The sequence below is a fragment of the Solanum lycopersicum genome, chromosome 11 (genome assembly GCF_036512215.1).
Source record: "Solanum lycopersicum chromosome 11, SLM_r2.1".
In the NCBI taxonomy this organism is placed as follows: Eukaryota; Viridiplantae; Streptophyta; class Magnoliopsida; order Solanales; family Solanaceae; genus Solanum; species Solanum lycopersicum.
The window spans coordinates 4900411-5028796 of NC_090810.1; the positions used below are offsets into that span (position 1 = coordinate 4900411).

Here is a 128386-nt window from a genome sequence, read left to right on the forward strand (position 1 = left end):
TTATTGTTTCTTGTTATATTTTTTCTTTTCTATTTTTAGTAAAGAAGTTATATAAAATCCAAAGATATTACTACCACCAAACCTTATCGTTATCATATTTTCATGAAGCATTTCATCACTATTCCAAAAAGTCTTATGGGGGAAATCGTCATTGTATTAATTTGTTTGTTGTTATGTTATGGCCAACAAATAATATTACTATATATTATATCACTTCAATTCATCACCTACAACAAAAAACATATAAATAATAATAATAATAATAATAATAATAATAATGTTATATAACCACCGCAATCCTCATCACAACTTAATTGTCCATATGCAAGGAGCTAGTCACAACTTCTTTTTCTCGAATATTCGATATCTATACTAAAGTTTTGATCAAATGAGAATCGTGTTATACTATATTTTTAAAATTTTATTTCACAAGTTAATAAAGCCGGTATATGTAAAATTCAAAAATTTTAAATTTAGACTAACTACTCGTAAAATAAAAAAGATATCAAACAAACTATAGTCACTTCTATAAATGCAAACTACTATGTTTCCTCCTTCGCGGTAGCTCAAATGATTTAACTTGCGACTTTCGTAATGGAGGTTTCAAGTTCGAAAGTCGAAACCCTTTGCTCACGATACTAAGAGTTTTGATCTTCTGAATCAGATTATCACACGTGACTTATCTAATATCTTTTACTTCTCCTATGTAATCTTGCAAACTATATAATAAAAATATAATTTACCTTGTGTACGCTCAAAGAATAGCGATTGTGAATTTTTTTTTTTATCGATTTTGTTTTTACAAAAAAGTGTGTGAGTTGGAAGTTGGAACTTTTTAATACTTGGCTGCTAATGAGTGAGTGTCATGTCAAAATGTCCACTCTATTTATATGCATAATCTAATGGAATGCAAATTTAATAAAAACAAATATTAATGGGCCATTAGAATAGGGCCCAATTTGCTCAGGCCCTTTCATCCACAGGCCTGCACTTTGTATGACAAGACCTCCATTGTCAGAATTTGAAAAAGAAATTCCTTAAAGTAATTTACAAACAATATATATCCATATTTTACTTAATTACGAAACATAATACTTCTTCTATTTAAAAAAAATTGACCTAGTTTGATTTGGAACGGAGTTTAAAAAAAAGAAAAAAGAATTTTTAATCTTGTAGTTCAAAATTAAAGTTATGTCAAATGTATCAAAATGTCCTTTAATCTTATGGTCTTAAACATGTCACGTGGAAAATTAAAGTTAAAGTATTGCCAAAAAAGGAAAATGGTCAATTTTTTTGAAACAGACTAAAAAGGAAATTAAATCGTTCTTTTTGAAACAGAATGAACAACATTTTAATTAAAAAAACGTAGAGGAATACATTGTATCAAGAGGTATATAGTATATATAGAGCGAGATATACAATATCTTTGGGTAATTGTATGTATTTGTGCAGCTTATAAGTGTATTTGTGAGTGTATACATTATTGGCGTGTTAAATTGTATTTTCGCGTATACAATATCTTTATGTAATTATTTATACCTGTGAAAATAATAAGTGTATTTGCGCGTTATCTATTACTAAACTTCGATTTGTCGCTATATTATATATGAAATGACAATATTTTCTTTTCTTGAAATGTAGAACATATAAGAAGCTAAATTTAATGAAAAAAATTAAATTGACATCTTTATTGTAATAGCATTTCCTGCAATGTTTTTTTTTTTTTATGTTAAATTACTATTAATTGACTTTTATTTGGAAAACTAGACATCAGGTGTTTGCGCCAGCGCAGGCCCAACGTATGTTAGTTTTTTTTTCTTCAATTCATGTGATACAAATGAAATTTAAAAAAGTGAACTAAATTTTTTGAATGTGTTTTTTAAAAATATTTTAATTGTTGATTTATGTATCGTTTTCGAATAATATATGTTACTATATTTATTTTATTTTATGTGATACAAGTGAATTAGGAAAGTCAACGTAATTTCTTATATGATTCTCACATATTTTTAATTGTCATTTTAGTGTGATTCATAGTATTTTTTAGTTCTTACATTATTTTCAAACAATATATATAACTTTTTTTTTGTTTCGATAAAAATAAGGGAGTTAACCAAATTTCATTATGTTTTTTTTAACTATTTTTTCTAAAAGTATCTTAAATTATTACATTGTATTTTTAAGATCCTCTATGTAGTTTTCAAATATGTAACAAATTAGAAATTAAAATGAAGAATTAAAGTTTTCAAATCATTATATTTCTATATTAAAATATTTAAATCTTTAAAACTCCACATATATGCACAAATTAATAGAAGGAAGCTAGACGATTTTTTTTTATAAATAATTGTATGAAAGCTCATTTTAATAATAACACATATATATATTTCATTTTTAATATATGACTCCCTCCTTTTCAATTTATATAAACTTATTTTTTTATTTTATTTCAAAAGAAAATAATTTCTGAATTTTAATTCTACTATATAACATATTTAAGATCATAAAGTTTATAGTACATTTCAATACACAAATTTTAAATATGCATATAACTTTTATTTTTGATTGTTTCCACCTAATATTATATTTGATATATAATTATTAAGAGTCAAACGTAATCATTATTTATTTACTTTCATATAATAAATAGATATCACAATAAGTCATAAGAAAATGAAGAAATAACAAGAATGAGGTAATACTAATAATAATAACTAAATATGTTTCTAGAATTATTTAATTTTCTTGTTATCATTATTGGTAGATTTTTGCTTGCATGAAATTATATTTTTACCTTTGATCATCATTCACTTCATATATAAATGTTTCTATAATTATTTATTTTTGAATAGATTTTTGTTAGAATGAAATTACATTTTATTATTGATCATCTTTAATACAAATATATCATCCTATTCATTTTTATTTGTAAAGTTACTTTTTAACATTTTTTTCTTTAATTTCAATCTAATTTATATTATTAATTTTATCACACTTATTATTTTCAAGTATATTAATTAGAGACAAATAGAGATGAAAATAATTAACTCATGATAAAATTTTATATAAAAGGTAGCCATTTTTTTATAGGCATAATGAATAAAAAAATATTTAGAATTAAATTAAAGTAATAGTAAAATAGAGTAATAACAAAATAGATATCACAATAACTCACAAAAGAAAAGAAAGTGAAGTAATAACAAAATAAGCTAACGGTAATAACAATAACTTAAGATGTTTCAAGAACTAATTAATTTTTATGTTGTCATTTTTGTTAGGGTGAAATTACATTTTTGCCCTTGATCATTATTCACTTTATATATATAAATATGTTTCTAGAATTAATTATTATTCTTTTAATAGATTTTTGTTAGTGTGAAATTATATTTTTATCCTTGGTCGTCCTCCTATTTAACTCTTCTATATTTATAATAGAATATAGAAGTAAATGAATTTTGCTTCTTTTCTTTTCATTGGTCAACTATAATCTTTTTCAAGATTCACATTTAAGGAAAATTATATAATTAAATTAGCAATTTCAAAACTTATATATAAGCTTAATACAGAAAAAAAAAACATATTATTTCAAATACAAAAGATTAGCAAATTAGAGGTATGTAACATACATTAGTATTGGGTAACTGTGTTCACAATTTGTTTTCGATAAACTATTTTTTTTTTTTTTGCGATTGTATTAAATAAATGATTCAAATCAAATATTTTTAATTATATATATTGAATTTTTTAACGTGAAAATGCAGAAAATGTTGAGATATATGGTTGCTTTGTTGTTGTTCATAGTAGCTGATTGTCATCCTCACAATGGGTAAGTCTCTAAATTTTTATTTAACGGAAATAGACAAAATTGTCCTTAAAACTATTTATCGAGGAGTATTTTTGTCTCTCGTTTAAAAATGATCGAAGAGCAATTTTTAATCCTCGATAGAAATGAAAAATGGTCAAAATTATCCTTAACCTTTTTTCGTTTGGATTTTTAAATCCATGTTTCTTGACATTATATACAAGATGATTTTTTGAGAGTTACATGACCCTTTTTAGTATAATGTGATTTATTTATATGTTATAATTTTAAATCATGAGTATTCACCTTACTTTATTATTATTTTTTTGTTATAAAAACAGACGAAGATTGACAACAATGCCCTCAGTCAAATTGGACAAACAACCTAATCAAGTAAAAACCTATATTTAGCAACAACAAAAAAGAAAATTCTATATGCTTACACCTTTCGAATTATGTGCTAATTAATTTTGTTATCTCTAATCGCAGTAGACATATTCAAAATTTAAATTTATGAGCAATAGATTCTTTAATATTACTTTATCAACACCAGATGGCCATGTCATTGGCATATCATATGGTGGGGTTCAAAATATACTATCCATCCAAAATGATGAAACCAATAGAGGGTAATTAATTAATCTATAAACTTTGATTAGTTATTTAGATTTTTGTTTAATGTAGAAATTACTCACTAATAATATACTTTTGATTATATCTATTTCAGGTATTGGGATACTGTTTGGAGTTACACTGAGCCTCGTACAATTTTTTCAAAAAAGTATAGTTTTATCTTCTTGTCTCAAATTAATGTTTGACAAAGTAATTAAAAACAACAGCTCGATACACTAAGATTTTATTATATGTGAGGTATAATGAAAGATCGAACCACAATGCAAGAATCTATTGTATGACGATGTCTTATTTTGTATTTATGTATAAGTTAGCATTTCATAGTTTGAATACGTTACATCATGGATAGTTGAAAATTATTATTATCTCTTTTTTGGAATATATTTTCACTATTATAAAATGTGAATTTCCAACGAACGTTATAGTAAAAAATCTCACTGAATCTAATAAGCCAATTTTTGACGGAATCTATTGAAAATTTGTATTTGTTATTAATGTAGTATTTTTTTTTTGTTTAATACTCACGGACATTCTACATTTAAATTTGTGTTGCGTAGATTACATTAAAGGAAGAAATATTCTCTCTCGAGATTTATCATTCACAAGACTTATCCCCGATACTTATAATGATTAAGAATGACGAAATTCTACCCATACAACAATAATAAATTGAAATTAAGTCCAATATACTTAATTTTGATTTTTGCAGGTTTACAGGAACAAGTTTTGAGGTAATAATTCACAATGAAAACCAGACAGAACTTTCATTTAAAAGAAAATGGAATGCTTCTCAATCAAATCAACTTCCCCTAAACATTGATAAAAGGTAGTAAGTATTTATTTTTTTTTAAAATTATATTTTACACGATTCTAATAACGTGAAAATAATATTATATTATCAAAATTATTTGATTAAACTTCTTTATAATAACGTCGTTGTTTAATTCTTTAATTTCTCTAAATATCTTTTGATCGTTATAACAATATACTGATATATAAAGAATTAATTTCAGATTTATAATGCTACGCGATACACCAGGATTTTATACGTATTCGATCGTTGAACGTTTAAAAGGATGGCCAATTTCGTCTATACAAAATATCAGGCTTGTGTTTAGGCTTCAAACAGACATGTATGTATTTATTTATTTTAATTTCTCAATCATTAATAATAAACTTTTTTTTTTCAAAATATAAATATATAGTATATTAAAACTGTATATCAATGTATATAGGTTTAATTACATGGTTGTTTCTGATGAGAGGCAACGTGTCATGCCAACAGACGTGGATAGAAACAATGGCAAAGTTCTTGGCTACAAAGAAGCTGTTCTTCTCACTGATCCGACTAATCCAGATTTAAAAGGAGAGGTACGATTTTGTAATTAGAATAAATTTATAAATCGACTAATTTATATTCAACATTCGTATCATGTGAATTAACTCAATAAATATATATCATATATGATCCACTACATAATTCGATCTCCAAATTCAAAATTCATAAACTTTAAATACTGATTTAGTTTTTGACTATACATTCATAACCATTGCCTTTGATTAAGGGTACGTGTCAGAAATATGATCATATTCATTCTGATGATAACGATACATGATTTTTTTCTGATGATAACGATACATGATTTTTTTCACATAATTACGATAGGTGGATGACAAGTATTTCTATTCAAATGATGATAAAGATGGTAAAGTTTATGGATGGATTAGTACTACTAATCCTCTATTAGGGTTTTGGATGATTAATCCAAGTAATGAATATCGTATTGGAGGTCCTCTTAAACAAGATCTTACTACACATGTTGGTCCAACTGTTCTTACTGTAAGTCATTAATTAATAAATTAATTTCTATAAAAAAAAATTAGTGTAGAATTATATTAAATTTACCTTTTTTTATTTATTTATAATTGCAAGGTATTTTGTAGTACACATTATGCTGGAGAGGATTTAGCAATTAAATTTGAACAAGGAGAATCATGGAAAAAAGTTTTAGGTCCTGTTTTTGTGTATCTAAATTCAAATGCTGCAGCTAAGGCAAATCCTTCCATACTTTGGAATGATGCAAAGAAAAGAGTATGTATCGATTTCAGTTTACGTGTCTTACTTTTCTTTTTAGTTCGGAAAAAATAATCCATTACCTATATTTAGTACTTCTTTTCACTCCAACTGTTCATATGATCCAACTGTTAAGATATTGTCTGCTTTGAGTCTAGACGTCTCATTCAGATTTGTGTCTTGGATTTTGAGTTTTGACCTTAAAGACAACGTAACTCAGCAGTTAATTTTGAACTTATTTTTATTATAAGGTTCCTAACTTTATTCTTCCACTATATTCTGACGTAAGATTCAATTAAGGTGTGATGTACACTTCTATCATAGGCGTCACATTTTAATAGATTATATATATATATATGTATTCGTAAACTTTGTGTCAAATTACGTTAACCAAATATATATTTTAACTTATTTTTATAATAAGGTTCCTAACTTTATTCTTCCACTATACTCTAATGTGGGATTCAATTAAGGTGTGATGTACACTTCTATCATAGGCGTCACATTTTAATGGATCATATATATATATATTGAAGAAATTAATGGCAATTGCTTGCTTCTGTCATTAACAGTGCAAAGCATATATATGTTTACATACAGCCTAATTCCCTAGAATCAAGGAAACAACAACCAATTACATCAATTATGCCTAATTACAAGATATTTACCCAAAGATTATATTCCAATCAAATATTCCCAATATTCCCAAAAGATATGTACCAAATATGTGCATATTCCCGTAATACCCCCCCTCAAGTTGGAGCATGAGGATCATGAATGCCCAACTTGGAGAGTAAATTATCAAACTGCATTTTACCAAGAGCCTTAGTAAAAATGTCTGCCAATTGAGAAGATGTAGGAACATGAGATGGAGAAATTAAGCCCTCATTGATTGCATCCCGAACAAAATGACAGTCAACTTCTATGTGCTTCGTTCGTTCATGAAAAACAGGATTCTTCGCAATATGCAAAGCGGATTGACTGTCACAGAACAACTTAATTGCCTTTGGATGATGTACTCCCAAACTCAACAATAAACCTTTCAACCATTTTAACTCACAAGTGATGGCCGCCATAGACCTATATTCTGCCTCAGCCGAGGACCTAGAAACAGTATGCTGTTTCTTTGTCTTCCAAGATACAGGAGATTTACCAAGAAACACGAGCCAACCTGTAAGAGAACGACGAGTAAGTGGACATGCTGCCCAATCTGAATCACACCACCCCTGCAGAGTTAAATCACAATCTGCACTCAAAAGAATGCCTTGACCCGGTGTCCCTTTCAAATATCGAACGACCCTCAAGGCCGCTTCCCAATGCTCAGTTCTGGGTTCCTGCATGAACTGAGACAAGATATGAACAGAATAAGCCAAATCTGGACGAGTAACTGCAAGATATATCAATCGACCAACAAGCCTGCGATACGATTCTGGATCTTCAAGTAAATCACCACTGGCTAAGCCAAGCTTATGATTTTGCTCTATAGGAAATCCGCTTGGCTTAGCTCCTAACAATCCTGCTTCAGAAATAATATCCAGAGTATATTTTCTTTGGTACAAGAACAGACCTGCAGAACTTCTAGCAACCTCTATTCCCAGAAAATATTTCAAAGGACCCAAGTCCTTCATTTTGAAACAATCACTAAGATAAGACTTGAAAGTACACAAAGCAGCGGAATCATTCCCAGAGATCACAATATCATCAACATAGACTAAGACATTAATCTGTATACCTGTCTTAGTGTATGTAAATAAAGAATAATCTGAATAAGATTGAAGAAAGCCATACTCTTTCAAAGCTGTGACTAACTTTGCAAACCAACATCTGGGAGCCTGCTTCAAGCCATACAAAGACTTTCTTAATCTGCAAACCATATTAGGATCGGAACACTCAAATCCGGGAGGCAACTTCATGTAGACTTCTTCATCAAGATCACCGTGCAAGAAGGCATTGTGAACATCCATTTGGTGAAGTTCCCAATTCTTAGATGCTGCTATTGCTAAAAAAATACGAACAGTAGTCATTTTAGCAACTGGAGCAAATGTCTCAGTATAATCAATACCTGCCTGCTGATGATTTCCAAGTACAACCAATCGAGATTTCAGTCTTTCAATCTCACCGTTGGACAAGAACTTTGTCCTGTAAACCCACTGACTGCCAAGTGCTTTCTTACCAGGTGGAAGCAGCTCCAGGGTCCAAGTGCCATTGTTTTCAAGTGCTCGTATTTCTTCTTTCATTGACTGTCTCCAACCCTCATATCTCATTGCCTCCTTAAATGATTTAGGATCATTGTTACTAACTACAGCTGCAACAAACTTACGGTAATTTACAGAAAAATTATCACAATGTATATAATGTGCAAGAGGATACGGAGTACCTGAAGGATGATCAGAAACTGAAGCCGGGAGGGATGGACTACTAGCAAAAACAGTGTGAGTGACATGGTCACGAAGCTTAACCGAGGGATACTTAGTACGGAAACCACGACCCATATTTTCAGTGGACTGTTGTAGGTCTTCAAGCTGCTGTTCATTGCTGCCAGCATCAGGCTGCGTGACAGTTTGCGTGGGCTGGGGCTGCTGGGCAGACGCTGCGGGTTGGTTCCTATGGTTCCCATGGTTACGACTCGTTCCTTCCCCCCCTTGATCACAACTATGCATTTCCACACCACAATCTTCATCACAGACACCCAAGTCCGCAAAATCTTCATGAATTTCACCCACATAATCCGCATTGGACTCAATATTAACATCATCGGGAGAACTAAACGGGAACACATCTTCAATAAATTTGACATCTCTAGAAACAAAAAATTCTTTTGCATCCAAATCATACACTCTCCAACCTTTTTGCCCGAATGGATACCCCACAAACACACATTTCCTACTTTTACTAGCAAACTTGTCCCCTTTTGTTTTCTGATTATGAGCAAAGCAAAGACATCCAAAGGTGCGGATAACATCAAAATTGGGTAATTTATTGAACAGAATTTCAAAGGGTGTTCTATTTTGCAGGATAGGAGTTGGAGTGCGGTTTATTAAATGGGCTGCTGCAAGGACACACTCTCCCCAAAAATAAATAGGCAAGTTGGCTTGAAAACGCAACGCTCTCCCCACACTCAAAATGTGTTTATGTTTCCTTTCTACCCTCCCATTTTGTTGAGGTGTACCCACACAAGAGGATTGGAAAATAACACCAGTATCTCGGAAAAAATTGAATAAGCATTTAAATTCAGTACCATTATCACTTTGTACAATTTTAATACTTTGACCAAATTGTCTATCAACCATAGCGACAAAAGTCATAAACATAGAAAAAACTTCCGTTTTATTAACCATCAAATAAATCCATACAGCCCTTGAAAAATCATCAACAATAGTCAAAAAATAACGAGCACCACACGAGGACTCATGTCTATAAGGACCCCACAAATCACAATGAACTTTCTCAAATATTCTAGAACAATTATTATTACTCAAAGGAAATCTGTCTCTGTGATGCTTAGCACGAAAACATACTTCGCATCCTTTATTCAAACTAGTCTTAGACCGACTAACAGGAGGAAGTAACTTAACTACTTTCTCAGAAGGGTGTCCCATTCGCCTATGCCACAATTCCACATCAGATGTAGCTTCAACTGCAGACACCACCTCTGGTTTGCTGAAGTAGTATAGTCCATCCCGCCTAACTCCCGTTCCAATCAGAGCCTTCATTTGGTCCTGTATCAAACACATATCAGAATTAAATGTGACAATTGATTGCAAATTATCATTAAGTTGTGAAACCGAAAGTAAATTACAGCTTAAGTTAGGAACATAAAGAACATGATTTAGAGTGATCGTATCTGACAAATAAACTGATCCCTCCATTGATGCAATAACAGTGTCCCCATTTGGTAAACCAACAGGACAATGTAATTGTTTAATGTCAAACAACCAAGATTTTTCTCCAGTTACATGATGAGTCGCTCCTGTATCAATGATCCAAGAAGTATTATCAAACTTACCACTCAGGCGATTTTCCGGTATATTAGAATTACCAAAAAATCCCACAATTGCTTTCCATTGTTCATCTGAAAAAACTTGACCATGTGAAGACGAAGGAGTAGTAGACTTGGATGAATTTGATGGCGGAAGAGGTGGAGAGGGGCTGCTGCCGGCTGTGGCATTGGCACGCGCCACCCCACGGCCGTGACTGGTCGTGGTGGGTTTGTTTCCTCGATCTCCCGGAGTATAACCTTCAGGGTACCCATTAAGCTCATAACATCGACTAACATTGTGTCCTCGCTTCTTGCAATGAGTACATACTTGGAGAGCATAACAATCAGCAACAAGATGGCCTGGCTTCTTGCAATAGCTACACACAGGCTTATTCGTGACATGCTTATCATTTGAACCACGACCTTGACCTGTTGTCGCACGAACAGCGAACCCTACAGCAGATGAGGGGTCGTCTTGAACACGAGCAAGGCCACGAACAAGCTCCTCTTGAGACACTTGTTGATAGGCTTTGTTCAATGATGGCAAAGGATCTTGAGCAAGTATATTAGACCTAATCTGCGCATAATACTCCGAATACAAACCAAGCAGAAATTGTTGCAACATATCATCTTCTCGTCGTTTTTCATGTTGCTTGCCCACATTACAAGAACATTTACCACAATTACAATTAATTAAAGGTTGTAAATTTGCAAGGTCATCCCACAAAACCTTTAATTTCCCATAATAAATTGCAACAGACATGGTTTTAGTTTGCTCACATTTATTAATTTGAGATTTCAGTTGATGAATCCGAGGTCCATTCACAACACAAAATCGTTCGTGCAAATCATCCCACAACCGTTTTGCATTATCATAATTGGAAAGCATAGATTTTACCTCGGGATCGATCGTATTCATGAGCCATGATACGAGCATACAATGGACTACAATCCAATCCTCCTTTGTTGCAGGAGATACAGCATTCACGATCGTACCATCAAGAAAACCAAACTTACGACGAGAGGAGAGAGCAACTTTAACAGCATGTGACCAAGAATCAAAATTATCAAGCTTGAGTCTAATAGGTGTTATAAAATCCCCCGGCCTATCATGTGCACCGAGGTAAAAGGGATTGTGAATTTCAATTTTTGAAGGTGGTGGTGGTGGTACACCATCATCACCGGCCATGGCAGATAAGTTTCAAAGTTATTATAATTTTTTTTTTTTTTTTTTTTTTTTTTGGAGAAAAAATCAACCTGCTCTGATACCATGAAGAAATTAATGGCAATTGCTTGCTTCTGTCATTAACAGTGCAAAGCATATATATGTTTACATACAGCCTAATTCCCTAGAATCAAGGAAACAACAACCAATTACATCAATTATGCCTAATTACAAGATATTTACCCAAAGATTATATTCCAATCAAATATTCCCAATATTCCCAAAAGATATGTACCAAATATGTGCATATTCCCGTAATATATATATTCGTAAACTTTGTGTCAAATTACGTTAACCAAATATACAGATGAATCAAGAAGTTGCAAGTTTGGCCTTATGAATTTTGCACTTTCAAAAGACTACATCAAATCTAACCAAAGAGGAACTGTTAGAGGCCAGCTATTTGTCAATGACGGGTACGTCTTTTTATCATTTATGAGATTATACTGAACACGTACAAATATTATTATTTATAATAATATCTATTTGTTAACCGATTAATATTTTTTTTTTGTGTTTTTATTTAAAAAGGTTTATCAGTAAACAAAATGTGGCAGCATCCAATGCTTATGTAGGATTATCACCACCAGGAGAAGCTGGATCTTGGCAAACAGAAAACAAAGTAAAATTAATTAAGTATAATATTTATATAAAAAAAAGTTAAAGAATATTTTAATTATGTAAATTTATTAATATTTTAATTTCATTATTTTTTTTTTAATCAACAGGGGTATCAGTTTTGGACTAAAACTGATGGTAAAGGAAATTTCATCATAGAAAATGTCATATTCGGTACATATAATTTGTATGCAACAGTTCCAGGTTTTATCGGGGATTACAAATACACTTCAAATATAAAAGTTACTCCAGGTTAATTTTACTTTTTTTTTTTACTTAATTACTCATTCTGTTACTAAATCTTAATTCTAAACAATAATTTCTATTTTTTTTCATTATAGGTTCAAATATTAAATTAGGTACTTTGATTTATAAACCTCCAAGAAATGGAGATACAATTTGGGAAATTGGTATACCAGATAGAAGTGCTGCTGAATTTTTTTATTCCAAATCCACCTTCACAATTCAAAGTTCACAAATACAAAAATAATTCTGAAACAAAGTAAGTTTCATAAATATTTTTATTTTATTTATTAAAGTACTAATTAATTGTAATCCTTTTTGTTGTTTATTTACTCTAAATTTTGGTTTGCAGATTTAGACAATATGGTTTGTGGGAACAATATGGTGTTTTATATCCTAAAAATGATCTTGTCTACAATGTTGGGACTAGCAATTACTCTAAAGATTGGTTTTATGCTCAAGTTACTAGGTAAGCTCATTTATACAGTCAAATTTCTATATAATAACGTCATTTGCTTCGATATATTTTGATTGCTATAGTAAATTTTTGTTATTTACATAAAACATAACATGAAAGATCAGTTCCATGAAAAACCTAACACGAATGATTGTTAATTGATAATAAAAAAAAAATCTGATTGTATATATATATCGACCATTTTTTTTAAAAAATCATTAGATAAAATATTTTAATATAAAATTAATTGGTCTTTTTTTTTTTTGCAGGAAAATAGGAATTAATACATATAACGGTACTACATGGAAAATTATATTTAACCTTGCCAATGTTAATATTGCCTCAAATTACACAATCCAATTGGCTCTTGCTGCAGCTGAGGAAGCTGACCTACATGTATGTATTTATATCCCCTTTAATTTCTTGGCTTTTATTATTTCTGATGTTGTTCGAATTTTTAAAAATATTATTAAGATTATAATATTTTATAAAAATATATATGATATTATTATTGAATAATTTGAGAAGTATAGAACATATTATATCTCGAATGAGCTAAAGTTTATTTTTTGATTTTTTTTTAAAGGTTCTTATTATTAACGATGAAAAATTACAAGAACCTCATTTTTCAACTGGAAATATAGGAGGAAGTAATGCTATCGCAAGACATGGAATTCATGGATTATATTTTCTTTATAGCATTGGAATACAAGGCAAATTGCTTGTCAATGGAGCAAACACTATTTTTCTTATACAATCAAGTGGTCTCTCGCCATTTGAAGGTATAATGTATGATTATATTCGTTTAGAAGGACCTAATCAGTAATAAAATGACTATGTTATTTGATTCACGGTTTAACTATTTTTTTTTTTGTTATAAATACTATATTTAAAAGTGAAAGAATGACAAGATTGACAAGGGTTGAAATAATTAAAAAAGCGAAAAGTGAATTAAGCACATATTAAGTATATATATGTCATACTTATAATAATATACTTTTAAGACCAAGTAAAATTGTTGATAAGACTCAATTGATATTAGCATCCAATATATTTATATTTATTTTATTTACAATAAATATGAATAGTTTTTCTAGCCTGATTAAGTCAAATTTATGCAATATTATTAAAAAAAATGCAAATTTCCAAAGGACGTCTTATTGAAAATTTAACTATAGGAATATTTTTACCCTCCAATTTAATATATACAATATAATATAAATTTCTCTAAGATCATCATATAACTTCAATCACAACATTTTGTATAATTATTGTTTGAGACGTGATAAAATTAACCTTTAAAAATATAATTTGTTTAAACTATTTTTATTTGGATGAGTTATTATTCCCTTTTATTTTTATCAGCTTAGGTCATTTAAGCATATTGAAATTAGCTTGATATATAGCTTAAATTGACGTATGAGAAATTTTATTAAATTATTTTTGTTTTGACATGTTATATCGAGTTGTAATTAAAAAATAATAATTTTTATTAGATACTGAAAAAATATAAAAGTAGAAACAAAGAAATTAAAAATTGAAAAAAATTACTTATACACAATTTCTTTTATCATATTTTTAAAAATTTTCTATCATTTAAAATTTTTACAAAAGATCCTAGTCACTCCTATTTTCGGATACATCGCTTTATTCGACTTATCGGGACGTTAAGTGATATATTCAAAATCGAGACGTAATGTATCAAAATGTTGAAGAAAGCATCCAAATCGAAACACGATGTATCTTGTTATTTTGGGATGTATCCAAATTGAATTTAAAGAATTTTTATAATTAGCTAGGAAAAGAGCAGATATAAGATATAATTAATTATAACACTATGAAAATTGTGTAAAATTCTCTTAATATTTACTAATTTAGTAAGAATTAGCGAGGTTAGATTATGAGTTGTATATCAGCCTAAGTAACTATTGATTCGCTCACTTATTAACTCAGCTCATTTTAACCAATTCCTTCCTAAATTTAACGCAATCCGTTTATTTTACAACTCTGATTTTACTCCTTATTTATGAAATTTCCTCTTTTGAAATCCATTAACTGGCAATATTTTATTTTTCTTGAAATGAAGAACATATTGAAAAATTAAATCTAATATAAAAATTTGATTTGGCATTTTATTGGAATGATTTAGTATCTACTTTATTTAAAGCTAATTTATTGTCTACTATAGTTACTTTGACTTTCCTTAAGAAAATATGACTTGTTTCTTTCATTATTATTGGCCAAATATAATCTCCTCTAAGATTTAGCTTTAAATGAAAATTATCTAATTTAATGACAGATTTCAAAACTTATATAAAAGCATAATACAGTACAAATATAGTATTTACATATACAGAAGATTAGCAAATTAGAGGTATGAAACTTCTTTTCTAATTTTTTTCTTTCTTTTTGTTATTATATGGATCAATTTTCATGTTTTTACCCTCGTGACAATGAGATCTGACTAACTTTTATATATCTCGATTATTATATCAGTATCAGATACAACTATATATGTTCATTAAGGATTTGATAGACGAAAAAAGTCACCTTGTACTTTTCTTTTGATCTTATTATATTCTATATTTTTAATTGAATCAATTTTTTTTAAAAAAGTTTATTTTTTTATAGTGAAAATGCAGATAATGGGGAGATATAAGCAATTAAGTGTACATGTGTTGGATGTGACTATGGTTGCTTTGTTGTTCTTCCTTGTAGCTGATTGTCATCCTCACAATGGGTAAGTTTATGTCAGTTTTATTCGACGAAAAAGGATCAAAACTACTCTTATATTATTTATCGAGGAAATTTTGGGTTTAGGGTAAGAATTTTTTGTTTTGTTTGTAATGTTGGCACATCATATAAAATTTAATTTTTTTTTAAAAAAATAATTTCGTTAATTGGAATATGAAAGAAGGGCATACATTATCTTTTTTATTATAATATAAAGACGATTTTCGAAGTCACATTATCTTTTTTATTTTATAATTTAAATTTCGAAAATTAATTGCTTAAGTTTGTTATTCAATTAAATTATAAATATTAAACATTTACCTAACTTTGTTATTTCTTTTTTCTTAAAACAGGCAAAGATCGACAATGACATCAGCACTCAAATTGGACATACAACCTAAACATGTATATAAGTTTACTCTTTTTAATTAGATCTTAGTATAAAATAACGATATTTAATATCGATACGTTGATTAATTTTATCACCCAAATTTAAATTTTTACAGATCACGATGAGCAATGAAATTTTTAATATAACTTTATCAAAACCACATGGTGATGTCACTGGCATATCATATGGTGGGGTCCAAAATCTACTATCCACCCACAATGTAGAAACCAATAGAGGGTAAATTAAGTAATCGTTAAACTTCGATTAATAATTTAGATTTTTATCTAATTTAGAAGATAATTACTTATAATACTTTATTATGTTTATTTCAGGTATTGGGATATTATTTGGAATAACACCGGACCTAGTACTACTCGAGCAAAGTAAGTTTTTTCTTCGATTATTAAAGGATAATTCGGTGTACTAAATATTATTTTTATAAGAAAATCTGTTTCATGGGAATTTTCAATAGACGTTCTGTATTAATAAGAATAACATTTTCAATAGTCTGATTTTTGACGAAATCTACTAAGAATTAGTGTTTGTTAAAAGTCTAACACTATGTAGAGTTCATTAATATTAAATTCGAGACTTATATAATTAAAAACGAAAGGATTCTATTCATACGATAATACGATAATAGTATAAAATTAAAAATTAAGTTAAATATATTTTTTATTTTGCAGGCTTTCAGGAACAAGTTTTGAGGTGATAATTAATAATGAAAATCAGACAGAAATTTCATTTAAAAGAACATGGAATGCTTCTCAATCAAATGAACCTCCCCTAAACATTGATAAAAGGTAAGTATTTCCTTTTTTCGAAATTATATTTTATGCGATTTTAATAGCGCAAAAATAATATTATATTGTCTGAATATACGATCAACTTTTCTATCATGATGTTATCTTTTGGTTCCTATAACAATATATTGATATATAGAGAATAATTAATTTCAGGTTTATAATACTACGCAATACATCTGGATTTTATACGTATTCAATCGTTGAACGTTTAAAAGGATGGCCAATTTCGTATATACAAAATCTCAGGCTGGTGTTCAAGCTTCAAGAAAACATGTATGTATTTTATTTTTTTAATGTCTAAAATATCATTAATGAAAAAGATATTTCTTTCAAAATAGGATTAATTATGAAAAAATTTCACCTTTTAGTTTACTTATTATCATTATCTCTTATAAGTTTTATAAATTTCCAAAATTCCTAAATTTCGCACATTATATTAATGTATCTCGTGCTTCCAAATAATGTATCTCGCGCATCACATTAGTGTATCTCGTGCGTCAGATTAGTGTATCATGTATAAAATGTATTTTGCACATCAAATTAGTGTATCTCACTCATCAAATTAGTGTATCATTTATAAAATAAATCAGATTAATGTATCATGCATAAAATATACTGTATCTTATGATTTATGTAATTTGCTCTTTAAAATAACTATTTTAATTTTGAATTGGATAAAAATAAATATATAGTATATTGAAGTTGTATATTTATGTATATAGGTTTTATTATATGGCTGTTTCTGATGAGAGGCAACGTGTCATGCCAACATCAATGGATCGAAAGAAGGGTCAAGTTCTTGACTATAAAGAAGCTGTTCATCTCACTAATTCGACTAATCCAAATTTAAATGGAGAGGTACGATTCTATAATTAGTATTTTTTCCGTCTCATTTTACGTGATAATTTGACTGTGCATGAAGTTTAAGAAATAAATGAAAACTTTAAAATATTTATTAAATTGTCCTTAAAAAAAAAGTCAAAATGTAGATTCATTTTTTTCTCTCCTAATAAATGTATTAAGTACTATCATTAAAATTAAGTGATTCAACAAGGATAAATGAGAAATTGTACTTTTATTTACTTACCATATAAAGAAAAATGACATTTTTTTTGGAACTGACCAAAAAAGAAATAGTGTCACATAAAATGAAACAGAAGGAATATAATTTACATACTCGATCAAGTCATTTTTTCACACATACACTATATGCAAGTCCAAAGCTAGCTATCATAGAAAGTACAGATTCGACAAAATTCAATATGTTTATTGAGAAATTAACTGAATATGTACATATGATCCACTTTAGAATCCAAACTTTAAATTCAAAACTTACAATTTTCAAAACTACAACCAAATGCTAAATTCTAAATTCCAGATTAAGGGTGGAGATATATGATCCTATTCAATTTGTCACGATTTTTGATGGTGTACATATTGATAGTTGATAACAATATAATTAATAATACTTTAATGATGATTTTTTACACTTAATTATGCAGGTGGATGACAAGTATTTCTATGCAAGTGATAATAAAGATGGTAAAGTTTATGGATGGGTTAGTTCTACTAGTCCACCATTAGGATTTTGGATGATTAATCCAAGTAATGAATATCGTACTGGAGGACCTTTTAGACAAGACCTTACTACACATATTGGTCCAACTGTACTTAGTGTAAGTCACTAATTACTTAATTAAATTATATATATATATATATAATAATTAATGTAACTTGCTACTAATTATTTATTTATTTATTCATAATTGCAAGATATTTGTGAGTACACATTATGCTGGAGAGGATTTAGCAATTAAATTTGGACAAGGAGAACCATGGAAAAAAGTTATTGGTCCTGTTTTTGTGTATTTAAATTCAAATGCTGCAGCTAAGGAAAATCCTTCTATACTGTGGAATGATGCTAAGACAAGAGTATGTATACAGTTTTTACTATTTTATATCGTTTCGATTTCAGTTTATGTGTCTTACTTTTCCTTTTTTAGTCCATTTTTTTTTAAATAAGAAAAATAATCGACTATCTTTATTCAGTACTCTGAGCATTAAACATGACATGTTTAGATATGTAACAATCTTGGTTCAGCTATTTAGGTATTTGTCCATTGGGTTTTAACCCTAATGACAATTTCGCAACAGTTAATTCTGAACTCGTTTTTATAAGCCTTTTAAACTTTTTTTTGCTCTCATATTGTGAATTCGCTTAAGATATAATTTGCACCCTTTACGATCTATCATGGACATCACATTTTAAGGCATTACACATATTTCGTAAACTTTGTGCCTAATCATATTAACCAAATTTACAGATGAATCAAGAAGCTACAAGTTGGCCATATGAATTTCCAGTTTCAGAAGACTACATCAAATCTAATCAAAGAGGAACTGTTAGTGGCAAGCTATTTGTTAATGACAGGTACATCTTTTACCCTATATATATATATATATATATATATATATATATATATATATATATATATATATATATATATATATATATATATATAGCGGGGGCAAACTTTCCTATAACTTTGGCTTCTTAATGGTCGTCCCATCTGATCTTGATTTGGCTATATATCATTGATGGGGAAATTATCAACGATATATATATATATATATAGCGGGGGCAGACTTTCCTATAGTAATTCTGCTTTGGCTTTTTAATGGTCGTCCCATCTGATCTTGATTTGACTATATATTATTTATGGGGGAAATTATCAATATATATATATATATATATATATATATAGAGAGAGAGAGAGAGAGAGAGAGAGAGAGAGAGAGAGAGCTAGGGCCGGGGGGGGGGGGCAAGCTTTCCTATGGTAGTTTTGCTTTGGCTTCTTAGTGGTCGTCCCATCTGATCTTGATTTGGTTATATATCATTGGCGGAAAAAATTATCAAAATAAACTTTATCATATGTACCTTTATTCGTTTTGATCCTATATGATATCTATTGTTTAATAAAAATATGGTACGTGATCCCAAAAGGTTACTAACACTTCGAGATCTTTAATTAACCTCAATGTCTTGTCTACATACACTCTAACCTTAGCCATACTAGGTTGATTGGTATAATATATATAGCCAATATCCATAAGAGGATTGTCGATAAGACCTAGGATTCTTTTGACATAATATATAGCGACACACGTATCTATAGTAAAATGAGTCTTGACTAATTTAAATTAAAGATAGTTATTATCTATACGTAGAATACCTAATATCCGAATAAACGATTCATATAATCATTTCAATTAATTTGAGACTGAGACATAACTAATTGATTATTTATTTTGTGTTTTTGTTTTATAAGTTTTATCAGTAAACATATTGTGCCAGCATCCAATGCTTATATAGGATTAGCACCACTAGGAGAAGCTGGATCTTGGCAAAGAGAAAACAAAGTAAGGTTAATTAAATAATTATATTATTTATATAAAAAAAATTTGAAGAATACTTTAATTATATATATATAGATTTATTATTCTTTTAAATTTCATTTCGTTTTATATTCTCCAGGGTTATCAATTTTGGACAAAAACTCATGATAATGGAAATTTCACCATAAAAAATGTCATATCCGGTACATATAATTTGTATGCAACAATCCCAGGAGTTCTTGGAGATTATAAATACACTTCAATTGTAAATGTTACTCCAGGTTAATTTTATTTTTATTTTCTTAATAACTCACTTGTTATTTTTTCCTAATTCTAAACAATATTTTCTAAATTTTTTTTTGTGTGTGTACCTATGTATAGGTTCAAATATTAAATTAGGTGATTTATTGTATAATCCTCCAAGAAATGGAGTTACAATTTGGGAAATTGGTGTACCAGATAGAACTGCTGCTGAATTTTTTATTCCAAATCCACCTCCACAATTCAAAGTTCACAAATACAAAAATAATTCTGAATCAAGGTAAGTTCCAAAAATACACTTTTTATAATTTTTTAAAAAATTAATTGTGGTTTATTTTATTTTGATTTGTAGATTTAGACAATATGGTTTGTGGAAACAATATAGTGTTTTGTATCCTAAAACTGATCTTGTCTACAATGTTGAGACTAGTAACTACTCAAGAGATTGGTTTTATGCTCATGTTACAAGGTAAGCTCGTTTATACAGTCAAATCTTTTTATAATAATGACATTTGCTTTGATTTTTTTGATTGCTATACTAAATTGTATATATAGAACATACCATGAAACATCGATGTAAAAAAAAATTGATGGATTTTTGTTTTCTTCAGGAAAATTGGAAACAATACATATAAAGCTATTACATGGAAAATTATATTTAATCTTGCCAATGTTAGTAATGCTTCAAATTACACTCTCCAATTGGCTATTGCTGCAGCTTCACAAGCTGAACTTCAAGTATGTATTTATATACCCTTTTTAATTACTTTGACTTAATATTATTTCAAATATATGTTATATTGCTCGGGTTCATAAAAAATGATATAGTTTTGGAAAATCTAACAATAACGAGTAACATACGTGTATATATCATAATGATATTCGAAATATTATTTTCTAACTAAACTAACGTGACTAGATAAATTTTGTTCAATATAACTTACATAGATCTTTTTTTTTCTTAAGGTTCGTGTCAACTACGAAAATGCAAAAACACCTCATTTTACAACAGGACAAATAGGGGGAAGTAATGCAATTGCAAGACATGGAATTCATGGATTATATTGGATTTATAGCATTGGAATACAAGGAAAATTGCTTGTCAATGGAGCAAACACTATTTTTCTTTCACAAATATTGGCTCTTAGCCCATTTCAAGGTGTAATGTATGATTATCTTCGTTTTGAAGGACCTCATCAGTAATAAAAAAAATTATTATTTTTTATTCATTTTTTTCATTGTAGACATTATATTTAAAAGCGAAAACACAAAAAGAACGATAAGATCCATTAGAAAAAAAACTACTAAAAACATTGTTTCTTAGCTATCAAAAAACACTACATGAATCAAAAGCAAAAAAAGGCCTAAAACATGTCACAACAAATTGTTAGCTAATTCACCATTCGAAACTTGCAAGCTAACCAACAACTCAACAACCAAAAATCTTAAAAAAATTGTTTCTTACTTCTTTCTTCATTTGAAAACAATTTAATATAATATAAAATTGACTACCTATATATTTAGAAAATAGGTGTTTTATAAAGAAATAATATAAATGTGTACACACTAACACCTAATCTGAAAGATATTTTCTATAATCGGATACTAAAAAAACTCTATAATAAGAATACTCCCTCCGGTCCATTTTACTTGTCATATTTTTTTCAATATGCATTTTAAAAAATATTACGTAATCAAAAGAGTAATTTGACTAAATTATCCTTAATTGCTATTTGGTTAAATTTATACTACTATCATTTTTCACCACATTATTAATAATATCAATCTCTAGAGTAAAGATAGAAACAAATAATTAATCATAGCTTAATTTTTTAAAATGACAATTATTTTGAAATAACGCGTATATATATATATATATATATATAAATAATGAAAATGCTAGAAAGATAAGGAAGGTATAATTCTAATTGAAGAAAAAAGAAAGATTTAGCATCTTGATTATAAAATAGATGACTTTTGCTTCCATAGCTTAATGATTAATTTTCTTCCTCGTAGATACGTGCAAAAATCATATAGCACAATATATTTACTTTTTAAAATTTACTTAATTAGTAGTTTTCCTTTTTTTATTTTTATTTTTTTGGTTAGAAGTAGTTATCCATCTATAGTCTCTTTTAAATAAATGATAATATATTATTAAATAAACGTATGAGAAATTGTCTCTCCCAATGTTTTTTTGCCACAAGAGAAACATATGAGACTAGAAGAAACAAAGAAACAAAAAATCCACAAAGAGGTACGTAAAATTATTCATTTTTAAATAACTTCATCATTTATGAATTTCGAATTATCACGAATATAGCTTATGTTTTTTTGTGTTTTTTTTTTCATTTTATTGGGCGCTATACGATTATTTTATTCATCTTTTATCTTTTCATGATACTATTTTTTACTGTTAATCACCTTTTCTTTCTTAGTCTTTTTTTTATTTGACTATACGTCTGTATTAAAATAATATTTTATATCGCATGTTTAAATTATTTATGCATTTTCTTCTATGGTGGGATGACGGGGATTGAGAGAAGAAAAAAGAAAGAGGACCAAGAAATGATGATAGTGAAGGTGATGGTGATAATAATAACGGAGAGAGACGGTGATGAGAAAAGGAAAAAAAAAAGGTGATTGATGGTAGAGTTTAATTTGATTTTGAATGATGAGAAATAATTAAATTTTCCCCTAAAATTTGTAAAAGATTCAAATTTACCCTCCATTTGTATTTGTTGATTCTTAATTGTTTGACACGTGATATCACCCGCTATTAGCTTCCTCCCCTAAGGGTAAATTTATTTTACTTCGCACAAGTTAAAGGTATATTATTTCGAAGAAAAATTTATTCCATTTCACATAGTTAATTAGCGAAATTGACCCTTTGACCCCTTCTGTTGATCTGTTTGTTTTGTTTTTTTTTTTTCCTTTAAACATTCATATTTGAGTTTTATTTTTGAGCCTATGTAATTTAATATGTTGTAACATGTTTGTTTGGAACAAATTTTAATGCCTAAAAAAAATAATTATATATTTTTATCAAACAGTACAAGTAGTTCTCTTTCTTAATAGTATATTTTCCGTCTTAAAATGATTTGGACTTTTTGCGAATTTATTTCATATTTGCGTGAAGATTTTTTTAATTTTTATGGAAATAGTTGATTGTTAAAAGAGTATTGGCTACATTTTGATCTTTTATGAATATCTCAAGACTTTACAAATATTTGGAGTGACTTTTCACGAGAAAATATATCAACTATTCTATAGACATGAACAAAATTTTTTAGTAAAATAGTCTATAAGAACTCTAACTGAAATTATACCTGTCTTATAGAATCTTACATAATTTCGTTATTGACAATATTTTGTACTTTACTTTTTCAATAATTACAACTAATTTCACTTATTTAAATAAATATATATGGGTATAAGTCAAAAAAGTTGAACCTAATAAACTACATTTTTCTGTCCTTGTGTTACTTACGTCCGTGACTAACTCCTAATTTTAGCAACTCATATTGTGACATTTAATTAATTTAATGGCTTCAGCAACCATAGTAGATGAATTAGGTAAATTAACACATGCACCATATATATTTAATCAATTAATTAAAGTTAATTAATATAGTATTCACCTCATTAAATAAATCAATCAACATATTTATATTGTGAAAATGCAGAACATGGGGAAGAATATGCAACTTATAAGCTTATTATATGTTGTGGAGTTTACCATGGTTGCTTTTACATTGTTGGTAGTTGATGGGTAAGTCTCTATTTCATTTATTTAACTCTTATATCAGAGTATTTTAACGTGTTATAATAAAGTTTTTTTCACGATTTAGTGTGATTTAGTGGATAAATTCAATTATTCAATATATATGTTGTGCTGGTAAGAGGTAACAAGTGTGATGAGATGTACAAATAGCCGAACACTATCGTAAGAGGTAGAAATGTACTTGGTAGTGAATATATCCGAAAATTGAGGTGCGAGTAAATTGATCTTAACTTACTCATCAACAAATTATTACCCATCCAAAAAGTTACTTCAATTTTAAATTGATTAGATTGAAATAAACTAAAATGCAGATCATAAATCAACTTATTTAATTCTTACTTGGTATTAGAGCCAAAGTACATCCCTGTAGAATACACTCGTTATATATTTATTGATTTGATGTAAATAACGTGTCTGAATAAAGTTGAGATATGACAAAAGTTTCGATTTTGATTATGTGAGACATTTCTTCTTGTACAAATCTAAAACAGGGCATTTTCTGCATTTTAGTTCTTTTTAAGTTGATAGAAAGAGTAATCTAATCTCTATGAAGATTTGCATACTGATTTGCTGTTTATTTTTCCGAAAACAGGCAAAGATTGATAGAATCGCCGATTGTTAGATTGGATATACAAACTAACCAAGTAAATTTATACCTCTAACTATCCATCGTTCTGTTTACCTACCTAAACTAGCCAGTATATGTCTAATCGTACATCATTTTCAATTGTTGTACTTTGATCCATGATTTTTCACATCTTATCGCGTGTTTATCCTATATCGTCTCTCTTCAGGTGACGATGAGCAATGGCATTGTAAATGTTACATTATCAACACCATATGGTTTTGTTACGAGCATATCATATGGTGGAGTCAACAACTTACTCGCGACTCAAAATGTTGAAAAAGATAGAGGGTACATAACCTATAAACATCTTACTCCCTCTGTTTCAAACTTGTTTGGCTTAATCTATGACATTTTTCAGGTATTGGGATATTTTTTGGAATCGTACAACGTCTAAAAGAGCTCGAAAAAAGTAATCTTTACCTTATAGTCACAAATTATGATACATGAAATTCGATCATACAAAATTATAAGTCCATTTTTCGCGTAAAATCCAGGTTCTTGGAAAATAATTTCGAGGTCATTATGGATACCGAAAACCAGGCAGAAATATCGTTTAAAAGTACATGGAATGCTTCTCAATCTGATGAACTTCCATTAAACAGTGACTTAAGGTGAAGTGTACTATAAAAGCTCAATTTTTTCAATTTCTTTTCTTCAGAAATCTCAATTTTGTATACGTATGCTAAATCGATGAATTTTCAGGTTTGTGATGTTACGAGACACACCTGGATTTTATACGTATGCTATCGTTGAACGTTTAGAAGGATGGCCCCTTGTATATATCGAAAATTTAAGAGTTGTGTTCAAGCTTCAACAGGACATGTACTAAATTACATTTCCTCATCATTTACTTAAGATATCATCTGTTTTTTTAAGTTGAGTGTCTTTTGGAAATAACCTCTCTATCTCCACGAGGTAGAGGTAAGGTCAGAGTATGAAACTTGATGTTATAATTTATAGGTTTCATTACATGGCTATCTCGGACGAGAGGCAGAGGATCATGCCAATGCCAGTGGATCGAGAGACGGGAAAGGTACTTGACTACAAAGAAGCTGTTCTTTTGACAAATCCAACTAACCCAAACCTAAAAGGAGAGGTAAGATCTATCGTATTCTAGATCATGTATCTGTTGAACGTATGACCAGATCATCTAAAAGCTTAATATGTTATATGAGACACTTTTATTTACTTAACTATTGTAAACAATACCTATGTTAAGAAGGAAATTGAAGCTGTTTATTGTACAAACATGTTGTCCTTCGTCCTAGATAGAGAAGTGCAAGCTATATAAAGTTATAACAGTAAGGGCAGCTCGATGTACTAAGCTCCTACTGTGCACAGAGTGAGAGAAGGGTCGTACTCGTACCACAAGGATCTATTTCTACAAGAGTCTGTCTCCACATCTCGAACATGTGACTTCCTAGGAAGTCACAAATTTACATCTACAAATTTGCAGGTGGATGACAAATACTTTTATGCAAGTGATAACAAAGACGATAGAGTTCATGGATGGGTAAGTTCTACTAATCCTCCAGTAGGATTTTGGATGATAATTCCTAATGATGAATTTCGTACTGGAGGACCTTACAAACAAGACCTCACTTCACATGTTGGTCCAACTGTACTATCTGTAAGTACATTTGAATTAATTATACACGACTTGTTTCAAACTCAGACATACTAGTAATAGTAGTAGTTGTTATTGAGTATTTCTTCATTATCTCAGATATTTGTAAGTAGACATTTTGCTGGAGATGATCTTGTTATCAAATTTCAACAAGGAGAGCCATGGAAAAAAGTTATTGGCCCTGTATTTCTCTATCTTAACTCAAATTCTTCTGCTATGGACAATCCCATCATACTCTGGGAAGATGCTAAGAGAAGGGTAACGAATTAATCTTTTACTATTTTCTACTCCCTACGTCCCAATTTATGTGACGTTGTTTGTGGTCTAAAAACATGTCATAGATTCATTAAGAGTAAAATAAACATTTTGAAGTTAAAAAGTGTCAATTCTTTTTGCGACTGAGTTAAAAGGAAAGTGTGTTACATAAATTGAGACATGGAGAATAGTATCGATTTGGGATGTCGAAGTGGTTCAGTTAACATATTACTGAAAGCATTCCATGTCGAATTTACAGATGAATCAAGAAGTTGCAAGCTGGCCTTATGATTTTCCAGTTTCAGAAGAGTACATCAAATCTAATCAAAGGGGAATGGTTAGAGGCCAGCTTCTTATTAACGACAGGTAGTTATCTCTGGCTTTCATTCTTTAGTATCTGTGTAGATATCATTTATGCATCAAAATTAGAAAATGGAGTGTCTTTGATTATTATGGATTCAATTAATAATCTATTTTTATCGCGAAAACTCTATTGTGTCTCATAAATGGAATTGTATTGTTTAATTTCGAGTTCTTGTGTGATAATGTTATGAGTGCAATTAAACTAAATTTCATTAATATTTAAAATGTATAATTTCTATTTTCAGTATTACTATATGATCACGAAATATGATATTGACAAAGCGAAAAACAAAATAAAGTTGCATAATCTGATAAATAAATTATAAATTTAATTTATATTTATAAGTTAATTGAACTCGTATTTATACGCGAATGAGAATGAGAATCTAAGTAAGATTCTTTTTAATTCAGTTACATCATTAAAACTCATTATGGATGATTATATCAGAAATGTAACTCTCCTTGACAAAAAAGAAACAAAATCTTTGGTCCCAAGATATTAATCCTTTTGAAATGATTCTACTATATCCTCAAAATCTTTACCCATTCATACTTCAATATTTGCCCAAAATATATAATTATTAAAAATAAATACTTTCCTGATTTGTGACAGAAAATGTTCTATAATAGGGTGTTCTTTTCTATCATAGATTTTTGCTATGTTAAAATGTTATATGAATCTTGTCAAGTTTCATCTGCAAAGTTGATGAATTGTATTTAGTTTTTTGTTTGATAAGTTTTTGTTAAGTTACAAAAAGAATTATCAATACAAAAATTTGTATCCGACATTCGTTCAATACGAAACGTGCCTATTGTTTTTAGTTCTCTAGGCAAAGAGTTGCAATACTATTATAAATAGGAAAATATCTTTTTCATGTTAACAAAATATTAGCCATTTGTTACAATACTATATAATTGTTCTTGTTCTAAAAAATCTTATTGAAATATAATAAGATAAAAGTGGTATAATTCAAATAACTAAAATATTAGACAAAGTTCTACTCATTTAACTCAAAACACATAAATTTGATTTCTTTTTTTCTATCTTCATAATAACATGACTATATAAGAAAATAATTAAATTTTCTAAAATTATTTAACATCTATAATTTGTATTTTCAGCTCTATGACTTTAGTATCCGCATCCAACGGTTATATAGGGTTAGCACCACCAGGAGATGTTGGATCTTGGCAAAGAGAAAACAAAGTAAAGTTGCATGATTCATTAATTAATAAGAAAATTTAATAACATAAATTATTAATAGAGTAATTTTATTTCGTTTTGTTTATAGGGTTATCAATTTTGGACTAAAACAGACGCTATGGGGAATTTCACCATAGAAAATGTCATATCTGGTACATATAATTTGTATGCAACCGTTCCAGGAATTATGGGGGATTACAAATACACTTTTGATGTACAAGTTACTCCAGGTTTTGATTTCTTACTTAGGCCTTATGTTATTTAATTTGTTAATTCAATGACTTCAGTACTTATGGAATCACACTGAATATGTTGTTATTGTTGTTCATTCGATGTTTGTTTAGAATGAGACTATTGTACTACTCATATTTGTTAATTTCAGTGCTCTTATGAACTCATTTTCGTTTTTCTTTCAATTTGAATGTGTATCAATGCAGGTTCTAGTATTGATTTAGGGAGTTTGGTTTATAATCCTCCTAGAAATGGAGCTACACTTTGGGAAATCGGTGTACCAGATCGAACAGCTGCTGAGTTTTTCGTTCCAGCGCCACCTCCAGAATATAACGTGCACGTATACCAAAACAATGTTGAATCAATGTATGATCGAAAAATGTTCAATGGCTATTTTGAATATTTTCTTGTTATATTTGAAAATATTGTAGCTCATTCACATTTATTTTTGGTTTGCAGATTTAGACAATATGGTTTGTGGGAACAATATAGTATTTTGTATCCTGAAAATGATCTTGTCTACAATGTTGGGACTAGCAATTACTCAAAAGATTGGTTTTTTGCTCATGTTACTAGGTATGTATTATATCCTATGATTCTTGTTTTTGAAGTTTATTTTTATTGTTGTAAGTAAGGGGAGATTTAATTTGGTGCGTCCATAAGTGGTGTTGTCGCGTGACCAGAGGTTTCGAGTTTAAGTTGTTTCCCTTCTCTGATCCCCATGCTTAGAAGGAACTTAGTGCGTTCGACTTGTCATTTTACCTTTTTTTTTTTGTGAATTATTCTTTTTTGTTCTCGTTTCTTTCATTTAAGATATATCTTTGAATCTAAATAATAAAATTAGATTTACTTTAAAAAGGAGTGTATTGTATTGAATTTACCCAATAATCTCTATTTTTGAAACATCCAATGCCAAAGTCATTGATTGGGCAAGTTGCCAACCCCTAGCCATTTTTGTAACGAAAGGGAGATTTGGCGTAACCATAAGAATTGTTATTGTGTAACCTAAGTGGTCACTTTCAAGTGCCTTTGCACATAGTGTGAGCTTAGTGTAACCGTAAGAATTGTTATTGTGTAATCTAAGTGGTCACTTTCAAGTGTCTTTGCACATAGTGTGAGCTTAGTGTTCCAGAATGTCACTTATTTTTTTTTTTTTGTAAATCACCCATCAAGGCATAGTATGTATGTATTGACATGCATATATATATATATATATAGGCATCATTCTCTAACAATAAGCTAAATACAAAAAAATAAAATATAAGACATCGAAATTATATTGAATTTGTTATTATTGTTTGTCGAATAACCATGTCACTTCCTTGTGCAGGAATATAGGAAACAAGACCTATATATCTACCACATGGAAAATTATATTTGACCTTGAAATTGTTGACAATGCATCAAATTACACTCTCCAAATAGCTCTTGCAGCAGCTCAAGGAGCTAAATTACAAGTATGTTTCATTTCAATCAAGTCAATTTTCCTATTCTTTTTGTTTATGTGTTTAAATTATACGTGAAAAATCAGCGAATCATTGTTGTTTCTCTCTCTATAAGGTTCGTTTCAACGATGAAAAAGTTGTAGAACCTCATTTTACGACAGGAAAAATAGGGGGAGATAATGCAATCGCGAGACATGGTATTCATGGATTATATTTTCTTTATAGTATCGAAGTAAAGGGCAATCTACTTGTAAATGGAACAAACACAATTTTTCTTACACAAACAATAGCTACTAACCCTTTTCAAGGAGTAATGTATGATTATCTTCGTTTAGAAGGACCTCATCAGTGATAAAATGATTATTTCATGATAATATACTCAATATGATTTCATTAGTGAATTCTGAAGAACGATGATCATGATCATTATTTATATATATACATTGACAATGTAAAGATTCTTCTACCAAGTTATTGATTAATGTTAATCATAAAAATTTGCCTATATTTACCTTATGTGACACGAGAAAATATATTTTCCACCGTTGGGGTTAATAGTGAGTAATTTCTCTATTTCAAATGTGGGTAACATTATATTTAATGAACATTTGCACAACACAAATATACTCTGGTCTTAGGTCTATCTTACGTATATCCCAACTAATTTCATAAAAAATCAATTATATTTTATCAATATAAGTATCAAATAACTCTGTTTAGTAAGACCTAAAAAAATTAACTTTTATATGTCCTTTCATAATTCTTTTCTTGTGTGAAACTTTGCAACATAAAAAGGTTCTTAATTTTATTTTTATTTTTTTAAAAGGTGAGGCATCCATTATGGATTATAATAAGGTTAATTAAAAGTCACGAGTGGTCCTTTTAATTTGGTATCACATGATCCCAAAAAAATATAAAAACGTCCACATCTTCATCATAACTTTTTTATTTTAGCACTTTTGATCCCTCAGAATTGTAGCAACAAAAGTGCATTTTATATTCACTTTTTGAATACCTCTGTAAAAGTTATATTAAAGTCACTAGACAATGAAAATGCTCGTTTTGTTTCATATTATTTGATCCTCATACTAAAAATAATTATTTTAATTATAATTAAAGCTTTCTTAAGAGATGCGTATATCAATAGAGCCAATTTTTGAAACTTTTTAATTAAGGAGAATGACAATAAAGTTTCTTGGCCTAATTATAACCTTTAGGAGAATGGCAAATTTGAGTTTTCTTATTATTTTTAACTCTTTTAGGGGTCCATTCTTTTTTTTCTTTTATCTTTTTTAAGGTGGGGTTGGGTGTAGGGGTTCTATGTGGTACCTATAAAAATAAAACTTAGTAAAAAATGAAATTCAAAATAAGTTGAATTAGTTCGAAACAAAAGTTTAACTATAATTATAATTATAATAAATTCGTTGCTAAGATTCGTAAAAGATTGAATCCATGTACAATTTAAATTTTGAGTCTACTTCTATCGATGGACCATGCTAATCACACTAATCTTAACCTCTTAAATATAGCATTATCTGTAATTAATATGCATAATAATCACAAATTAGTTTGTTACAAAACCAAGAACTGGTTTTGAAACCAACAAATTTGTTCTTTAATACTAGTGACAAAAAAATTAAGTCCCTTTTCCATGGTAATTATTTTTTCCGTTCATATTATCTGTCTTTTATAACTTTTGAAGATCATTTAATAAAATTGAAATTTAATATTCATCTTACCACTAATAACATCTGGACAGAATTTTTTAAAAATTTATGATATTTTTTAATTTTAAAATAAATTGATATTTTTCTATTTAATTAAAATTTATTAAAGTTAAAAGAGTAAAAATATTTAAAAAGATAAAATAACATAAGTAAAATATCATTCTAATCAAATTTTATGGCCAAAAGAATTTTTCTCGTATTTATTTATTGAATATTATTAAATTTTTATATTTTTATTTATGTTCTCTGTTAAAAATATTGAATTTGATTGAATCTATCTGCTTAAACCCCCTTCTCATCGAAGAAGATAATTGATCACTGTTAATATTTATTTACTTTTACATTTTATTTTCTTAGAGATCTTATTTAATTGGTGGTCCAAGTAATTAAATGAAACAAAAAATGGATAAATTTGAAACAGAAAGAGATATAAATGACTGCTTAATTTTGTTTTAAAATACCAATATTTATAAGTAGATTTTAATTTAATACACATTAATGTTTAGGTTGACAAAATCAAGAAAAACCTATTTTAATGTTGAGTTGTCTTTATGGAGATAAAATCCTACTAATTGAAGATGTAAAAAAATATTAATTAGAATAGATGTTTGACTATATTTATCTTTATTTATATCTTAGTAAGATATAATTTTTATTCTCTGAACATTTTATTTATGACTCATAATTAAGGTACTTGTAGTCTTTGAAGAGTAATCCTATAACTTTGGAGTATAGGTCGGGTTTGATTTTATGTTAATGAGTTTTGGGTTTTTATTTTTATTTCGATTAAATGATTTGATTTTATATTGGTGACGTGGACTTTTAATAAGAGGTTATATTATATTAATGATTTTGAAAATCTCGTTAATGAAAAATAGCATGATTGAACCTTTTCTATAACGATAATAACATAAATAAGTCAAATTGTTAACATATGACACAGATAAGCCTTTTTGTCACGACCCAAATCGGGCCGCGACTGGCACCCACACTTATCCTCCTGTGTGAGCGAACCAACCGAATCTAAACTTTAACATTTCAATGTACTATCAACATAAAGTAATGCGGAAGACTTAAACTTATTTATAAAAACCAATTCAATAACTATTATTTCCCAAAACCTGGAAGTCATCACAACAAGAACATCTATGATCAAATTACTAAACTAAGAGTTTCTAAGAAGCTAAAAATACATAAAAGCTAGTCCATGCCGGAAATTCAAGGCATCAAGACATGAAGAGGAAGATCCAGTCCAAGCTAGAAGCATTAGCTCACCCTGATATCCGGAGTAATGAAGACTGGCTAGAGTTGCGGTTGAGTTGAAGATGATGGCACGTTTGCTGCACTCCACATTTTAACAAGAAGGAAACATAAAAGTAGGGGTCAGTACAAAACACGGGTACTGAGTAGATATCATCGGCCAACTCAAAATAGAAAACAGTATATACCAAGTAATATCATAAAATCAACTATGATACTCAACATGTAGCATTTATAATTACCATAACCCTTGGTTACAACACCAAGCTCATCAATGAGGACTCACGCCTCCTCATCATACTCATTTGGGATTTAGGTTCATTAGATTGAGTATATTAACATCTTTCAAGATTCATTATCTTTATTCCTCTCGTGTCGGTACGTGACACTCCGCTCCTCAATATACTATTCTGGTGTCGGAACGTGACACTCCGATCCTCATTCTATCCTGGTACCGGAACGTGGCACCCGATCCATATTCTATCCTGGTGTCGGAACGTGACACTCCGATCCTCATATTCTATCCTGGTACCGGAACGTGGCACCCGATCCATATTCTATCCTGGTGTCGGAACGTGACACTCCGATCCTCATATTCTATCCTGGTACCGGAACGTGGCACCCGGTCCATATTCTATCCTGGTGTCGGAACGTGACACTCCGATCCTCATATTCTATCCTGGTACCGGAACGTGGCACCCGATCCATATTCTATCCTGGTGTCGGAACGTGACACTCCGATCCTCATATTCTATCCTGGTACCGGAACGTGGCACCCGATCCATATTCTATCCTGGTGTCGGAACGTGACACTCCGATCCTCATATACTATCCTGGTAACGGAACATGGCACCCGATCCCCTGATCTCCTTCTATCAATTCATCAAGCCTTCTCTCTTACCAAGGCATCATCAATCTCATTATTTTAGTTCATCACGTCTTCTTTTATACCAAGGCCTCATCATTAACAAAGAGATTAGGGTTTTTCAAGATTTGGGATTCAATAACTTCATCATGCTTATATAATCACAATTATATAATTACATTCATGCAAGCATACAATTAAGCACATAGCAGGGTTTACAATATTATCAATACATATCATTCGCTATTAAGAATTTACTACGAATATCGTAAGAGAAACCATAACCTACCTCCACCGAAGATTTCGTGATCAAGCAAGAATTTCCCAAAGCCTTGTGTTTTTCCTCTTCGTTCGTCTCTCTCTATCAATTCTCCTTCTCTCTCTTTCTGTTCTTTTCTTTTTCTTATTCAAACCCTCCTTCTTTTACCTTAATTAGCATATAATTAAGAATAAAAGATGGAATAATAACCCACTAATTTACTTAAGGTTACCTCTTTTAACCCCCAAGTAATTAGACTTATTAACATAAACCCACTAACTTTATAATTAAAGTAGGAATAGTCCAAAACGTCCCTTAAAACGTGTAAAGAAATCCGACTGGGATTACGCAACCTGTGACGGCCCGTCGCGCCTGCGACGGTCCGTCATGCAGGTTCGTCAGAGACTCGATTTCCTTAAGGAGTCTGTGACGGCCCGTCGTACCTACGACGGTCCGTCCTGCACTTCCGTCACGACATTCAGAGAATCGTTCCCTGTACCAAATTCTCAAGAGTTGAAGTGTTTTGAAACGGCGGATCACGACGGTTCGTCGTGCCTGTGACGGTCCGTCCTGCAGGTCCGTCACAGAGTTCAGAGAGTCGATTTCAGCACTCAATTTCAGAATTTCTAAGTGTTTTGAAACGAGACCCCTCGATGGTCCGTCGTGCTCATGACGGTCCGTTGTGGTTTCCGTCGTCTCAGCCTGTTTTTCCAGAAATAAAATCTGCTGCTCAAAACGACTAAACAGATCGTTACACTTTTCCAATACTCCAATAACATACTTGATTCTTTTTTCAAAAATAAATATATGTTTATTAAAAACAGATAAATATTTTAAAAAAAGATAATATTAATTTGATTTTACACATTAAAACTCACTAATTTTTCCCTTTTTTTCTCCCTAGTTTGACATGACTAAATATTCACATAATATTAGGTGAGTTAAGTCAACCGTTTAAACCACAAAACCAACTACCCCAATCTTCTCATATTTGACAAACTAATTGAATTGCCAATTAATTCCTCTCTCCAAAGTTAGTTGTCAGTGACGGGCCTAAGATTTTCACAAAGTGAACTTAAGATATAAAAAATAAAATTAAAATGTGGTAACCGGAAGTTGAATTCAGGTTGGCTGGAAAAATTGAGCCTTCTTCATCACTCGATCAAGGATCACACTTGTGTTAGTGAGTTCAAAAGTTAATATATATATACATATAAAATTGGAAAAACTACATAAATTGGTACATTTTAATAAATGATTACTGATTTTAGCAATACATTTTATTTACTATCATTTATAGCAATACTATGTTAAATCTGCAATATGTATTAAAAGTGAATTATGTATGCAATATATATGAATTATAATTGTTTTTTAACATAGATTATGTTTGTTTGGTAAAAATTTGATACATTATATCATAAGTGTATTAAATAAAATGTGTGATAGATGAATTATCTATCATCAAAGTTTATATTATATGTGAATAAAAAATTGTTCTTTATATATTAATTAAACTTATATTATAAATGAATTAAAAGTGGTCAATTAAAAAAGAAATATTATTGCTATAAATGGTAAATATTTTTTATTATAATATATTTATGTAAGTTTCACAATAAAATTTTAAAAACTGATCAAATATACATATATACGGTGTTATTTTTCAACAAAGTGGATTCATATATATCTCTGTAGGTCCGTCCCTGATATTTGTCCACTATTGACGCCATACACCCCTTAGAAACAATAAATAATATCCTTCGATTTTATTAAACTTAATGCAGTAATGTGTTAGATGAAAATAGTATCTAACAATAAGGGTAAAATAGACACAAAATATAAATTATCTCTTTATTTTTTAAATTGAACAAATATTATGGAATAACTATTTTTAGTATAGTAAGCAACTATTGTTAGACAGAAAAAATATTAATCAAATACAAGTAGAACTAACAATCAAAACTAAGCATGTGATGATCCTTACAAAAGGCGAGTCAAGAAGGATTGTCAAATTTCTAAGCTAATAAATTATTTGAAAAATGCGTTACGTATATATAATTAATTTTTTTTTATAATATATGTTCTTAATATAGTAATCAAAAGGTATCTACAAAAACAAATTTTTTAAAAGAAAAGATTATTTTTGGATCTCATAAAAATCTATAGTCACATAGAAGCTAGATGTAAAATGCAATAACCAAGTAGAACGCAATGGGCTCGGTTGAAAAGATATTAACAAAAGAAATTGATCCCTAACATGCTGTGCACTTAGTTATCACATACTAGAATGTGATGAGATAAGTAAAATTCATTTACTCTTAACAAAAAATTTCGAATTTAAATAAATTTCTAATTAAAAATGTGTTCTCTAAAATACTTAGCCAAGTTTTACGCAATGTGAAACTAAATTAATGATAACGGGGTAGGAAAGTTGAGGATAGTCTTCTAAGAGAAGAAAATCTAAATGGAAATATCCAATTAAAACAGAAGTAAATTTAAGACATAATGCATAAACGTGTCATCTAGTTAAAGGGTATTTAAATTAGTTTTAAAAGTTGATCAAACATATTTTTAGTACGTTTTTTATTTTTGGAGACTGAAAGTATTTTTCAAATATAAAAATACACTCTCTATTCACTTTTGTTTGTCACAGATTGATTTAGGACATTCATTAAGAAAATAAGTAATAATACAAGTATTTTATCAAACTATTCCTTATTAAATAATATCTTAGAAAATGATTTGAAAAATAGTATTTTAATGCTAAGAGTTAAAATAAGTTTAAAATGACTTAAAATAAGTCAAAAGTCAAAAATAGCCTTCCCTATTTTTTATTTTTTTTACTTAAAAGTCATTTAAATTTGATTTGTTATTTTTGATTTAAAATCAATTTTTTCTAAAACCAATTCAGAAGAACTTATTTAGATTTCAATTAACATTTACCTCTTTCAGTTTCGAATTTACATAAATTAAACTCATATTTAAAATTAAACAAGTAAACACATAATACACGTGAGATACTACATATAACACAAATTATCACATTAAATACATTCAAAAATTATTATCTAAAAATTATTATCTGTATATAAACCCAAGAAATGAGCTCTAATTTTACTCTCAAAACAAATCTTGTAAGTTGTAACGCTTTTACTACTCTTTTGGATTTCACACTAAATCTTTCATATATATTTCTTCCTACCTACCCACCCCACCCCACCCCTAGTAAAAAAACAAGACAAAAAAAAATTATTTTATTTTATTTTTTGAAAAATATTTTGCTTCTTCTTTTCTTGCTTTCTTCACATTATTTACACAACACAAGAGGTATATGCATTGTCTAATTATATATATATATATAATAGAATCTTTTTCTTCTTAGTATTTCATTTTTTCGTTGTATACGAGAAAATAATTCTTTTATAAATAATGTTTATATATATATGATTTTTATTTGTGTGAATTTTGTTTAGAAGTTGAGAGAAATGAAGAAAAAATGGAGCTTTGTTCTTGGATTATTGGGAATTTTGCTTCAACTATTTTTGCTGGCTGAATCTTCTTTAAAAAAACAGTTAAGTGTTCTTTACTTTTATTTACTTTAATTTTAATTAGTGTTCTGTTATTTGACCAGCATTTAATTTTAGAATTGACTAAGATTGTTTTGTATGTTTAATGTTTGCTGTTGTCTTAGTTGAGCTGATATTTTTTTTTATGTGTTTTATATAATTATAGTGTTTGAATTAGTTGACAAATATCGATTATTTTATTAATATAAAAATTTTATGACTTTGTTATCAAGATTTTAGACGGATAAAGAAATTAAACGCTAAAATGATCATTTTTTTGGTTTTGGTGAAATTTTCATTGTGTTTTTTAAGATTTTATCCTGCTTCGTTTATCACTAAGCCATTAATCTTAATTGGCAACTCAAAAGTTAGAATGATGATAACATTTTTTGTTTAAAATATTTTTGGGAGAATTTACATACCTTTATAAATACTCTTCATTTTCTTCTTCTTGTTTTTGGTTAATTTTCTTTCGGAAATAGCTATTCTATCGTATAAAAATAGAGGTAAAAATTGTATGCACTCTATGCTATTTAGATTTTACTCATAAAATTATATGAAAGTACGTTGCTAAAAATAATTTTAAAAATCGAGTGAATGACACATGTCAAAAGTTTGTTTATATGTGATGGAAAAAACAAAAAATTCTCTAAGAATTTGCCATTATACATATTCTTTCGTTCTCATATAAACTAACTTTGTCAACTTCCCATTAATGAAAATGATTCATCCAAATTCCTATCTTTTTATTTTACTTTTCACACCACACAATATGATCTCGTGAACATATCTTTTTTAAAAAACATTTAAAAGGGAAGAAAAAAAATATTTGTCGAAAATAATTTCATTCGTTGAAAAATTACATGATATATATAAATTTTAAAAAATATGAATATCTTATATTAAATTTCTTTAGTTTTGTTTTTATATTTGCTTTTCGCTAAATATTTTAGTTTATTAGAATAAAAATTTTGACTTTATTACTGATTTACGGGTATATTCAATCAACATAGCCAGGTGGTTTTTGATTAAAAGACAAAGAAGAAAGTGGTAGAAGTTAAATGAGACCCGTGAATTGGTACTTGTGACTCTATGTTACCAAACTTTTGACCTATATTGTGAAACGAAAAATATTTTCTTCAAAAATAATTTTTTTTTTAATTTTAATGTGTGTGGTATATAAATAAAAATTATTTTATATCATTATCAATTGAGGTGGGGTGGTGGGTTAGTTGAAATGTGTTTTCTATTCGGAGTTTGAATTTGATATTTTTGATCAAAGCTAGAAATATCTCATTCATCCTATCATATTTGTTAGGATTTTCTATTTGATATTTGATATCTGTATTAAAGTTCAATTATTTTGAATTTACACCGCGTAGGATCCCATTTGGGGGAACAACTTTCTACCAAAGTATTTTGTATACCGAAAGTCTGAGACTTGAATTCAAAATTTCTAATTCAGTCTCAATTCAAAATTTCTAATTCTTATTTACTGTATCACATTTTTTAATAGTGTCGCGACCACTTTTAAGGTTTTCTATTACTTATTTCTTAATTTTTTGTGTTTCTTTTTTTCTTTTTGGTATAATTTGTTTTGCAGGAATGTATCAAAGAAAAATAGTCAACAAGACCAGCAAGATTTTCCACCAGTACAAATTTTAAGACTGGATGATGATTATGTAAAATCTTTTTTTCCCTCTTTTTAAACCTTTTTATGTCGTACAGATTTTTTAAAAATATTATCGTATTTATGAGGATCCTTCAAAAATACATTAATGTACTTTTGAAGAATTCTATACACATTTAATGATATTTTTAAAAAATTCAAGCAAAATAAATCGAAACGTAAAAGATTGATACGATATTCTTATTTATTTTTTTCTTTTGAAGGTTGCGGTGGATAATGGAATATTTAATATTACTTTTTCTATTCCTGGTGGAATGGTTACTGGAATACAATATAATGAAATTGATAATTTATTGGAAAATGGAAATAAAGATGACAACAGAGGGTAAGTTTTTATTTTTTAATCTTTTAATTATTTCATTTAAAATATTTTTTCTTAGTCATAATATTCAATTTATTTTGTATACTTGAAAATAAAATTAGGTATTGGGATCTTGTTTGGAACAAACCAGAAGAAAAAGGGATTTTTGACAAGTAAGTTTTCTTTGTCGATATTATATATATATATTTTTTAATTTTATTTCTATAAATTTTTGAATCTTAAATTTTATTGGGAAAGAGTAGAGTAAATTTAATCGAGTTGCATGGAAGCTGATTCAAACGTAATTATGATAAGTTCATATCTTTTTATTTTGATGCATTTTGTCAATTCATTTCACGTTACAACTTCTTTAATTAATAGAAGAAAAAAATACGAGACGATTTGTTAACGATAAAATGTATACAGACTTCATGCAACAAATTTTAAGGTTATTATGGAAGATGAAAATCAAGTGGAGCTTTCATTCACAAGGACTTGGGATTCTTTAGATTCCAAACAACTTTCCATGAATATTGACAAAAGGTGCTAATTTTTTTTCCTAATCTTTTATTTAATTATTGTTTTAATTAAGCTTTTTATAATTTATTTAAAATATGTAATATTTGATTTTCACCTAATTTTTGGTAGGTTTATAATATTAAGAGGAATTTCTGGATTTTATTGTTATGGAATTTTGGAACGTTTAGAAGGATGGCCAGATATTGATGTTTACCAAGGAAGAATTGTCTTCAAGCTCAAGGAAACATTGTATGTATATATTTCCTTATCATATTGTTAAAATTCTATTTTATTGGTCACGTTCGAGTCGTGAAAGTAGTTACCAGTTATGAAGTTAGGAATTAAGAATGTTTAAAACTTTAGTATATATCTTTTATAAAAAGTTTCTTTTGACTTATATATATACATCATTATTTTTTGTAAGCACAATATAAATTTTTCGATGATATGTGTTCAAATGACCACCCTGAACTGGAGTCGATGTAGCTACACCTTCAATTCTTTCATTAGGATAGACGGTCTACATCACACCACCCTGCTAACACGGGATGCCCCCACTATAGGGATGTGGGGTCATGATTTATAATTTTTCTTTAAAAAAATAATAATTAAAGTTGATAATTTTCATTGTTGGGCCAGGTTCCAATATATGGCAATTTCAGATGAAAGACAAAGGATTATGCCAACGGCCCATGATCGTGAAGTGGGCCAAAAACTTGATTATAAAGAAGCTGTTCTTCTTACAAACCCAAACAATTCTTTCATAAAAGGAGAGGTAAATTTCATAATAAATTATGAAGTTACAAATTTAATGATTGAAATATACACTATAATAAATGAATACATATGTATATTTTGTATACTAGATGGTCGAAGTGCGCAAGACCGTGATTATCCCTATTATTTAGTTCTTGTTCCCTTAAAATTTTATGTATATGTTTTAGGTTGATGACAAATATCAATATTCTTGTGAAAACAAGGATAACCGGGTCCATGGATGGATCAGCCAGACTCCGCGAATCGGGTTTTGGATGATCACCCCGTCCGACGAGTTCAGAACGGGTGGGCCCGTCAAACAAGACCTTACTTCTCATACCGGCCCAGTAAATCTAAATGTAAGTACCTAATAGCTTATATACGCAAGTTAAAATATGTTCACATCACATCATACCGGCCCAAGTTTATGGGATGTTGTGATATCTTCTTGTTTGGTGACTTGACCAATCAATGTAACAGATGTTCTTTAGTACACATTATGCTGGAGAAGTATTGGGACTAAAGTTTACAACTGGAGAGCCCTGGAAAAAAGTTTTTGGCCCTGTTTTTGTCTACATGAACTCGCTTTCACCTGATGAGCCAGACCCTCTCACTCTATGGACCGATGCAAAAGAACAAATGCTCGTTGAGACTGAAAATTGGCCGTATAATTTCCCTCTCTCGGAGGATTATGCTCGAGCTGATCAACGTGGTATTGTAAGTGGCAGATTGCTCGTTCGAGATAGGTACATTTACCACCCCTTTTATGTTAAAGAAAATGACTGATTTGTTAACAAAAAATTTGGCCATTTTTTGTAGATATGTTAACGAAAGTCCTATGATTGCAAACTCAGCTTTTGTTGGACTGGCTGCTCCAGGAAATGTTGGATCTTGGCAATTAGAAAATAAGGTTAGTTTTTGCAAATTGCTATCTCTATTTTGGGCTATTTTTGCAAATTGTTATTTATTTTAGGTCATTTTTGTGAATTGGTACTTGTTACCTGAATTGCAAAAATAACCATTTTGTATCTTTGTTCTTTAGGCTTATCAATTTTGGACTCAAACAGATAGTGAGGGTTATTTCTTGATCAAGAATATTATTCCAGGGAACTATAGTTTATATGCTTGGGTGCCTGGATTTGTTGGAGATTACATGTACGATCCGTACATTATTGTCACCCCAGGTCGGGAACTACGTCTTACATTCTATGTTTGAATTGACACGAAGTTTAAGAAAAAAATAATTTTTTTTAAAAAAAAACTTGTGGGGTTAAATATGTCTTAAGCTTCTCAATGTTGGTAAATCAAAATGGAGGGAGTAATGTTATATCTACTCTTCCATTTACATCAAATAGTGAGGTGATATCTGAAAGTCCGGTATATTTACATTAGATGCATATCGAATTCTTCAAAAGTAGTGCATTTTTTGGAGAATCTGACACGGTGAGACATCATTTTTGGAGAGTTCCTAGCAACGTAGGTGAAAATTAGAGTTTGTGATGATTTAAATTCAACACTTTCAAAAGATGGGTTCAAATTTAATTAGTACCTAAAAAAAGTCTGCTCGATGCACGAAGCAACTCGTATTCATGTAAGGTCATGGTGGGGCCATACCTAAAGGAGGTCATGATGTAAATTGCTTGTCTGATGCTAGTATCACTAGCTGATTCCACGTCTTAGACTTTACTGTTGCTCCATGATTCCCTTTCTGAGATCTTTGTATCTATTGAAATTTTTATTTATTGGCTATAAGTAATATTAAATTATATATTTTACATATCTAATATGTTTAATTAATAAAACAGGATCAAGAAAAAAGTTAGACACTCTAATATATGATGCTCCAAGAAATGGTCCAACATTGTGGGAAATTGGAATTCCTGATAGAACAGCTGCTGAATTCTTCATCCCTGATGCACAACCAAAACTCTTGAACCAATTATATGTTGTACATAATCAAGAAAGGTTAGAAAAAATCCATTTAGATATCGAATTTTTGTGTCAATTTCATATTGGTTTATCGAGCTGAGGGTCAGAAACAACCCCTCTACCTAACACAAGGTATGTGTAAGGTCTAAGTAGACTCTACTATACTAGATATGTTATTGTTGTTGAGAAATGTAATATGAGGGTCAGAAACATCCACTCTACCTAACACAAGGTATGTGTAAGGTCTACATAGACTATTATACTGAATATGTTATTGTTGTTGAGAAATGTAATCTGAGGGTCGGAAACATCCTCTCTACCTAACACAAGGTATATGTAAGGTCTACGTAAATTATTACACTGGATATGTTATTGTTGTTGAGAAATGTGATTTGTTGGTTTTTTCAGGTATAGGCAATATGGATTATGGGATAGGTATACAGAGATATACCCTGATGATGATTTGGTGTTTACTGTTGGATTTAGTAACTATCAAACAGATTGGTTCTTTGCTCATCTCAATAGATATTTTTACAAGTATGTTCACAACTCCTTTACACCCTTTAATTAGCATCTTTTTATATAATGTAGTTATGTTGTTCGGACTCTCTAAAAATGTTGTCGCACCTGTATATTAGATCCTCCAAATTTGTACGATCTGACATGTAGCCGGTGATATTTTTGTGGAGTCTGAACAACATAGTTTTATTATCATAGATATATTTTACATCTTTACATGCTTTAGCATCTATTATTCTATGTTGCTCATATCCTTCAAAGACGTTGTCGCACCTGTATATTAGATCCTCGAAAAAGGAATATTTTTGTATGATCCATTACGTATCGTACGATATTTTTAAGAGTCTCAAAAACCATTTTTCATAACCAAACACTAGAAAATGACTTTTGTCGTATCAAAAACTCAGTTTATAGAATCTTGATTATGACTTTGGTGATATTTATAGTGATGATGGGAACAAGACTTATGCACCTACAACATGGCAAGTTCTATTTGATCTTGAAGATGTTGATCAATCATCAAACTATACTCTTCAACTAGCATTGGCCTCAGCACATGAAGCTGAATTGCAAGTATGTACAAATAATATTTCTCAATCATTTTATTTATGACTAACAAATAGCCACTTTTTGGTCTTGTGATTGAAAAATAGTCATTGTCATGAAATTCGAAACATCATGACATAGGCTTTTATCGACTTATAATTGCATCTTTTAATTTGTTCCAAACGTTTTAGGTTCGATTCAATGATCCAGAAATCGATGCTCCTCACTATTCGACAGGGTTGATAGGGAAGGATAACGCGATAGCAAGACATGGTATACATGGAATATACAGACTATATACTATAAATGTTCCTGGCTCTCTCCTTAGTTTTGGTACAAATATTTTGTATCTCACACAAAGTAGAGGTGATAGGCCTTTTAGAGGACTCATGTATGATTATATTCGTCTCGAAGGTCCTTCGGATGAAAACAATTAGTTTTGAAGGAATTCATGATTGACTCAAACTTTTAGATGATATTGAATGGCGAAATTTTTGAATTATACAAAAAAAAAAAGGTTGATTTTTATTTTTCAATCTACTAATCTTGAACCGCTCAAATTAAAATGATTATGAAAGTTTTTCGTCGGTCTATTTAGATTATCATGTTTGACTAATTTGAATTATCATCGAATAAGACGACTAAATATTTGAAAGCATACATGTGATACTGAGAAATTTTCATTCACATTATTCAAATTTAAAATCTCTGATTAAATCAACTTTTCGTTGCTTGGAACTAAATTTGTCTAGATTGTATTTTTGGGAACTATATAAAGTATTATATATGTTGGGTAAAGAAAAAAAAGAGAAAAAATTAAGAAAGATAAATTAATAGAACAAATGTTTCCTTGTTTAGTGTAATTATTTTCTTATGATTATTATTCAAAGAAGTAATTGAGTTTTTCTTTGTTCTACGAATTCCTTGCCTTATATATATTCTCACCGTCTCAAATTAGTTGTCATGTTTTATTTATGAAGAATTAAAATTATTTTTACTTTGATTAATATTTGAAATATATTTTCTCATCAAATTAACATAAAAAAAGTTTTATCTTTCATAGTACTTTTATATAATTTTTAAATTTTAATGGTAAAATATTAAGTTGATAATACCACTGTTGTACTTTTTGACATACAAATATGCCCTCACATAAATTGACATATATGGTAAGCTATTTTTGTGCGGTTTTCGTAAAAATAAATTTTAAAAAAAAGTTCAACTTTCCATTTGAGTTTAAAAAATAATTATTAAACTTTCCATATTACCTTAAATTAAATAAGGAGAAATTAAATAAGGAATATGTCCGTAGTGTGACTAAACAATTTGTTAATTATATATATTAAGGACAAGTAAGCTCCTATATATACCCATAGAAATTGTACTTATTTTTTTACTAATTATTTTGTAATTCTTCTCCTTAGAATTTAGAAAATATAACTTCTTGTTTTGCCTCAAGGTTCACAAACTTTTCATTCTCTTTTATTTTCCTCAACATTATTGGGTTTTGTTTAACTTTTAAACTACAATGTATAAATTTTGTATATCATATGAATTAAATAATCAATAGCGAAAATAAAATGTTCAAAACTTTAGTATACATCTTTTAAAAAGTTTTCAATTTATATACATAATATTATTTTCTGTAAGCATAATATAGTTATTCTTGGATTATTCTAGTCATACTTCATACCCTTGATTAAGTTGATTTACAATAATAGGTAATTCTTTATAATGTCACCTGAAAAAATAAATCATGTTTATATAGATGGTTAAAGTGAATAATTCTCTATATTGTCCTTTATTTGGTTTTTTTTGCCACCCGATAATCGGACCTCGTTAGGGTTTTGTTGAGGGTAAAACGATATTTAATAAAAATGATTTCATATTCAATACAGAGCTGAAATTCATATTTTAAAACTATTGTTTTTTTTTTTTGCGTGCGCATTGAATGATATACGATAATATTTTTTTGGATATTCTCTAACATTGATGTTTTATTTTCCTATTAATTGCAGTGTTGAAAAATGGGTTTCAAATTGCAAAACAAAATAGTTTTGTATTGCTTTGCTATTATTTTCCAATTTTTCTTGCTTGTCAATGGTTCAAGGGTGCACCATCATGACAATCGGTACGTACTATAAAAAATAATTATAATTAACGATAAAAAATATTTTTCTATTTATTATGTTGTATTACACATAAATTTATTTTTTTAATTTTCTCTTGTAATTAAATTACAGCAATACTTCAGCCAAAGAGAATTCCAAATTGCAACAAGTTTCTCCTCCCGTGACACTAACGGTCACAAGTCGATACGTAAAAAAAAAATCTCTTTATTTATTCTTTCTGTTCGATTATTTCACTATTTTATATATTATTTCGATGGTTAAACGATTTTTTTTTTACCTTATGAGTTAATTTTTTTTGTGAATTTATTTTTATCAGGTGGTAATTGATAATGGCATTGTTCAACTTTCTTTAACTAATCCTACTGGTTCTATTTTTGGAGTTAAATATAATGGTATTGATAATCTCCTTGAACCTTTACCAGAAACACAAAGAGGGTAAGTTAATTTTTTTTTTATAATTTTAGATTAATAAATGTGGTAATTAATTAAATTAATTTATTTGATTTATTAATTACAACTCATGCAGATATTGGGATACTATGTGGAATGGTAAATTTGACACGTAAGATTTTAAAATTTTTTTTCTTCTGTTTAATTACATTTTAAAAATTAATTATGTACATTTTTTCTTGATTTTTTTTTTTTGCAGGCTTTTAGCATCAAAATTTAGTGTGATAGCACAAGATGCTAACAAAGTTGAAGTTTCTTTCCAAAAATTATATAATCCTTTGAATGGTAACAATCCTCCTCTAAATATTGACAAAAGGTGAGATTTTATAATATAATATATTGAAATTATATGGAAAAAGAAGGGTCGAGAGCTCGGAGTGACTGTAAAGTTGTCTTCGTGTGACCAGATATCATAATAACACTGAATATTTTGTGCACTAAACTGTCTTGAATTATATGGAAAAATTTTATAAAAATAAATATATAGGTATGTGATGCTACGTGGGAGTTCTGGATTTTATTCGTATGGAATATTTCAACATTTAAAAGGATGGCCAGCTGTAAATTTGGATGAAGCTAGAATTGCTATTAAGCTTAGCAAATCACTGTAAGTTTATTCAAATTTTTTAAATCTAGTTTTCATGTTATGTTATATTAATTTATATAACAATATTTATTATATCAATTAAAAAATACTCGAACAAACGTTGTTGTTATATGAAGAGGTTTAACTATACTTTGAAATATTGAGGATTGTCTCTTCATAACAATCTTTTGTAACAATTTCATTATAACGATTAACGTTTTTAAAAACGTTACATTATCATAAATGATTTTACAAACAATTTTTATTTATTCTAATTTTTATTATAAGGTTTCATTTTATGGCAATATCAGACGATAGACAAAGAATAATGCCAACAGAAGAGGATCGTGCAAGTGGTCAAACACTAGATTATAGAGAAGCTGTTAAAATTACAAATCCGTCCAACCCTAGACTCAAAAATGAGGTGACAATATTTTATCGAGTTTAAGTTTTGTGCACTTATAATATAAAATGTTCGAAAAAGTCATTTTCTCTGTCAAGTCTGATATGATAAAGTTTTATATGAAAAGTTTTTTATATAATTAATAAAACACAAGTTAATAAAATATTCAAAATATAGTCTTTATTTTGTGTCACAAAATTATGTATGAATAGCATTTTATACTATCAATGTATACAAATTAACAAAATTTTTGAAATATAGTCTCTATTTTGTGTCAATTCTGATATGATAATGTTTTATATGAATAGCGTTATTTTTAAACTGTCAATATATATAAGTTAAATGTTTCGCTAATTTTTTAAGTAATTTTTAAAAATCTTTTAGGTTGATGACAAGTACCAATATACAGATGAGATTAGAAATATTAAAGTTCATGGGTGGATAAGTGATAATCCACACATGGGGTTTTGGGTAATTTCACCAAGTTATGAATATTGTAATGGTGGACCTATGAAGCAAGATCTTACCTCTCATGTTGGTCCAACATCTATGGCTGTAAGTATATATATCTTTTTATCTATAATTATCTTATATATATAATGATAAAAATGTGTTTAAATTGTATACATCGATCGTATATCAAGTTTTATATTGTAAATATTTATACTAGTTCCACTAAAAAGGAGTGAACATTCTTGTCGAAAATATAAAACTTATATACAATGACAGTATAATAATCTTTTACTTTGTCAACGTTCGTATTATAGAAATATGAAACTTTGCTTTGTGATATGCTATAGTTATTATAATAATTAATGAATAGAAGTTAAACTCTATGAAAAGAGATATGCATATTTATTATTACTTAAAAGGAGTGAGTTTTCAAGTTTCGATCAATAGTCCTCTCAGAAATATGAGATTTTCGATGAAAGATCTGTTAAAAAAACATTTTGTAAATTAAATTAAAAATATTTAGAAATATTTGATAAATTTACTCTTTTTTTTCTACAGATATTTTTCAGTGGGCATTATGCTGGGCCACAATTAGGAGTTTCATTAACAAATGGAGAAGCATGGACTAAAGTTTTTGGGCCTGTATTTTTCTATGTTAATTCAGATTCTTCCAATGATCATACCATACTTTGGGAAGATGCTAAAAGACAGGTAATTAATTAATTTAAAAAGAAAACTTTCACATACAACCACTTAAAAATAATTAACTATTCTATATTGCTATAATTTGATAATTACAATTTGTAGCTACATGTTATTTGGAGGAGAGAGGTGAGCGAGACTGGGAGTGAGAGGGGGAAAAGAGTGGGAGAAAGGTGAATTGTATATGTATATTAGTTAGATAATTGTGTATTATACATATATAATTGTATATATGGCAAGAGAAATTGGGAGAGGAAGGAGAGAGTCGAGCGATACTGGGAGAGGGTGGGAGAGAGGTGAATTGTATATGTATATAGGCTAAAAAACTGTATATTATACATATTTATTTGTATATCCTGACGAATTATACATATACAAACATGACTAATTATACAAACTAGAATTCAGACCACGTAATTAATGTATAATGTTAGTCACGAGTGGTAATTATAGCAAACTATAGCTATGATGAGTAATTAAATAGTATAAGTTTGCTTATCCGTGTAATTTTCTCTTAATTAATTAATAATTTTTAAGTTTACTTAATTAATCTTTTTTAAAAAATAATTAAATTCTATGTATGAAAACTAATAATTTGTTAATTTTTGCAGATGAATGAAGAAACAAATAAATGGCCTTATGACTTTCCTGCATCAAAATATTATCTTCATGCAAATCAGCGTGGCTCAGTTAGTGGTCAATTAATGGTTCATGACTGGTAATTATTTTTTTTAAAATTCTTAGTTATCATATAATTAGTGAATAACTTAACTAAAAAAAAGTTTAACGTGTATATACTAACAATATAAAGAACGAGTTGAGAAAATACCCTTTTAACTTATTAGATTTTGACTTATATTTGTTACTCGTTTGTCTGGCGTCTAGCTCATAGAATCTCGCATTATCTTTGATCTCAAATTTAAAGTTCCAAATATGCCCTTTATACTAACTGTGGAGGTCGCGGAAGAGTATGTATATTTGGATTTGCATGTTTCAAATTATTGTATTTGTACGTACGTTTTGTTATATTATCAGTGTATATAAGTTAATTAGATTATTTATAACTAATAATAAAAAAATTCTTTTTAGGTATATAAATGTAGATGTTTTTCCTGCATTAAATGCATATATTGGACTTGCTGAGCCTGGACTTGTTGGATCTTGGCAAAGTGAAACCAAGGTAATATAATGTAATTTATTTAATTATTTTGTCTATAATTCATTTTATTATATAGTGACCTGAATATATTGTTACATTTTTGATTAATTATGTTGTTTTATTTATTTATTATTATTGACAGGGTTATCAATTTTGGACTCAAACTGATGATTCTGGTAATTTCAAAATTAAAAATGTTAGACCTGGAATTTATGGTGTATATTCTTGGGTCCCTGGAGTTATGGGAGATTACAAATTCTCTTCTTATATAACCGTTACGCAAGGTATTTTATCTGTTTCACTTTATGTGACACGTATATACGTTTTTTATTATAGTATAATAAAATTTCTAACTTATATAATTTATTCTTTTGTAGGAAAGGTCACAAACTTAGGTCAAATTATATTTGAAGTTCCAAGAAATGGTCCACCACTATGGGAAATTGGATTTCCAGATAGAACTGCTAATGAATTTTTTATACCTGATCCATTGCCTGGTCTTCAAAATTATTTGTACACTAACACTACTATACATAAGTAAGTATTACGAGTTTGATCAGTCACTGATATTTTCGTTACGTAAATTGTTTATATCTATTTAAAGTGAATTGGGACATGTTTTGTGTATCGAACTGTCTTTTTTTCTAACTTGATTATATTTGCTAATTACAGGTTTAGACAATATGGTTTATGGAATCGTTACACTGATTTATACCCTAATGGAGATTTAGTGTACAAAGTTGGTGTTAGTGATTTTAGAAAAGATTGGTTTTTTGCTCATGTAAATAGGTAATTATTTATAATATTCAATAATTACTTATAATATTTTTTATATTTTAATTTTTTTAAAATATTATTTGCAGGAGAAATAAGGACAAGAGTTTTTCAGCAACAACATGGCAAATTGTGTTTGATGTTAAAAATGTGGATTCTAGTGGAACTTATCATCTTCATATAGCTTTGGCTTCTGCATCTTATGCTCATTTACTAGTATGGAATCTTCATCTCTACTCTCAATACTCAACATATTTTAGTTTATAAAATTCATGAAGAAAAAAATAATATAAAAATATCGATCGTGTTTGAAGTATCAATAACTGATTAGCGACCAAAAATTTATAGTATTTCTAGTCGCTAGTTAGTTATTGACTTAATTCTGATTTTGATTCTTATGATATATGACTCAACACATTTAACTTTTAATTAGTTAAAATGTTTGTTATATTTGGTTTATTTTTATATAGGAAGTATATTATATTTGGACTACTTTTACATGTACATATTACCCTCATAAATGGTATAAAAGTTAATAATTCTGAAAATTTGTGAATATTAAGGGAAAGGTAAAAAATGCACATTTCAAAGTAATTAATTATGTATTGCCAAAAATATAATTCAAATTTACTAACAATAGAAGGAACAAAAATTTTATTTACCCTTACATATAGCTTTGTGTTACACGTATTTGAAAAATAATATACATCGATAAAAATCTTATTTTAATTATCGTTTTAACTTTTTATTGAATTTTTTTTTATAGGTGTGGATAAATACTCCATCAAAACCAAGACCATGGTTTGATAGTTCACCAATTGGGATGAGTAATGCAATAGCAAGACATGGAATTCATGGATTATATATGACTTTAGATATCGAATTTCCAGGGACACAACTTCATATTGGTGAAAATATAATATATTTGAAGCAAGCATCAGTTTATGGCCCTTTTACTGGACTCATGTATGATTATATTCGTCTCGAAGGACCATCAACAAAATAAAAAAAATGAATTATATTTAATTTTGTAGATAGTCATTTTTTTAGTTTTCATAGTCAATTTTTTTTAATAGAATGAATAATTTTCTTGAGAATAATGTGTTTATCATCAATATCATATATTCTAATAAAATTTTCTTTTCTTTCATATTGGTGTTTTGTTTTCGTTTGTTTATTTGTTTTTTGTCTTACATTTAATTTATTATATCTATTATTAATAGCTAGCCATTGTCTTATACTAGCTTGCTCGGTTCTTGAAGACATTGTTAATATGATCATAGATAGAAAAATCTGAATGTTGAAAATTATGATAGAAGATTGTCGAATGTTGACAATTATGAACCTCAACAAAGAAATGAAATACGTATGAATAAGAAGATTTAAAAGAAAAATAATACATTTTCTTTAACCTATTTTAATTAACACTAAATCTATACTATTAATCGATAATAAATATATAGATCAATTCAATATCAATTTTAATATAAAAAAAATAATAGCTTAACTAGATAAATGGAATAGAGTTAATCTCATGAAATATCATATAATTATAATATAGTTTTAAAACATTTTAACTATCAACTCTGGATTTTACTATCTTCACCCTTGAGCCGCCATTGAATCGACACATATATTTTATTTTTATGTTAGGCTTTTCTTTTAAAAAAAATATTTTTTACTATTTAAAGAATGACATTACCTGGTGATTTGATGTTCTTTTTATTGTTTAATGTGATTATTTAAAGCAATATTGTTATATTCTAAAATATTTGACAAAATTGATTCCGTCGAATGACGTGTGGGATTACCTATCAAGAATAAGAATATCAAATAAAATAATTAATGAATTTATTGGATCTTTTTAATACATTTAATACAACAAAAATCTGAATAATCAGATCACATATACCAAATTTTGTAATTTTTTTTTATATTTATATGTATTATATAATTAATAAAGATATTATGTTTAATTGGTAGGGTCGATGATCCATTTATTGTCAACCATACTATTTATAGTAGTATGGAAAATGATATATATATATATATGTTTATTTTTGGAATATATGTTGAAGTCAATAAATTACTACGCGAGAGTTGCAAGTTTTTTTTTTAAACTATAAATATAACAAGTTACAAGTTTTTACATGTCAATTTGATATAAAAATACTATATATTAAAAATGAAATATAACCAACTGATATTAGAAAGAGAAGAGCACTAATATTTACAGTAATATTACAAAATACAAATGTACTATTTGCAAAAAATTCTCTTTTTTTAAAAAAATAATAAATAAATAATTTTGCACCTCACATAATATATATTTTTTCGTTTATAAACTAATGATTTAATGTGACTTGACATGAAGTTTAAGAAAATAAAATATTTTTTTTTCATTTTGTGGTCTTAAATTAAAATTATAATAGTAAATGTTATTTAATTTTATAGCTTTAAGTATATCACGTGAAAAATTGAAGTTAAATTATTTTCTATAAAGAAAAAGACTCGTTCTTTTTAATTCAGACTAAAACTATTAAAATGTTGTAAAGAAAGCTCAGAATATAAGAAGAAAAAGACAAGAAGTATAAGATAGAGGAGAGAATTTTTTTTATTCAAGTGTATCTTCCAAATGGTGTGTTTCTGAAATTTCGAGCATAAGTTGGGAGAATACTTGTACATTTTTCCTTAGTATTTTGATAGGACTTTAATTTGATCAAAATATCAAATTCTTATTATTTTTGAAACTTGTGAATATTCAAAAGCAAATAAAATATTACGATAGAGGGTGAGATCGGGTTGAGTTGGGTGAGAAAAATATAATCTAGATAAAATGTTATTTATGAAATTTGTATTTATTTATAATATTGTGTTAGAAATTTGTTCTCCTAATTATTGATGATTGTGCAAAAAAATATTTTTTAAAAATATTTGATCAATCAAATATAAAAAAATTAGAAATTATTATTCTCTCGCGCCAAATACACAAAAATTTATTATTATTATTTCCAAATTATTGTTCACCATCTTTTCTGATGGCTACACTGGAAAGGTAATCACCAACCATATATCCCAATTAATTATTGTGGAACAAAACTAAAGTGATGCAATTATCATTTTCGAGAGCTAAATTCTTAACTACAAAATCTTTTTCAAATTATTGTGTTTTTCACTTATTAAATTATAGCAGTCGACGTGATATTTAGAGCCTGTTTGGCTCAGCTTAAAAGCTGGTCAAACTGACTTAAAAGCTGGTTTTTGACTTATTTAGCTGTTTGGCAATACTCAAAACAGCTTATTTTAAGTTAAAAAAAACTTATTTTAAGCCAAAAGTTAAAAGCTGGGGTAGGGGTGCTTTTTTTTTAGCTTATAAGCTGTTTTAAGTTGACCACATTTTTATCTTTTTGTGCTTAATATTTTTATACAATCTCCAAATTACCCATATAACCCTAACATTTCTTTCTCCCATTTTTCCCTTTTCACGTTTGAAATAACAACTTCAGCACTTTTATCCAAACGCATAACTGCTTATTTTAAAAATAAGTTTCAGCACTTTTAAAAGTACTTTTTTAAAGCTGCTTTTATTAAGCCCATCCAAACGGGCCCTTAATGTAACTTAAATTTGAAGTTACGAGATTGAATTTTTTTTTCCAACAAATTCAGGTAATTCTTAAAAGTTTGCTCGTAAATATAAAAATATGTGTGATAAACATCGGGACTATATAAATACTTTCCCAAATAATTACGGAAATTCTCATATAGTTTTTTTTTAAAAAAAAAAAATTCGAGCGTCAAAAAAGCACCAGATCCGTAGGTACACACAAAAAACTAAAAAGTTGAGTAATTTCTAAAAGTTGACTTGTAAATACAAAAATATGTGTGAAAGAAATGGCGGGACTCTATGTAGTGCTTCCCCAACTCATATCAAAATGAAATTGGGTGCGCCAAAAGCGCTAGATCCATGTGCTATAATACACAAGAACCTAGAAAGTAGAGAAAATCCTATAAGTTGAGTCTTAAATGCAAAAATATGTGTGAAAAATAGTGGGACTATACGTAATGCTTCTCTAACATATTATGGAGGTCTACATATAATTTTTTTGATTTTTTTTGAGTGCCCAAATTAAAGACGTCAGAACTACAAGCTTATACACACACAAAATGATTAAAATTGGAAAATTTCGTAAAGTTGACTCATAAATGCAAAAATATACGTGTAAAAAATGGCAGGACTATACGTAATGTTTCCCAACTCATTACCGTGGTCCTTATATAATTTTTTAAGAAAATAATTTCAGATGCCCCAAAGACGCCAGATCCATGGGCTAATACACACAGAAAACGATAAAAGTCAGGTAATTTCCAAAATGTGCTAGTAACGTTAAAATATGCATGAAAAAATGACGAGACCATAAGTAATACTTCCCAACTCATTTATGGAGGTCCTCACAAGTCTTTTTAACAATTTTTTTAGGTGTTCCAAAGACGTCATATCCATGGGCTATTACACATAAAAAATGGTAAAAATTGGATAATCTTAGAAATTGACTCGTAAATGTAAAAATATGCGTGTAAAAATGGTGAGACTACATGTAATGTTTCCTCAACTCATTACAAAGGTCATCATATAATATTTTTAGAAAAACTTTTGGGTGCCAAAGACACCAAATCCATGGGCTAATACATAAGAAAAATGACGAGAATCGGGTAATTCTTAAAATTTCGCTCGTAAATCTGAAAATATGCATGAAAAATGGCAGGCCAATTCGCAATGCTTCCTCAACTAATTATAGAAGTCCTCATATAAACTTTCTGAAAAGAATTTCGGGTGCCCCAAAAGTGATCCATGGCTAATACACACAAAAAATCAAGAAATGTACGTGAAAAAAATGATGGGACTATATATAATGCTTTCCCAACTCATTACAGAGGTCTTCATATAGTTTTAAGAAAAAATTTAGTGGTGCCTAAAGGCGCCAGATCCACGGGTTAATACATATAAAAATCAAGAATGTTTGGTAAATTCTAAAAGTTCGCTCGTAGATGCAAAAATATGCGTAAAAAAATTAGCGGGATTATACGCAATGCTTTCAAAACTCATTACGAAGGTCTCATATAATTTTTTTTCAGAAAATATTTTTGAGATCCCAAAAGGCGATAAATCCAAGTTAATACAACCGAAAAATCAAGAAAGTTCGAATAATTCCTAAAAATTGGCTCCTAAATCTAAAAGTATGTGTGGGAAAATGACGGGACTATACATAATGTTTTCCCAACTCATTACGGAGGTCCTCATATAGTTTTTCAGAAAAAAAAATTAGGTGTCCCAAAAGCGCCAGATCCATGGACTAATACATTCGAAAATCAAGGAAGTCTGCTAATTCCTAAACGTTGGCTCATAAATACGAAAATATGCGTAAATTAAATAGCGGTACTACATGTAATGCTTCTCCAACTCATTATAGAGGTCTCCTTACAGTTTTTTTCAGAAAAAAAAATTCGGGTGCCCTAAAGGCGCCATATCCATGAGCTAATACACACGAAAAATTAAAATCACGTGATTCCTAAAAATTAGCTCATAATATAAAAATATGCGTGTAAAAAATGACGGGACTATACGTAATACTTTTCAACTCATTACCGAGGTCTTCATATAGTCTTTCCAAAAAAAAAATTTCAAATGCCCCAATTTAGCTTGATTCATAAACTAATACAAACGAAAAAACCAAATATGATCTATATATAATATTTATTTTCGAACATACATATATGATCTGATTCAATATCAAAATTACTGGATTCTGTCAAGGAGATATACCTAGATCGATTGATACGGATCAGCATTTACTAAATCAAACCAATTGCATTTATTTTATATATTCCTAAATCTAACCAAATCAATAAAGCCGAACTTTTTCTGTATTTTTTTTTTCAAAATCTTTTATGATTCCATACAATCATATTAAAACATTTGATTTGAAACTAATTTGATTCCATACAATCATATTAAAACATTTGATTGAAACTAATTTCTACTAATTAAGTATGTCACTACTACACATAGTTTAAAATAATATAAAGACTAATTTTTTAAAATTAAATTAGCGGCTAGACCTTGGTCACGTAATATTGAACCATTTTCCTAGAAACATCATATAATATAATATTATGTTATATTAATTCATAAAAAGGCAACTTGTACAGACAAGCCATGACGATAACATTTTTTTTTACCTCATTGGCTACGTCACTAGCCATCAACTCAAATGCCTATTTATTCAAATGAAAAATCAATATTTGGACTATAACTTTACTCAAATTAATTGTTCAAATAACAGTAATAATAATTATCTCCAAAAATAAACAAAAACCAAGAAAATGGAAAAATCAAATGAAAATGTTGAGGCATTTGGATGGGCAGCTAGAGATACTTCTGGGGTACTCTCTCCTTTCAATTTCTCGAGAAGGTACCGTCTTTTCGAATTTACGTTATATAAAATGACTGTACAGATAGTTTATATGTTATATGAATGAGATCTACATACACAACATATCTACACCGATAGTATATCAATTTCGAACATATTGACAAACTAGTTAATCGAACAGTATATATATATATATGTAACTTTTCTTGTTGAATGGTGAAGGGTGACTGGTGAAAAAGATGTGCAATTCAAAGTTATGTATTGTGGAATTTGTCATTCTGATCTTCATCAAATCAAGAATGAATGGAGCAATAGTATATATCCAATGGTACCAGGGTAAGTTTCATTTTGATCCATATATTTTACTATGTTCTTTAATGATAACTTTGTCGTAGACAAAGAAATCGTTATGTTTAATTTAATTTAAGTTGAAAAATGGTAGACGAGCGGACTTAACATTCACCAAGTTTCAAAAAGAGTATTCTTATAATTGCAATATATGTATGTGATTACTGATTAGAGAGGCAGAGCCAGGATTTGAACAGTATATAATAATTGCAATATATATATATATATATATATAGTTAGTTTGGTTTGATCATCAAGAAGTTTACTAAAAAACTTAGCGATGATGAAATATGTTGGTAAACAACAACTAAAATCCATAGCTAAATCGGATTAAGTTCTGCTTACATTTCATTCTATTATACTGAATATGTTGTTGTACGCTTGCTTACAGGCATGAAGTTGTTGGTGTAGTAACTGAAGTTGGCAGCAAAGTTGAGAGGTTCAAAACTGGTGACAAAGTTGGAGTTGGATGTTTAGTAGGATCATGTAGAAAATGTGAAAATTGTGACAACGATCTTGAAAATTATTGTCCCGATCAGATCATGACCTACAATGGTGTTTACACCGATGGAACCCCCACGTATGGTGGTTACTCCGATATAATGGTAACGAACGAGCACTACGTGGTCCATTGGCCCGAAAATTTACGAATGGAAGCAGCTCCCCTGTTGTGTGCAGGGATCACAACTTACAGTCCTTTGAGACATTACGGACTAGATAAACCTGGAATGCACATTGGTGTTGTTGGTCTCGGTGGTTTGGGACATATGGCTGTGAAATTTGCTAAGGCGTTTGGAACAAAAGTAACTGTCATAAGTACATCTGCTAGTAAGAGAGATGAAGCAATGGATCGTTTAGGGGCAGACTCGTTTTTGGTCAGTCGTGACCCTGACCAAATGCAGGTCGATCAATCAATCAACTACGTTTCAAATTTTCTAACATAGTGTGTGACATACGAATAATACTAATTTTTTCGTTTTATACGAGCAGGGTGCAGCAGGGTCACTAGATGGCATCATCGATACTGTATCCGCGATTCATCCTCTTCTTCCATTGATTAATTTGTTGAAAACTCATGGAAAGCTTGTGATGGTTGGTGCCCCTGAAAAGCCATTAGAGTTGCCTGTATTTCCCCTGCTTTTAGGTACATTTGGTCTTAAATCGACGATTTTGATATATATATATATATATATATATATATATATATATATGTTGATATGTAATATTAATGTAATGTGTGTAATAGGAGGGAAGCTAGTGGCGGGGAGCGCGATAGGAGGGATGAAGGAGACACAAGAGATGGTTGATTTCGCGGGGAAGCATAACATAACACCAGATATTGAAGTAGTGTCAATGGACTACGTGAATACAGCGTTGGAACGCCTTTTGAAATCGGACGTGAAGTATCGTTTTGTGCTTGACATTGGCAACACATTGAAGAAGAATTGAGATGAAGGGGACATCTTGGTAAAAAAAAATGAGTGTGTTATAGGGTTTATGATTTTGTCTTTTAAGCTTGTAATTTTGTTCTTTAAATTTCTTATGTTTTGTGTATGAAAAGGAATAAGGAGTTAAGAGAATAAATACGATATGGTGTTTTCTAATATCGAAGCTCATTAAAAACTTTTTTCCATCTAGCATTTACATCAAACTATACGAGATTTGTCGTAGTACATTTTGATTTTCTTAATGTATGCATGCATTTACCTATCCTTTAGTGAGTAAAGCAAAATGCAATAACACTATCTATAATGCCAATGGAATTTTTTTTAATAGGAATAAGAAATATCAAATTGTTAAGTTTAGCTAAATTATGGTAAATATTTATTATTTTAACTTTAATATATTAAACAACAAGATAAAAATACATGTTACTTAGGTAATTATGTGGTAAATTTGTGTAGTGCCTGACAAATCAATGAATCGAAGTTAAAACGTTTATTATAGGAAAAAATTTATATAATAGCAAATTAATAAATTAAATTAAATTGTATAACTACACTTTGATTTAATTGTGTCATATAACAAACTGTTTGTCAGTGTGTATCTCCTTCAAATTCTCACTCGCTATTCTTTCTCTCTCGCTCTCTCTCTCTCGCTTTTATACAAAGACAAATGTATAAAATGCGTTATTGTTTGTATAAAGCGAGAGAAAATTGTACATATACATATATTTTCATTCCCCTCTCTCCCCTCTCTCAGATCTCACTCGCCACCCTCTCCTCTCTTGCTAATACAAACAGAACGTAATGTGAAAAAATCTTACCCCAGAACACAAACCAGGTTCGTGTAAGTTGTTTTTAAGTAAAGACAGAGTAAAGACACAAACACTTATTGAATTAAAACCTTCCTCACTCAAGGAAGGAAAAACCTCGTTTTATTAATTCAACTATAAGATTTTGTGATTACAACTCAATAATCAAAAGTCTTATCTCTACTACTCCCTCGATTAACTCCAATCGATCTCTCCAAAAGGCCAAACCCACCTTTTGTTACAACTCTTGCTAACAACCAACCCTACAAAGAGCCAATTTCACCCTTTGTACAATAAACTGTAAACTATAATTAAGAACAAAAACAAGACAAATAGTTCTACACGATAAAAACTTTCTCACTCAAGAATGTTTTGACCGTGGCAATCCTATCAATCTTGAAGACCTCAATTTGATGAATAATTCTCTCTTGTTCTCTGCGTGAAGTCGTTGTGTTTTCCTCTGCCTCGTATGCTTCTTATAGAGTTTTTGCCTTGTACAATCCTCACTAATAAGGTAAGAAAGTTATATTTAAACAAGGATTCTTTTTTAATTTAGAATCCTTATTATACACAACTTCCTTCCTTAATAATATATTTAAGGTTTTCCTTATTTGTATTAACTTGTACCTTTAATATACTATTTTGGCTTTGACAAATAACTCTATTGTACTTGATCTTGGACTCTAGCTTGACTTCTTTGTTGTGTGCATTTGCTACTGTTCTTTGCGCTTTTTGTCTATCATCAAAACGAATTAACAATTCTATCACATTCTATCATATTCCCCCTTTTTGATGAAGACAAACATGTAACGTGTGATGTATGCGCAAATAACTCTTCCCCCTTTTGACGAATCAAAAAGACATCAACAGCGTCTAATCAACACTAATCAATATCCATAGCTACAAATACGCTCATCCAGTTGAGCAATGTAAATTGTTCTGGCAACAAAACAGAGTGAAACAAGGAGCAACAATACAGAGTGAAACCAACTAAGAGAACCAGGTTCAGACAACATGCTTTATCACTGTGGAGGTTGATCAGGCTTAGTTGAAGCAGAAGCCAGCATATCCAAAACTCTGTCAACTCTTGCATTGTTAGCAAGTTGCTGCTGCACCAACTGATCCTTCAACTTGTGTATTTCAGCATTTGAGGAATCGAGCTCAGCACGCAATTTCTGGTTGTCTGATTCAAGAGAAGCGTTCTTTTCTTCAGCTACTTTAAGTTCCCTAAGTAACTGAGCAACAGGACCAGATGTACGTGGAGACGCAGTTGCAACCTGCTCCGACTCCATAGAAATGCCACAATCAGCAAGGATAGTTTGAGTGAACATATCTGCACGAGTTAAAATCCTGTCTTCTTCCAATGGTACTTCAAAAGCATCAAACACCCTGGTCAATAGATTTCCAAAAGCTAACTGATGAGAGCCTAACTTAGGATCCACGATTCTAGCAAGATGTTTGATAATCAGTGTAGGCCAATCAATGCGCTCTTTGCACTCAAGTGCGTTCATAAGTCCCATGTCTCTTATGGAGGCAATGTGACGTTGGTGACCTCTAGGCAGTATCACCTTATGAACTATCTCAAAAAGAAGCTTATGCAACGATCGCATTATTCCCTTTAAAACCGTTTGAGCCCTAGAATGAACTCTACCTTGAGAGAATTGAGCTGGCAGACTAGAATACTCATCAAAACCCCAGTTGTACTCATCTATACCCACAGATGGTATATGCAAGATTTCCTCAAGCTTGGTTGCATCAAACACAATGTCAACTCCCTTTACACTAGACGACGCCACATCTCCTTCTAGGATGACCAAGTTCGTATAGAATTCGACCACTTCCTTTTCATAAATCAAACTGGGTTCTAGAAATAACTCCTCCCACCCTTGAAACCTTAGAAGTTCGCAAACCTGCTTCACTAAATCCATTGAAAGTATATCAGGGTGAAAGGTTCTACCCCTAAACACTGATTTGGTTTGGAAGTACTTTTTTCTTCCCACTTTTAGAAATTTATCTGCATTTCTTTTCGCAGATTTTGATTTGGATGGGGGAGTAGCAGATTGTTTACCCTCAGACATAGCATCAGTATCAGAAGCAAGATCCATTGGGGAGACTGATGAAGGAATAGGAGACTTACCCAATCGGCGACGCTTCACCCCAGATGGTGCATCATCAGCTGGTTTGACCGCATGCGCACTCCTTGTGACTGGACTGTGTGGACGAACCTGTTTGACTGCAATGTGCTTTCTTGGCCGCCTTGGTTTTGTAGGGTGAGGGGAACTCAAAAGAATATCATCATGGATTGGAGAGAGTGGTGGATTTTGAGAAGTGGTGTGGTGAGATGGTGAAGAAGGGGGGATGGTTGGGACAGTAGCTGTGGGAGATGTTGGGTTTGGTGAAAGTGGGGTTTCGTGGACCGGTGATGTTAGAGTTTCTTGGACTGGTAATGGGGGAGATTCGATGATGGGTGGTGGTGGGGAGTCTGTAACGACAGGTGAAGATGCGCCTTGGACTTGTGATGGTGGAGATGGAGCTTTTGGTGGTGGAGATGGAGTTTTTTGTGGTGGTGATGGAGCTTTTGGTGGTGGTGATGGAGCTTTTTGTGGTGGGATTTGGCTTTCCTCCCCAAGATTGGGCACACCATCAACAACTTGGTTTTCTTCCCCCTGAGAATATGCACTATCAGACGAGCTTTCGTCATCGGAGTAAGCAACAAGTGGATTAGTCATGGTTATGGAAGGGATTTTGGTTTCTTGGTTTTCAAAAGAATGAAGGGGAGAGAAAGTTGGTTGCTAGTTTAGAGAGAGTGCTTTATTGGGAACGGTTTTGGTGTTGTAATCAAGGGGTTGGAGTAATTATGGGGGATTGACATCGAGGAGACGTGCGCCGTGACGGTTGCACCTGCTTGTCAGAGAGGGGGCATGGGAGAGAGAAGATGAGATTGATTTCCCCCAAAAAAAATTTTAAATATATTTTTTTTTAAATAATTTTTTTTTTGTAATTAATTTTTTTTTGTGCAATGATTATGTAGAACCATCTTGACTGAACCTGGTTTATACCTTATTAGAACTTGGTTGGGCATAGTTCATTCTAAGAAGATGAGCCCTAACTCAAGTCTATTTTTCTGAAATGACTCTCTTCCTAGTGCCTTGGTGAAGATATCAGCAACTTGATTCTCAGTTTTGCAGAACTCCATTATTATGTTTCCCTTTTCAACATTATCACGAAGAAAGTGATGTCTAACATCTATGTGTTTGGTGCGCTTGTGTTGAACTGGGTTTTTGGCCATGTTTATAGCACTTGTGTTATCACATAGAATAGGAATACAACCTGTTTCTATACCAAAGTCTTTAAGCTGCTGTTTTTTCCAAAGAAGTTGGGCACAATATGAAGCAGCTGCAACATACTCAGCCTCTGCAGTAGATAGAGCCACTGAATTTTGTTTTCTTGTTGCCCAGGATATTAAACATGGTCCTAAAAAGTGTGCCATCCCAGAAGTACTTTTTCTATCAACCATGTGTCCTGCATAATCAACGTCAGTAAATCCCTTTAGATCAAAAGAGTCACCAGTTGGATACCAGAGAACCAGGTTTATTGTACCTTTCAAATATCTCAGGATTCTCTTGACAACTTTTAGATGTGATTCCTTTGGGCAAGACTGAAATCTTGCACATAGACCAACACTAAACACTATATCAGGTCTGCTAGCAGTGAGATACAGGAGTGATCCAATCATACCTCTATATCTAGTGTCATTGACGGGTGAACCTGGTTCATCTTTATCAAGCTTTGTTGTTGTCCCAATGGGGGTATCATTTGTCTTAGCTTCATTCATATCATACTTCTTCAGTAATTCCTTGATGTACTTTTGTTGACGAATTGATGTTCCAACTGGAGTTTGCTTAATTTGAAGTCCCAAGAAGAAGTTTAATTCTCCCATCATACTCATCTCAAACTCACTATCCATTAGTTGAGCAAATTCTACTCCTAGTGAGTCATTGGTTCCTCCAAATATGATGTCATCTACATATACTTGGACTATGAACAGATCTTTACCTTATTTTCGAAGGAACAATGTATTGTCAATTTTTCCTCTTGTATATCCATGTGTGAGAAGAAAAGTAGACAATCGATCATACCATGCTCTTGGTGCTTGTTTTAACCCATAGAGTGCTTTGTCCAATTTATATACATGATCAGGATATATGGTATTTTCGAACCCTGGAGGTTGTTTTACATACACCTCTTCTTGTAGGTAACCATTTAGAAAGGCACTTTTGACATCCATTTGGTAGAGTTTAAACTCCATGTGAGCAGCATATGCAACCAGTATTCTAATGGCCTCAATTCTTGCTACTGGTGCGAAGGTTTCATCATAGTCTATACCTTCTTCTTGGTTGTATCCCTGTACGACTAGCCTAGCTTTGTTGCGCACTATTTGACCTTGCTCATCGAGCTTGTTTCTAAACACCCACCTAGTTCCTATTACTGTTCTGTTTTGGGGCTTTGGAACCAGGTTCCACACTTTGCTTCTTTCAAATTGGTTGAGTTCTTCTTGCATAGCACCAATCCATTCAGAGTCTAGCAGCGCTTCCTTTATATTTTTAGGCTCAATCAGGGACACATAGGCAGAGAATGCACACATACCACGTAGTTTGGATCTTGTAGATATGCCTGAGTTAAGAGGAGTAAGAAGATTTTGCAGAGGGTGAGAGCTTTGATGTTTCCAATTATGAGTGGAAATACTTACTAGTTCTTGAGGTGCAGATGAACCAGTTTCGTCAGCAGACTTATCTCCTATTTCAGATGGTATGGTTTCTTTTTCCCATGTTTTTGGGTCTGATGGCTTGGAGCAGGTTTCCTCATTTTGTTCATCCTCTGAATTTCCTTCAACTTCACTAGTATGTTCATTAAAAACAACATGGACACTTTCTTCTGCACGGTTTGTTCTTTTATTCAGTACCTTGTAGGCCTTGCTTTGTAATGAGTAGCCTAGAAAAATTCCTTCATCGCTCTTGGCATCAAATTTTCCCAAATTGTCTTTGTCATTGTTGTGTATAAAACATACACATCCAAAGGCCCTAAGATGTGCTAGATTTGGTTTTCTTCCTTTTAGTAGCTCATATGGTGTTTTGTTTAACACTGATCTGATCATACATCTATTTATTAAATAGCATCCTGTATTTACTGCTTCAGCCCAATAGAATTTTGGAAGTTTGCTTGAGATTAACATTGTTCTTGCAATATCTTCCAGTGTTCTATTTTTCCTCTCAACAACACCATTTTGTTGTGGTGTTCTAGGTGCTGAGAAGTTATGCTCAATCCCATTTGTAGTACAAAATTGTAGGAATTGTGAGTTCTCAAACTCCAGTCCATGATCAGATCTGATGCTGATTATTTCTTTGTTGAATTTCTTCTGAACCAGCTTTGCAAAAACTTCAAACATAGTGAATGTCTCATCCTTTGTTGCAAGAAACAATGTCCAAGTGAATCTTGAGTAGTCATCAACTATTACAAACACATATCTTTTTCCACCCTGCTTTGTACACGCATTGGTCCACATAAATCCATGTGAAGCAGTTCGAGTGGCTTAGTAGTACTTACTGTCAACTTTGGTTTGAAGGATGACCTAACCTGTTTTCCTTGAATGCAGGTTCCACATACTTGGTTTTCCTTGAAACTTTTGGTTGGCAATCGCCTAACCAGGTCTTTAGATATGAGCTTGTTTATAGTTGCCATGCTAATGTGTCCCATTCTTTTGTGCCATAGCATGGAGAAATCTGAGACTGCACTTAGACATTTAAGATTATCTTCCTTGGAGTCAACAGTCTTGACTTTGTACACATTCTTGTGTCTCTTTCCTAGTAGAACCAGGTTTCCAGTCACTGAGTTTGTTACTATGCATTCTTTTTCTGTAAAGAGAACGTTGTTTCCTTTATCACATATTTGAGATACGCTCAAAAGGTTATGTTGTAGACCATTCACATAATATACATTCTCAATTGCATGAGTATCCATTGATCCAACCTTTCCAATTCCCTGAATTTCACCACTTTTACCATTACCAAAGGCAACGTTTCCTCCTTTGATGTTCTTGAGTGAGAGGAAGCTTCTTTTATCTCCAGTCATGTGTCTTGAGCATGCACTATCCAAGTACCATTGTTGCTGCTTCCTCTTCACTGATCCCGGCAATTTATTGTTGAATTTTAGATTTTGGTACCCAAATCCACTTTGATTTAAGCTTAGGGAATGGGTGGATAAGATTTCTTCTGGCCCAGATAGGAAGAGATTTGTCTGTAGGGATTTGTTTTTGCTCATTGGGTTTATCATGATGAGGTTTTCTCAAGGATTTCAAGTTTTTGTCATGAGCAGTTTGTTTCTTTTGACAATCATGACTTTTATGTCCTACCAGTCCACAGTGCATGCATAAACAATCTATGTTGGGATTTTTTAATTGAGAACTGGTTCTATCAAAACCTATCCCATGTTTCTCAATTGTGCGATTCTTGTGAATGCTGTCAAGCAGTATGGAGGACCTGGTCCATCTCATTCCATTTTCTGCTTCAGTTTTAGTCACAAGAAGCTCTTTGGAGAGTGTTTCATTCCTTTTAGTTACCAATTCTAGATTTTTACTTAGTTTGGTATTCTTAGATAAAAGATGAAGATTCTGTTTTTCAAGACTCTTGTTTTCTTCTCTTAGTGATGCATAGTCTTCCATTATCAGTTCCCTTTTTTAGTCTATGGTTTTATATGCATCAATGAGAGTTTAGAGTAAGGATTCTAGCTCTCTTTTTGAGTATGAACCTAGATTGTCTTGTAAGTGATGAAGACTAACCTTTTCATTTGTATCTTCTTCTTCTTTTTCCTCTTCATAATCTGATCCAGCCATGAGTGCTAGTATGGTTTCTTGTGATCTGCAAGTTTCCCTTTCTTCCTTGGTTTCCACTGCTACAAGGGCGAGAAAGTCATAATTATCTTCTTGTTCTAGTGCAAGAAGAGACTGGTTTTCTGTCTCATCACCCTCAGACTCTTCATCAGATGAATTCCCCATTGCTGCATAAGCTCTCTTCATTGACATGTCTGCCTCTTGAGTTGTCATTCTTCTGTTTGAGGGAACAAACTTATCCTTTTTGATGTCTTTACCTTTCTCAAAGTTTACCTTTTTCTGCTCTACAGCCCAAAGTGGGCAGAATTTTATGAAGTGATCTGGACTCCCACACTTATGACAAACCTGGTCTTTAGTGTTTTCAGATGGTTTTTAAAAAGCTTTCTTTTGAAAGGTCTGCCCTCTCTTTAGCATTCTAGTGAACCTTTTAGTTATGAGGGCGATATTTTCATCTTCAAAATCATCTGATGCAGTAGCCTTTAGAACCAGGTTCCTTTCCTTTCTTTTTCCTCCAATTTCCTTTTCTTGGTTTTTCTTAAGTTCGTATGTGATGAGATTACCAATTAACTCATCCATTCCCAGTGAGTCCAGGTCGCGGGCTTCAGTGATAGCCTCGACTTTGCTTTCCCAAGTTTCAGGAAGGACACTCAAGAGTTTCCTTATTGCTTTTCCGTTAGGCACTATCTCTCCTAAAGAGTACATCTCATTGATGATGGAGGTGAACTTGGTGTGCATGTCTTGAATAGTCTCTCCTTCTGCCATCCTGAACAGCTCATATTGCCTGTTCAAGTTATCAATTTTAGACTTCTTGACTTGCGTTGTTCCCTCATGAGCTGTTTGCAGTGTTTCCCATATGGCTTTGGCATCTTGACATGACGAGATTCGATTATATTCGTCTGGTCCTATGCCACATATCAGAATTTTCTTGGCTTTGGCATTGTTTTGAATTGCAAGCTTGTCTTCAACATTCCATTCCTTTCTTTCTTTTGGGATTTTGGTGATTCCATTAGTTGCTGTTTTCATAGGTATGGTTGGGCCATCTAGAATTACTCCCCATAGATCAAGGTTTTCGCCAATGAGATGGTCCATCATACGATTTTTCCACCATCCATAATATTTGCCATTGAACAGTGGTGGTCGTGTTTGTGATGCTCCCTCTTGTAGGGTAGGTGGTGCTGCCATTGAGTCTTTTCAAGGTGTGAATCTTTTAACGAAAAGACCTGCTCTGATACTAATTGAAAAAATCTTACCCCAGAACACAAACCAGGTTCGTGTAAGTTGCTTTTAAGTAAAGACAGAGTAAAGACACAAACACTTATTGAATTAAAACCTTCCTCACTCAAGGAAGGAAAAACCTCGTTTTATTAATTCAACTATAAGATTTTGTGATTACAACTCAATAATCAAAAGTCTTATCTCTACTACTCCCTCGATTAACTCCAATCGATCTCTCCAAAAGGCCAAACCCACCTTTTGTTACAACTCTTGCTAACAACCAACCCTACAAAGAGCCAAACCCACCCTTTGTACAATAAACTGTAAACTATAATTAAGAACAAAAACAAGACAAATAGTTCTACACGATAAAAACTTTCTCACTCAAGAATGTTTTGACCGTGACAATCCTATCAATCTTGAAGACCTCAATTTGATGAATAATTCTCTCTTGTTCTCTGCGTGAAGTCGTTGTGTTTTCCTCTGCCTCGTATGCTTCTTATAGAGTTTTTGCCTTGTACAATCCTTACTAATAAGGTAAGAAAGTTATATTTAAACAAGGATTCTTTTTTAATTTAGAATCCTTATTATACACAACTTCCTTCCTTAATAATATATTTAAGGTTTTCCTTATTTGTATTAACTTGTACCTTTAATATACTATTTTGGCTTTGACAAATAACTCTATTGTACTTGATCTTGGACTCTAGCTTGACTTCTTTGCTGTGTGCATTTGCTACTGTTCTTTGCGCTTTTTGTCTACATCAAAGCGAATTAACAATTCTATCACATTCTATCATAATGCATAAATTGTACTTTTGTTTGCATAAAGCGAAGAAAAATTATATATACACATGCAAATACATAGATATATTTTCGTCCTATACACTTATTATTATAGAATATTATTATAGAATACAAATATTCTCCTGTCTAATTTTCTTTTGTCTTTCTCTCTTTCTCGTTTTATACATACACAAATTATAGAATTGATCTTTTGTATACAAATGCTTTTTTTTTGTATATATATAGCGTATTATACAATTTATTTCTTTATATATGTATAACGAATTATACAACTATTTTTTATATATGTATAGCAAAATATATATATTTATGTTTGATATGGAGCATAATTATGCAAAATATAACTATATACGATTTTTATACCAAATTAATCTTTAATCATGGCTATGTAATATGTGTTCTCACTTCAATTTTAATTGCTTAAGTTTATTAATTTGATTTCATGTAAATAATAATGCAGACAAAGATTTTCTTATATAAATAGAAATTTCATAAATACTGCACAGTTTAAATACCAAACATGAGAGTGATTGTGCCGCAACAATAAAAACTTATTTGAATTTAATATTTAAAATTATACAGTCCAAATAAAAAGTATTAGAAAAAAAAGGGGAAAATAACTCGATAAAAATAGTGGGAATTGTCGGAAAAGTGCAATTATTAATTGGTCCAAATTCATACTATGTTTTTATTTTCTTTTAATTATACTTTCACATTATCTACGTGGATCTTCTTTAGCCACTAATCGTAACTTTTAATTTTTTCACGTTTGGAAAGTTTTTCAAGAACTTTTTTTTGGGGTGCGCAATTTAAGGAAAAAATAATTAATCGAACATATTGTGTTTAAGTTATTACACTATTTTGTAATTGTCGTCATTTTCATATGAGTTGCTTTTTTAACAACCTTTTCCAACTCTCTCAACTACCTTTATTCAATGCTTGACAACTTTCTTCATGTGGCATATATACGTTTATTTTGAACACTCAGCTAAAAGATGTCAATTGCGAAACAAGGGGTGATGAGTGCTTGTCATGGGAAGAGAACTTCCACCTTGACGGAAAAGTTGTTGTTGTCCTTTTTCATGTCATATATCATTCGAGTCCTTTGAAAGTAGTCTCTGTATATCTACATACATGGAAATTAAGAATAAGGTGATTTCCATACACTCTATTTTTCGACTTTCGTGGACCTCACTACAAGATCTCACTAAATGCATTATAATATTGAAAAGTTAAAAATATTTTTAAAAACTGACAAACTTCAAACTCTAGATCCGCTTCGAAATAAAAACGTAAATGTGGAACTATTTTTAAAAGTCCTGCAAATTAGGACTAAAGAACATTCTACACCTATCGACCACAAAAAAGAAGTCAAAATCCAATTTGTTTAAGTAAGTCATTAGTTGTTTTACACCTCATCGATAACGTCACATATTTTTCACTCAAAATCCTATAAATATGGATCATAACATAAGCAACTTCTGTATCATCAATATTTTCTACATTCTTCTCTATTATAATAATTTATTTACTATACATACACTACAAAAATATTTTTATTTTCAAACGAAAAAAATGGCAAAATCATTTGAAAATGAACATCCAATTAAGGCATTTGGATGGGCAACTAGAGACACTTCTGGAGTTCTTTCTCCTTTCAATTTTTCAAGAAGGTATAAATTATTATTTTTTTAATTAATTTTGACGATGTGTTTTTCATTTCTATCGAAGATAAATTCTCTATAAGCTAAGCTAGGGTAACATCTGCATACATATGTTATAATAAAAATAGTTTTTAGCGATAATAAATATGTCTATTAATAAAGAGTGTTGAATTTTTTATTAGTATTGGTTATTTGTTATTGAATCCAATGTCGTTATAGGCTCCGACGACATTTAAAAAAAGTGCCAAAATGTAATTGTCACTAGCTCTTAGGATCGAATCCACACACACGTACTTGATGAATAAAGAATACAAGAACTTTAGAGATAAAGAGATGAGAGAGAAAGAGAGAAACCAATATTTCGTGGTAACACCCGTGAGTAAACTTTCACGGTGGTGGGGTATATATATATTAATTTTTCAGAGTGTTTAATATATGACAGTACAACAAATATTAATCAGGCTCCACAACCTAACACTAACAACCGCCTCTCATGTGCTAGTGACACTACGTTTCTCGAATCCTACCTATATGATTATACTGAATTTATTATTGTAGTTTTATTGTAAATTTGATGATGATCATTTTGTGTTAAATGGGTGCAGAGTGACAGGTGAAAAAGATGTGCAATTTAAAGTTATGTATTGTGGAATTTGTCATTCTGATCTTCATCAACTCAAGAATGAATGGGGAAATAGCAAGTACCCCATGGTGCCTGGGTAAATTAGTTCTTTTATTTTTGGTTTAAAAAAATTCATATTATTTTTTGATTGTTAGAATCCAAAAATATTAACTAGAATTTTCACTAACGAGATTCAGAAATATTAAGGCACGAAGAAGCTAATTCAACATCCGCTATATACACACATAAGTTATTTTTCGGCGAAGAACATAATTTACTAGCTAGTTTACCTTTTCTCTATATTTTTTCAATCTTCACATTATATTTGATAGCAATCCTGATTTGGTTCTTAGTCTATATATTTGGCCATATTGAGCTCTTGATACCTCAGTAAATCCTGAGTTGTTGGGACATGTTACTCCCTCTGTCCCATTTTATAAGAGTTAGTTTTACTCCGTACGGAGTTTAAGAAAGAACAAAGACTATGAATGATAGAAGTTATTGTGACTATAATTCATTTCAGTAAGGTTACAATGGTTATTTTAAAGTTACCTGTGTCACTTTATTTGAAAACGGACTAAAAAGGAAAGTAAGTCACATCGAAGTGTGACTAATTGTAAATATAATTGCAGGCATGAGGTTGTTGGTGTTGTCACTGAGGTTGGAAGCAAGGTGGAGAAGTTTAAGGTTGGAGACAAAGTAGGTGTTGGATGTATGGTAGGATCATGTCGAAAATGTGAGAATTGTAGCGTTGATCTCGAGAATTACTGTCCTCGTCAGATTCCTACTTACAACGGCTATAGCTTAGACGGAACCCTCACGTTTGGAGGTTACTCCGATGTGATGGTATCCGATGAGCATTTTGTAGTACGTTGGCCTGAAAACTTGTCGATGGACGCTGCTCCCCTGTTATGTGCTGGAATTACGACTTATAGTCCTTTGAAATATTTTGGACTCGATAAGCCTGGAATGCACATTGGTGTTGTTGGTCTTGGAGGGCTTGGACATATGGCTGTTAAGTTTGCTAAGGCATTCGGAACCAAAGTGACTGTCATCAGTACATCTGCTAATAAGAAGAAAGAAGCAATTGAGCGTTTGGGTGCAGACTCTTTCTTGATCAGTCGCGATCCTGAGCAGATGAAGGTGAATATGACTACTCGTTATCATTGGTGATCATCTTATCCGAATGTTTAATCTAGCAGTTTTATTTAGTTCGCCTGATTCTTGGTATTGAGATTTTTGAACTCACTCACAATCTCCCCCTTGTCTGGTTCTGTGTTCAAGTGTGTGATAGTTTTATCTGAAAGCTTAAGTTGTTATGACAATTTAAACACGAGAATGGGGGCTAACCTAACCTTTTGTTTGTTCGTCTAACAGGCTGCAATGAACACATTGGATGGGATTATCGACACTGTATCTGTCGTGCACCCTATTCTTCCATTACTTATGTTGATGAAATCTCATGGTAAGCTTGTTATGGTTGGTGCACCAGAAAAACCGGTGGAGTTGCCCGTGTTTCCTCTACTTATGGGTAAGCAAATTCAAGATTTCGAATAATAATGTAATGTGGTCTTTTTTTTTTTGGACTAAAGTTTGTATGTGGAAAACAGGAAGGAAGCTAGTGGCTGGAAGTTGCATAGGAGGGATGAAAGAGACTCAAGAAATGTTGGACTTTGCGGCAAAGCATAACATAACACCAGATATTGAAGTGGTGCCAATGGAGTACGTTAACACCGCGTTGGAACGTCTTTTGAAATCGGACGTGAAATATCGTTTTGTGCTAGACATTGGTAATACATTGAACAAGAAATGAGAATAGGGAGGGGATCAATTATGTAGCTAGCAGTGTTTCCTCCATCATCTATTTATACTGCAGTAACTGAGATTTAGTGAATACCTTACAGAATAACAACCCTTTGCCTTTACTCTATTAACTAAGTGAAATCCGTATATCTCTGATACATCTTTTCACATGAAAATCATACAACAAAGTCAAATTCTGAACTTAGTACTCAAGAAGACAGCTTGCACTAATGAATTATGACGGAACACCAAGATATGATGCAAGTTGCAAGATGACACTGTACTTTTTCCTCAAAAAAATGACACAGAGTACTCCACAAGCTGTCACTTTGATTTTAAAAAATACATCTATTTCTTTTCTTTCCAACTTGTTTATCTCATAAAATGTTGTTTTGCAAGTAAAATGATGAACATCAGTTTCTGATGGATAGCATAAGAGAGTAAGTTCTTTTGGATGAGATGGCTATTCAAGTTTAGTTTTATAAATTAAATCTGGAGTACTCACTTTGTCAACATCTTCAGTCTCTTGCTCCTGCTTGGTTAACTATGGCAACTGCCGCATTAACTCCTCAGCAGCTACACAAGCCTGAAAAACCCATCAAAAGTAACAAATGCAGCACATAAGCAAACACAAAGAACTCAGAGAATGTTTCCCATGCTCGAGGAGTTAATATTGATATAGAAGCATCTACAAATTTAGTTGACAACTATGCCATTTTTTGCCGACTATAGGGGAGTCATGATCAAATATTACACAGCAAAGACAAAGAATTTTAGAAATACGTCCTAATAAAAGACTCCAGTTTAACCAATTTGAACAAAGGGAATAGCAATTGAAGTATTCGTCTGCTCAAAGACCATGATAATTCAAAACAAAAATGATAATTAATTATCTAGGAGAAAGCCTAGCTAGTCCTTCATTCACATTGAGATGGGTGAGTAAACTAGTATATACCTATATTTAAGCTAATAGTCTGGGCTTGTCGGAAAGAGCTGCAAAGTTTCTGAATAGACTGGCTTTATCTTGGTGTCGGTTCACCATTTTTCTGAGAAGAGGAGCAACTGGCCTCAATCTTAGGTTCATCTTTATACAACAAACGAAGTCCAAACATCTTCCTTTCTCCAGGGGAATATAACCTAATGCGCCCATAGTCATTCGGTGTTCTTCCATTTGCCTTAGATGTATCCCATAAGCCAGCAAGAGGTACCAAGAAAAAATGAATAGCAGAACCTGCAGGACATTCTGAATGGTTGAATAAGGCAATTTTTTGGATGATACGCGTCACCAACCTCCCATCATAACAAATCAAGTGAGCTTCGGCATTAACTAATATGCCAGAGTAACAAACAGCAAATCCCAAGAAGTTATTACTTACATACCAATCTTCAGGCAATTTGAGTGATATACTAAAACCATTTTCCTGATGGTGGAACCATCTTGGGATATTCTTCCCCCAACTCATAAACACTCTTAGTGACAAGGAATCTGAAGCAGAGATGTCATGCTGCAATAATGAAATAGTCTGAAACAACGAATTACAGATCCAATCATTACTCCAATCTGCATCGACTGTATGTAGCTGCTGTGGAAATTCTGGCAGCTGTGTAAGCCTCTTGCAATCTGATAAGTCCAGGGATCGAAGAGCACCAAGCTGGGCTATGCTTCGAGGCAAATACTCAAAACTATTTCCACTGAGATTCAACTCTTTCAAAGAGGATAAGCATCCAATGTCTTCTGGAAGTCCTCCATCTATTAAATTGCAGCCATTGAGTTTCAAAGTATTCAAGTTTAGCATCCCCATGAAACCGGGAAACTCTTTCAGCCTGTAGCAATCTGACAAGTCCAACGATTGAAGAGCACTAAGTTGGGCTATGCTATGAGGCAAATACTCAAAGTTATTTCCGTTGAGATACAATTTTTTCAACGAGGATAAGCATCCAATGTCTTCCGGAAGTCCTCCATCTATTAAATTGCAGTACCTAAGATCCAGATCTTCCAATGAGTGTAACCCTTCATTCACCTCAGGGAACACAAAGGACACTCCGTATTGTAAATTTTTTTTGGAAAAAGTCAATAATTTAAGCTTGTTCAAGCAGATGATGGAAGATGGAGGTCGTGAGATTAGGGTATAGCTGGCATCAAGCTCCTCCAAGTTTTCTAAATCACCAATCTCTTCTGGCAAGCTTTCAAGCTTTGAGCAGGACACAATTAGCTTCACCAAGCCTTTCAACTTACAAATGCTGCTTGGAAGAGCTACAAGGTTTTGCATAGAACTCAAAGTTAACTTTGTAAGACGGCATGAGTATTGCTGAATAATAGATGATGGTATTTCCCTTAGCCCAGACCAGTTTATCTTGATCTCTAACTCTGACTTCATTCTTCCGAGGATTTCTGGAAATTTCTCTAAACTATAGCACTCATCTAGATAAAGACGTTCAATAGATTCCACATTAACACACGGAAACCTCTTAAGGCGTTTACAACAAGTCAAACATAAATGAATGAGCTTTCTGCAACTTCCCACGGAATGGTGAACCTCTTCAAGATTCTTACATTTAAGCAGATACAAATACTCCAAATTTGGCATCCCCGTGAAATCTGGTGTTCCAATCAGGCTTTTAGAGTAGCTGAGATCTAGCTCTCGCAAAGACGGCAAATGCTGCTAGTCAAAGCACAGAAAGAATGAGAATTGGGCTGCTATTCAGAACACAGAAATATTGGAGAACTATTCAGAATACAGAAAGAATCAAATGACCTTTGTGTTTAATTTAATCCCTTACGTAAAAAATGAGCAAGGACATTCAGACATAAGAATCAACACAACATTCTGTGTGAAATTAGAAATCATTTTACTTTATTTTTATATCGAAATTACATGTTTGAGAAGCTAAATAAAAGTGTGTATAGAAATGAAAAAAGGTCAAAAATATCCTCAAGACATTAGAAAGAAATCAAAAAAATCTTACTCTCATTGAATCAAATTTGCTCCTAACCTTATTTTCAGGCTTGATATTTCCCCTATTACATTTAGTTGAACAAGTAACCTTTATTTGTTGGTCCACAATTATATGGCATTTAACAAGTAACCCTTATTTGTGCTCCTTAACGCATTAGAATATCCAGCCCATTTTCTAGGAGCAAAAATTAAAAACCGGCCCATTTGAAAGCAACACATGCAAATAAATGAAACACACAAAAAAGGAAACATAACATCCCTATATATGTTTTTAACAGTTAGAGTTGGTTAATAAATCACCCAATTTGAAGCAATTGTATGTTACATGTGTTTCCATGTCCGGTTGGGGTATTCAAAAGACACACTTATGTCAATAATAAAAAGTGTACGTATAGTCATGAGAATAGTTAAGATGTCCATCTAGAAGTTGTTGTCAACTTTGAGAGTCTATTTATGTATCTGAGAAAAAGAAAAATAATTAAAAATGAATTCAATAATAGTACCTTTGCTCCAGTCCATAATTGACGCAGCGAACTGCTCTGGAGATCAAGATAAACAAGCTTTTTAGGTTCAAAGTTTTCTAATAATGACTCCCAAGGATAACAACGACAGACAAACCAGCGCAAGTTGTTGGGCAGGTATTCAATGGAGTCAGCACAGGCCTGAAAACCGAAGATGGATAATAATCTAAGCCTTTTCATGTTTTTCATGGCTTTTTTAGTAAAGCATAGCTTTTTAACATGATATGTCCAGATTGCTTCCATTGCCTTGGTCCCCTGGAAAAAGGTTCATTAGTCTACAAAGTATAAAATCTGCATGCCAATATGACTACTTTCTAACTCCCTGTGATGACAAATATCATCATTTTGCATTACTTATTATTGCACGTAAAAGCTAGCACCATTAACAAAAACTTAAGTGTACATATTAGTTAGGTCTTTCTTAAGAAAATTATCGCTGAAGAGAAATACTCTATGCAATTAATTCTATAATCCAAATTTCTTGTAATACAATTTTTGACAAGTTCTTACAAATCAAAAAGTTTTTCATGTAGTGATAGAACGAAGTTGAAATTAAGACAGTACCAACAATTTTCATCTTTTAAATAAAAAGTAGAAGATGAAGACTAAAAATTGAATATTATTGCATTGTTTAGCCTACTTACAGTATTGTTGACCATCACTTCTTCGAAATCTTCAACGTCCCAGAGTCTGCTTTGTTCTCCCGAATCTTTTTGCATTTTTACCACATATCTACCCATATCTTGAATCAAATCATGCATCTCAATCTCATTATTTTTGGAAATGAACACGAGAGATTTGTCAATTAAGACATCCAATCCATGTTCAGCTCCAAAACCACAGCTCTCAAGGATTTGCATGACTAGTTTTTTTCTTTTTCCTCGTAAGAGACATGCTATATCTAGAAATATCTTTTGCTCTTCAAGCTCTAAACCATCATAACTTACTTTGAGCTTTTTAACAATTTCTAAACTGGAGTTTTTCTTTATTTGGTCAACAGTTCTAGTCCATTGAGTTAGGCCTTTATTATGCAACAAAGAACCCCACACCTTGAGGGCTAAAGGAAGGCCTTTAGCATGATTTACTACCTCCAACGAGAACTTCATAAAACGTTCATCTGGAATTTCTTTTCTGAAAGCATGTCGATTGAACAATTGAATAGCTTCTTGATCACATAGTGTAGACACTTCGTATATTGGATCATCCTTCTCTATCAAATGTTTATTTCTAGTCGTTACAACAATTCTGCTGCCATTACCAAACCAACCAACATCACCTGCTAAATACTCCAAATGATCACCATGATCTATGTCATCAAGCACAATTAGCACCTTCATAGAACAAAGTCTACTCTGAATCATGTACTTTCCATCATACTTATTATTGACGTAATCATCTTTCTTTCTTAACAGTTCAGAGAGAAGGGAATTTTGTAAAGAATGCAGTTGATTATAATTTGCATTTTCTTTAACATCTGCTAGAAAACAAGAAGCTTTAAATTGACAAGATAGAGTATCAAAGATGGCTTTTGCTATAGTCGTCTTACCAACTCCACCTATTCCCCAAATCCCTACGATCCGAACATCATTGACTTCTATCTGAAGTAGGGATTCTAGTTTCTCTAAATGAGCATTTATTCCCACAACATCTTGTAACGAAGATAAAGAATAAGCACTCTTGCATAATTTGGAAGAGATGTGATCAACGATCTGTTGAATATACTCTGCTTCGATCCTGCATAAATAAGAAGATTGATTTTGGAGAAAATGAGAAAGTCAATTATTAGTGACTATTTCATATCTTAATCAAATAGGAAACAATGTAGTTCATGGTAATAGGCTAATAGCAACACTCTATAGTTGAAGTATGAAAGTTGTAAAAGTTGTATACATTAGAAGGATTATTATGCATTCTCCTTGTATAAATTCTTGTTCTATAGTAGAATATGTCTAGGTTTCACAGAAGCATCCATATTTGAATGGAAATTATTCCAATTCCCATTTCATTAAAAAGCAAATATGTGTTTCTAACTTACCCGTCACGGATATCATATCCTTTTAGATCTGCGGCAGCAGTTAGGGCATTCCTCCATCCTTGCACCTTCTGCATCCCCTCATCACCGTCACCCTTATACCTTACTTCATGTTTGACAAATGCTTCTGCAAAGCTCTCGCTTTGGTATCGAACATGTGATGGATCCACATCATAGAAGATTGGTACAACTATTTGTCCATTTTTTTCCTCCTTGCATTCCATGATCTTCTCTAGTTCATTCAAGCACCACCTCGATGTAGCATAATTCCTTGAGAAAACGACGAGTGCAACTTGAGAATCTTTGATAGCTTTCAAGAGTTCTTTTGGGATGGAATCTCCATGCTCTAGCCTTTTATCATCTTGAAAGGTGAATATTCCCCTATTTTTCAAACCTTCGTACAAATGACCCGTAAATGTTTTTCGAGTATCCTCACCTCTAAAACTTAAAAAGACATCGTACTTCCATCGAGGACAGTATTGTGAATTACTCGCAAAAGAGGAAGAAGATGCCATGGATTCGATTGTACTGTCTGAAAACAAAACACAAATTGTGTTTACAGATTGTAGTTATGGTAATAGAAAGGAACTGCAAATTATGGATGAAAAAGTTTGTTTTTTTAAATCTTAAATTATGTTAATAGCTTTCTTTGTCAACAAAAGCAGACAAGTTGACTTCAAAAAACAAAAGAATTAATTTTTTTGGGCAAAGAAGTATCATCAACAAACTGTAATTATTAATTAAAATAAGGAAACAGACAAGTTGACTTCAAAAAACAAAAGAATCAATTTTTTTGGGCAAAGAAGTATCATCAACAACTGTAATTAATTTAAAAAAAAGGAAAGTAAGTCGTATAAATTAAAACAGAGGTAAGAGTACTATTCCTCAATTTCATGTAATTTTCATTAACATTTCCAACTTGACATCGTGGAATTTACATTCCGTAAAATATTCATCTTCAAACTTGATATCATAAGTTAACAGCAAAAACAAGTTTAAATTGCGGTATTTTACTGAACTATAGCAATTATCAAACAAATTTATATACAAAAAAAAAGAGATTATACACAAAATCAAGTAGAAAAAAGTAAGCACCAGCCTGAAAAGAACAAGATCCACGTTGCTAGTTGCTCCGGTTCACCGGAGCTAGAAGCTCTTCGCCGGAACAGTGCAGAAGACAGAGGGACTGACTGGTTTTGGGTTAAAAGGGAAGTGGGTCGGGTCAATTTTGGGGCGGGTTAATTTAGTTGGGTTGGGTTGTAATTTGGAGGGACTGGTGTGGTAAGTGACGTGACCTCTAATCTGATATTTGAAAATTGGTTATATTTAGGAAAAATTGTATATAATAGTAAATTATTAATTTAAATTAAATGCTATAAATATGCTTTAATTTATAGCAAATTATAGCTATTTTTGCCACTCTCCTTGGTGGAATCTCGTTTCCCGCTCTCGTTTGGTGTCAGTCTCGCTCGTCTCTCTCATTTTTTATACAAACGCAAATGTATAAAATGTGTTTGTGTTAATATAAAACAAGAGAAAATTGTATAAATACATATATTTTCGTTCCCTTTTATCCCCTCTCTCAGATTTCGCTCGCCATCATCGCCTCTCTCGCTTATACAAACAGAAATGAAATGTATATATTGTGTTTCTGTTTGTATAAAGTGAGAGAAAATTGTATATACACATGCAAACATATATATTTTCATCCTATACACTTATAATTATTATATAATAAAAATACTCCCTTGTCTAATTTCTTTGGTCTTTCACTCTTTCTCGTTTTATACAAGTTCAAATTGTATATAATTTCTCTCTTTCTCTTGTTATACAATTCGATTCAATTGTATATTCCCTATCCAAATCTCTTTTGCTTTTCTCTCTCTTTATTTTATACAAATTCAAATTGTATATAATCGTTCTATACACTTATAATTATACAATACAAATATTTTCCTGCCCAAGTCTCTTTTGTCTTTCTCTTTTTCTCGTTTTATACAATTCGCTTCATATACAACTATACATATATATATTTGGTATGAAGCACAATTACGCAAACTTTGTTATAACATACAAATATGAATTTTGTGTTTGCTATATGTGAACGTTATTCTATTTACGTAGTGGCATTATGGGCTATAATAGTAGGAATATATGTGAGTTCAATTTATCTATTTACGGATAAATTGAATGAGTTATTTAAGATACTTCAATGCTATTTGTTTTTTCATTACGTAAAATATAAAATTTATGATTGATCAAAAACATTACCTTATCAATTATTTTTTACGTTTTCTTCTTCTTCTTCGGCGGATTAGCTTACTATTAGTGGTTCCTTTTTTTTTAACATGAACTATCATTGTCTGTGTTAAAATTTATCTTGAAATAAATTACCCTAACTATCACTACCTAAACTATCACTATCCACCACAGTATTGATTTTTTTTTGTTCAATTTTAAAGTTTATTAATTTGATTTATCGATTATCGATTTGTAGATATACTAAACCATTACAGATTGAGAAATCGATTTATCAGTCTGGATATCAATTTAAACTTTAAGATTTTAAAAATCTTTGAAAATAACTCAGTAACAACATCCAACGGGGTGACAAGCTAAATGAACAATGCACATGAGTTGTGTGTGGCTGTCAAAAAAATATTGTGATATTTGGGGTTCAAACCCGAAATTTCTTCATTCAAATGGACACTCATTTACCACAACGCCAATGGCATGGCTTTTGTCGAGGGTGTCTAACTTTAAATATATATCCTTTAAATGTAGAACTTGATGTATATATACAACGTAATTTTCTAGCGAATGGTGTTCAATTGGACATCCTGTGATTGTTGTGGCTACGCCAGTACACATGAGTTGATAGATTGTATCATGATAAAAGGATTAACTATTATTATTACATTATAGAATAATCTAGAGTTTTGAAACAGAAATTTCATATTATATTAAACAACTTGCCTATGATAAACGTTTATGATTTGATTTAAACACAATGCGAGTACCCGTTTTCTTGTAACTTTGCAAGCAAAATTGCTCAGTAAAACAAAGAGAACATCCAATAATTCAACTCAATACATTAATAATTTTCCAATATCACTGTTTCCAGGAGCTACTTACAAATAATCATTACTTCATCAAGCTTTATATTATAAAATGTTCAAATAAATTAAACTTTAATAATAACTACTAAATTTCAGTAAGTTTCTAGATTTTTTTTTCTAATATAAGAATCACATTAGACTTCATTTCTAACCCTAAAGCCAATGTACCAACTCCAATTCTAAAATAACAAACAAACAACATACTCCTATAACTAACCTCTACTACTACTATTTTTTCTTATTTGTTCATTTTAAAATCGGAGTTGTTACTCTCATGAACTACTTAATCCGCGTGCTAGGTTTACCCATTATCAACGATTAATTCCTATTCACAAACTACTTCAACCATGTTGGTTTCGTAGTGGATCGATTATGCTTCTTCAGTAGAACTTGATAGTGGTGGAGAAAGTATTTGAGCTCTACATCCCCATGGAAGTATAGTTGTTCTACCACTTGAACTAGGTTCAATTATGCTTATTTGTGATGTGAGACGACTTACTAATACTTCCAATGCTTCTTTCATCCATCCATTTTGACATAGTTTTCTTGCTTCGCGCACATTCATCTACAAAATGGAAAAAAAAATACTTGTCAGCTAAGACGAAGATATGATACTATTTATGTCACGCGAGTATATCTTTATTGCATACCCAAGTTCTTTCGCGAATCTCTTTCTCAGGCCAATAGTCTAGTTCCTCTGTTACGAACAGAGGAAACATGTGCCCTTCGTAGGCAGTGTCACCGGTTTTGTTCTCAAAGTACCATGTTCCAAGTTTACACTGCAAAAGTAATCGAAAAAATCAAAAGATTTGTTTGATGTAATAAAACAAAGTTAAACGCGAAGATTTTGTTTCTTATTTTTCATATGAATCACGAACCTCAACTTCACCTCGTACTCCAGCTTCCTCTATTGTCTCACGTTGTGCTGCATCCTCAATCGTTTCATCTTCTTCCCAACCTCCCTACCATAACAAGAAAGAGACACTTGCATTCAAAATCGAGTCTTAAAAGAATGACATTTTTCATTTCTCTCTTGATTAACGAGTTATATGTCACATAATTACTTCTTCTATTAAACATCATGTTCAAATGCATTGGATACCTTTGGGAATAACAATCCTTTGCCTTTTCTTTGTGGACTTATTAGAAGAACTTCAAATGCATCTTCATCTATCAACGATAACTCAGTAAAGTCTTTATATCGATAAGGTATACATCTGCGGAAAATACATAATCAAAGAAGTCGATATATAGTTAATAATACATCAAAAGATATATCTTTCCACATGAAAATCGTATAACAAAGTCAAATCCATGTGATAACATTTAAAAAAACTTGTACATCCATGTTCAGTAATAGTCTTTCACTATTAAAATCTAGAAAATGGTATCAAAATTATGCCATAACTATAATTAAACATAAAAGAATGTCCTTTTTCCCAGGGGAAAAAAACAAGACATGTGATGAGTTGAATAAAGTTAGCCAAACACCACATGAATTTCTAAAATTTTTTTACAAGAAATCAAAAAAGAAAAAGAGACAACGAGCAAAGACCGAATCGGGATTTTTAGTTTATAGATTTTGAACTATAATTATGTTTTGCTTATTGGGTTTTAAATAAAATTACTTGTTTGAATCAAAGTTACCAGTTCTGTCGAAGTCATATTGACCTAAAAGTACCGACCCTAAAACCTTTGAAAGAAAAACTTCGTAAAATTCAAAGGAGAAATTACATCCAAAATATCAAAACTTTGATGCCAAAAATAAGTTTTAAAAAATCAACACATTTCTACAAATAAAAATGTGTAGAAAAAATCAACTCAAAAAGACAAGGGGGTAAATGTTGAATTAGTCAATTGCAATTTGGAATCATAGAGGAAGATGACCAATTGACCATCTCTTTTGGTTTTTCCTTGAAGTCAACTCTCCAAAACAAAATCATTTTTTAAAAAAAAATAAAAAATATCATGGTTAGCATTATTGTTTAAACAATATTGTTCTAACCAATTAATTAAATCATGAAAACAAAACATAAACATTTATATTACAAATTAACATGAAATGCAAAAGGGGGAGGTATGACTTTCATGGTCGATCGAACCTAGTAATTTTAATTCAAACCATGTTGTTCTCTTAAAAAAAATCCATTAAATAAGTAAAAGTCATTTATAAGTTTTAAATTCTAACTCCAATTTAGAATGAAGGATGAAGCTTTTGAACAACGGGTTCACAAAGTAGCCAACATTTTCGACATGAAACATAGATATACACCTTAACCAAGATAAAAACATACAATAAACATCAAATTCTTAACTTATAATTTCACAACGAATTTAATTTAAATTCTGAATTTATCTCTAAATCATTAATAAAGTTTCAAATCCCGACTCAACCTGAATGAAAGTTTTGATCAAGAATTTCACGAACTAACCAACATTTTCGACACGAAACATAAATAGACACCTCAACCTAACAAAATAAATACAACAAACATCAAACTCTTAACTTATAATTTCAAAAATAACGACAAATTCAGTTTAAATTCTGAATCTGTCTCTTAGAAGTTACACGAGGGTACGTACCCTACAACTTGACGACGACCCTTGTTGTAACGTTGCAAATGCCGTCCGGAGCGTGACACAAGAACCACCATATCCTTCAATTCCATGAATTCTTCTTGTCTTGCTTAAAAATGGTATTTTTTGGTTCTTTTTTTGAACCAAAAAAAAAAGAAAATAATAACTAAAAAATTAATCACTTTATTTGAAATCAAACAAAACTAGGCTTGAAAAAAAAAATATCAAGAACAGAGAAAAATAAAAGTTGAGATTTTTTCTTCTTTTATTTTTTTTCTGTTGAAATGATTGGTTGTGTGTTATTAAGGGAAAAAAAAAACGGTTAACGATATATGAATAGAATTTTTCTTCAAAATGCTGGATTTTAAATGGTGCATTTTTTGGGGTTGGCACGTGTGGGACTAGATCGGCACGTGTGAACCGGTTCAGGTAATAAATCCGGTTTTTTTTTGTTATTGTATACCGGTTTGAGTTGTGATATATGATTGAATATATAACTAAGGCCCACGCTCGTGGCATGGAGCGTGACTTTTGTAATTTTATTGATGTTTGATAGTTCGGGTCATTTTAAGCGTATTTCGAGTGATTTTATGGAATACATGTTATAATAGGTATCGATATAATTTTGGTTGTTAAAAACTGATTAGATAGGAAGTAACTATTTAGTAAATCATTTATGTTAGATTTTGAATATGAGAATCTCGTGATGTTAGCCTGTACTTCGTTAACTATTTGGTCAGACCCACAATCTATCCCTAGTGTTTAGGGTGAGTCTAACAACTTCAATTACGGAATATGTGTTAATGAAGTAGTAACTGTTACACGAATCTTATGTATTAAAGTAAGAAAATTTCACCAATATTTAATTATGTTGGAGAGGACCTCAAAAGCTTTATATTTCTTTAATCTTTTCGTTTTTTGCTTATAATTATGAGTTACGACATGTCAAATATTTTTATGTTTTCTCTTATCATGAATAAAATTGTATCGTGATATGAATGAATTTTATGCGTTTAAATATTTTGAGTAAAGAAGATCCAATAATTCCTTGGCTTTTGTCTATGATTTTAAATTATTTTCAATCAAAAATTTAAACTTAAGAAAACTTCTATAATAGTGTTATTAAGGTAATATAAAATTTTTACTTTAATTCATGTATTTACCTCAAGAAGATAAATAAGATTATCCTTTTGGTAAATTATTTATTTAATTTCCCCTCTTTCACAATTCCCATAGCTTTTTTGGATATAATATAGATAAACTAAGGTCACGCAGAAAGTCTAGTAATTAATTTCTTATAAACAAATGACACCAAATTTTTATTTATATATCATTAGAATCTCTTTCACTTTTACTAAGAGACATCAATTTTTTTAAAAATAAAAATTGTTTGATAAGCAACTATTTACTTATTCAACGAATTTTATTTAACATAAATTTTGATTAATTAAATTTTTATTTTGAACACCGAATGATTAAATTAAAATTTCTAAAAAGTTATCTATATAGAAGCTTCTATGTCAAATTAGTAAGGGTGTATCCTCTAGACTTGTTAGAAAAATACGGAAAAAAAATATAATAAGAAGAAAAATTAACATGCATGTTAGAAAATTGGAACATAGTGAAAATTTAAAAAATATATATATAAACATATTAAATTACTAATGTCAATTGTATGAGATCATTTTTTTTGGTATCCTTATCTAATTAATTTAGAACGTTAAGAAACTTTTCTAGATGTATCATACTTATCTCACTCTCTAGAAAACTATAGAGTCAAATTAATATCAATAAATTAAAATTTAAATAAGATAAATTATTTTTTATCAAAATTAATTTCCTTACTTTGTGTATTTTATTTTCATCAGGTCTTATTACTTTTTTTTTACAATTAAAATAATATTTACAATGAGATTCGAACCAGAAAAAAATATTTCGAACCAGAAAAAAATATGTTATTGTTGTTGTTTGACTAACCGTTTTTTTAAAGGAAATAATAAAATGAGAAATTTGAAAAGAAAATTTTAAAAAAAAAGGTACGAAAGCTAGGTTTTAGTTTAACACTTATTTGAATTAATTTAAGATGGACAACAATCATTAACCTAACTCTTTCTTTTTTTAAAAAAAAAAAAAAACTTTAAAGGTTTTAATGATTAATAGAATATTCTTAATAATAATAATCAGATTTTGTTTGAATATATTTCAGAGAAGCCTTAATAAAGACACGAAGCCGAATCTAACATAATTAACCATGTTATTACTTATTAAATTAATAATATTACAAATCCATTAAACAACAAATAATAAAAAATAAATGTGAAGTTGAATATTCTTAAACAATAATTAGATTTGGTTTGAATTTTTCAATAATGTGAACCATGTTCCTTTTAATCACTTTATATATATTTATGCGTGAGACTATGATTATCTAGATTCTTTGTTTTAGGAATTTCAACGATGTATTTATTTATTTTTTTAAATCTAGAAATAGTAATGGTGCATGTGAAAACGCATTTTCAATAATCTGTTTAATTAATTAACTTAAGATCGAAATTCATTGTTATATAAATAACGTTATGCTGATAAGATGTTAGGTTTGAATGCGAACGCATTTCTTAAATATATCTTTGAACTATATTTCGGCTTAAAAGTACCCTTCTCTTCAAACTATAGGTTCAAAAATACCCTTCCCTTAGAACTTATGTATTTTGTGAAATCGTTTCAAGAAAATGGAGAAATGAGGAAAAGGGGTTCTATGTTTTTCAGTGAAATCGTTTCTAAATTCTACGAAAAATGAAAAAAATTGGGAAAAATTAGGGATAAGTTTATTAGTCTACGTGGCATGAGTGAAACTCTATCGGCTCATGTGGCATGCCATGTGACATCCACATGGCATCTAAGTGACGTTTAACCGATACTGTTAATGAGAAGAGTATTTTTGACCCAATAGTTTAACGGTAAGGATATATTTGAACTGAAATATACTTCAAAAGTATATTTAAGCTATTTCTGATAATTCAAAGATATTTTTGACCCTTTTTTGTTTATTATATTATAACGCAACACACCATTTTATGATAAAAGGTAAAATATCGAGTTGATGTTATGTTTGAATCTCAATCCACGACAATATAAGATTAAAATATTATTAAGGTGCACATAATTACTTTAATCAATTATTTAACGAATATAAAAGGGGTATCTTCCTATTTTACTATACATCCAAAAGCATTTGGTTAATACTTTCGATTAAGAAATTAAAAATGGAACTTCAAGTGCATTAGCCTAATAAATAAATAAATAAATAAATAAATAATTCTCAAGTGAAAAGGACAATTGATTTATTGACTTAAATAAAATGATAAAAGTGTGTAAAGTCATGATGAAAATATATGCATGCACAATTATGTTGAATAATATTTGACAAAACCAAATTAAAAGAGACTTACTATTACAAGAAAAATATTTCTAGATGAAGTGTGACCAAGTCTTCATAAGATGATGCTACTTCTTCTTTAATTAAATATTTCGAGTTTGAATTTTATATAAAGAAAAATTCTTAGTAAAAAGCGTTTTTTCGAATGAAAACTTTATGTGACTCAAATTCAAAATAATAAAATTTCAACACACAAATATATAAAATATCTTCACAAAATGATAAAGAAAAAATAAAATTACTACAAACCAAATTGTCCTTGATGCAATCTTTAAAAATTAACGCTTTAAACTAATACTTATCTACTCATATTATTAATTTTTTTGAGAACTATAATGTTGTAATTATTTGACTACACTACAAAGCACTATAGAACAAAAATAGATTAATTATTTCAAGGTTATAATAGATGATTGTAATAAAATAATAAGTATTCTTTTATTATCAATTAATATTTATATATATGAATCGTAAAAATGAAATATCTATCAGTAAAAGATACTTCATTAATGAAACAATTTTTTACATGTCACTCGAAATTAATTAAGCTTCAAAATAAGTGTAAACAAAATATTTAAAAAATTATTTAAAGCCCTATAGTTTAGAAAATTATTGAATTATTAGTGTTAATTAAATACATGTGAAGTCATGGAAGGATTGGTCCACTTCTAGTTCAAGTGTCTCCTAGGAAAATTCCAAAACTTTGATGAAAAATGACTAAATGAATAATATTAGTAAAGAAAATGTTCTTTTTCTTTTATTTTTCAAATCCACCTAAGCTTTCAATATTAAATAGATATTAAAATATGCAAGTACTAAACAAATAAAAAATAAGACAATTTAAAGAATATATAATTAAGTAAAACATATATCGTCTATTAATAAAACGACAATTTGATTTTCTTATTCATCAAGCGTTTAAATTGTGAGATTTATAATTAAAAATTTTAAACTCGAATAACAAAGAAAATAAAGTCTAAAAAAAATATATATATATAATTTATCTAATAAAAAATCAAATCAACTCGATATATAAATTAAAATATGTAACATTATTATCAATAATAAAAAAAAATATATCAATAAAAGACAAAATAATTTTTTGTTCAATTAAAATATGGACCGTCGTTGACTTACAAAAAAAAAACCAAGTCTTCCATGTTTGGACAAAATTAGCCTGCCTTTGAGAACCACATTTATTTCGAGTCTTAAATTATTTATCATATTTTTAAACAGTATATTAAATTATTTATTATATTTTTAAACAGTATATTAATTAGAATCTTTTAAGCTATCTTATCCTTATTTAACTATTATATTTTTAAACAGTATATTAATTAGAATCTTTTAAGTTATCTTATCCTTATTTTTGTTGTAGTGTATAATCTCTTTGATGTTTTTTGTACAAATTATGGTATATTTTGTTGTAGTTAGTGATCTATGCGTTTGTGATACTTTAATTTTTGTTTATTTTATTTCTGGATTATTTTGAACTCTTTTTTAGTCGAGAGTCTATGAGAAAAAAATTTGTTATATCTTCGAAATAGGATAATATTTGTATATACTTTATTTTTTTCAAATCCCATTTTTAAAGATTATATTGTTGTTATTATTGTAAAGTGATATAATTATTCTCATTAAATATTTACTTTATTTAGGTGTCTATTTCCCAATGGTCAATATTATTTAAGTATTTGTAATTTTCAAAAAAATATTATTATAAGGAGTGGAAATTATTTTTTTTAACTTTTAAAATAATAAATAATTTAAAATAACTAAATTTGAAAATTAAGATAAAAATAAATTACAGATGAAGAAAGTAGTTGTGTCTTTCGTATCATTGAATTTATACCTTTTTTTAGAAACTGAGAACGCATTTAATTTCCGCCCACAATTTCAGAAAATTTCTAAATTAATATAACAACAAATTAGGTATAAATATTAAAATTGGCAAACTCACAAAATTTTATATCTTTTCAAACTCAAACCACCATTGACTTTTTTAGAGAATTTTTTAATTTGGTAGTTACATAAAATGTATGAATTGTTAAAAGATATAATATGTATTTAAAGTTTAGGATGGAGATTTGAAATTACATATAAAACAATTTAAATATTATATTACCAAAAAATGTGATGCAAATAGCATTGTTTATTTCTTAATCAGAAATTTTGAATTCAAATTCTGAATCTGATACAATTTAATTATGCCTAAATTTAATAAATTAATACAATTGATATATTAATATAAATATCAAATACAAATAAATTTTAATTAATTTATTTTTATAGGTCAATCATGAAATATTCATGGTCGGTGTTTAAAATAGAAATCTTGTCTCTTGCTAATTAAATTAATTTATTATATTATATTTAGATTTTAGAGAATCAAGGTGCAATGTCGGTCACCTAGGTTTGATTTTTATGAAAGAAAAAAAAATAATATTAAGACTTTATTTTATATATATATTTAAATTTGGTCAATTTTACATTGAAATTTGATCCTCCCAACAATCTACACAATTAATTGCACATGTACTACTTGTAATGGTTTTTCTCTTTTTCTTGAAGAAAATAATGGGATAAATTATTGGAAAATTTTTAATTCGGAAAATTTAATCAATATGATCATAATTTAGCCGGAAGGTAAAAAAAGAACATATTTTATATTATGTAATTTACTTTTTTGAACAATTTGCCTTTTTAATTTTAATATTTTTAATTAAAAATGAAAAAACAGTCATTTTGACTTTTAAAATATACAAAGTAATTTATAGACTTTTTAAATTTTCAATTAAATTTTACAGTCATTTAGCATTACCATAAATTATATACTTAGTCCATTTATCTTTATTTATTTATTATTTTAAATTTTATTTTTGACATAATAAAAAAATCATGTTTTATCGTTGATATTAATTACTTATTTTAAAAAAATTATTCTGCAAAATCTCAATTAATAGATATAATGTGGTAAAATAATCATGTCAGTTTTAAAAATAAGTGTGTCGATATAATATACTCCGTCCATTTCAAACTAATCGAATTGTTGAGACTTTTTTATTTTTCAAATTAATTTAATTGTTTAATTTTTAAGACTAGTTTTAAAATGTTCTGTCAATTTTACTCTTCATTAGTTAATATTGAATTAATTATTAATTAATATTTAATTATTTTAATCATAAACTTGATAATAACTAATAAGGATAGAAATAAAAATTATGTGTAATTTATTTCTTAATTTTAAAAAATATGAAGTACCTCAATAATTTTTAATTAATTTGAAACCAAAAAAGTAACAAATAAAGAATTAATTAATTATATCTACTAAATGGGAAGTTTGGGTTCACATCGAGATACGTGCTTTAGTTAAAGCCTTGTTTTTAGGTTCACAGAGAGGAGGTTGTATGTGTTTTAACCTTAACTTCGCCATTGGAATTTGATATACTCTTTGTTACGAAATTGATTTATATATATCTTTATCGTTATACAAACGGCTCAAATATATTTCAGTCGTTACAAATGAGCTTATATATATCCTTCATTTAACGGAAATGAAAAAATTAGTTTTAAATTTATATATTTTAGGTTTAATTTATTAAAAAAAATTATTTAGGGATATATATAATTCTTCTATCAAAGTTCAAGGTATATTTTAATTTTTTTATACATTAATTATTTTTTGACTTCTTTTATCATAATTATTTGATTTTTTTATTCTTATTTTTTTCCTTCATTCCTTAGTGTAAAGAAAAAATATTTAAATCTATTTTTTATGTCTAAATCGTAATTTAATTTTTGTATTTAAAGAAAATAATTGGTCATCTACAATAAGTTTTACAAGAATATTAGTGAAACATAAATAAATTTGATTATCAAAATAATAATTCTAAGTTAGTCTTTGAAATAATAAAAAGTCAAAAAAATATGTTTGACGAAGATTAAATTTATTCATATGGGATTATATTTTTTAGAAAAAAATAGATTAAATTTATTATTTTTTCATATCAGTTAGAGGAAAGGGATATATGCGAGTCATTTATTTATAAGTAGATGCACATATGATCCATTTTCTTAACAAGAGATATATCAACTTTAAATGACAAAGTTCAGGAATAAATCATATCTTTTATCCTAGAAATTAAGATATAGTTTGAGTGTATTTTTATATATTTATTTTGTCCTTCGTAATAACTACTTTTGGATGTAATAAACATATACTCTCTCTAGTTCAATATATTATTAGGATGTGACAGATTCCTTACAAAAGATATTTAAGTACATAAGTTAAAAAAGATAAAATTTTTATTTTTATTTGATAATATGTATAAGTACCTTCTAAATCTATATTTGATATTAGTACGTGTTGGACTTACTGATAGTGTCACGTGAATTGAAAAGGGTTAAAAAATTATTTATAAAATAAGTTCATTGAATAATAAGACCTTAGTATAGTATAAGTGTATTTTTGAAATTTCGAACATAGATTGAGGAGATACTAGTGCATTTTCCTTTTTTATTTCAATAATATATTTTATATCCACAAAAATCCCTATAACTTTTTTTTACATCAAAGTTTCATCTTAAGCTTCATCTCCGACTTAACACCTTCGCATAAATTAAAGAGAAAGTGGACGAATTTACCCCTTTAACTTTACTAAATTATACGTATATGCCCTTTGCTATAATTTGCGTTTATATAAGCTCCTGTCGTCCAATTATAGATACATATATATCCCTTTCACTAACGGACTCCTAATTTTTTTACACGTTTCATAATCACTGTTGCTTTGCATCATCAAATCAATTAATGCTTACTAAGTGATATCATCATAATTTGCACCAAAATACATAATGGACGGATCTCGTCAAACTGATATATCCTATAAATTTGTTATATATGGGTATTTTAATTTGGGTGTTTTAATTTGCATTTCTTTTAGAGGAAATTGGTGGATTGGATTATGGGGCGGATAATTGGATTACAGGTTAAAAAAAAGGAGTCAAATTGATAGTTCAATAGGATTAAGACACGTGTAAAAAATTAAGAGTCTGTTAGGGAGAGGGGTATATATATATGTACCTATAATTGGACGGCAGAGGCTTATATGGACGCAAAGTATAACGGAGGATATATACGTACCATTTATCAAAGTTCTAAAATTTCATACCAACCAAAGTAAAGTTAGTTAGACCTATGTTATTTTATTTCTCGTTGCTTTATGAGTTTTATAATTTTGATCAATTCAAGTTCTCTTAGCTATAAAATTGAGTCGTGGCAATTATAAGTTTAAAAAATAGAGAGACGTTATTTAGTAGCGCCAACTATAAATACAAATAAGAATTTGAGTTCTGATGTTATCTTTTCTTTTGGTGATTCTATTATTATCATCTACCATTTTATCTACTTTAAATTTTATATAAGTCTAGAAGCAAAAGAAGAAATGTCAATTTTGAAAAACATATATCAATTGTACCACAAATATAAGCTATAAGGAAAATAGAACTTACACCAAAGTGTTCCATTGAATAATAGAGTGAATAAAGTAGTCGTTTCACGTTTATTTTATAATAGTAGAAATTGAGAGATTACAGTAATAAATAAAATTTATAATAGTAATCTCCTAGATCAATTACACTATTAAAGTACCATTTCTATGCATTTATATTTTAATGCCCACCTAATGTAATTACCTTATCTATATATAGAATAGGAGAAGCAAAACAATTTATCAATAATGCCAATTCGATTTCATATTCAAATTGAAGTATTCTATTACAGTGGAATCATTTTTCTGCAACATTTTATCAAAAGGAAATGAAGGGCTTGATTTTTCATTTAACATTTAAAATTAAATCGTTTGACTCTCGTACCGTTAAACATAGCACAAATTACAAACTTATCTGTTGTACTAACTTTAAAACCAGATAGACAAATTGTTTAGCTACAACTATTTCAATTTTCTGCTTATTGTACGAGATGCACACAAGCAGAACCGCCAATAAATCTCATAATACAAAGAGTAATCAATCAAATATGTAAGTGAAGGATGCTAACATACCTATACATCAGAATCATCGTCAGATGTAACTTCAGACTGAGAATCTGCATCCTCTTCTTCATCTTCCTCATCATCATATTCGTCGATTTTTATAGTGCTTTTGACGGTCATCTTTGACAATGCTGCAGTCTTGCTAGCCCTCTGTGACCGAGTACTTGTTACAATAGGGTGAGTTGGAACAACAGATTGCAAGAGTTCTTCATCTGATGAAGATTCTTCTGCTTCCTTAGCTCGTCTCCTTGTACGAGTAGCTCTAGTTGATTTTGGTGCTGGAGTTGGCAGTACTTCCATAGACTCATCCTCGTCAAGTGTAATATCAAGATCCAACTTTCCTGAGACGTGATAAAAACACGTTAACAAAATTAACTTAAGCAAATGTATATATCTAAGACATTCAACTGACTATGAAAAGAATACAAGGGAATAAATCCACTAAACAAAAAGGATTTAGCATATATGAGCTCAGAGTAAAACTTGCAATAATAATGAGGATGACTCGATGGAAGCATCGTCAAAAGCTGATGAAGAAAAATGACAGAGTAAATGATGTATTAAAGCCACTAAACCAAAAGTAGTTACCTAAAATAAGTTGAACTTCATCAGATGATAGCTTCACATCCGGAGATTTATCTAAACCCTTTAGTCTCTCAGCCATCTGTTTCAACTCCTTAAGAAGCTCTTTTTCAGCTAGTAAGGCAACACGATTCAACAGCTGCCTCATTAACTTAACAGCCTCTTGTTCTGCTGGTCTAAAGTGAAGCAAGAATAGTGTCTTGCACAGTGCAGAAATGTATGCCTTTTCTGAAGCTGTCTTCTTTGCATGGAAGCTGGCCACCTTGACGGAAAACCCAAAGAAATATTCATTGCATTGAATAGAACAAGAACACTGGTAAAAGTATCGTACACGGATATGTTCGTTAAACTAAGTACGATGAAGGTGCTGAAGAGGAAGCTGTGAATAAATACCTCGGACGCTATACGGATTGCAAGCCCTTCTTCCCCACTCTCATGCACAGAAGAAGGTCCAGCAGAAGCATCGTGATTTCCATTATCATTTTCATTGTCTGGTGCAGTTTCCTCATAATACAAGGGAGCCTGCATCATCTGCACCATAAATCGTGATGCTTGGGTAGCACGCTTCCGCATGTTAGAGACCATGAATGAAGATCCTGTGGCATTGCCATTGATGCCTGGCCACAAAGAGCGCATAACCGGCATGAAAGCCTTGGATAAACATTTCTGCATTGCAAACCAGAAGTTTTATTTAATAACCAAAAAATACAGATCTATCCAATTCTCGTATATTTTGCATGCGCAAATTTGAAATTCTACAAACCTTGTGATTTAACGAGAGGGATGGATAATGCTCAAAGAATACAGAAAGGCACTGCTTCAACCTGTGAGGTAAGCTATTATCAGATGTATTTTCAGAAGATAAATACAAAATAAAGTGAACAGCAAAGATATTTACCTCTCAAGTTCCTTATTCTCACTACAGAAATACAAGTTTATGAGCTTAGCTAATAGCAGAGGATTTGATAATGTAGGTATGCTTGGATACTTCTTACTTAGCAGAAGAATCTTAGCAAATCCCTCACCAAGAACTGTTTGAACTGTCTCATGTTCATCATCGTCATCAGAATCACCTGAATTGTGCTTCTCCAGTCCAGCATATAACAGGTCAAGTAATTCTATCTCCAAATCCTCACTTCCAATACTGAACTTGATATCAGATAAATTTATTTTATGATCTCGGAGTTGTGATGAGAGATCCTGGTTCATTGCTTTATCAACTATATTAGGAGCATGCCACAATCCAAGGTCAATCAATGCCTTAGAAGCCATAACAGTAATTGAAGAAGGACCCTTAACAAAAGAAGATCTTAGTTGCTTTACTAAATCTTCACTAGGTCTCCTTTCTAACAATCCAAAGAGGCCAAGGCACCTAATAGCAGCCCTCTGAACATCTATGTGGACATGTTTTGCCTGCATTTCACAACAATACAAAATATCTCAGAATTCTTTTAAGTAGATAACGGAGGAAAAAGCAACATGAAACTGCAAGGTTATGACAATTCATCCATCTCATAACCTGAATGCAAGTGAAAGATGGAAGAAAATGAGGAGATAGCAGACAAAATAGCTAAGGCGAAAATAAAGATAAAAAAAGGTAACTTGTCCAAGATACAGACCCCAGGAAGCAATACAGAATGCAAAACTTCAGTTGGTTCGATTGCTTTCCCATGCATCCAGCGAAAAGACTGAGCATGTTCTAAGAGAAGGCTAATCACAGCAAGACAGTGCAGCCATTGCATGAAATCCGCAGTCCTCTCTCTGCAAGGTCTAGCAAGTTCCTCCACTACCCGTAAAACTACTTCTTCGAATTCTCCAGGAGCTGAATGGACTTTTCTTGTCAACTCTGCCACAGCAGCAGCCCAATCTTTATCACCACCAAGATTGATACCATCTCCTATAACAACCTCATTGTCATGCTCATCTAATTCATGATCAAGAGGTATGTGAAGTAATTCCTGCAGAAATCCATTCGCAACCCTTCTGTTGGTAATGTCAGAAAAATCAAGCATCGCACCAAGCAATAGCAGCTGGCGAGAGGCAAATCGGTAATTGATTCCTGCAATAATCAAAACCATCATTGATAGCACAAAATGGAAGGAAAAAAAACAGAGGACAGAGATCTAAAACTTAAGAACTACAAAGAAGTTCCTCACCAGCAACTGTGTGAGCTTTAATCAATTCAACATAATCACCAATTGAAGCAGGAAGAACTCTGTCAAGAAGATCATTTTTGTCTGATGCTTCTGCTGCATATACAGCAGATTCTGTGCCCATTGTTGTAGCAGCTTCAGAGCCCTTTGCCTGTTTAGTAATCATATTGAATATTAACAAGATGGTAATAAGAAAATATTGGCACTATGCATCATCCAAATAAAAAGTTCATATACAGAAACATATCTTTTGTGTGTGCAAGATAGGTTAATAGCAACAAACCCAGAATTAGAACAGCTATCTGTGACCCTAATTACCAAGAAACTTTATGACACCAATAGCAGTAAACAATAACTAGGTTTGCCACTTCAGTTAAACAGAATACTCAAGCCTATGCTCAAATATGTTGCTACATACTTCTACAGAAAAATTCAGAAGTAAACTGCATCTTTACTTTGGACCTTCATCATTAACATTCACACAATTCAAGTTGAGGATATAAATGACCTCAATAGACTTAGATAGTAGCAAAATAATTTATCAGAGCGAGAACGACCAATTTGTACTCATTCAGAGTACCAATACATGTTCTTTCACAAATATAGAAGTCAAATACAGAACTGATAATTTGAGTTATTTATAAGAAATGAACTAATCAGGACAGCATGCAGTACATTTTTTAGCATAATGCATATGCTTCACAAATATTACACAACAGCTCTATCACTAGCCTGCTATCATGCAGGTAATCAACATAGATTTGAACTGATTAAATTCCAAAATTTAGCAGAGCAGACCAAGGCTCTATAAGCTGGATCTATGAATTTTGAAATTGAAGTGTGCACATATCACAATATGTTCTACCCCAACCAAGGTATATATATAGCTTCATTCCTTATCCATATCATGCAATCCAAGCAAACCACTTTGGCAAGCACAAAACACATAAGATGTAATCTGTCCAACTGATGTCATCAATTTGTGATAAACCACATTTTTTGTTGAATGATGTCCACTAACTGCTCAGATAATTATGAGAAACAAGTTAGGTTGTTCATTTATTTATGGTTTTAATCTTCCAGTTAGGCTCTTGAAACATTATAGAGAAGGTAAATGATGGAACTACAGAACAAATAACTTCCTATGTTTTAAGGAGTTTTGAGCTGCAAGATGTTACACCAAGACAATTGAAGACGTAACATGAGACCTAATAAACAAAAAATAAATACCCACTTGTGCCTCCATTTGCAAGTGCCTACAGACAGCTCTCCAGAAGAAAGCAACTTCCGCTTCCATGAGTTGGATGCTAAGATTGCATTGACCTGGTACGCAGAAAGAATATGCAGTTAAATCTTAGAACTGCGTGCATAAATTGCTCCAGGATTGATGAAACCGTCAATTTTATGAAGAATAAAACAAAAAAAAACAAAAAAGAATATCTCTAGCAATATACATAACCTGAAGTCAAACTAAGCAAGCAATTTTTCATTCTATTCTTCATTTTCAGAGAACTTAGATCAAGAATTACATTTAAACATAGTTTCTTATTAAAAACCGAAACCAATATCTTGAATTATGAACCAATATGCATGCCAAGCCATTCAGAGAAAGCAAAAGAAGTAGCCATCAAATAGTTTAAATTTCTAATATTAACCTTCGACAGTGTCATTATTTGATCTAAGAAACTGCCTCATACTTTGACCATCTTGTAACTTAATCAATCCTGCTTTTAATAGACTGTCCATTGCAGACTCGCCAACTGATTCATATGTTTCCACATCAAGATATTTAAGTAGTTCTAGTGGGTCCCCATTGCAACACTTGTTGAGCCACTCATCTTTCAGCATATTAAAGCACTCCCTTACAACAGATGAAGCACGATCAGCAAGTCCCCTCTCCAAAATAAGTGTTCTGAGCTTGATGCTGCAATACGTAGAAAACACTAACATGTCATAAGATACCCTATGAATTGGAACCTACTTAAATGAGTAGAAATAATTAAAGCATCTTTTTAACACAGCTGCATACATCTAGCCAATTGTATGATCAACCTTACACAATGAACCCAACATATGAATCTAAATACAAATATATGCATATGCACGTATGTATTTATAATTTAAAACAAATTGTGCTGCACGTTATACATAGTTGAATAGTAATAGTTCTTAACATAAAAATAAAATAGTGAAAGGTCATAACTCTTCCATCCGTAAAAGGCAACTGTAAATATCTTCACAACACTATGCATGTGATTTCAAAAATACACTGTCAAGCAGAAAGAAGAAAAAGACGGAAGACATTGTGTGTGCGCCCACATGTGTATATGTATGTATATAACCACACACACAGAGATAGAGAGAAGGAGAGGGAGAGGGAGATTCAAAGGACCAAAGATCCAAAACTTTAGACATCCTAGTGGTTATAAATCAGAAATCACGACTCTCAAGCATGTGTATGAAGTTAGATCTCTAAAATTATACCAGATTTGAGGGGTACAAATTTGAATCAACGTGCATATGGTACCATTTTCCAACTAACTATGTATTCTGATAACAAGGCTTCACTGACTGATAACATGTCTGGCTTATGCTCAGAGCACAGAAAAAATAAAAGAGGCATGTGTGCCTTCTGGTTCTGAATTAAGTTATGCAAATCGAAGCTACAATACTGTCAGAGTTAATGCACTAACATGTGAAATGAATTTAACAAGATATCAGGATTACAAAAGATCCTCAGCAGAACACTTGTCCAGGTAAAACCAAGAGGCCATCACGAATTCTGTGTTTGGAGCTGTACTCGTATGCTTGTCGGAAAACCTCTGATATAATAATGTCCTAGCAGCAGTTTCTACTGATGTTAAAGTAGGAGCCTAATCTGGAACAACAGACTACTCTAAAAAAACAAAAAAGAGAGAGAGAGAGAGAGAGAGATGTTATAGAATTCTCTTGATATTAACCAAGAAGCTAACAAGGGCATGAGATACTTGGATATTGTTGAGGCTTCTTGTTTATTTTAGGACAAAATGCGAGGAGTTAATTGTAGTCAGCAACAGGAGAATATCAGGGAGAGAAATCAGTTTGACTGATACCAATAGAAGTTCTAAGTGCACACATAACCACAGACACGAAGTATATTCTCTGCAGGAATTTTGATGATAGATGAGAGCTGCACAAAGTAATGGAGAATACACACTTCTCAGTGATCCCCAAGAAAAGAATGGATATCATACCAAGATGATGCATATAGGCAATGGCTTAAAGTTACCTGAGGCTCTGCAGAGGAAATTTACTAGCAATGACGCAATAAGCTGCTTTGCGTACTGATTCACTCACATCCAGTGTACACTCAATTATTGCTGCAGAAGATGCATGAGATGGAGGAAGGCATAAGACGATTGTTCTACGGACATCCTGCAGAAAATGCAATTTGGAGGAATTCATCAATTCATTTGGATATAGTTACATTAAGACCTTTCAGGAAGTTTTATTTGACAAAGTAAAATATGCATGGATGGCTAGATACTGTAGATCCTTCACTAGTATTAATTAGTATATAGATGAAATGAGTTGCAATGTGCATAATGAATGTTTTGAGTAATACTTATTGAAGTATGATGCGTCATTTTTCATCTAAGGAGAATAAACTGCTTACACAGAGAGGTAAAAAGACTCACCGCATTTTGTTCAAGAGGAAGTGTCTCCAGAAATAGTTCTAAAATGTCAACATTATCTGTGTCATTCACGAACCGTGAAAGCGCCCTCACGGAAAAAGTACGGACAGCAGCAACCTTATCACCAACACGCAACTTCATGCACTCTAAAACTTCATCCCAAAGATCAGAGCTGACTTCTGTGTCATCTGGCAATCGTATTATGATCTAAAAGAAAAGAAAATTGTTAAGGAGATTACTACTTACAAGAAGGTATCAATTATTCTACAACTGATCAAGTTAAATGTTGAACAAAAACAGAAGAAAGTACAAGCTCGTATGCTTTCATAAGAAAGAGAAACTCCTAAGATCAAAAGTAGCCAAATTTTGAAAGAAAGAAGGATAATTACCTTACTTTTTGGATGAAACTCGAAACAAGAGAAAACATATTGTGATATTACATAGATCATTTAGTATAAGAAAAATTGATTTCAAACAACTATACCCAGTAACAAACTTGTCGGGGTCAGCTATATTTAAAAGGAATTCACTCTTTTCGGGCTTTTCATTACAATAGTATTAATTATATTTAAAAACAAATTAAGAGTTATTTATAGCTAGAGATTCTATCTCTCATACATGACCTAACAAATACAATTTCTGACCAAGTAAAAGGAATCCTACCAAATATCAAACTTTAATGTAAGTGTAGTACAACTAAATCAAAATCTCAATTAACTGGCATTATCAATATGCATCGTTAACATTTTCACCTAATCTTATATTAATTAAACTAATTCAACAGAACATAAATCCTTTTCAACTATTTCTTTACTACTGATTTTTAGTCTACCTTGTCCCTTTTAAGCTAACCATCATGGTGTCTCTCATTTTATCACTATGTTTGCTACTTACATCCTCTCTGAGATGTGATTGTTTCTAATTATAAACTAATAACAACAGAGTCAAGTTAGTCTGAGGTTCTTCCTCTACATGATAATAAATAAGCTTTAGAGCACGTTATTCCACTCTTTTTAACATGAATGTCTCCCAAGCAACTAGATAGACAACTACACACCAAAACTCAAATTGATGACAACAATATAGTGAAATACGAAAGTTGGCTTCAAGTGCGAGTGCAATGTCATATAGACAAGTATACACCAAAACTCAAATTGATGACACCAAACTTCATAAACGCTAAAAAGAAGTTTCCTAATATCTATAGCAGGTAAAATTTCAGATTTTCAGATTCAAAATGTGCAGCTGCACTTTTTAATACATTCATCACTTCCGTCAGATACAATATAAGACGTATTTGCTTTGTACTCTTATAATCTTCTTTTTTGGCTGTCTTACTTTATTATAATCAGGCTTCTAATTATCCTACCTACCCCATGACAGGGATAAGGTCCGGGTACATCCTACCCTCTCGGACCCCACTTCTGGGATTCAATGGGTAATTGCTGTTGTACACTATAGGAAGAGTGTAAAACAGTAGCCAAAAGAAGCAATGTGCTCAAGATGATCTCTTCTTAGTTCATATTAATGTGCTTTAAGGAACTACCTTGCATCAAAACACGCTTTACTTATCAGAATTCAAAACAAAATAGAATCTTCCTGCTCTAGCGCTCTCTGCTCAGCAAATTGACAATTGTGAAGTATTTGAAACCTAGAGTTTGAAGACTTTCATATCCAGTGCTTAGTTCAAATATGTATGCAAAATAGTCGCACAAAAATGCATAAAGTAGACATTTTTCACTTATTTTAGAACTTTTAACCATACATACCTCAGAAATTATCTGGCAAGCCCTAATCCTAGCAGTCTTATTGGCTGCTACAGCTGCCACAAGCAAAAACTTCAGAAATCTCTCCAAAAACTCATCACAATCCGAAGCACTTTTAGCATCACGAGCAGTGGCAAAAACAGTAACGAATCTAATGATTCGCTCAGCGGAAGCAGTACGACGCTGAAAGTCAAATATAGGCGTTAACGCTCTCGAAAATGCATCGAAAAACTTCTCCGAGGACTTCGTAGCAGAACGAAGAGCTAAAAGCTCCTTCAGCTTCCGTAGATGCGTTGCCTGGGATGATCGAGCATCGTCTAAAACCCTAGCAACTTTTTCAGTCAATTTTCGCTGCAATTCTTCTTCGTCTACTGCTGGAACTGGCATTTTCGTACAATTTTTGCAGAAAATTCTTCGATTTCTTCTCTCTGGATCTGCTTGAGAGTATATTTTTCGGTAGAATTTTTGTAGAACTGATGAATATGGCTTTCAAGGAAATGATTTTGAATTTTTGGAGCGGGAACTTTTTCATTATGGTCCATGTGTTTTATATAAACTAAATAAAAAAAATTATAGTCGGATGAATTTAAATTTAATCACGTCTAGATATAGATATCGACTATAAGATCATTACTAGTATTAATAAATTGACCACCAAAGGTTATGTTTGGATCGTAAAATTAAATTTAATGTGAATTTTTTAATATATGCATAGATAAATTAAACTTTATTCCAGATATTGAGTGCGAAAGAAAAAATTAAATTTCAAAAATTTATTACTACTTATGATTTAAGCATTTGATTTTTTAAAAAAAAAAAAAACTGCATAAATGTATAGTATTAGAAGATACAAGTATTTTATGTCAAATTCATATTGTTACGGTTCCATTTTAGTTTAATTTTTTGTTTAATATTTATGGAAGAAGAAGACGATATTCCTTTCAAATTTGCAAAAGTTTTACTGTTTTGTGTTTTTTCCTCTTGGATTTCAATTTTTAATTCAAATATTTTTATATAACATATTATTGAGGAAATAATTTTGGCGGATTAGAGTAGAATGTTAGTAGGTATAGGTTAGACCGTTGTTGTAAATAAATATTGTGAGATAAGTATTGAGAATACTCTAAACTTGACGTAAATTATTAGTTTTATCATCAAACTATTAATAGTCTTAAAAACACTCATCTACTTGACTAACTAAAATTAAATACGCCTTAACTCCCTCTGATCTGACACATCACGTAGCAAGTGGTATTAAACCAATGTAAGAGCATGAAATTCTTAATAAAAAGTTGAGAGAATAAATATGTGTTTTTAAGGCGATCAATAGTTCAGAGGTAATAATATATGTCAAGTTTAAGGATATTTCAATACTTCTCTCTAAATACTACAAAATAATTAAATTAGAATAAATTAAAATGTAACAAAATTGAACGAGTTGAGATTTAATCAATATCTTACTCGATATCAATCCAAGTAACTATTATACGGATTATTAATCTATCCATTTATTAATATAATTCATTTTAATTCGTCTAAAATTAGCTCAGTCTGCTAACTTGATGTAATTGAAGTGAACAATTATTTTTTAAGTGAATTGTTAAGTTTGTGATTGAAGACTTTTGGGAGATCTAAATACATAATTTAGTTCATTTAGCTTTTTATTTAGTACAATGTCATATTTTTTGTTAGTTGGTTAGGTCTTAACTGAAATGTATATACCAACATGGATTTTGGTACACTAGTGGGAGCGTTTTATCCTTAATCAGAGGTCTCGAGTTTGAGTCCTGGGTATGGAGAAAATTATGTTGGAGCGACACATCCCCAAATGGACCCTGCAATGCGCGATCCGAATTTAGTCGGAGCTCCAATGTGGACTCCAAACACCGAGTGGAAAACCAAAAAACCAAAAAACCAAAAAATAAAAAATAAAAATTGAAATGTATATATTTGTTTCATATAATACGTGCTATTGATCCACTAACAAGTGATGTTTATATATTTTTCGGATGAAGTGTGGATTGTGGTAATCTCCATATAGTTGTTGCACATATAGGGGTCATTTGGTAAAAAATAAATAATGGAGGGATTAGTAGTGTAGGGTGTATTTTTTTTATCAAGTGTTTGGTTCATTACTTCTGATCTTATTTTGCGTGTGGATTAAAATACTACAAAAAGCTTCTTTTCAATTATATCCTGGCATTATTATGAGATTTTTTGTTTTATGTAATCGGTCAAGGTAGAAATTGCCGGACAATATTATACTTTATGGTCTTCTAACTAGATATGAAAAGAATATTTTGTGGTCATGTTTGTTATTTTGTCACTTGAATTATTTGAGGGTTAATAATTATTATCTTAATAATAATTTAATTGCTTAAAAACGTTAATTTTCAATTTAGAATAGATAGACCGCCTACTTTAAAACTGAAAAGACGCTATAATCGAATAAATTATCTACATTTACATATAAACATTGCTAGTAGTAATTTTAATGTGTGAGACCCAGTGATTTTTTCACATAATATGTCAAGTTTTGATGTCAAGCAAGTTGGAAAATAAAAAGTCGGCAAAGTTAGAGTAAGTTTCTTTGATAAATTTTATGAAATTTGGGTTAAATGTCTCAAAAAATTTCTGTAAGTCTATAAAGTTTTAGAAGAACCCCAATGTACTAAATCAAAGGTCTACAAGTCTACTTTCCACCACACTAAACCATTTGTTCATACGACTTTAGAATTGAGAGATATTCCGTTTTAGTGAGACTGCACAAGCAAGCATGGGTCTCTCGCCCCTTTGTTGGTTTAGCTTTATATGATTTGGTTTCACTTTGTTTAAACTCAATTTTTTGATCAAATAATAAGAAAAACGATTATAAATCCTATCTAAAGGTTCCCCTATTATCCAAGCAAATATCTACAAGATTTCAACGTGATTTCATTCTCGAAATATTTATAGAGATTATGTCATTCTTTCCTCCTCTTTGATTGTGATTTTAAGGATTCTTCGTGGTGAAGGGATCTCGTTTTTATGTGGTGTTGTTGTTGTTTGGATGTTATAATTCTCATACTTCATTTTATTAAGTGAGTCCAAGTTATAGTTATGCTATATAAGCAAGAAAACAAATAGACAACTATCATATTTTTATGGTTATGTAATGTTGGGCTGTTTTTGATGTACTTTCTGATGTATTTGTTGCTGGAACTTTTGAAAATTATTTGTTTATGTGTGGTTGTTATTGATATGAGTTTGGAAGAGAAGAATGGGTATAGATGGGCAATCAATTGTAAGATAAATAAGTGTAACATTAGTTTATTATTGCATTGCAATTTTCAAATGACTTATTCATGGTTCAACGTCTTGTATTTGAGGAGACTCTTTGTAATTTAGGAGGCATGCTACAATACTATAAGCTCCATCAATTTTAAGTTAAGGTTCTTCCCATTTATTTTCTTATTGCTTATTAACAAAAACACATGGTTCCAAACGTAATTATTGGACGAATTCATAAGATGGTGATTGAAAATCGTAAGTTTGAGTTATTATGGTTATATTAAATAATTATAGGACTGCATTACATATATTTTTTTTGGTTTTAATGGTTTGAAGACTCGTGATTTGAATTTGGTTGTGATTATTTTTTGGTAAAGGAGAGGTATGGCGGTACGTAGAATTTTTATTATTGTATGGGCATACTCTGATTGGTTGTTGTTGACTATTGTATAGGTCTCCACTTGTTAAAAGCTATTGCAAAAATGTATATTGCGTCAATAAATTTGTGGTTTTAATGTAGAGAAGAAAAAGAAAAAAAACATACATTTAAAATAGGTCTGGTGAGCTAATTACTGTGTTAGTAAGCTCTAACTTTGACACTGACGCATATATTCTGCCTCTAATGGTTGTTTGACATGATTACATATAGATTACATACTATAAGGAACGAGTGCAGTCCGCATTAATACTACAAGACCCAGAACTGAGGTATATTAAGGCTAAGTGTTACTTCCCTTGAGCATAAATTTTAGAATCCTAAATCGTGAAAGATTGTTTTACTATTTTATAGTTAGAAAGACCTTCTGTAAAAAGCATTGGATTGTAGCTAACGTATTTTTGTGACTCAATTATGTTGATATTCCACTCATTCGTTTATATAGGTTACTAGGCGTTTATGTGTCATTTTGTCGTTTCCCTTGATTGTAAGTCCGTGTGTATATATTATTGTTCTTCTTTAGGTGTTGGAACTTAGAAATATTAGGGAGAAATATTACGAGTTTGAAATCAATCTTCCTTCCTCGCTACTTTCTTCTTTTTTGAAAAGCATAAAATTAATATGTCCATTTCTGAAATTCTTAAATGTAATTTGTATGTGTAAGGTAGGGCTGGCAAGGGGACGGGGAAGGGGACTGGGGGACGGGACGAAGGGGGACGGGACGGGACGGGGGACGGGGGACGGGGAGAGGGGATTTGACACGGGACCGGGATTGGGGGGACAAAAATAGGTCCCATCCCGTCCCACTATATATACGAGATGGGATGGGATTTGGGGGGACGGGACGGGACGGGACGGGATGGCATGGGACGGAGGATTCTTTTTTTAAAATATTTATATATTTTTATTGAAATGATACGTCTTTAGCTAATAAATTTTAAATTTAATTTTTGATTTTCAAATATCAAAATAAATTTCAAATTTAAAGTTTCAATTTTCAAATTTTAAGATTCATGTTTCAAATTTCAAGTTTCAACTTTAAAGTTTTAAATTTCAAATTTGAGAACTTTAAATTTGTAATTTAAATATTTTAAAGTAATGTAAATTGTAAACTTTAAATTAAGTATTTTAAAATTAATTTATTACTTTAGTATATATATTTAATTGTATATATTAAAATTAAAATGCAAAACAATAATTGTATAAAAAAAACTTGAACAAAAGTTAAAGCCTTCAAATTTATTCAATAGAACTTAGAAGTCACAACTTACAATTAACAAATATTAGTGGAGTAACTAATCTACGCAGCCACCTTCTAGGAAGGGTTCTGTTTCAATAAGTACTCATACGTAAAACTAATATTTGTTACAGATATTAGATGAGTAACTAATTTTACGCAGCCACCTTCTAGGAAGGGTTCTGTTTCAATTAGTTCTCGAATGTAATCTAATAATATTTGTTTTCTCCTTTAAAATTTATTTCTAATGGTCGCATCATATCGATGGTGATTTCCTCCGGTGTTGGCAAACTTGTTAGAAATTCTTGTGCCTCTAATTCATCATCACTGCATTCAATTTGTGTTTTGATCCAACTTGTTTGTTTTTTACTTAACTTTGGCAAATTGTTATTCCTCCTTTCGGTATTGCACCAGTCTCTAAATAAAACTGTTGTTTCCAAACTGTCTTCCGCCAATGAATGTCTATTATCACCGATTTGAAACATTGCCGCACTGAAAACAGCCTCCGATGCAACTGATGAAACTTGAATAGCTAGAACATCACGAACCATTTTGCTCAAAGTTGGAAATGCATCACTTCGCCTACTCCACCATCCTAATAAATCTTCATTGCCATCTTTGATTTCCAAGCTTTTTAAAGATTGATTAAGATATTCTTCAAAATCATCACGGTTAGTAGAATTAAGACTAAGAAAACCTCGCATATAATATGAAATTGGAACTGACAAATCAATCTCAACATTAAAAGTTTGACCAACTTCTCCTTGAAAATTTTCAGTATTTTTATATTTTTCATACAAAACTTTTGCTTCTATTTTTATGCTAGACTTACACGCTTGACAATTTGGAATTTCTTCCGGTAAAATTTCTAAAGTTTCATAAAAAGTGTCGACAAGGCCTTGCACACCTTGTAATTTATAAGCAGGATGAAATAAAGTAGCTGTTAAAAAAACTTGAGGAATAGGAAAAAAATATTTTTAAATTTTTTCAATCATACCTTCAATTGCAACTCTAAATTTATCTATTTTTTTATATTTACAAAATTGAATTGAAAGAGCACAAATATTTATTAATACGGATGAAATAGTAGGATAATAAATTCCCGAAAACATGGTAATACCATCATAAAAAAGTCTTAGAAATTGTAATAGTTCTTTAGTTTCTTCCCAATTTTCATCACAAATTCAATCTAATGGGTCAACATTATGAGCATTAAAAACCATTTGTATGGGTAATCTATATTTATAAGCAACCGAAAGCATTTCGTAAAGAGAATTCCACCTTGTTTTAATATGTTTGGAATTTTTCTAGGTGACAATTCACATAGTGAACAACGCTCATTAAATTCCCTAATTCTAGCAGCATTGTTTGTATGAAAAATCCAAGTAACAACATATTCAACTTTTACGCTATCACAATCAAGTAATGAAATACCATCTTGTACAACTAAATTTAATATATGTGCAACACATCTAACATGAAAAGCTTTATTGTCAATTGGACATAATCTAACTTTTAACATGTTAGCAGCATTTGTATTATTAGATGCATTATCTAATGCGACAAACATTATTTTATCTATAATCATGTAATAATCTAGAGTGCGAAACTCAAAGGGTAAAAAATATTAACAAAAATTCCAAAACGGTATATAAAATTTTATATAAACCAAAACGGTAAAATCGCTGCCGACGCAGCGATTTACTTCGACTGAAAAAGTAAAATCGCTGCTGAGGCAGCGATTTTGCCAAAAAAAAATTTTTTTAATAAAAAAATGAAATCGCTGCTCAAGCAGCGATTTCAAAATGTTTCTTCTTACAAATCGCTGCCAGCGCAGCGATTTAACATTATTTTTTAATTTTCTTTTTTTTTTTAAAAAATAAGGTATATCGCTGCTCTAGCAGCGATTTACGAAGAAAATTTTTTTTTTCTTTAAAATCGCTGCCAGTGCAGCGATTTATAAAAAAAAAATATATATTTTCCAATATAAATCGCTGCCTTAGCAGCGATTTATAAAAAAAAAAAATTTTTGATATAAATCGCTGCTCTAGCAGCGATTTACAAAAATAAAAAAAAAATTTTTATGTAAATCGCTGCTCTAGCAGCGATTTATATCAAATTTTTTTTTTTTTATAAATCGCTGCTTAGGCAGCGATTTATTTAAAAAAAAAAATTGTTATTAAATCGCTGAGCAATTTTTTAAATAAAAAAAATTTTTAAAAATGTTAACTTATGTTTATAATTTATAAGAAAATATACATTATTTTAAAAAAATTAAAAATAAGTAAATATATTTTCTTTCTAAAAAAAAATATTATATTGAATTTAAATTTAAATAATATTTGAATTCAAATAATTAATTTAAAATTAAATGAGAAAAATTATTTAATTTTTTTTTAAAACAAAATTATATACTTTTATATTTATATATATATATATATATATATATATATATATATATATATATATATATATATATATATATATATATATATATATAAAGTGAAAAGGATCACATGACAATAGTAAAATTTGTTTTTTTATCGTAAATAGTTGAAGAAGTTCACATGTAAATAGTACATGAGACTTTCAATTCTATAAATTGGAACTTATCCTTCATATTCATATTACTTTCAATCTTCCAATCTACCAACAATTTTAGGTAAAAACATTTGAATATTATGGGAGAGTCTAGCCAAAATTTCAGTCATTTGAATTGTTTCTCATCGGATTCAACTAATAGGTAAATAAAGTAATGTTTTCTTATTTCTTAAAAATTATTTTTCTTATATGTAATATATTTATATTATTATTTTTATAGGTATGATCAAATTCAAAATGCAGTGAGTTATTGTACACAAATTGTAAATAACAATGTTATGGGTGATGAACGAGTTGGTGAGTTGCACAATGATGAACCTTCCGAGCATGAATTAACAGACAGTGATGATATGTATGACGGCGATGATGATAATGTGGATAATGCACCTAATGCATCCATTGAAGATCAAAGTATTAATTATCATTCTACAGCGATTCCATACTTAGATCACACTGACGAAAATGCAGAAGATTTTATGTACACGAGAGATGACGGTTCCATTCGAACGGCACTTTGGAATTCAAACAATCCTAAACATATCCAGTCAGGTTCGATTGTTGAAAACTAAATATTTTATAGTTGTTTATTTATTTATTTATTGCATGTTGATTAATTTAATTTGTATATGCAACTAGGTATGTTATTTATGAATAAGATGCAAATGAAATCTGCAGTAAGAGCATATAGTCTTGCTATTAAAAAAGAATTTCTTTGTGATCAATCCAAAAGTAAAAGTTGGAAAGTTATTTGCAAGCGTCATGAGTTAGGGTGTGATTGGATGATTCGATTTAGAGAGATTTCAAGCGGTATGTGGAAGACAGGAAAAATGATTGAACCGCATACTTGTCTTACAGATAACTATAAGGAGGATCATTTCAATTTGAATGATAACATGATTGCCACTTCATTAATACCATATGTTATGCAAAATCCGGACATAAATATTAAGATGATCCGTGAAATTATCAAAGGAAAACATCACTATACTCCTAGTTACAGAAAAGCACAAAAAGGTCGAAGAAAAGCATTTCGAATGGTTTATGGTGATTTTGAAAGTTCATTTAAGGCATTACCTCGATACATGACTGCACTACAATTATTCAATCCAGGCACTATTATTGAGTGGGAGCATCATTCTACAACAATGCAAGGTGAGCAAATTTTTAAATTTCTTTTTTGGGCTTTTAAACAGAGCATTGATGGTTTCAAAAGTTGTAGGCCGGTCATTTCTATCGACGGCACACATCTTTATGGTTTGTATGATATCAAATTGTTAATTGCGGTTGGAATTGATGCGAATGAAAATATTTTTCCACTTGCATATGCTTTAGTTGCACGTGAGAGTTTTGAGTCTTGGTCATGGTTTCTCAAGTTATTATGGACACATGTAGTTTGTGAACGACAAGGAATTGGTCTTATTTCTGATCGTCATCAAGGAATCTTGCAGTGCGTTCAATCTTATGATTGGTTGAGTCCACCCAACACATATCATAGATTTTGTGTTCGACACTTAAAAGCAAATTTTAATAAAAAATTTGTAAATAGTGAACTCGAAAATCTAATGTGGTTGGCTGCTACTGAGCATCAGGAGAAAAAGTTTATGCAACGGATGCAACAAATCAAAACATTGTCTCCTGCAGCATATGAATGGTTAAATGAATTTCCTTTGGAAAAATGGACGATGTATAAGGATGGTGGTCGTAGATGGGGTGCCATGACGACAAATGTGTCTGAGTCATATAATGGTTTATTGAAAAAAGCTCGGGGGCTTCCTGTGACTGCCATGGTTCGAATGACGTTCAAAGCTCTCGTTGATCGTTTTGTCGAAAGAAACAATCTTGCAATTGCATTACTTCAAAGTAATATGCCATGGCCACTTGCGATAGATAAAAAATTTAATGATTATTATCAAAGAGCTCAAGGGCACACAGATATGATGACTTACAACACAGGTGATGGAGTTTTTGAAATTCTTACTTTTGCTCATGATGGTAAAGGTGGAAATGTCCACAAGGTTACTGCAAAAGGTAAGAAATGTTCTTGTGGGAAATGGAGAAACTATCATATGCCTTGTTCGCATGCCATCAAATTTTGTGGACTTCGCGGAATCGAGCCAAAATCTTATGTAAGTAAATTCTACAGTGCAAAATATTACAAACGAACATACAGTGAGACATTTAATCCAGTGGGTGATGAAATGTATTGGCCACCAGCTCCTTTTAATTTAATTGCAAATACTGAATATTTGCGGACAAGTGGTACGCAAGGAAGAAGCCGACTTAAGAATGATATGGATATAGCTCCGGCTCGCATGACTAGAAAATGTAGTGTTTGTAAGGAGACAGGTCACACAAAGGCACGATGTCCTACTCGATTTTAAATATTTTGTATATGTTTTTAAGGTTAATGTGTTTTTATTATCTTGTTATTAATATTATGATATATCTTTTATATTTATTTGTTGACATGAATTTAATTTGTCTTCCGCATTTTAAATATTGTACGTAAAAAATAATGATTTTACCTAATATAAAAAGTATTGATTTGACTTAACATAAAAAGTATTGATTTGACTTATGATAAAAAAAAAGTGAATCCTGCAAACTTGTTCAAACATACAAAAATGTTGACAAAAAGTATTGATTTGAGATAAAAAAAAGTAAATCCTGCAAACTTGTTCAAACATACAAAAATGTTGACAAAAAGTATTGATTTGACATATGATATATCTTTTATATTTATTTGTTAACATGAATTTAATTTGTCTTGTGCATTTTAAATATTGTACGTATAATATCTTTACATTATTATTATATTACTGATTTGAACTCTATTAAAAAATAATGATTTGACCTAATATAAAAAGTATTGATTTGACATAACATAAAAAGTATTGATTTGACCTATTACAAAAAGAAAAGTAAATCCTGCAAACTTGTTCAAACATAATCTCATTACTTTGTTCAAACTTGCACGAAACAACAAAATTTACATATTTCAAAATTCGAATCTTCAGCCTTTTAGAATAAAGGTGCATAAAAAAAATTATTCTTCTGAATCCGAATCTTCTACATCTTCATTCTCATCTTCATTTTCATCTTCATTTTCAAAATCTTCCTCATTTTGATAGTGACTGCCTGTTCCACATCTAGTTGATTTGTGTAGCCTAGATGTTCTCCGAGGTGGATTTTGTCTATTAAGAACTAAATTTTGTGAAGCCCCAGCATTAAATCTTGAATCATCAAACGCAGTTACCTATAATACAATATAACATAATATAATCAAATAAACATGCAATAAAAATAAAAAAAAATTATAAAAAGTTAAAAAAATTGTATGAAAATAATTATACTTACATTCGAAAAATTCAATCTTCCACCAAATGGAGAATTATGTATCGGAAATTCACGCATACCATGTTGAAAACCATATTGAGAACCACTAAATTGTGCAAACCCAGATATTGGAACCTGCGGAGTTACAAAACCAACTGTTTGCTGACTAGAAAAATTCGGATTAGTGTTAGAGGGCCCTACAGAAAAATCAAATGTGGGATAATAAGGCTCGGGAGTCGCCACATTAGTGTTAGAGGGCCATGCAGAAAAATCAGTTGTTTCACTAGTGGTCCTTCTACCTCGACGAGCACCCTCTCTCGGTGTTGTTTGTCGTGATCGGCGAGATACTTGTACTGGTGGTGGTTCATCGTATTGAGTGGGAGGATTGTAATCATGATCAAAGCTCAATCGTGTTCCCTGAAAGGCCGCATTCATTGACTCCATTGAAATACGAGCGACTTCCGCTGCATATTGTCTCATTTCATTAGATTGATTTTCATCATTTTCAATCATCCGAGCTCGACGATATTGCATTTCATGACCTCTAGCCTATAATGAATAAACAAATATTAATAAAAAAAAATTATTAAAGATTGACATAATAATTTGAAATTTATGTAATATACATACTAATGCCTCATGTCTTCCTGCCATGTGTTGATACCCTTTTTGTACAACATGTTGTGGATTTCCAATGACCATGCGGGTATGCCTCATGTACCAACGGAAGTAATCTGTTTGATCACTTACAAATGGAGGTCGAAATATACGATTTTGACGTTGTTCCCATAAATATTGTGTATAGTTAAATACATCTATATCTTCTTGTTTTATTTTTGATCGTTTATCACGCTTAAAATGATATTCGGAAAATTGGGTACACGGTCCAGGAATATGTTGTAAATAACCGAACTGTCTCACAACACTATCAACCATGTGCCACTCACGATAAATTCCATAAATCAGTGGCACCTGTGCCATCCAGACACGTTGTCCTGACCGACACCACTCAGGCAATCCATTAATAACATCTTCCGAATAAGGCTGCCAAATAAACTATAAAAAAATAATTAAGTAAGATAATTATAAAAACAACATTGGCAGAAAAAAATATATTCTTATTTAAAATAAAATAAAATATGAAAAGTATAAGATACTAATAATATTAAATACCTGTTCATCAGTTAGATTATCAAGTACATCCCTAATCACACCGATTACAGTTCGTGCCTCATTTTGATGATTTCTACGTCGCGTCCATTTACGTGCAAGTGCAGTTAAAGCCTCAAATTGATTGGTTCTTAGAGGCTTTGGCAATGGTTGCAGGGGAATAATTCTTTCCCATGCCCAAATCTACAATAAATAAATTCACCATTACTTATAATGCACTTAAATTTAAAAGTGCATATTACTAGTATATAAAAAATATTTAATCAAAAAAATATGTATACCTGCACTAAAGAGAGAAATCCACAAACTTCATTTGATTTTTTCATTGACGCACGGCATAAACAATTATACAAATATGATAATGCGGCCGATCCCCATGCTTGAGTTGACATTAAATCTAAATTTCTCATGTCAATCAAAATGTCCAAATTAATCTTATTATTAGATTTATCCGGAAATATTGATCCACCACATAACCATAATAAATATAATCTAAATCTTTGTTGAACTTCATGCTCAGTTGAGTTATCGTTAATAACTTCCAAACCTTCGATATACTCAATCAATTTATATGTTGACAATCTACTAACACCAGAAAAACAACTAGTATCGGGTAACCATCCTGTTAATTGAAAAATCATTTCTTGTCTACCTATAATCCCTAAAGAATCAGCTCCATTTAAAATTATAGGACTACCATCTACTACCATTCTGAATAAAATTTCAATATCTTGTAAAGTTATGGTAGCCTCGCCAGTTCGCATGTGAAAAGTATGAGTTTCCGGACGCCACCTTCAATTAAAGCAGAAATTAATCCGGAGTCATACGGCACACATCCAACATCAAGAATTCCTTTAAATCTACAATTTTCAAAATATTGAAGGATGCGAGAATGTAATGGATGATATTTTAAATGTTGCCAAAATTCAATATCACCACGACGCGTATATAAGCAACATCTCTCTTCTTTTATGCTACCATTCCAAATTCCTTCGGAACGATGATGAACTTGAATTTTTAATACATCATGCTCTACTGGACCAGGATGTACGTATAAATTTGATGGATCCATATCTATACACAAAAAATAAAAATAAAAATTAACATTAATATAAGTATCAAACGATTGAATATATCAACAATATCATATAAAAGTATAAAATTAATTAAAATAAATTAAAAATAAAATAAATTTAAACTCACCTTATAAAGAAAATGCTTTTAAAAACTTTAGAAAATTTGAAGAATAACAAGAATTTTAAGATTGTGGAAGATTGAAAGTAGATTGGATTGGAAGATTGAAAGATTGAACTACCAATTTATAGAATTCAAAGTATGAAAAATTGAAGTACCAATTTATAGAATTCAAAGTATGATGTACTATTTACATGTGAATATTTTTTTTAAAACTTACAATAAAAACAAAGGTTTACTATTGTGATGTCATCCACTTTAACTTGTGAAAATTTTCTTCAAATTATACAATAAAAACAAAAAATTTTACTATTGTCATGTGATCCTTTTCACTTTATATATATATATATATATATATATATATATATATATATATAAAAGTATATAATTTTGTTTTAAAAAAAATTAAATAATTTTTCTCATTTAATTTTTTATTTAAAAAAATTAATTATTTGAATTCAAATATTATTTAAATTTAAATTCAATATAATATCTTTTTTTTAGAAAGAAAATATATTTAGTTATTTTTAATTTTTTAAAAATAATGTATATTTTCTTATAAATTATATACATAAGTTAACATTTTTTAAATTTTTTTTTATTTAAAAAATTGCTCAGCGATTTAATAACAAAATTTTTTTTTTTTAAAATAAATCGCTGCCTAAGCAGCAATTTATAAAAAAAAAAAATTTTTATTTTTGTAAATCGCTGCTAGAGCAGCGATTTATATCAAAAAAATTTTTTTTTTTTTATAAATCGCTGCTAGCAGCGATTTATATTGGAAAATATTTTTTTTTTTTTATAAATCGCTGCACTGGCAGCGATTTTAAAGAAAAAAAAAATTTTCTTCGTAAATCGCTGCCAGAGCAGCGTTATACCTTATTTTTTTAAAAAAAAAAGAAAATTAAAAAATAATGTTAAATCGCTGCGCTGGCAGCGATTTGTAAGAAGAAACATTTTGAAATCGCTGCTTGAGCAGCGACTTCATTTTTTTATTAAAAAAAAAAATTTTTGGCAAAATCGCTGCCTCAGCAGCGATTTTACTTTTTCAGTCGAAGTAAATCGCTGCGTCGGCAGTGATTTTACCGTTTTGGTTTATATAAAATTTTATATACCGTTTTGGAATTTTTGTTAATATTTTTTACCCTTTGAGTTTCGGACTCTAATAATCTAAAACACTTAAAATATTTGAAGCTAAATATGCACCAGTTTTTTTCTCTATACATAGTTTATAACTTATAATTCTTTTTTGCAAATTCCAATTATGATCAATCCAATGTGCAGTAATAGTTAAATAATCATTTCCATTAACACTACGACCCATGTCCGAAGTTATAGATACTCTACTATCTAATATGCTAAATAGACAACGAAGAAATTGACGATGTTTACCTTGATATTCAAAAACATCAGTGTTAACAGTATTTCTTGAAAAGCCTCTATAATCCGGACTATAAGTTTGTTGAATATATTCAACAAAACCGGGATTTGAAGGAAAACTATAAGGCAAACCACAAACAGAAACCATTTTAGCTAAATTTTTTCGATCTAATTCCTTATTATATTTACGTTGTGTAATTGGACCAGCGGGGTTAAAAAGATCTAATGTTCCTTGAACCATGTTAGAAGCCCCTATCGATGCATTACCGGTAATATCTAATTCATTAATTGAATTTCCCTTTTTTTCTATTGGCTAATGCTTTAGCTTCTTTATATTGAATCGGCACACAAGATAACAAATGTCTATTTAATCCCCCCGTTCCACCTTGACCCCCACCTTGTTTATGTTTAAAAGGTTGCTTACACTTATTACAAATAGCAACTCTATTTTCTTTATCAAAAGTCATAAATTATCACACAATAGAAGTTTTAGGTCGTTGATACTTCACCTTCTCCCTTGTGGGAGGTATAAGGGGTGGATGTCCAAAATTTTGCTCCGGTAAATTGATAGTCTTATTTGGAACTTCTGTCACCGGACTAGTAGGTGTTTCATCTAACTCCTCTTCTCCCAAATCAGCTTCTACTTCTTCACCTGAATTTCCATCAACATTAGGATTAATATTACCATAACGTCGTTCTAAACTTTCGTGATCAAGTTGAACATTTGAATCAATATTATAAGGAGTATCATCAACATAAGTAGAATCATTTATGTTAAATCTAACTCTACTCGTTGATTTAGATGAAGTACCACCACTTTTACTATTCTTTTTTTCTTTACTATTTTTTTTACCAAAATTAAATTATTTAAAAAGTCTACTCTCTTTGTTACCTTGTGCTTTCTCTTTTCCTTTACCGCTATTTTTTTTGCTAGAACTCATACTTAATTAGATATATATATAAAGTGTAATATAAAAATAATAATAACACAAACTAAAGACGAATAATAAAATATAAATATTATGAAACGAATGTACCAAACGTCTGCGTTAATAGCAGACGTTAAACCGATTGTTGAAGCTTGTGATTTGTTGTAACTTGTAATTTGTAACTCCAAGTTTCCAACCAATATTTGATAACAAAAATGAGATAATATAATTATTTTTATTGATATAATATGAAAATTTTGAATTGAAAATTGAAATATATGGATTCTAATAATATGAGAATTAAAATTGAATAGAAATTAAGATTGACACTTGAGAGTTGAGAGTTGATAGGATATAGAAAATAGATAAGAGAAATGAGAATAGATGATTTTGTAAGAAATAGTAGAGGATAGGTGTATTTATAGTATTAAAAATGGGTTTAAGTGTAATTATAATAACTTGAGGGTTTAAAATAAAGTTTTAAAAGTAGGGGGTGGTAGGGGGTGTTTGGGAACACAAAAGGGGGCATAAATCCGTTGGGGGGCCCATTAGCCGTTTCCCCAACGGATCTAAACGGCTAATTTTTTAAATTTAAAAAATAAAAAAATAAGAAATAAAAATGGGGTGGGGGAGGGATCCCGCGAACCGGCCGGTTCAACCGGGCCGAGTCGACCGGGACGCAGGGGTGAACCGGCCCCTGACCGGTCCCCTCATCCCCCACCCCTTAAACCCTGGGGGATGGGCCGGGTTCGGGACAGGTCGGGGCGGGACGCGGGCCGGGGCGGGCCATCCCGGTCCCCCTGCCAGCCCTAGTGTAAGGACATGTTTTTTTGGAAATACTTTCTTTTAGAAAATACCAAAGAAACATATATAAAAACTAGGTGAAATACTTTAAGATCTTTATGAACATGCTCAGGTTTAAGTTACCGTTCTTAATTTGATTTAAGTGTTCTAGTTTAATCTACAAGCATATGGTTATATGAGATATTTGCATGTGATACAAAAGCGGAAAAGGGTCTAAAATACTCTTGAAGTATTGAAAATGGTACAAAATTACCCTTCATCCACCTATTGGCTCCAAAATGTCATTTTCATCCACCTATTGGCTCCAAAATACCCTTGTCATCCACCTTTGAGTTCAAAATTGACCACTTATTTAATAATTTTAAATTTAAACTATTTAAATATTTTTAAAATACTTGATGTTCAACTATCGGTTATAATTTAATTTATTTGTATTATTTATAAACCAACCCACTACCCACCCATTACTAACTAAACCCCACCCAATTAATAATCCAACTATAATATCAAAATCGTCATAAACACTACTAAAACACGATGAAATTATAGATTAATCAAATTGACATCCAAAATTATTCGAGTCCGAATCAGAGCCCCAATTAAATTTATGTTGAGCCGCTTATTTAGGAGGACACTTTCAATTTGATTCTCTTTCAAGATTGAATTAGAAATTTATGATTAAAGGTAAAGAAGTATTACATCCTGAATTAAAATTCATGCACTTTTTTAAAATATAACTTTATAAATATTTATGATTTGTTTTAAAACTTTTAATATATTATTTTGAAAAAAAAGTTACCTATGAAGTAACATCACATAATTGAGACGTAAGAATAATTAAGATGAACATAGTCAGACTTTTAAGTTTATCGGTAATTTTTATTTAGACACTTGAATGTATGATAATTTACTTCTATAGATATTTTCGCCTCAAATTTTTTAAAACACTCAATTGGCAGTAGCTTTTCTATTGTTGCATTAATAATGTGAGTGATTTATTAATTTGGAGGGTCTAATTAGTAATGGATGGGCAGTGGATTGATTTATAATTATACTAATAAATTAAATTATAACAAATAGTTGAGCGCCACATATTTTTAAAAATATTTAAATAGTTTAAATATAAAATCGTTAAATAAGTGGTCAATTTTGAACCAAAAGGTGGATGACAAAGGTATTTTAGACCCAATAAGTGGGTCGGAAGGGTATTTTGGACCCAATAGGTGGATGGAGGGTAATTTTATACCATTTCCAATATTTTGAGGGTATTTTAGACCCTTTTTCCGGATACAAAAGTAATTACGAGATTATGAGGACAAGAGTATGAGCGACCCAAGATTGGCAACATGACTCAGGTAACAAAAATGCATTACGAATTCATAACATTACATGTTACGTGTTCTCCTTTCGAGCTATAATCGCAAGGTATGGGGCCTATTGCCTATATTATACGTATGAGACACCGATGGCCATAAGTTGGCGAAAATGATGCCGGTTTGCATCGGAAGACACCATAATTGCTAGCACTTAGTTGGATATGACATCAATTTGCATCTATATATATGCATTCACCACATACGATTATGCGAGCATATCATGCTTATTAATTAATATAAGGTAGGATGTCAGCTATGGAGGCTATCAGAGTTTCTATTTCATGTGGTATCTTAATTACTCTTTTTATTAGCTATTTATGATTCTATGTTTTGCCTTACATACCAGTACATTTTATCCACGTGAACGTCCCATTGCTTGGAAACGTTGCGTTTTTGTTTCATGCATGCAGGTCCAAATAAGGATTCTAATTAACCTCTCCACTAGGATTTATGATTCAGCTATCAGTTGCTCCACTTCATAAGGTGTAGAATGCCCACAGTTAAGCTAGTTGGTAGGTTTCAGTGGCTAACTCGATTGCATAAGGTGTAGAATGCCAATCACGCCTCCCCTAGTCCGGGGCGTGACAATATGTACACAATTTATAAATTGTTTAAAATACAACAATTAGAAACCACATATAAACCAACAAATAATATATTCAATTAAGATCACAAATGTCATGTGGTGATATATTTGCCTTTTCAATTAGTAAATATTAAACAACTCATATTTTAAATATTGTATTGATATTTATTGCATTTATTTATTAACAAACAAGTCTATTCAAATAATAAAATTCGTAAGCTAATTTATTTAAGGGAAAAGAGTCTGAAATATATTCGAACTTAGACCGAAAATTGTTGTTACGATACCAAACTTTGGAAAAGGCATTTTACCCCCTGCACTATTTAATAGTGTATTTTAAAGATATATATGTGTCCACATGGACATAAAAAAAATTGCGTAATTATAAATAGTGATGTGTCCACCTGGACACATAAAAAATACACTATTAAATAGTTCATGGATAAATGTCCTCCATAAAGTTTGGTATCGTAACAACAATTTCAACTAAAGTTGAAGTATTTACCAAACCATTTTCCCTTTATTTAAATAAATTTACTAGTACAAATATAAAATATAAAATCAAGAAAATAAATAAAATTATTTCAAGGATATTTTTGTCTTTACATAGATAATCTCTGTTATTAAATTCAAGGTATTACTAATACCACGACATGGAAGGTATGAATAATATCTCCTTAATTATAATACCTAAACCTAGGCCCAGAAAATTTACCAAACATAGTATTAAATCATATCATACATAATACATGGACTATTTCTCCTAATATCTCTACCAAACGACACCGTATATTCTTATTTTATTCTCTATCTTGCATAAGCGAATATATATAAATTATTCTCATGCGAATAAATTTGATATATATGAACTTAAGCAATCGTTCTATCTAGACACTGGAGACTATACCCTAGGTTATGATTTATATTGAGCCGTAATAAAGCATATGCTGATGGAGAAGATGTCTCATTTATTCCTTTGGAGGAGTTCCTTGCTCACATTGATCCGAGAGATATTGATATTGAAGAGGATGTCACGAGGGTGTGAAATGAAATGTCCACATGTATGACTTTTTTTTGAAGAGTTAGTGTTATTTTTCTGAAAGGTTGTGATTCCAAGTATTATGATCTTTATGATAAGGTACAATAATAACATGTTCATACTAATCTTTGTTGCCTGCAAATTGGGGATTTGGGAGGGGGGGGGGGGGGCTCCTTTAATTTTTTAACAACGCTTTTTATTCAGCACAAACAAATTCTAGTGTACTTAACTATTTCGAGTGATTCGCTAACGTCGTGATTTTTTGTACCAATATAATATATTTGTGAGTAAGTTCATTCCCCTGAAGGATATATTTCATTAATCTCGAATACTTGAAGAGATTAATTTTCTTATAGTACACTCTGTATTCATTGGTTCGATTTTGTTCTTTTCAATATTTGTTATGTTTTGCTATAAATTATATTTTCTTTAATAATTTTAACATTCTGAAATATACTTTAAATTTTAATTTCTCTTACAAAATTTTGCAAAATTAGATCTTAGTAAATCAAATAAAACAACAGTGGCAACTTGATTCCTTTCAAAGTCCAAAGTCTCTTTAATAAATAAAGATTTACTATAGAGTGTTATTTTATGTGGATAATGGATGCAAAAAGACTACGGTGTGTATAATTGTATATAATTTATAAGAAAATATTTTCTTTATATAAAACATATCTTTCTTCTTTCTTATTTATCCTATTATTGATATATGTATTTCCTTCTTTCTTATTTATCCTACTATTGATATACGTATTTACTTCATATGACATGAGTAGAATTTAAACTGAGACTATTTTTGTTGGTCAAAAAGTAAATTTGATGAGTAAGAGACTTGGACCCTTATTTATCCTACTATTGATATATTTTTTTCCTTCATATGACAGGAGTAGAATTTTAAATTTAGACTATTTTTGTTGGTCAAAAAGTATATCTGATGGGTAAGAGACTTGGACCCACTAAACAAGGAGGCACACAAGTTAGAAGTAATAGGTAACAACGATTATGTTTTGGATTTGTCGAATTTGAAGATTTGAACTCTATGAATAGTGCGATACAAGTGTCGCCTGTTATACTTGGATCTATGAATGGTGTGATACAAGCGTCACCTGTTATAATTGGAGGTATTCAAGCTAATATTGAGATAAAGAGAATTACAAGTAAAGTTGGTAGCGGGATAGGTCGCTTCCCTCCAGAAAAATGAGCAGGGCGAAATGACAATTTTAGGGTCATGGAAACTTTAGTGGAGGTCGAGGGCAAGGTAAAAATGACTTTGTTGGAGGACGTGGCAGAGATCAAGGATGACGAGGTGGTGACAATTAACAACAAGGAAGAGGGAGAGGCGGACGGAGAGGTGGCCTAATCCAGATTCCTTCTTCAGCATAGTCTGGCTGGACAAGTTTTGTGTGAAATGTTTTCATTGAGTTTTGTATTGTTTTTGTGCCGCAACAACAACAAAATACGTGTAGTTTAATTTAAAATCTTTCTCATTGTATTCTTTCGTTTTCAAAAAAAAAATATTGAAGGAATAAACAAAACGTCTAACATTAAGCTTAATCACCCAACATGGAAAACAAGTTCCAGAAAACTCAAAGAAGAATTGAATATGACTATCAAAATATAGTTAAAATAGGTAGTTATAAAAAAAAATTATCACAACAAAAAAAAATACAACTACCTTGTTATCGGCTAGATAAGCCAATCAAGAATTAGGCACGAAAGAATGATAAGCAAATAAAAACTATAATTTGTCAATGTTGTTAGAACTAAACAAGGTGACAAAACATACCCATCACAATTAGATTCAAATAAATTGTAAAACTTAGCACGATTTTGGCATATTTTGAGGAACAAAAATCAAAAACTCAAGTTATAACAATAACGACAAAAAATGTTTGCAAAAAAATGTTCATAGTTATTATCACATCAAGTTAAGCCCAAGAATATTAATAGAATTAAGTACGAAAAAATTACTTAGAACTCGAAAATTATATGATTAACAGACTTTAGCTCAAGAAATTATTCTATCGTTTAAAATTTTTTCAACACTAGTCTTATCACTTCATCATTTTACTATATATATATAATAATAAGTCAAAAAGTTTCTATAAGCCCAATGTTAGAGTTATCAAAATTACTTGTTAATTTATAGTTATACTTAAACATAATTAATCACTTTCATATTTCACTATTTAATTTTTTTCAGACTCCTCTTACGTTAGTTTTACGGTTACATATATAAAAATAATATTCACTTACTATTATTTTGATAGACGGCTAGGGAAAGTGAAGTAACTAAATCCGTTAAAAAAAAAGAAAAAGAATAGCCTCCCTAAATTCTGGCAAAATATAAAATTGAGACGTAACTTCGAATAAAAAAAGAAGAATAGCCTCTCTAAAGTCCGGCAAATTATAAAATTAAAACGTAACTTCAAATAAATAGGATAAACCAAATGGGCCTAATATAATTGAAATTAGATAGTTGAGTTGGACCAATTTATGTTTCTTTTTATATTGGGCTTTTTAATGGGCTGAACCAAGAAATGCAAGTTAGAATCCCAAACAAATGTGGAAATTCAACTATGATCATCATGATCTTTATGTTTGACCCGATCGGTTGAGCATTCTTAGTTGAAAAATGTATCGTGTATATAAAAAAGAAAAAATCGTATAAAAAAAGCAAACTATTGATTCAAATTATACGTTACAATCAAAATTTATTTTATTTATAACTTAGGATAAATATCTCATTTTTTTTTGTCATTTGATTCGGTATACAATTAGTCATTTTTTATGTACAATTACCCATTTGGTATACAAATGTATCATATGTATAAAATATGTCTGTGTTTGTATAAAGCGAGAGAAAAGTGTATATACAAATACAAAGACATATAGTTTCGTTTTATACACTTATAATCATACATATACATATCTTATCATACAAAAATTACAATGTATAAATGATTTATACAAAATTGAATAATCTATATGGAATTAGATGTATCCAGCGAATTATACAAATCAAAAACCACATAACAGACATAAACTTTGTCATGTAGCGTAATTTTACAATCTATAACTATAACATACAAATACGATTTTTATATTTGCTAAATATGAAAGTTTTGTTTTGTACAAATTTATTTCACACGACCTATTAAAAATATATATAACATATATATTATTATATCTTGAATATTTTTAGCAAATTTTTTTTTATACTTTTGGCAATACATATACTTCGAGTTGAACCTATTATGTAACTTGATTGGGGTGATAGAAAAGAATTTCCACAAGACTTGTATTGTCCAATAACTTGCCTTAGTACATGTATTTCCAATTTAACACAATCACCATCCACTAATTTTGGTCTCAATCAACAAGTGACATAATTTCTTTGCTTTAAGTTATTTATTATTACTTTATATTATAATATAATGTTTCTTTTAGTACATTCCACTTTGTCCAAAAAGTTTGGGGTGATAAAGACATGGTAACCCATGTATATACACTTTATATATACATATGAGAATATCTATTAGATAAGCATTTTGTACTTGGCAAATCAATGTGAAAATTCTTGATTTTATTTTACAAAATAATTCTCCTAGAATATTTTTTGTGGAATCATCTATCCATGAATACAAATTTGCTAAAGAAAATTTTATTTATTCTCTTTCATTTTGTCCCTCTAAAAAGTAATTTTAAAATTAAAAAAAAGTATAAAAACTAGTAGAAATAAGATATTCTCTGTGACAAAAGAGATATTTAGCGGCAATTAATTTCCTTTTATATTTTGCCGCAAAATATTTAACAATAGTTGAATTAATGTTATCATATATAGAATTATTTTTAGTCTTAAACGATATTTATAAAAGATAATTATTATAAATATATATATTTATTATGCGCTGTATTGTTGTAGTGTTTGATGTTGTTGTGATCATTTTTGAGTATTGGGTTTAATTTTTATATATAGTGTTAAGAGTAAATATTTTTTGCTCACAACTAAGTTGGTTAACAATCAAATATATGTATTGAGTAGACTACTGATGTAAAATTTAAAAATTTATAAAGTTAGAATTTAAGTTTTTTAAAAGTTTCATAGATTGGATTAATAAATTTCACATATTAATTGATTTAAAAATAAATAAATATAAAATCTGCAATCTTTTTACTGATCCATGCTTACTTCGCAATTGATTTACGTAAATATCACTTCTTAATAACATTTAGTGATTTAGGTTTTGTTCATATTCAGGATGATTCGACAATGTTAAAAGAAAATGTGTTTTAGGCCTCTAAATTTAAAGGCATCATTTTTAATAATAATAGGTTATAAGTTAATATTTTTTAATAAATATTTAATACTATTTGCAAAAAAAGTAAACTTTTCATGAAAAGTGAAAAAATTATAAAAGAAATTTGATATATATGAAATACTATATCTCATGAAAAATAATTTAAAATAAGAATGCTTATATTATCATTTGAAGACTAGAAAAAATCAATTATACAAAATTATTAACGATTCAAATTTAAGATCTTCGTTTAATTTTTACTTTAGGCTATTAATATGTTTGAGCCACTCCTGCTCATATTCTGAAATTCATGATAATACATCCTTACGAAATTACTCTTTCAAATAACATTAAATCCAAATATAATATTTGTTCTTATTTCTTAACTTGGTAGATTAAATATTAAACTGTCGTTCAAGTCTAATATTTTAAACTTTTAAATCGTAAATTCATATATTATTCCCTTTGTCTCATTTTATATGAAATTTTTTTTTGTCAGTCTAAAAAAGAATGTGATTTTTCCGTATTTCAAGGTATAATTCCTTTTTTTTCCTTATTAATCCCACTTAATTTTAAAGACAATATTCAATACATTTATGAGAATCTAGAGAGAAAAGTAAGTTACATTTTTAAAGAATAATTTAATAAACATTTTAATATTTTCATTATTTCTTAAATTTTGTGTCGAATCAAATATTGTTACGTAGAATAGGATGGAGAGAATATCTCATAAGATTTATATCATTGTAAAAGAAAATTTATAATGCTTACATATTTAAATATTCGTAAATAATATCCCTCGTAAACAAAGAATTTTGTGATGCATCGACAAGTAGCCAAAACCTAAGAGAATATTGCTCAAATCGAGACAAACAATAAATTTATTTATTGTTATTATCACCATCAAATTATCATTACTCCAAAATTTATAGTCACATTCACAAGATTAGTCTAAAAACATGAGTTTAATAAATACATATATAACCATATAAAATCGTTCATATAAAATAAGATTAGTGACTTTGAAAATAAGATATGGCTATATATGTCCAATGAAAAGTTAATTTAATGTCATTTTTATACTATATCTTTTTATCTTTTTATTTTATTTTGGAAAAAGGCTCAAATATGCTATCAAACTTTTAGAAAAGTTCATTTATGTCATCCGTTAAAAATTTTAGCTCATCTCTGTCATTACCAATCAAGAAAAAGTTCATTCATGACATTATTTATTAATAGTGGTTTTGCAAAATTATTTTTGACACGTGGCGAATTGCAATTCGCCCACGTCATCAATTTTTAAAATAAAAAATTATAATTCTGGAAAAAAAATTGAACTAATTCTTTTTAATTTTTTTTTATTTAAAAAATTGATGACGTGACCGAATTATAATTGGCCATGTCATTATTTTTAAATTAAAAAACAAAATTCTAAACAAAAATTGAATTAATTTTTTTTTATAAAAAATAGATGACGTGGTCGAATTATAATTGGTCACGTGTCAAAAATGATTTTGCAAAAATATTATTAAAAAATAATGGACATAAATAAGTTTTTTATTTAACATTAATGATATAAATGAGTGAAACTTTTAACTGATAGATATATTTAAACCATTTCCTTTTTATTATATGTTTTATGTTTTTATTGCATTGTCAAGTGGCCATGTGATTATGTGATTCTTATCAAACAGTTTGATTGACTTTCATGTGCACGACAAATTTACCACATGAAATGACAAGTAAATAATTACAAAAAGAATTGGTCTTATAATAGTAAGATCCGATATCTTATGTTAATTGTGGACCAAACAAAGCTTAATTAATTATTTGAATACTTTTCATTAATTAATTTTTCTTGTTTTGATCAAACATATCTTTTAACTATATGCCTTAAGACAAACTTTAATTGGTTATTAGTTATGGAATAGAGCAATTGTGTTTGAAGTTAAGCTGGGGTAACATGTTTATATCGTCTTTTTTATGTTAATTGTATAAACTCAAATTTAATTGAATAACTTAAAATGAGTTTTTTTTTTTTTTGAAATTATATAAAGAATTTACAATCTATTTAAATTTATATTGTGTGTAATTTATTCTCATACGTCAAATTTAAAATATTTTATTACAACTGAAAAAAATCTATTTCTTTCCATCTCACTACCTTTCTCGATGAAAAAATATGATAGTATTAGGCACTCTTGTATTCACTATGACGTGGATATGACAATGGAGTCATATTTATATCGTCTCTTAATTAAGCTATAGTATAAACTCAAGCTCAATCAAAAAAATTAAAATGAACTTTTGTGAATCATATAAAAAATTCATGACTAACTTATTTATATTTACGTCGTGCGTAACTTATTCTGATACATCAAATTTAAAATATTTTATTATAAATAAATAAATAAAAAAGAATCTAATTTCTATCTACCTGTTCATCAATGATTGATAGTATTGTAATATTAGGCCCTGTTGAGGACTGATTAATTATTAATTTCAACTTGTAGGTGATCTTGACTTTTTCTTAGCCATTTTTTGATAGAAAATAATGCCAAAAACAAATTTTTCTATTAATTGCCAGGAGTGACCTTCATATAGTTAAGATTTATTTTAAGCCCTTTCATTAAAGTCTCTTTCAATTGAGTCTTAATAAAGAATTTTACAATCACATTCGCAAGAGAAAAGGGTCTGATATACCCTTCAACTTTGTCATTTAGAGCTGATATATCCCTTGTTATGAAAGTGACTCATATATACCCTTACTTGTAAACAAATGGCTCACATATACCCTTTTCCTCTAACGGAAATGAAAAAAATAATAATTTTAATATAAATTTTTATTATTTTTTTCCAAAAAATATAATCCCATATGAGTAAATTTAATCCTCGTCAAACATATTTTTTTGACTTCTTTTTGTTTCAATGACTAATTTATAATTATTATTTTGATAATCAATTTTATTTATGTTTCACTAATATTCTTGTAAAACTTATTGTAGATGACCAAAGTTTTTCTTTGAATACGAAATTAAATTACAAAACACACAAAAAAAATAATTTAATT

General features: G+C 30.2%; 10 protein-coding genes, 1 long non-coding RNA gene and 2 pseudogenes across 22 annotated transcripts; 9 read left to right on the forward strand and 4 right to left on the reverse strand.

Annotated features, from left to right (window-relative positions):
* The first annotated feature begins 4315 nt into the window (after positions 1-4315).
* On the forward strand, positions 4316-15727 carry LOC101266590 (uncharacterized; annotated as a pseudogene).
* Positions 15728-17693: 1966 nt separating this feature from the next.
* LOC109118834 (uncharacterized) lies at positions 17694-21843 on the forward strand (annotated as a pseudogene).
* Positions 21844-22692: 849 nt separating this feature from the next.
* Positions 22693-30666, forward strand: RGL (rhamnogalacturonan lyase). Of its 4 annotated transcripts, none has more exons than NM_001365646.1 (17): positions 22693-22875; positions 24305-24390; positions 24995-25046; positions 25197-25318; positions 25389-25439; positions 25525-25641; positions 25733-25852; positions 25991-26126; positions 26487-26660; positions 26757-26915; positions 27172-27278; positions 28398-28482; positions 28568-28709; positions 28917-29076; positions 29170-29286; positions 30041-30167; positions 30271-30666. In NM_001365646.1, the coding sequence occupies exons 1-17, from the start codon at positions 22834-22836 to the stop codon at positions 30505-30507; spliced, it is 2034 nt and encodes a 677-aa protein (NP_001352575.1). In that variant the 5' UTR covers positions 22693-22833; the 3' UTR covers positions 30508-30666. The 4 variants fall into 4 exon arrangements, with proteins under 4 accessions (NP_001352575.1, NP_001352576.1, XP_025884087.1 ...); XM_026028302.2 differs by lacking the exon at positions 22693-22875 and adding an exon at positions 23116-23257 and having other exon boundaries at positions 30271-30529; NM_001365647.1 differs by lacking the exon at positions 24995-25046.
* Positions 30667-37456: 6790 nt separating this feature from the next.
* On the forward strand, positions 37457-44631 carry LOC101267191 (uncharacterized). Its single transcript, XM_026028313.2, has 16 exons — positions 37457-37596; positions 37743-37840; positions 39439-39517; positions 39729-39850; positions 39949-39999; positions 40253-40369; positions 40475-40594; positions 40985-41120; positions 41290-41460; positions 41582-41847; positions 41921-42011; positions 42144-42285; positions 42907-43066; positions 43439-43567; positions 43996-44122; positions 44287-44631. The coding sequence occupies exons 2-16, from the start codon at positions 37755-37757 to the stop codon at positions 44530-44532; spliced, it is 2043 nt and encodes a 680-aa protein (XP_025884098.1). The 5' UTR covers positions 37457-37596; positions 37743-37754; the 3' UTR covers positions 44533-44631.
* Positions 44632-46122: 1491 nt separating this feature from the next.
* On the forward strand, positions 46123-51118 carry LOC101267477 (uncharacterized). The gene is made up of 13 exons (XM_069291534.1): positions 46123-46226; positions 46339-46414; positions 46544-46662; positions 46877-46993; positions 47552-47687; positions 48051-48221; positions 48678-48830; positions 49433-49539; positions 49911-50001; positions 50123-50264; positions 50358-50517; positions 50653-50769; positions 50844-51118. The coding sequence occupies exons 1-13, from the start codon at positions 46123-46125 to the stop codon at positions 51019-51021; spliced, it is 1671 nt and encodes a 556-aa protein (XP_069147635.1). The 3' UTR covers positions 51022-51118.
* Positions 51119-56959: 5841 nt separating this feature from the next.
* Positions 56960-59137, forward strand: LOC101259903 (8-hydroxygeraniol dehydrogenase). Its single transcript, XM_004250143.5, has 5 exons — positions 56960-57224; positions 57408-57521; positions 57925-58435; positions 58524-58677; positions 58780-59137. The coding sequence occupies exons 1-5, from the start codon at positions 57136-57138 to the stop codon at positions 58980-58982; spliced, it is 1071 nt and encodes a 356-aa protein (XP_004250191.1). The 5' UTR covers positions 56960-57135; the 3' UTR covers positions 58983-59137.
* Positions 59138-69686: 10549 nt separating this feature from the next.
* On the reverse strand, positions 69687-79629 carry LOC101267766 (TMV resistance protein N-like). 8 transcript variants are annotated; one of them, XM_069291490.1, is made up of 8 exons: positions 79390-79629; positions 78298-78826; positions 76907-77996; positions 76245-76517; positions 74161-75444; positions 73740-74015; positions 73290-73370; positions 69687-69821 (listed from the first exon to the last, which is right to left on the reverse strand). In XM_069291490.1, the coding sequence occupies exons 2-6, from the start codon at positions 78807-78809 to the stop codon at positions 73746-73748; spliced, it is 3429 nt and encodes a 1142-aa protein (XP_069147591.1). In that variant the 5' UTR covers positions 78810-78826; positions 79390-79629; the 3' UTR covers positions 69687-69821; positions 73290-73370; positions 73740-73745. The 8 variants fall into 8 exon arrangements, with proteins under 8 accessions (XP_069147591.1, XP_069147589.1, XP_069147590.1 ...); XM_069291488.1 differs by lacking the exon at positions 69687-69821 and having other exon boundaries at positions 72830-73370; XM_069291489.1 differs by lacking the exon at positions 69687-69821 and having other exon boundaries at positions 72830-73370; positions 79394-79612.
* Positions 70179-73151, forward strand: LOC543602 (8-hydroxygeraniol dehydrogenase). 2 transcript variants are annotated; one of them, NM_001317337.1, is made up of 5 exons: positions 70179-70368; positions 70965-71078; positions 71614-72124; positions 72359-72512; positions 72592-73151. In NM_001317337.1, the coding sequence occupies exons 1-5, from the start codon at positions 70271-70273 to the stop codon at positions 72792-72794; spliced, it is 1080 nt and encodes a 359-aa protein (NP_001304266.1). In that variant the 5' UTR covers positions 70179-70270; the 3' UTR covers positions 72795-73151. The 2 variants fall into 2 exon arrangements, 1 of the variants encoding a protein (NP_001304266.1); XR_011212241.1 differs by having other exon boundaries at positions 70183-70368; positions 71614-72150; positions 72592-72915.
* Positions 79630-81366: 1737 nt separating the features above from the next.
* LOC101260499 (nudix hydrolase 18, mitochondrial-like) lies at positions 81367-84329 on the reverse strand. The gene is made up of 5 exons (XM_004250145.4): positions 83997-84329; positions 82516-82630; positions 82292-82375; positions 82064-82192; positions 81367-81978 (listed from the first exon to the last, which is right to left on the reverse strand). Exons 1-5 carry the CDS (start codon positions 84080-84082, stop codon positions 81784-81786), a joined length of 609 nt encoding a protein of 202 aa, XP_004250193.1. The 5' UTR covers positions 84083-84329; the 3' UTR covers positions 81367-81783.
* An 8900-nt stretch (positions 84330-93229) lies between these two features.
* LOC101260195 (uncharacterized) lies at positions 93230-102187 on the reverse strand. The gene is made up of 12 exons (XM_010314384.4): positions 101658-102187; positions 99892-100095; positions 99483-99628; positions 97870-98138; positions 97449-97537; positions 96218-96365; positions 95681-96120; positions 94960-95474; positions 94825-94885; positions 94455-94727; positions 94068-94323; positions 93230-93820 (listed from the first exon to the last, which is right to left on the reverse strand). Exons 1-12 carry the CDS (start codon positions 102039-102041, stop codon positions 93489-93491), a joined length of 3117 nt encoding a protein of 1038 aa, XP_010312686.1. The 5' UTR covers positions 102042-102187; the 3' UTR covers positions 93230-93488.
* A 6927-nt stretch (positions 102188-109114) lies between these two features.
* On the forward strand, positions 109115-111656 carry LOC104647329 (uncharacterized). The gene is made up of 2 exons (XM_010322634.3): positions 109115-109747; positions 109835-111656. Exons 1-2 carry the CDS (start codon positions 109477-109479, stop codon positions 111577-111579), a joined length of 2016 nt encoding a protein of 671 aa, XP_010320936.2. The 5' UTR covers positions 109115-109476; the 3' UTR covers positions 111580-111656.
* Positions 111657-111907: 251 nt separating this feature from the next.
* Positions 111908-115034, reverse strand: LOC101245366 (serine/threonine-protein phosphatase 7 long form homolog). The gene is made up of 7 exons (XM_069291655.1): positions 114908-115034; positions 113986-114778; positions 113708-113887; positions 113165-113590; positions 112834-113083; positions 112556-112669; positions 111908-112454 (listed from the first exon to the last, which is right to left on the reverse strand). Exons 2-6 carry the CDS (start codon positions 114466-114468, stop codon positions 112641-112643), a joined length of 1368 nt encoding a protein of 455 aa, XP_069147756.1. The 5' UTR covers positions 114469-114778; positions 114908-115034; the 3' UTR covers positions 111908-112454; positions 112556-112640.
* Positions 115035-119255: 4221 nt separating this feature from the next.
* On the forward strand, positions 119256-120076 carry LOC109118952 (uncharacterized). The gene is made up of 2 exons (XR_002026128.2): positions 119256-119673; positions 119798-120076. It is a non-coding gene; the product is annotated as an uncharacterized lncRNA (long non-coding RNA).
* The last annotated feature ends 8310 nt before the right edge of the window (positions 120077-128386 follow it).

What these genes read in the sequence shown, in the direction of transcription:
- LOC104647329 (XM_010322634.3), top strand. Translation starts at nt 109,477, where the DNA reads ATGGGTGATGAACGAGTTGGTGAGTTGCACAATGATGAACCTTCCGAG. An exon ending in TCCTAAACATATCCAGTCAG is followed by an intron (nt 109,748 to 109,834) that starts GTTCGATTGTTG and finishes ATATGCAACTAG; the next exon opens with GTATGTTATTTATGAATAAG.
- LOC101267477 (XM_069291534.1), top strand. Translation starts at nt 46,123, where the DNA reads ATGGGTTTCAAATTGCAAAACAAAATAGTTTTGTATTGCTTTGCTATT. An exon ending in GTGCACCATCATGACAATCG is followed by an intron (nt 46,227 to 46,338) that starts GTACGTACTATA and finishes ATTAAATTACAG; the next exon opens with CAATACTTCAGCCAAAGAGA. An exon ending in TAACGGTCACAAGTCGATAC is followed by an intron (nt 46,415 to 46,543) that starts GTAAAAAAAAAA and finishes TATTTTTATCAG; the next exon opens with GTGGTAATTGATAATGGCAT.
- LOC101260195 (XM_010314384.4), bottom strand. Translation starts at nt 102,041, where the DNA reads ATGCCAGTTCCAGCAGTAGACGAAGAAGAATTGCAGCGAAAATTGACT. An exon ending in TTCCTCTTGAACAAAATGCG is followed by an intron (nt 99,629 to 99,891) that starts GTGAGTCTTTTT and finishes CATTTTCTGCAG; the next exon opens with GATGTCCGTAGAACAATCGT. An exon ending in ACTTGCAAATGGAGGCACAA is followed by an intron (nt 96,366 to 97,448) that starts GTGGGTATTTAT and finishes ATTACTAAACAG; the next exon opens with GCAAAGGGCTCTGAAGCTGC.
- LOC101267766 (XM_069291484.1), bottom strand. Translation starts at nt 78,809, where the DNA reads ATGGCATCTTCTTCCTCTTTTGCGAGTAATTCACAATACTGTCCTCGA. An exon ending in GGATATGATATCCGTGACGG is followed by an intron (nt 77,997 to 78,297) that starts GTAAGTTAGAAA and finishes TTATTTATGCAG; the next exon opens with GATCGAAGCAGAGTATATTC. An exon ending in AATTATGGACTGGAGCAAAG is followed by an intron (nt 75,445 to 76,244) that starts GTACTATTATTG and finishes TTTGACTAGCAG; the next exon opens with CATTTGCCGTCTTTGCGAGA.
- LOC101259903 (XM_004250143.5), top strand. Translation starts at nt 57,136, where the DNA reads ATGGAAAAATCAAATGAAAATGTTGAGGCATTTGGATGGGCAGCTAGA. An exon ending in CCTTTCAATTTCTCGAGAAG is followed by an intron (nt 57,225 to 57,407) that starts GTACCGTCTTTT and finishes TGAATGGTGAAG; the next exon opens with GGTGACTGGTGAAAAAGATG. An exon ending in ATATATCCAATGGTACCAGG is followed by an intron (nt 57,522 to 57,924) that starts GTAAGTTTCATT and finishes GCTTGCTTACAG; the next exon opens with GCATGAAGTTGTTGGTGTAG.
- RGL (NM_001365646.1), top strand. Translation starts at nt 22,834, where the DNA reads ATGAGACTAGAAGAAACAAAGAAACAAAAAATCCACAAAGAG. An exon ending in AACAAAAAATCCACAAAGAG is followed by an intron (nt 22,876 to 24,304) that starts GTACGTAAAATT and finishes GTGAAAATGCAG; the next exon opens with AACATGGGGAAGAATATGCA. An exon ending in TTCAAGCTTCAACAGGACAT is followed by an intron (nt 25,853 to 25,990) that starts GTACTAAATTAC and finishes TATAATTTATAG; the next exon opens with GTTTCATTACATGGCTATCT.
- LOC101260499 (XM_004250145.4), bottom strand. Translation starts at nt 84,082, where the DNA reads ATGGAATTGAAGGATATGGTGGTTCTTGTGTCACGCTCCGGACGGCAT. An exon ending in GGTCGTCGTCAAGTTGTAGG is followed by an intron (nt 82,631 to 83,996) that starts GTACGTACCCTC and finishes TATTTTCCGCAG; the next exon opens with ATGTATACCTTATCGATATA. An exon ending in AAGGATTGTTATTCCCAAAG is followed by an intron (nt 82,376 to 82,515) that starts GTATCCAATGCA and finishes TTGTTATGGTAG; the next exon opens with GGAGGTTGGGAAGAAGATGA.
- LOC101245366 (XM_069291655.1), bottom strand. Translation starts at nt 114,468, where the DNA reads ATGCGAACTGGCGAGGCTACCATAACTTTACAAGATATTGAAATTTTA. An exon ending in ATAATCTAACTGATGAACAG is followed by an intron (nt 113,591 to 113,707) that starts GTATTTAATATT and finishes ATTTTTTTATAG; the next exon opens with TTTATTTGGCAGCCTTATTC. An exon ending in CAGGAAGACATGAGGCATTA is followed by an intron (nt 113,084 to 113,164) that starts GTATGTATATTA and finishes TATTCATTATAG; the next exon opens with GCTAGAGGTCATGAAATGCA.
- LOC101267191 (XM_026028313.2), top strand. Translation starts at nt 37,755, where the DNA reads ATGAAGAAAAAATGGAGCTTTGTTCTTGGATTATTGGGAATTTTGCTT. An exon ending in AGATTGCTCGTTCGAGATAG is followed by an intron (nt 41,848 to 41,920) that starts GTACATTTACCA and finishes CATTTTTTGTAG; the next exon opens with ATATGTTAACGAAAGTCCTA. An exon ending in CTTGGCAATTAGAAAATAAG is followed by an intron (nt 42,012 to 42,143) that starts GTTAGTTTTTGC and finishes TTTGTTCTTTAG; the next exon opens with GCTTATCAATTTTGGACTCA.
- LOC543602 (NM_001317337.1), top strand. Translation starts at nt 70,271, where the DNA reads ATGGCAAAATCATTTGAAAATGAACATCCAATTAAGGCATTTGGATGG. An exon ending in GCGATCCTGAGCAGATGAAG is followed by an intron (nt 72,125 to 72,358) that starts GTGAATATGACT and finishes TTCGTCTAACAG; the next exon opens with GCTGCAATGAACACATTGGA. An exon ending in CGTGTTTCCTCTACTTATGG is followed by an intron (nt 72,513 to 72,591) that starts GTAAGCAAATTC and finishes TGTGGAAAACAG; the next exon opens with GAAGGAAGCTAGTGGCTGGA.